General features: G+C 41.2%; 2 protein-coding genes and 1 pseudogene across 3 annotated transcripts; 1 reads left to right on the top strand and 2 right to left on the bottom strand.

The window, feature by feature from the left end:
• Window positions 1-38,065: 38,065 nt before the first annotated feature.
• LOC141012911 (uncharacterized) lies at window positions 38,066-48,193 on the bottom strand (annotated as a pseudogene).
• Window positions 48,194-79,777: 31,584 nt separating this feature from the next.
• Window positions 79,778-93,576, bottom strand: abhd5a (abhydrolase domain containing 5, lysophosphatidic acid acyltransferase a). The gene is made up of 8 exons (XM_073486832.1): window positions 93,402-93,576; window positions 92,865-92,945; window positions 90,998-91,083; window positions 89,990-90,365; window positions 85,889-86,043; window positions 84,385-84,496; window positions 84,062-84,248; window positions 79,778-82,776 (listed from the first exon to the last, which is right to left on the bottom strand). The coding sequence occupies exons 1-8, from the start codon at window positions 93,431-93,433 to the stop codon at window positions 82,687-82,689; spliced, it is 1,119 nt and encodes a 372-aa protein (XP_073342933.1). The 5' UTR covers window positions 93,434-93,576; the 3' UTR covers window positions 79,778-82,686.
• A 164-nt stretch (window positions 93,577-93,740) lies between these two features.
• Window positions 93,741-143,861, top strand: ano10a (anoctamin 10a). Of its 2 annotated transcripts, none has more exons than XM_073487395.1 (15): window positions 93,741-93,805; window positions 96,342-96,409; window positions 97,823-97,975; window positions 98,069-98,266; window positions 98,679-98,813; window positions 101,381-101,500; window positions 101,789-101,973; window positions 102,190-102,574; window positions 107,483-107,538; window positions 107,661-107,735; window positions 108,180-108,368; window positions 108,508-108,699; window positions 109,066-109,194; window positions 123,491-123,607; window positions 142,223-143,861. In XM_073487395.1, exons 2-15 carry the CDS (start codon window positions 96,400-96,402, stop codon window positions 142,262-142,264), a joined length of 1,986 nt encoding a protein of 661 aa, XP_073343496.1. In that variant the 5' UTR covers window positions 93,741-93,805; window positions 96,342-96,399; the 3' UTR covers window positions 142,265-143,861. The 2 variants fall into 2 exon arrangements, with proteins under 2 accessions (XP_073343496.1, XP_073343497.1); XM_073487396.1 differs by having other exon boundaries at window positions 93,772-93,793.
• The last annotated feature ends 318 nt before the right edge of the window (window positions 143,862-144,179 follow it).

The following is a 144,179-nucleotide window of genomic DNA, read 5'->3' as shown; positions in this document are numbered from 1 at the left end:
ATTCTTGACAGTTGAACTTTTAGAAATAACACAGTTGTCGAGAGTTACTGTCACCTGATCAGAGTGGTGTCTCTGTTGAGCGGGGGCAATGATCAGCATCTCAGTTTTATCTGAATTCAGGAGCAGAAAGTTTTCTGACATCCATTTCTTCACTGCATACAAGCAGGTCTCTAATTTCATAATTTGAGATTTATCATCAGCTTTTATGGGCACATACAGTTGAGGGTCGTCCACAAAGCAGTGGAGGCAGAGTTAATTCCATAACTCTGAATAATTTGGCCAAGAGGTGAAATATATAAAGAGAGAGCCCTGGGGAACTCCATATTTCACATCACTATAGGTAAGACATTTAGCCAAGCGAGTGCCAGGCCAGAGATGCCAAATTGACTTTCAAGCCGGTCTGACAATATGCCATGATCTATGATATCAAATGCAGCGCTGAGATCCAGTAACAGAAGCACTGAGGTAGAGTTTGAGTCCAAAGTAAGTAGAATGTTATTTACCACTTTAGTGAGGGCAGTTTCGGTGGAATGACTGATTGAAAAGGTTCCAGAAGATTATTATTAAGTAGGTAGCCTAAAAGTTGCTGGGACACAACTCTTTCCAAGACTTTAGAGAAGAAGGGAAGGTTGGATGCCGGTGCGTAATCCAGGGTCAAGATGTGGTTTCTTAAGTAGAGGCTTAGCCACAGCAGACTTAAAACTAGCAGGGCAACACCAGTTCTGAGTGATAAATTAACATTATTTAACACTGTAGGTCCTAGTGCTGGCAATAGATCCTTAAACAGTTTTGCTGGAAGGGGGTCCAGGACTCAGGTAGTTGGTTTTGAGGTTGAGACTAGTTTAGACAATATCTAAAGAGAGATACTTTAAAAAGTGTTAAGAGCTGAAACTAACTGAGCATCAGCAGAAGGATGTTTTACAATCAACTTTGCCGAGGAAGCCAGAGATGAAGAGATCATTTTATTCTAATCTCATCAATTTTATTGCAAAAGAAATCTAAGAAATAATTTGCATTAAAAGGTGCACAGCTCACAGACTGTGGTTTTTGAGTAAGATTAGCCACAGTGTCGAAGAGAAATCTAGGGTTGTGTTTCTCATTGTTTTTTAGGCCAGAGAAATATTCAGTTCTAGCAGCATTAAGAGCACGCTTATAATTAAGTATACTATCACGCCACACAAGATAGAAAACTTTGTGCTATGCACGTTCCATTTTCCTGCAGGCCTGCTTGAGATCTTGTGTTTCATCGGTAAACCAGGGAGTAGATTTCTTTGGTCACCTTGTCTTGGTAGAGACAGGTGCCACAGAATCAATGAGAGAAACAAGCACTGAGTTAACTTCATTAGTGAATTTTTCACAGGTTCTGTCGCAAATGGAGCCAAGAGCCCAGACAATTTTTCACTGAGTGTCGCTGTGATTGCCGGGCTGATATGACAAGAAGTAAAAACATTTGTGTCACCGGTACAAGGACAGGCTAATGATGCTTCAAAAGTAATAAGAAAGTGGTCTGACACGGCAGAAGAGACAGAAGCGACATTCAGGGCTGACACATCTAATCCATGGGGAAGGATCAAGTCCGGATTGTTACCACTGGAATGAGTAGGTTCATGAACAGTTGAATGAAGCCAGAAATATCAAGAAGTCCCAGAAAAGCTTTACTTAGAGGGCCAGAAGACTTATTTAAGTGGATATTAAAGGATTTTATCAGAGCGAGTAATTGCAATAAATTCACCAAATTCTTCTAGAAATTGGGAGTAAGGCCCTGGAGGTCTGTAGATTACCACCAGGTAAAAGCCAGTTCCCTGGACAAGGCCATTACTACTTGATGAAGATGGTTTTAAAACCAGAGCCTCAAATGAAGTAAACTTAATATCCTGGTTGGAGGTTAAACTGACAATAGATTTGTAGATTAGAGCAACACCCTCCCCCCTGTTTAGAGGCCTGAGCAACATGGGCATAATTATAGTCAGGAGGGGACGCTTCATTTAATGGCAGAGAATTATTTGGTTTCAGCCATGTTTCACATGAGCCAATCATGTCCAGCTTATGCTCAGTAATCAAATCATTAATCAGTAAGGCTTTGGTGGACAGGGATCTAATATTAATGAAGTCAAATTTGAGGGTTGTAAGCTCATTGGAACGGCAGTTTCCAGTGACAGGCTTATGGAGCTTATGGTAGATTATTTATGAACTGGAACAAGGTACCTTTTAGTAGTAGTATGTTTTGGCTGCCTAGGGATGATGGAATGCAGTAGTTATTGGCTTCAGTATTTTATTTTGCAAGACTGTGTAAGGTGCTTGCTAGGACATTTCCCCACTGTCAGTAGTGGAGATCAAAATTAGATTATTGTGATTTACACATTTAGAGGATGATTCAATAAAAGAATGGCGAGGGAAGGTGACAGTCTCAATGTTGTAAACTAAGCTATCAGTCTGGCATTCTGCACTTTTTCCCTGACTAGCCATATTGACTAGGCTAATAGACTCCATACCAGCACTAACTGTATCACTAGGAGGCTCTCTAGTCACCTGTGACCTGCTGAGTGCTACATCCCTAGTGTCAAACCTGCTTCAAACACCTGTCTATATTGCTAGATAAACAGCAGTACCAACTCCAGTAGGATGAAGACTGTCTGCTCTCAGCAGGTGGGGGCGACTCTAGAAAGAGGGCCATTTATCCATGAACCTGTATCCCTGCTCCCTACAGTGACGCACCAGCCAGTGGTTCATAGCTGTAAGCCTACTGTACATCTCATCACAACCACGCTGGGGTAAGGGACCAGAGACATTTAATCGATACCGACACATCTTTCTAGCAGCCTGAAAAGTCCTGGCTAGGCTATCTTTTGTGATCTCAGACTGCTTCAGATGGATATTGTTGGCGCCAGCATGAATTACAATGTTGCTGTAGCTTGTGGTGCTGTGTGCCTGGGTACCCTGTTACTCCTTTGCGTGATGCCAGCACCCTAAGATAAGCCTCTATGTCGGAAGCTCTGGCCCCAGGTAAACAGCAGACAGTGGCTGGCGACGCTAACTTTACGTTGTGGGTAATGGAGTCTCCTATCACTAGTGTGTGGAGTTTACCGATGTCAGCGGGGGCTGGGGAGGCATGCGAGCCAGAAGGACTAACGACTGGGCTAGCAAGGACAGAAAACTGGTCAGCAGTCAGGAGGGGTGCCTGCCGACCAGGCCACGCAACCAGTGACTTGCTCCTGCGCCCTCTCCCATGCCGCGGCTGCTCTAACTCACAGACACGTCTCTCTAATAGAGACACCCATCAGCAACTGCAGAACAGTCAGCACAAGCCATCGTAACACTTGTTTATAGAGACTTCGTTAACTGCAGTGAAAGGCAAAAACTAGTAAGCTAGGCTAGGTTGAGGAAAGCTAACCGGGCTAACCCCTAACCCTAACCCAGAGGAGGGCTGAGGGGTGAGGGGCAGTGGCCGATCAGGAAGCCTGCCGCAAAGGCTGAAAGCCATCTGGAGGCCGTAGGCGACGGCCAAAGCCCTCTGGAGGATGTTGGTGATGGCCGAAGCCCTCTGGAGGCCATTGGCGACCGCTGAAGGGACGGAGGGACAGGATCAGGACTCGGCCAGACTTCCGACCGAGGGACAGGAACAGGACTCGGCCGAACCTCCGACCGAGGGACAGGGACAGGACTCGGCCGGACCTCCAACAGAGGAGCAGGAACAGGCGCTGGCAGGACCGCCGACTGGGAGCCACTGGCAGATGTTGTCCAGGCCGCTGACTGGGAGCCATTGGCAGATGTCGACCAGGCTGCCAACTGGGAACCACTGGCAGGTTTCAGACGGGCTGCCGTTCCTGGAGCTGGGGTGCTGGGCAGGCCTGGCTCCAGGGCGCTGGGCAGCAGAACAGCTGGACCAGACCAGCAGATCATGGGGCAAGGACGTGGACGGGGACGTCGCTTTCTTGGCGGGGGAACCTTGTAGGCCAGGCGGGTTCCCAAAAATGGGTCCACCTGGGGATTGGCAGGTCCTGGAGCAGACAGGAGGCTAGCCGCTATCTGGGAGGCACTGTCATTGAAATTGTCAAATAAAGCCCTTCCGAGAATCACCACCTCGGAAATGAATTCTGCGGCGCCCAGAACTTCCCTCAACCAAGGCTCATAAAACAGTCTCCTGTCAAATACTGCTTTGGCCTGTAGCATCTTCCCCATGTCCATCGTGCCATCCAGATCAACCCACAATCTGTCACAAATGTCCACAAATTGTGCGCTGAGGTTGTCTGCTGGGTCCATATTTATGGCTAGATTATTCTGTTATGGTGAGGTTAATTCTTAGGACCCAAATGCAGATATCGGAGACAGGAAGTTAGTGAGTAAGGGTTTATTTTACAAACAGTGATTTCCGAAGGGAAATGGAGAGGAGAAGACCAGGCTTGCAGGTAGGCAGGCAGGCAGGCAGGCAGGCAGGCAAGAAGGCAGGCCAGCAGGGTTGACTAGAACCAGCATGGAGGAACTCAGGAGAGCAGGTAAGCAGGAAGCAGAGCAGAAAGGCACTGGAGGTTTCTGCAGACGAGCCAACAGGGATATAAGCATAAGCACAAAAGCACTCATAGAAACAAGAAATACTTAGAAATAATGACGAGTGGCACAACGTAGTCTCCATACGGGATGTAATAATCTAGCGCTGAAGTGTTGGAGAGACCAGGTAGATAAAGCCAGAGGGTGATGAGTTGATCTGAGACAGATGTGCCACTCTGCTGCTGCTGCTGCTGCCATGCCCACAGACACACACACAGGAGAAGGAGCAGGTGAGGGAGAAAAGGAGGGGAGAAAGCAGATAGGGAGTACAGAACACAGAAAAACAACCATACTGCCACAGTAGCACCGTAGCCCTTTTCACACAGAGTCACTGCATTATTGCTGCAGCGGCGGTTCGCCAATTCTCCGGCGTTGGTTGTTCACACAGAGCCAAGCAGCTCCGGCGTAAAGACGAACTAGTGTGTCAATTCATACAGAAAAAGAGGCGTGACGGTACACGTCATGACGATGACGTGTGTGTTTTTTTCAATGTGTTTCCCCCGGTGTCCTCCTGTTAATCTAAACATGTACACACCATGCATCTTGGAAAGTGACAAAGTTACGGTTTTCGCTCTAAATTACATAATTACATAATCGCCATCAATAAACAGGACGCTGTCTGACTGTCACTCGCGGGGAGGGATGTTGTTTTCAAGTTCACTGAAGTCTCGGTCGGGAGGGCCGACCGTCGCAGTGATTTTTTTCACCGCGACAAACACTTGGGGAGTTAAAGTTTTTTGCCGGGGACAGACGCTGTTTTTCGGGCAGAAATGTGACGAAGAGTCGGTCGGACCGACAGGCTGACAGACACTTCTCCACGTATAACTGCGGTATTTTTTTCCTCACATAAGTTGCCAAAGACACAACCAGTTACTACATTACTGTTGTTTGGTCCTGTAACGTTGCTTTGTGGGACATTTCTCTTTACTTTGTTGAGTGATGGACCTGTATAGTTATCAGACAGTGAACACCATCAGATCGACACGCACCCACTCCGCACCGCCGGCTTATGCATTCACACTGGTTCGGTTCGCCTCTGATACTACCTCCGGAGGCGCATCAGAGGCGCAGGGAAATTTCACCCATCCCTGCATTTGAGACTTTCACACAGACGCGGATGCAGGATCCCTGGATGCAAACGGCAGTGTGAATGGGGCTTGTGACAGGAACAGCTATTTTTGTAATGACATTACTGTCTCATTTGTAATCTGGTATTCTCACTAGCTCAGCTGATGTCAAGCTGATGTGACAGTAGTCAACACAAATACTAATTTTCTTCGCTCTTTTCCTACTCAATAACGGTCAACAAGTTTGATATGAAAGATTGTAATCATTGTAATCTGTGGGGACAGGCGGGGAACAGAGAGGCTTACAGGGCACACTGCTGCAAATGACAAGACTCATATAAGAGAGGAGGCAGTCTGTCAGACACAGCGAATCCTCTAAGCTTATCAGGCTGTCAGAGGTGTGGATGCTCCTCAATATTTTTCAGCAATTACGACTATACTATCGTATGTTATATGGAGCTGCACTTGCATTGTGCTTGTGTGCACTGTTTTTTGTCTAACCCTATGTGTCTGCCTCCCAACAGCGAAGTTTATGCTCCGTAATGACCCCCAGACCAGCACTTCCTCTCGTCTTTAAAGCACCATCACCACTGCAGACAATTTGGCCTGTTTCCTGCTTCATGTAATGGTCACTGTAACAGCTCTAAATGAGATCTAAATGCTGTTAAGATGGGCTAAGTGTTCTCAGCGGTAGAAACAAAAACTTGACATAACAGGTCATATGAGGAAAAAGTGCCCAAGAATGGATTGTTCTTTGGCTCTATAGAGCCAGCAGTCCACAACCAACATGTCAATAAAGAAGAGAGATCCTCTTCTGTCTATTTCTTTGTTCATTGTCATTGTGATGCATTATGTGCACAGCTTGACTGAAGTGCTGTGAGACTCAAATGAAGCACATGTGACTCAGAACGAAAGAAATACTCCAGCAAGGCTTTTTCAGAAATGCAAAATATGCTATGACATCGCCATTCCTAGCTGAAGAGATGTGCCTGGACCTCAAACAAAGCCCTAACAATGCAATCAACACACCATTGCTTGCTTCAAAGCCAGCTGGTATAAAAGCCTCATTGCCTCCATGCCTGTAAGTCCTGTCTAAATATGCTGCTGCGCTCACTCTTTTTTTTTTGTCTCTCCATCTCATGGATCTCCTCTCTTTCCCTCACAAATCTTATTCACAGTTTGCATTCAGTGATCTGAATGAAGATAAATAGAATATTTGGCTCCTTGTCAAAGCTGTGGGGCCAAGTGAGCTGTGGCAGTGCTGCTGCCACCGCTGCTGCTGTGCCCATGATTTGTCGCCATTTCACAGCAGCCAGGGCAGCTATTTGGGTGAAATTATGGGGCTATTGATTGCAGAAAGAGAGCAGTTTTACTGAGAGCAGCAGAGCAGGACCAGAGGCAGGCTGGGAGAGTCCTCCCACTTTATTAGCTTATAGTCTGTTAGCTATACCGCCTTCTCCTCATCTGTAGCCCACTTCTCTTCTTTCCTCCTCTTTTTACCTGCCATATTTTCTTTTCCTTCCTCTTTTTGTCTCCTCTCTCCACGGCTCTAATATTTTCCTCACCTCACATAAAGTTTCATAGTGACATTATTCCTGCCTTCATTCGCTAAAACATCTCCTTTTTCTTTCTTTTCCCTTGAAAAGCCATTATGATTCATTTGAGCCTGGGGACATCAGCTGTGTCTGTCTCATTTCCCTCTCTGTTGCTCTCACCTCTCCCTCCTTTTCTTCCCTTTCCTTTATCTTTCCTCTCTTACTCAAAATTTTAAAGCTGTAATTTGTGCATCATTTGAAAAAGGTTATCTTATTACATACAGCCTCTTCTCAATCTTTCCTTTTTTTGGCAAGGAACACAATTTTGCATCACACCTAGAGGAAGGCTCATTGCGGAGACACACACTGATGGAGACCCTCACACCGAGATAAACAGTGTGAGGGAGTTTATTGCAGCCGTATTTTTTAGAACGTGCTCCAACCCAATCACACAGTATGTGGTGTTTTTTGCGATGGGTAGGGGGACTGCTTAGGACAGCAGGGAAGCAGTCACAGACATTCTCTGTCAGTGTCAGATGCTGAAACCCAGTTGTCTGTATCCTCCCAGATATTGCATAACATGCAGTGAGAGAGCTGGAGCAGCCGCAGTAATTAGCCCATAAACCCTAATGTGTCTAAATCATCTGGACAGGGAAATGGCTTACTGTAGAGAACAAGTAGGTGTACCACTTTACTGGGCCTGCTTCAACCTGAAAACCCACATTATGACATACATAAACCTATCTTTGTTTCATGTGAATTTTTAATTGAGATTATTTCTCTGTATTTGGTCAAAGGTGTCATAAAACAGCCGGTCACTGTAGTTTTTTACCAAATATTACTCCAACAGGAAAGTGCATTTGTGGGATGCTATTTTCAGAGACAGATTAGTACACTGTTGGGACCCACAGATGAAGTCGTTCATTGTGGATTTTAAAATGGACTCTGAACTGAACTCAGTTCCCCAGAATTCCCCAGGTTCACCTAGGTGCAAAGACTGCCAAGAGACCCAGCTTTCAGCTACTATTGGTCAGGGTGACAGACCCCCCCACTGACCAGATAGTCAAAACTCCAGCTCCTTCCTTTGTTCTGGCTCTTCTCCACCTCTTTCCCTACAGGGCTGGCTGCCCCAAAGTTCTCTTCTCCTATGTGAAGAAGGTCAGTTCATAATCTAGAGGTTGGCCCTTAAAGCAGCTGCAAGGAATTTCATAATTTCATTCAGGAACACTCTTGTCATTGATTAAAAACATTTATTGCAACGAATGACATACAATTAGGCTTGGCGCTGAAGGCTCCGCTCCAAAAGCTCCCTGGATTTGACGAGCAGCATGCTAAGTCACTCCAGGGAGCACAATGAATGCCCCCCAAAGAACAATGGAGCTCAGCACTAGCCTAGATGAGCCCCTGCAAGCATCAGCCAATATGAGGAGAACTATGTGTAGCAACAGCTTGCTGCGGACCTCGAGTTGTTGTCTTAATTGGGCGCAAGCATGCATCCCAAGGAGGTCATACTACCTTAGTGTGCCTAACTATGTGTTGCAGCAGCTTGCTGCAGACCTCTAACAGTAATAACTGAACGGGCGCAAGCATGCATCCCAGAGAGGTCATATTACCTTAGTGTGCCTAACTATGTGTTGCAGCAGCTTGCTGCAGACCTCTAAAGGTATTAACTAATCAGGCGCAAGCATGCATCCCAAAAGAGGCCATAATACCTTAATAAATATGATGAAACCCAGCCATCCACTTCAATGCAGCTTTTATTAACTGAATTTTTTACATGACCATATCCTATAAGGTCTTGCTCATGGCCTTCTGAGCAGATATAATTTCCTTGAGTTCGGGACGAACATAACGCTCAAAAGCTGATGACGACTAGCGGCCCATTGCCTTGACTGTGGAAGCAGGAACAACGTTAGCTGCGGTGGTTGCTGCGCCGATGCGGAAGGAGTGGGAAGTGTACAGGTGGGGAGGCAGTCCACAATGCTGGCAGATCAGACGGAGGCGAGTGGTGAACCAGGACCGGGACATGGGCCTTCCTTTGTCGGTCAGGAACAAGGGCTCGTTTGGCTTAGCATGAGGTCGCCACTGAAGATATCGGCTCATGGAGGACAGAGGACAGAAAGCAGTGTTAGTTTGAGTGATTACTATGGTTGAACCTTTACCTTCTTTGTCTGTTTTGGAGTGTTTAAGGTGAATAGAGTACATGTTAGCTTTAACGGTAATATCTGAAATAGTGAGGTCGTGAAGGGGATTGAAGGAGTCTGTATTGGTAGTGAATTCACCACACCGAAGGAACCCATAAAAGGCTGTGAAGAAAACCGCTTCTAATAGAGAATCTGTGTAAAGCCCGAAACACCCTTGCCTTAAATGAGTCACTGTTTTGCGAATAAGAGACGAAGAAAAAGAAAGGCGCTTATCGTGGCTTTCTGGCTGCTCCTTATTCAGCACCTTGAAGAGGAGGCGTACAGAGGGATGTCCGAGAAGGTTACTAATTGAAGGATCTGCACATCTTAAATGAAACTGAATACCTGCCACTGATGCTTTAATGGAAGATGGTTGCATTTTGCGAGATTGAAAACAATGAACTATGAAAGCACAAATCACAGGTATGTTAACAGGCATCACAGTAACAGAAAGAGCTGCAGAGAAGGAAGTAAAATGAGACCAAGCAGATTCATACATCCTTAGAGTGGATTTTGCCAGTCCATTTCTCATGTAATGAGATGCCGATTTCATGTAATCGTGGAGGGTGCCCTCTAATCGAGTACAGTCTGAGCGAAGGCTGGGCAGTTCAGGCCTTGACATGCTGCGTTGGGACAGAGAATTCTGAATTCCTGAAATTTAAATCGGGACAAGGAGTCAGCAATTTTATTATCAAGGCCAGGAAGGTGAGCAGCACGGAGAGTGAAGTTACACATAACGGATGTCCATCTTAAGCGACGGATGAACCTATTAATAAAGGGGATGGAGGAGCGCCCTTTATTGATGATATTGACAGTTGCTTCGTTGTCACAAAAGACCACGATTTTTTTCCGACACCATAACTTGCCCCAAAGTAGACAAGCTACTACAACAGGGTAGAGCTCCGATAATGCGGTAGATTGAGCAGTTTGGGGCAAGGAAAGCAATTCTTTTGGCCAGACATCAGCAAACCATTGATTGTTGTAAAACCCCCCAAAACCAACAGAAGGAGCTGCATCAGTAAAGAATTTTAGAGATACTGACGTTTATGGCTCCTCTTTGTAGAAAAATGATATGCTGTTCCAGTTATCACAGAGCAAAGACCAAAAACGAAGATCTGATCTGCAGCCTTCGTCCAGGGTTACATGGTCGTGGAGATTATTTACCATTTTTGTAAGATCCAACAATCTAGAAATGAAGGATCTGCCTTGGGGAATAATTCTCATGGCAAAGTTAAGGTGACCTAATAAAGACAACAGTTCTCGCTTCGTAATGGTAGCTACATCTAAAGCGGCTTTCATGATTTCACGAATGCGAGCCAGTTTCTCAAGAGGCAACGATGCTTGCATTAGGACACTATCGAGTTTAATGCCTAAAAATTCAATCTCTTTCTGAGGGCCGATAGTTTTCTCTGCTGAGAGGGGAATGCCCAATTGATTGAAGGTGTCTTTTAAAGTGCTTATACATCGATCTGGTTTAGAATGGGGATAATCAACCACCAGAAAGTCATCCAATAAGTGCAAAACAAAAGGCACTTTACAGTTGTTTAGCAAGATCCAACAAAGTGCCTCAGAAAAGGAATTGAAGATGCAAGGGCTGCTGCGACAGCCAAATCAAAGTCTAACTGAGAAATACATTTTATTACGCCATTTGATGCCGAAAAGATGCCATTGCGACGGATGCAGCGACATTACCTTGATGGCGTCTGTTATATCAACCTTACCTAGCCATGCCCCTTTACCTGCTAGCTTAATAAACTTGAAAGCATTATCCACGGTAGCATAAAACAAAGAGAATGGGGCAAGTGGTATGAGGCTATTAATACTCAGAACACTGTCATTGTGGGAGGCTGATAAGTCTATAATCAGACGCTTTTTTCCCGAATATTTGCGAGTTGCTATGCCTAGGGGGTTTATACGAAATGTGGAAAAAGGGGGATCGTCATAAGTTCCAATCATGTAACCCTTCTCAACCTCTTTGGCCAATAATTTATCCACCATCTCTGGTTCTTTCAAGGCCGATTGGAGGTTATTGCAGACATGAGTAACTTTTGGAAGAAAACATAACCCAGCGACAAAACCTTGAATTAAACCTGTGATTAAGTAGTTCACAAAACAGCAATTTGGATGATTCTTCAAGGAATTGCTCAGCTTGGTGACGTTGACTGGAGTAGCTGGTTTATTCATGTCTTTTTCACTAGACGAGTGCGGCGAGGGCACACAGACCTGGGGTGGCTGTCTCCGCAATAGCTGCAAGCAAGTATAACATTACAATTAGCAAATCTGCAAACGTTTTCATTGAAGTTGACGCAAAGCGGTGTCTGCAATGATTTACTCTTTGGAGTCACCTTGGCGTTGTTTTTTTTTTCCATTTTTTGAGACACTTTGGAAGGCCGGCCATGCTGGATCACAGTTTTTGGACAAAGACTTGCTGTGTGTGAAAAAGATCCACACACCGCACAGGAGAGGGCCTGGTGCCCTGTGAAATGTCTACTAATCTGAGTCAAATCTACAACAGACCAATCTAGTCTTTGATTGAATTTTTGGATGTACAGAGCTGCTTTTGCTGAGAAGGATTTGTGATACTTATGAAACAATGTACCTCAATATGACATGGCTAGATCTGAGATGATGGCCAGATATGTATCCAGTTCTACTCTTCGCTCTGGGTACACTTCATAGATTACATCCCAAAGGCTATATTAAATTCTGCCATAGTTAAGTTTTTTGATAGTCTGGGGTCAATCTCTTTTAAGATCACTGAAACATCTCCACAGTCGACCAGACATCTGCCAGAAGAATCAGCAGAACACAGTAGGATTTTAACCAGATTAACGTCATTACCTGCCACACTGCATGAAAAGTGGGATTTTCATCCCCGTAAACGCCCGGAAATCTCCCTAATTTTCGGCAGTTAACGACAATTTACAGCCTGTGAACGTCGCGTTCGTCTGTGCCACATATTGTCGGAAACGAACCATGACGTATGTGGAGCTCGCGGAGGTGCGAACAGCTCTAATTAGCATATAGCAGCGAACCACGCCTGGCCAGAGAATGTGTGGCCTGGCTTGAGTTTCTTCACTCAGTATTGGATGAAACCACTACTTTTAAACATGAAAAATCACTCGTGATTGGTTGGCAGATCTGTCACTATTGGTCAGCCTGGGTCATTATAAATGTAAACCCCACCCCTATATATATATATATATATATATATATATATATATATACATATATATATATATATATATATATATATATATATACATATATATATAGGGGTGGGGTTTATATATACATACACATATTTATTTTTATTTATTTATTCATTCATATTCATATGATATGCTATGGACTACACTATTATTACCATCAAGGACATGAATGAATTTATTGAGGAAAGGAAAATTTGCCAGGAACGTGCTTATTCAAAAACAGAACTTTATTAGCAGAAACACAAACACACAACTATGTACAAATCAGAGCTCGGTGAGCTCCTGGCTACGAAAGAACGGAGGTCGCACAATCCATCCAGACACCCCGCCAACAATGCCCTCTTCCTCATCGGACATTAGGTCTATGGTGGCGCACTGCAAGCACACTCTGTCTCGCTTCCAGCAGCTGTAAAAACAATCAATAAAGACAATCAGTACTGCGTGATGCACTGCGTATGGACACAATGCACCTGAAAAATAGTCACATTGACCAAAAACGGATCTAATCTAATAAGTCTTACCCTCTTTCTTCTCGATCGACTCCGAGCTGCGCCTGCGAGGCGAGATCTGGCTGTCTGTACCTGAAGCTCCTGCCTACTGTCTCATAGTACATCTTACAGGCAGCTGGAAAACAATTAAATGGTATTAATAAAAAAACGTAAGTCACAGTAAAATTAAACAAGGAAGGAACAGGAACAAAACAGTACAAGTTATTTACACACAATGGCATCACTATCGTCATGTAAATCTGGACTTGCGGACATAGCTCCGCGCAAATAGGTCACGGCCTCGTTATGAGGCGAGGTTAGTCTGTGAAAACAAAATGAACGGTTAAGATCGGTATCTATTAACGTATCTGTTTCCTTATACAGCAGAATGAAAGCATATTCTTTAAATCTTACCCTTCCTCCGGTTCGTAGCGCTGTCCGGGCTGAAGAGAAACTCGCGCAGCTGACGATCTCGGCAAAGTCCACCACTCGGCAGCGCTATCCGGCTCCGTTGGGGTCTTTGTGTTTGCCGTCGGTCTCACAGCTCCACACAGGCTTTACTCATCAGGTTCGCTTGTCGCTAGCTTGTCGAACACTTTCACTCAAACTGGCGTATATTAATTAAAAAGTTTGTGTTTTCACTTTACAGTAGACAACCTGCATCTGTCGTCTTCCTCCGTTCGTCACTCTCTCGCATCTCCACCCGCTTCCCCTTCACCTCAGTTCCTCCACCCCCTCGTCCTTTGACCTCAAAGGTGAATTAGAAAGGTCCCGAAAATAACAAAGTCACAAAAGGTCCAAGGATAACAAATCCACAAAACATTTGTGCAACTGTCTTTCCTATTCTTACAAACATTTTAACAAATATTATTACACAACCAATAATTAACATTTTAAATGCTGCATTCAGGAAACCTTGAATATTATCCAATATTCATTGTTCTCATTGAGCAATATTATAACTTCACTGCTGGTCAATGAATTTTAACATTTTAACATTAAATGCTATTTATTAACCTATGAACTTATTTATTCAATTATATTCTTATAATCTTGAATAAATTTCAACAGGGTTACACTTGCTCCGGTTCGTAGCGCCTACAATTTGTCTCTGAGTTGTGAAGACAGCGTACTGCTTCCTGTAAATTACAAGACCAAAAACATACACTTTTATAAAACAACTTACACTGGTTCTGCTCACTTGTTCTTTTACAAGGCTACTAGGCTACTTTTAGCTTAGCTAGCAGTAACTGAACATATTCTTACCGCAATCTTGGGATTGTGCACCCGTCTTCTCTTCTTAGAGTTAGTCTCTTCCACACACTTTTTCGACTCCAAAGCAGCCAACCTATCCTCTATGGACAGCAACCTGTTTACTACGGTGAACTGCTCATTCACATCGGCAGCAAGCAGAGTAAGCTGACGAGACAGCCCACTGATAGCATTCAGCAGTTTCTTCTCGCCGGAAAAATGTCACCTGGGGTAAAACTCCCCCTGCTACCCTGATTTGCATTTGTATAGCTCACAGCATTTTCATTTACATGTTAAAGCCTCCCCTAGAATTGGGGGGAGGGGGGGTCATGGGGGGACAACTGCCAAGCAAGGCCCACATCAATTTCCGACAGTTCATGGCAGTTTTCGGTGTTGCCTGCAAATTGCCGTGTGCAGTCATAAACCTGAACTTCCACAACAATCTACAGTGCCGTTTACTGACGAAAATCCCACTTTTCATGCAGTGCCAGGATCTGATTCCTCAGCTGTGGAGAGACAGCGGCAGCTGGTGGAATGAAAGGAACTCCAGTTGGAACTGCTGGGACTGCAGTTCCCAGGGTTCTATGCGGCATGATGACTTTGGGGGGCGGGCCGAATGCCGTCATCGCGGGTGAGACGTCTGACGGTCCAAGCTTAGGAGATGTGTTTTGGGGTTCGCTGGTGGACAGAATCTCCAGGCGCTGAATCTGGGTGTCCATCTCGTTGAGGGAGGATTGGATGTTGGACAGTACAGCGAGGACTGGATCTTGTTTTGATGGTGGATGTGAACTCTTGGCCGTTTGGCGGGGATACTAATGTTAGCATCGGTGATTTCGTCAAGGCTAACATTAGTGCTGGAACGGGAACAGTTCTTCTTCTCGGATGCGCATTTTTTTGGAGGGGGGGAAAGAGTGACAGGAGACACAGCAGCCGCATCAGGAACGTCGAGGTGACGCAGGAAAAATTTGAAGAGCTCCTTATGGCTGGCCCCCAAAGGAGCAGGGATGTTGCGGCCATAAAGAGCTTCCAGGATTTTTGGCACCAGCCAGTCTTTTATTGACGGACCTTTCTTGCTCGCCAGCCGGGAGCTACGACGGACCTGACAGCTGACTTCCACTCTTTCCTCGGATGCGTCCTTCTCATATTGGGTTTCGAGGACATCCCCGTCCGAATCAGACAAATCGTCCGGCTCGAGATGGGACATCATGAGCGACAAGATGGTAAGTAATGAAAAAAAGGATATTAGAACAAATTGCATACCCGAGCTTTGCGAGCTTTGCCGGCAGCAGAGTTGTGGGTGCAGCAGTGTTGAAGAAGAAATCAGTGTATGACATCTTAGATTTAAATAGACCGCCTTATTCGAAAGAATGGATATGATTGGTCAGTGACTGATGCTGATTTGATCAGCTGGCTGTCAGCTGACTACAGCTGGGGCTTATGACTTCCCTGTCCTGCATGAATTTGCACTATGCTTCATTTGTTGATTCTAGCATCTAAAGATCTTGATCTTCTAGTGTTGAAAGAGGCAACATATTTTTAATACTATTTTACTTTTTAAATACAATTATTTGCAGGAGCAATGAGGTAATGTGTCTATTTGTAGATATTTAAGATTAGCAACCATAGTGTGACAATGGTGAATCAACCTAACTTTGTTTTAGTGCCTTAACACCAGACTGCAGAGCAGCTTCTTTCTTCAGACAGTGAGACTCCTCAATTCATCCTCAGCTCTCCACTATAAAAAAGTTTTAATTTAATAACTTATCCAATTCAAATTCCAATCTTCTGACAGGTATTAAGAATAAGTATAATAACTTTACATAAATAACCAATCTCCTCCTTGTTGTTTGTTTATGTGCGTCATACAGAGGTATCAGTATTAAACTGACTAAATACTCCTGGTAGTACATTTAAACTTACTTTGAGTGAAGGTTTGTTATATCACAGTATTAATCATCATTTATATTCAAAGCTAATAGACTTAAGTCTGTCTAGGACCACAAACAATGAAATAGTCTATCAAGCAAAAATGCAAATGTTAGCTGGTTCTCATCTCAAATAGAAAATTTTGTTTTTTTTGTTTTAAAAATATTGCGGAATTATTATCTTTGGGTTTTAGACTGTGACCACAATTATGTGACATTTTATAAACCATCACTGTATTAACCAAAAACTAATAGTTGTCCTAAATGTTACTTATTTTTTAGATAAAACTTGGTATTTTTTAGATAAAAAATTGTGTTCTCTCACATCGATGCTTCTACCAGGGGGCCCTTTGAGCTGCTCTTAAACTTATTGCCCTGCAGTATTAAGACAAATTGATAAGCTTTGGCCTGAAAATGATGGAATATGACATCTGATTCTAACTGGATAAACCCAAATGTTTTGAGTGATATAATCAACTTTGAATTGCATATTGATCGGCACATCAACAATTATCAAGGTGCGTCTACTGTAACAGAGAAAAGCTGGTAGTAAAACCTATTTTCCTTTAAGTATTATTGCACTATAAGCCACCATTCTAATATTACACAACACACACACACACACACTTTACCCCTCTAGTAATGTATCCATTTCCTCTTCCCCCTCCACTCTCCTCTTAGTCGGGGTGTGTCCATCCATCTCAGTGTCTGGCCAGGCTCTTGGCGAATAGTGGGGGCTTCCCATCGCACTCAGCAGTGGAGCTGTCCAGCCAGCACTCTCCCTCATTACCCCCATGCTTCTTCTTCCTGAAAATGCACTTTTAAAGCACCTTAATTGCATTGGGGAGATAACCCTGTGGGCGCAAGACAGGAAGCCTTGGCCATATAGAGCTTTAAGGGGCTGGATGGGTGGAGTGAGTGTGTGTGTGTGTGGGGTGGGGTGGGGTGGGGGTGGGGGGATCAATGGGCCATCCAGAGGCTAATGCAGCTCTGGGCAACTCCTCAGGAAGCATTAAGACTATTAGTGCAGGCCTGGCAGGAACGCACACACACATACTGAACCAGTGTACACACACACCGATGCATTCACATTTTTTGAAGATGCAGAGTGAGCTGAAGCAATTTGGATGTTGGTCATTAATGCATTTGCAATATGTATTCACGCTTGTTCTTGTGTTATATTGGAGGATGTGTGTGTGTGTGTGTGTGTGTGTGTGTGTGTGTGTGTAAATGTGAATGTCATGTATGTGTATGCAAGACAGTGTCTGGGTGTGTGTTTCCAAGAAGAAAAGCCAACTCCAGTCTTCATCCAACTTGCAATTAACTCATGCTTGACAGCAGATGCTGTGTGTGGGGGAATGTGTGTGTGCTCAGCTCAACACAAACCAGAGCTTAAGCTATTTTAAAAAAAAGTGTATTTCTGCTGTAGATGTGTGTTTACATGTTTTGCAAAAGTACCTATTAAGCAAAATTCAAAATTTCTGGGAAAAAACAAAAAAATCCACATTGTTGTCTTTGAAATGATGTAAAGTCATATTTTGAGGTGATGCAAATAACTGCCATTGATGATAACCATGATATTTAAAAAAATGACATATTGATATATTAATAAAACACATGATCATATTGTAAATAATCCAGTGCCTCTTAAATCATTTTACATTTCTTTCTGTTCTCCCTTTGTCACAGTAGGTAGGGATAATGCGCTGTAAGACCCCGTCCTGACATACAGCGACGCAACAGCGATGCGAGCGAGCGAGCGAGCGAGGAAAAGTGATTAGAATGTGTACTTTTCAATCAGCCTGTCCTGACGTGCCACGAGCAATATCACTCCGTCCAGCGATGTCGCTCAACCCTGAAAAAATCGCTCGCTCTGTCTCTATCTGGACGACATTTCGCGGCGGTGTCCCGCCCCTAAACACTTCTTATTGGTTGAAAAGTACACGCTGCTTCCTGTTGACAAGCTAGTTAGCAGAGAGAGGAGAACAACCGACTGGCAAGCATGGACGAGGAGAAATTAATTTTAATAGTTCAGCAATATCCTATGATTTATGAACCCAGACACCCGCACCACAAGGATTTGAATCGGAAGGAGGCCGCATGGTCGGCAATTGCCCGAGAGCTGGGCGTTTCAAGTGAGTACTGTAAACTTTTATAAATCCATTCGCTATGCTAGCTATAATTTTCCCCATGGTTCCCTGTCCCGTATCAGTGCACGCTAGTGTGCTGTTTGAGTATTGCCAGCTAAATTTACCAGACCTTAACTCTGCCGTTTGTGATTATTTATGTCATTGACAGAAATATGCATGAACATTGGATGTGTATTTATGCACAGAGGTGGTGGAGTAGTCAAAAATGTTACTTGAGTAAGACCATTGATACTTTAGAACAACATTACTCAAGTAAATTTAAATTAAAATAAATGTAATAAATATATATTTAACTGATACATTTTTAATTAAAATCGTCATAAAAAGTACAATTTATCCAAAAACTTGAGTAAATGTAACTAGTTACTATCCACCTCTGTGTATGCATTGATTTGATGCTCATTTTTTTGTTATGTTATTTAGGGAAAAAATGAAAACAACAACAACAGTGCAACAGCATGTCATACAGTGATTTTAATACAACGAATAATGAACAATGACAAAAAACAATCACACAATGCCAATGTCACTATATAGCCAAGTCCATGTCACTTTACGGCACCATTCTGTCCTGGAAACCTAGCCTGCCTGTTTCAGAAATGAAGTAGTCGGCAAATTTCTCCCGCACTGCCATACCCCCCTGACCTGCTCTGTTGGGGAAATGTCCAACTTCCCTCATTCCACCCTGTTGCTCTGCAGCTTCCCCCAACCAGCACTCATCATCCATGGCATTGCTCAGCATGTTGTGCAATGTGCACGCTGCCATCACCAGGGCGTCCACCCTCTCTGATTCCATTTGGATGGGCCGGTAGAAAATCCTCCATCTGGAGGAAATAATGCCGAAAGCCTTTTCTACAGACATGCGTGCCCTGGAAAGCCTATAATTGAAAATGGCATTTCACCTTGGGAGCCGTCTTCCAGCATAGGGTCGCATCAAGTATGGTTTGAGGGGGAAGGCGGCATCTCCAACCATAGTATAAGGCATTCTTCCCAAATCCTCCGCACCAGGTAGGAAGGCATCATCTGGGACCTGCAGGGTTTTTTCTGCCATCCCTCTTCCCAGTGCAGAGCTGGCGTAGACTCCACCATCGCTAGCTCTTCCGAAGTCACCAACTTGTACAGCCGTAAAGCGGTAATTGGCGTCAGCAAGGGCCAGAAGCACGATTGAGAAATGCTTCTTGTAGTTGAAAAAGAGACTCCCTGATCTTGGAGGTGCAGTAATGGAAATGTGCTTCCCATCAATTGATCCTAAGCAGTTTGGGAAATCCCATTTCTCCTTAAACTGCTTAGTGATCGTCTTCCATGTTTCTGCTGTTGGTTTCGGCAGGTAGACAGATGCTATTCTTTTCTCTATTGCGCAACATGTTTCCTCAATACAGGTGGAGACTGTCTCCAGTCCGAGACGATAGCTGAATGCCATGTTGTGCATTGAGTCCCCTGATGCCATGTATCTGTAAAAAAAAAACAGTTAATTTTCAGTCAAAGGTAAATCAATCTCTCTCTCTCTCTCTCCCTCTCTCTCTCTCTCCAGATGTGGAAGCAGTAAAGGCCAAATAGAAAAACATAAGTATGTCATACGTATACATACGTATGTCCGAAATGTCCGTGTCAGGGCATGTGCTCCAAGTGGATCAGGAGGAGGGGCTACACCCAAGGAGTACAAATACTATCACATACTGGCCTTCCTGCAGCCTTCAGTGCAGCCAAGAAGGTAACATTCTTTTCCACAAGTAACAGAATTGTGCATATATGTGTAGAATTGTTTTTACGTTTCCATATTTGCTTTACTTTTTTCATTAATATTTTCTGTAAATGTATTGTTGATATAAAGGAGTTTGCCTTTAACAGCAATGCAGTTAATTCAGTTCCAGGGGAAACTTGGATGACTCTGCAGAGTCAGCCACCACACAGCCTCTGTCCCCTGCCGAGTCAGCCACCACACCGCCTCCGTCTTCTGGGTCAGAAGACCAGGAAGAAATAGAGTCCAGTGAGGAGCCAGTTGCTCGCCCCGAAGCATGTACAGGCCCCCGCGCTACTATAAGCACACCCACATTCATCAGAAAGAGGAAGAGGACCACCCCCAGCCCCGATGAGGAGCTGCTTGCAATGCTGAGGAGCCCCATACCAAAAGATGATGAAGATGAAAGCTTCGCTCTCAGTCTGGTTCCTGAGCTGAAGAAGGTTGTCACCAATAAGGGACAACTTAAACTACAGGTTTTGTCAATTATTGTAAACTGGGAGCAGCAACAGCAAGGGGCTCCATCCACTCCACAGCCACCTTCCTGGCCACGACCAGATTTCCACCCTCCACCTGCTTCCTTCCACCCTAACCCACCCTCTCTCTATTCTATGCCACATGACCTCCCTCACGGGGCATCAGTCCCATCTACCTCAGCAGCACAGAGCGAGGGCTCTTGGTTTTCTCCCTTCTCACATTCTTCACCCAGATCACTTGAATAGAACAAGTTGTTGTTCAAGTTGTTTTTTGCCAGTGCAATAATGTTCTTGTTCCAAAGCACTACATTCCACATTTGCTGGAAAAAATACTTGAAAAAAAATCTGTAGTATTAGTTAAGTAGTAAGTACTACTACTAAGTAGTTAGGTAGTAAGTGTAATGTCTAATTTGTGTTACTTACTGAAGTGTTACAGCAAGGCGCTGTTTGGGCTCTATTGGCTTCCTCCAGGTTGTCCTCTGCTTCCTCAGGTCCTCACCAATAAAGGACAAGATGATGTCCATCTGGGTGGCACTCATTCTGAAGTAGTTGTGAAATCTACTTTTATCCAGATGCAGTTCTTGGACCAGATGGTGAAACGCACCTTGCTCTCTCCTCCTGAGGTTGATTGGGTGCACCCACATCTTCTTCCTGCACCGCAGGAGCAGCAATGCAGCCACTTTCCTCCTCAGTGCATGAATGTACTTGGGTCCTGTTCATATTAGTAATGTACAAATTATGAATATAGTGAGAGCTATTGTAAAAATTGTATAATATTTTAAACTATATTAACATTGATGTCGATCTACAGGTAATATGTGTCTGCCTATTGAGGGCTTGGGTGTGTGCAATAGGAAAGTCAATGTCCTACAAACCACGTGTGACTATTATAGCATAAGTAATTGACTTATTCCCTAAACAAACTTGCCAGTTAGCAATTATGCTATGGATTGACTTAATCACCGATGGGCATCGTAGAATTGCTACAGTATGTAGCTTAGTTTTCTATAGTAGTTCTATGTTTAAGCAGAAGTAGGTATTAGTTACATTTACCTGAATAACTTTTTAGGTAAATTGTACGTTATGAGTAATTTTAATTAATAATTCAAAAATACTTTTTTACTTTTACTTGAGTATTACTGTTCTGAGTAACAGTAACAATGCTCTTGAGTACAAGTTTAGCTATTCAACCTGAAAAGAGGTTCTTTACATTTTATTTAATTTGCATTGAAATGATGAAAAACTCCTCACTCATTCCGTCCAAGATGTCAAAAACGGCGACCAGGAAATGTCAGGAATCTAAATATAGCGCCAGAAGTTTGTTTACGTCCCTCGATAATTTGATTGGTTTGGATTCTGACCAATAGAATATACTTGCAACAAAATCGTCACGCTGCATATCAGGACACCTTCACGCGAGTTTTCGTTGCCATTTCACTCGCTGTATGTCAGGAAGTGGTGTAACGCTGGTTACCACCTGACATAAACAGAAAAAGATGAAGCCTAGCTTAGTAGCTACTACAACAGTTTGTGACTACTACTCATTGATTTATTAGTTTGCTAGTCCGAAAGGGTCAAATGTTATATTAAAATTGTGTTGCCAAAGCTAAGTTATCATAGCATCGGCTGTATTTTCTCTCTCCTAGTTAACTGTTAGGCAGTATCAAAAAGCGTTAGAGGGACAGGGATTGAGGTCAGCTAACATTTTATTTGTCCATGGAGAAGAAAAAAGCAAGACACGGCTGACATTAGTGTATCACAGTAGTAGCCGATTTTATCGGCCGATATTAGCCTATCACAGATATATCAGTATCGGTGTATATATTGTCCAATATGCACTGATATCAAAACCTTATATTTAAAAACTATAATGGAGAAAAACATGCTTGGGGTAATTTAAAATTGGTGTAATGACATAGTTTGTCCAGCAGCGTGCGCTTCAACTAATAAAACAGCTGGTGTCAGGAAATGTAACAGCTACCTCACTAATGGTTAAACTATAAACCAGCACAAACATGACAATTACCAACATAACATAAGCCACCATGTTCTGAACAGGCACACTAAAAACACTTACAAAAAGTAACATTTTAGTTTCAGAACAAGCAAACTTGTGCTCCTCCTCGACACGAGAGACGCGCTGGGAATCCACTGGAAGCTGCTCTATGACGTTGCGTCTGCTACAGGTTTTGTTCCGCCCTCCGCACGGCATCATACCATGAATGTATAAAGAGAACCCAGCGGGAACGTTTCAGAACCGAGCCTTTGGCCTGCCCGATATTGTTGACTTGCTCAGATTTTGTTGATCTGGTCATTTTTCGTTTTTATACAATCAGGAGTCTGCATACGGTGTTTTATTTTTTGACTGGATGCTCTATGTCGTTCCTGTGTCTGACTTCCTGCCGACGCGATCTGCTCTGTGCAGCTTGTTGTGGCTTCCGTCAAAAATCGACCAGGCAGCCGGAACGCAAAGCAGCCATGCTCGGCTTGACTCCACTGTGCGCCGGAGCTGATCGCGGCCGCTTGTGATTTGTAACACACTTTCTGCTACTAGGGGATGGAGAGTGATGGCAGGTTAACAAGGGGGATGCTTTTTGGTAATTTTGCTAACAAGGGGGCCGGCATCCCCCCTCATCCCCCCTCAAATCGCCTACTGGTTACTGTTGTTGTCAGCCTGGTCTCACACACAAACTCTCTGTGCCCTGCTCCATGCAAGTGATTTTGTTTCAGTTAACACTATTTACAGCAGATATAAAGGCAATTCTGCCATTGATTGGCTTTATAATGGTCCTCACAGTCTAACAAAGAGTTGCCAAAAAGTTGACATGAGAAAGATGAGGTGAACGCTGTTGGCAGACCTCGAGAGAAAATAATACATTTTTCAAATCAGGAAGAAAGACTTACAGGAATGAACTCACAACATGTGTCCAAAGTAATTTAATACAATATTTGTCATGAAGAAAAATACAACTAGATGACTACTTTCCAAAGCAACATTAGATGAACAAAGTATAGCTCATATAAACGGTTTCTTCTCTCATTTTCAAGTTAATTATTCTCAGAGCTTGATAGGTATAAGTGGGGGAATTTTTGAGAAATCATTCCCTCAAATGACTAATTCGTACCCTCATACAGTATACTTATTACACTCCATCAATTAATTAATTAAATAATTACTCAATTAATTCCAGTACCTCAAATTAATGGTATTATCTCCTCAGTTAAATTTTTCAGTCTTATCACACTTTAAGTATGGGAGCTAAGATTTTGATCTTGATGCTGAGGTTGTTTGCACTCAGTGTGCATCAATCTGCAGCCATGAAGTGCCGAACCGGATTTTTTCTTCTTTTTTTTTTAAACAGGTTTACTGTTTTGTTTCAATCCCACTGCTCTCATGAGTAGAGTTTCCAAATGATGAGCAAGCAGCTGTTCAAAACAGCTCTTATAAACCCACTGTACACTTCCTGCTCAGCACCAAACAGCAGACTGACATAGTTAGTGAGGTATTGTACACCAAAACAGAGCCAAAAGGGGAGTGCATATTAGGCACATTCATCACATCCCAAAAACCCTCCACATTAATTGCTAATGTTTCTCAGGTCTGCCAGATGTGTAAATAACTGTCTGTTAACATGTTAACCATATCAACTTTAAAAACCCATAAAATGTGAACCGTGTGTGAAGAGAGATGCTTAAAAGGTTTGGTTGAACAACCAAAACCTGGAGTACAGTATGAAAAAACATCTTAGTGCATGACTGAAGAGAGAGAGAGAGAAAAAACTCTGGTAGAGTCTGCACTCTTGTCCTGTTCATCTGCGGGCTCCTACTAAAAGGATCCTGGGAGGTGTCAATTTTAAAATTGAGGTAATGAAAAAAAGAAAGAAATTGGATAATGCAAACATAATACTAACAATGGCCCCCAGGAATGGCATGCCAAAAACTCTACAACACACAAGGTCCTAACATTTTTGAAAGGTCAGTTTCCCTTAATTAGGAGATGCTTACAATCTTCCTGTGAAGCAAACTTCTCAATATGTAGTTTTGATGAAAAGAGCGTTTTCAGGGTTTATTTTAATTGCTGAGGAAGAAGTATAAATGTATTGTGGGTTGCTTAGTCTTGGCATGTATCCACCTTATTCTTAATCCCTAATGATACCTAACGCAAATTATGGGTGATACTTTCGGTGCATCCTTTTTATATATTTTTTTATATTTAATATAGTCACAGAGCTGAATCTGATAGGCATTCCAAAGAACCAATGGCACACGTTAAACCCACCCAGTGTTGGGGGGCTCCCAGGTAGCTCACCTACTTATGCCCTTCAGCTGTACTATCCAATAAAGGCCAAAGCCCCCAAAAAATAACCTTAAAAAAAGAAAAAGAGATGTGGTGGACTAGGCCCACGGTCCAAGACATAAATAAAAAAAAGCACACAAAAAGAGCAATCAAGCAAGCCAATGGTAAACACCTGTGAGAAAAAGGATGATCCAAGAGATAAACTTCTTTACCCTAATTGCTTCGTATTATTAATTAATTAATTATTATTGTTATTTTTATTAATTATTATTTGCTGTTTATGTGTTTTTGTTTTTATTCCCATTTGTCTCCATTACCTTGGCAACAGCTTCTCTTCTTGGGGTCCAAATTAAATGCATATTATTATAAACACTTTGTGGAAATATCTCAGTATGTGTAATGTTTGTTTATGTGCTGGGAGGCAAAGAGGGGTCAGACTGCTAAGTGTTGCGCAGCATCATAGTGTCTCGGTGTTTGTTTCGACTGGAAGTTCTCACAGCACAGTAAGCATCTCCCCAGATACCAGGCTACTGCCTGCAGTTTAAAGAATTAATCATCTGTTTCTGTGCTGTGTGCTGGTGTGAGTTAACCAGTGCATGTGTGTGTGTGTGCTTGTATTGGTGTGGGTGGGTGGGTATTTTTCTTTCTTTCTCTCTCTCTCTCTCAGCTGGTGGATTGTCCCCCCTTGTCTGAATCACAGCTCAATACTTGCAGTGTTGGAGGTTGCGACTAAGAAAACCACACAGCTATTAAATATGGACACTGACTCACTGGCACAGCAAATTTATCAAGTCTTGAGCACACACACACACACACACACACACACACACACACACAAACACACAGCTGATGGTGCTCAGACACTGATGTCTAGGGCTGCTATTTCGCTTCCAGTGGATGAAACATTTTTCAAGCAACAGCATTTCCAGGTTTTAGCTTTAAAGACATCAACAGGTCTGCTGGAATTCTGTGTGTGCCTTTCTGGTAACGTTTATTGTTTATGCACACATTTCTCACCAACGCCTTGCTACACTTTTGAATAGTCACATGCATTCACACCTGCCAATGGTGCAAGCAGCAGACTGGAATTTTAGTAGGAATAACATTTCTCTGAAGCACAGCTGCTCTAAACAATGAAATTACAGCCTTGTGATAAAGGGAAAGCCTTAGCACAGACAGATTCTCCAGTACAAAATTGAGAGTTTAAAAGGATGAGGGTTCATATTTTAATGATGCATCCATTTTTCTTTATTTCTTTAGGTACAATATACAACATTCAGCCTCACTAGATATCAAGACAACTATTTCCTATGTAAAGATATAGCGGATTAAAAATGTCCTGAGTAGAGAGTGACGTCACATTCTCTCTCTGTGTGTTACAGTTTTTACCCATTGCTTGAACACTATAGACGCATGCTTAAACCAAAGTAACATAACTTGAAGTTGCTGTTACTATACCTTAAACAAAGTGTAACCATACCTTAAACAAAAGCGCTGCTTTGCACTTTAGTTGCAATTCTGTAACACACTTGCTCCTTTCTGCAACACACTTGCTCCTGCACACTACACACTATTTCATACATAAGACATTTAGTTCAAAAATGAAATCTCAGGGTAAACACATCTATTCAAAATACAACACACATTGGTTAAGTGGAAATACTTAGACACACACCTGAAAATACTTACTTACAAAACTGAACACCAATCAGCCAGCTACAAAAAGGCCTCAGTTAAGCCATTTTGAGAACTTTGCAAGCATGGAGGCAGGGAGAGCTAGAGGCAGAGGAAGAGGAAGACAGAGAGAGAGAGGAGGACGTGGTCGAAGAGGCCATGCAAGGACCATTATTTCGGATGACATAAGGGCAACTTTGGTGGACCATGTCATAAACCATGGCCTGACTATGAGGGAAGCTGGGCAGAGAGTCCACCCTAATCTAAGCCGTTTCACAGTTTCATCCATAATAAGGACATTCCGACTGGAAAACAGGTATGTCTTCAACTCTCTACTCTACTCAGACTGTATCTAGAGTATTTGCAGTACTGTACCATATCACATTACCGTATCACATGTACTGTATTGCAGGGTGGCTAATGCTCCTTTTCGAACAAAAGTGGTAGTTTTGTGAAACATACTGTGATAACGTGTTGAGATGTTTCAGTACTGTGTATGGTAAATACAGTAAAGTACAGTATATACAGTACTGTAAAAAAGAAGCAAACAATAACAATTTGTTGTTGCATTTTTCTACAGAATGGCTAGAAGACCTACTGGGGGTGGACGCCAACGCCTGTTCACCCAACAGCAGGAACTTGCCATAGTGAACCTAGTCAGAGCAAACAATGCAATCTGTCTCCACCAGCTACAGCAACAAATACTTGCAGATAGGCAAATATTCAACAACATAGATCGAGTAAGCATTACCACTATCAGACGCATCTTGGTAAAGCACAACATGACCATGAAGCAATTGTACAGGGTCCCATTTGAGAGGAACAGTGTCAGGGTCAAAGAACTTCGACATGAATATGTACAAGTAAGTGTTACAGTCCTTTACATTTACAATACAGAATGGGTGCAGTCCAGTAACAGCTGAATATGTACCACTGGATCAGTACCACATAGATACATTCAGAAAGCTGTACAGGTACCTGTGTGGTGGGGTGGGGCGGTTCTGTACGTGTAGTAGTGTAGTTGTGTGCTTTGAGTAAAGCCATCCACAATATGTATTTTTTGTTACAGAGAATCTTGGACATGGATGGAGCTGCCCAGCCTCATGAATGTATTTACATTGACGAGGCTGGATTCAACCTTAGCAAAAACAGACGACGGGGACGTAATATAATTGGCCAAAGGGCAATTGTGCACGTCCCGGGGCAGCGCGGGGGAAATATCACATTGTGTGCCGCCGTAAGTCTCGAGGGCTACTGCACCATCATGCCAAACTGGGTCCCTATAATGCGCAACACATAATCACATTTCTAGATGCACTTCATGATGCAGTTGTACAGGATAGACCAGAGCAGCCCAGGTTTGTTGTTGTCTGGGATAATGTTAGTTTCCATCGGGCTGCTCTGGTCCGGGACTGGTTCACCAACCATGATCAATTTGAAGTTGTGTAATTGCCCCCTTACTCACCATTTCTAAATCCTATAGAGGAATTTTTTTCCGCTTGGAGATGGCGCATATATGACCGCCAACCACATGCCCGTATGCCTCTTCTGCAGGCAATGGAACAGGCTTGCGGAGACATTGAGGTAAGGTCAATCCAGGGATGGATTCGGCACACAAGGGGATATTTTCCCCGATGCTTAGCGAGAGAAGACATTGCTTGTGATGTTGATGAGATCCTGTGGCCAGACCCCAACAGACAGCAGGATCCATAAGCCCACTTGCGCACAATTGTGTTTTTCTGTGTTTACAGTAGTGTATTGTTTGTTTTATTTTAGTTTTATTTTTGCTTTAACTGAATTTACTGTACTGTAAAATACACTACTGTAATGTAATGATTTTGAATTGAGTATTTCATTTTTTGGTTGTTGTGAAAACGTGCCTTCTGTGGAACTGAATAAAAACAGTGAAAACGAAAGACTGCAGTGTTTTATATAAAGTAGACTAGTGTGTTGCTGCTGATCCGAAAGTGTATTCATATGATGCAAGTGGGTATCATTTTGTCATCAGAGTGACATTTTGACAAAGGATTTTTAGGTTTTGATAGCAGAGTTTCAATTTGACATAGATGTGAATGGTTTATTTCCCAGTGTTGTGTCTTATTTGCTTGTGTGTAGAGTTTTGACAAAGTTTTGCAAAACGTGTTTAAGCAACGGGCAAAAACTGTATAAGGGTTCAAGCCAGAAGGACTAGATCCACTTATGGATAATTGTTGGAAGCTCAAGCTAATATTAGCTAGCTATAGAACTTAGCCCACTTGTCAGACAGGTTGGGTTGCCCCTGGCAGATGCTGTAGATCAGTGGTTCTCAAATGGGGGTACGAGTACCCCTGGGGGTACGTGAAGGCACTCCAGGGGGTACATGAGATTTTAAAATATACATATATTTTAAAAGTAGCATCCATGCAAAAATCCTTTAAAAATAATTATTTAATAAATATTTCAGTAAAATATAAGTGTAAGTCCATAAACTGAATTTTATATTCAGTAAGCTATTCAATTTCATTATCCTAAAAACCCAGAGTCTCCCCCATACCAGGATGGTTTGACCCAACCTGTCATATGCCACTTGGCATCGCCTGTCAATCTCTTGAAAACTCAAACGATGAACGATGGAGTCGAGGGACAAGTGCCAAAGAAGGCCAAACCAGAGCCAGCAAAATTCCAGCAGTATCTTGAGGCATACGTTTTAATGGGATTTATGTCCACAAGTTGCAACCCACCCAAGGCACTGTATTTTTTCTGTGGGGATGAATTAGCTAACAGTTGCATGAAGCCAGCACATCTGCAGCGGCATCTCAAGACCAAACATGGATGTCATGTTGGTAAGCCACCTGAGTTTTTTAAGAGGAAACTTTCTGAATTCAGGTCATCTCAAGACATGATGCGGAAGGCCTCCACGACATCAGCCAAAGCCCTGGAGGCATCTCTTTGCTCGAAGCTAAAGCCAAGAAACCATTCACTATTGCTGAAGACCTGCTCCTTCCAGCGGCTGGACAAAAACAAAACGCAGCGGAGAAATTAAAGACTGTGCCTTTGTCAAATGACTCCATTCGCCGCAGAGTAGATAGAATGGGAACAGACATTGTCGAGCAAGTTGTGGGAAAACTTAGCGACTCTTTTTCACTCCAGCTGGATGAATCCACAGATGTCAGTGGAAATGCACAACTTGTTGCTTTTGTGAGATACGTTGATACTGACATTTATGAGCACATACTATTCAGCAAAAGTTTGGAGGGGAAAACAACAGGAGAGGACATATTTAATGTTGTCAACGCCACTTTCCGTGAAAACGGTTTGAGCTGGAAATCCTGCAGCAGCATCTGCACAGACGCAGCAGCATCAGTGACGGGCAGCGTGAGAGGACTAATAGCGCGCATTAAAAAGAAAACCCCAACTTTCCTGAAGAAAGCAGAGCTGTGGAGAAGGGCCTGTGCACAGGAGGATTTCACCTGCTTTCCTCAGCTGGATGATTTTCTCTCTAGTGAGGATGTGGACAGAGCTCCAGTCAAGTCGGTCGTAGTGGGACATTTGACCAAGTTGATTCAAGATTTTCATTCGTACTTTCCTGACATGGAGGAGAAATCTGCACAGCTGGATTGGGTGAGAAACCCATTTCTCTTGTCCAAAGCAAACAGAAGCAAGCTACCTGTCACTTATCAGGAAAAACTCTTGGAAGTGTCATCTGACCGTGGCCTCCAGATGAAGTTTGCCATGTTCACACTTACACAGTTTTGGGTGTGTGTGAAGCAGGAGCACCCTGACCTGGGACAGAAAGCTTTGGAGCAGCTACTACCCTTTGCCTCCACACATTTATGTGAGGCCTCCTTCTCTGCAATCACTGTGATCAAAACAAAGCAAAGAAACAGACTGTGCCTGGAGAAGAGCTTGATCACAGCAGTTGCCTCCCTGCCACCAAGAATGACAAAGATCCTCAGTGAAGCACAAGCCCAAGTTTCTCACTAAAATGTGCAAAAACACTCAGTTCAGTGCCACAATGCAATATTCAGTGTTGATAGTTTGTAACTTAAAGATGTCAGTCTTCTTTTTGATCCTTAAAGAAGATATTTTAAGATGATAAATATTTTTATTTTTAACAATTTTTAGCATTTTTTAGCATTTTTTGCTTTTATTTAAAATTAAGTTAACGATTTCTTTTTTAACAAGTCTTTAGTTATATCTTTTTATTTCCAAATAGTTCAAGAGAGACCACTACAAATGAGCAGTGTTTTGCACATTTATGGAGTTTTAAATGGTTCATTTAATGGTTTTCACTACATTAGTTAGAATCCCTACATTTTAGTGATGAGAAAGATTTGCAATAAATTTAGTCATGGATTGTTAACGTTTAAAATGTTCAAAATATTTTTTTTTCAAATGTTTGAAATTTGAAAGTGTTTATCAGTTCCAAAGTTTAATAAATCAGACACTGATGGCACAGTGCTCTGTTTTAAGTCTTTTTTTCAACCAAAAATGCTTTGTGCTGGTTAGGGGATACTTGGCTGAAAAAATATTTCACAGGGGGTACATCACTGAAAAAAGGTTGAGAACCACTGCTGTAGATCATTTCCCCTTTCTCTTTGCTGTATAGCACCCAGTCAAATTAATGCCTCCATCTGTTGCTGTATTTTGGTTCTCGCTAGATGAAAGCAAGAGGTAACACCACGCAGCAGTGCTGCACACGCATCCAGTGTGTCCAGCCTGTAAGTGCACCTCGATGTATCCAATGATATCGCAACAACCTTAATGTGTACATTGTGGACAATTACTATAGCAACATTATGTAATTTAGGCAAACTGTCTTTCTCCAGTGAAGAGGCCAAGTCATTCCAGTCTGAAGGACGACAAAAGAAGGTCAACAAACTTTTGCCACACATACTTTTAGTAGAGGCAGAGGATGACAAGATTATCAGGCAACATCACTCCTGCATTGCTGGGTATGTTCTTGGGATTAATTAATTAAGTACGCTATGTATTTATTCCTGACTAGTTTAGACAGTAGTCTAACTAACGTTATACATGTCTCTCTCTCTCTCTCTCTCTCTCTCTCTCTCTCTCTCCCTTAAGGAAAAATTGATACTTTCTGCAGTATCGATACTTCAGTACTAGCTGTGTTTTTTCACTCTCCTCTCTGGCAGCAAGTTGACCCATGCATTGCTGTAGTGCCAGACTGGAATGACTTGGCCTCTTCACTAATGTTATAGGCATATAATCATAATTTAATCACCCAACAACACCACCCTGGGAATTATATTACCTCTTACAATATCAAGAATAGAAGGCATTCAGGTAGGTCTTACACAAAGAAGTAGGAGATGTGGTTCAGTTAAAAAAAGATTTACTTTTTTATATTGTAAAAATTTGGTAAAATCTATTAAAACACTCTAACAGGGAAAAGGGGGCCTAATCAGAGACTTACCAGTGGGCACATGGGCCAACAAGGGCTGAAACGCACACACAATGGTCAAGAATCATGACCAAGGGTGCAAAGCACAGCACACAGAAAGGAGATACCACCATCCGAAGACACCAGCCCCACTACCGCTCTCAGCATCTGACAAGTGAGTTTTGCTAATTGCTAATGGTAAGATAAACAAAATAAACACAAAACAATTAACAGGAATAAACACCTATGCAATTACAACTCAACAAAGTAAATAAAATAAATTACCAAAAGAAATATTAATTCAAAGAAATAGAAAACCAACTCACAACTTACCTATACAAAAGAACATTAGTTGGCGAAAATATGCGGTCACTTAATGCAACTTAACCAGAATAAACCATGACCGGCACAACAAGAACTGACAAAGAGACAATGTGTAAATTGAAAGAAATAAACAACCTAGTGTCATTACTCGGCTCTTAGGCCATGACAAATACGGGATGGACACAATAGATGACTGAGAATTAAATTGTTTATTATAATGAAGAAAATAAATGAGATAAATAACTACTAATGTGGAGTGTGTAAATCAGTATTATCAGTAGTGTAAATGTAAATGTGTGAGCATTATGGAGTGTGCAGTGTTGTACCACGAAAACAAAACCAAAACCAAAGAAAGCAAAGTGAGAGAGAGAATGCACACAGAGCAGGGCTGGGCTTTTTTCATGTGGGAGTGCTTAGCGGAGGTGCTCCAAATGTGGCTGGCTATTGCTACTCCTCCTCGAGCACCTTTAAAGAGAAACAGTACCACACAGTAACTCCAAAACACCTAAATATCAGCATAAATACTCAGTCAAAACAAGGAGCAGCTAGAACGGGAGATGAACATGACACAGATTTCACATCATGTCAAAAGCTTGCTGACATTCAAACAACCAAACAATTTTACCTAACTGTGGAGAAGTCTTTACAAAAGCTCCTATAATAACCCACTAAACCTTTGAAGTTCCTTTTTTGTTGTGGGTTGAGGATACTCTGTTACGGCCCAAATATGTCACTGTGCCCATGGCAAAGTCACATTTGGCCAAATTAATGGTGAGTTGTGCTTAAACCAAACGGTCAAAGAGTGCACGGATGTGCTGGAGATGTGAGTGCCAGGTATCAATGTATACAGCCAAATCATCGAGATCCACAGAACAACCTTTCAAACCACTCACTACTTGATTCATCAAGAGCTGAAAGGTTGCCGGGGCATTCTTTAACCCAAAAGGCATTACCTTATATGAATAAAGACCTGATGGCGTAACAGAATGCCGAGATTTCCTGCGCATGCTTAGACAGAGGAACTTGCCAATAATCCTTAAGCAAATTAAATTTGCGAACAAACTTGGCAGACCCTACCAGTTCTATACAATCATCCATACGTGGCAATGGAAACAAGTCTGATTTTGTGACAGAATTGACTTTCTTCATATCAGTGCAAATTCCAGGTGTTCCATCTTGTTTTGGAACCAGAATACATGGGGAAGCCCAACTTGACGACGATGGTACAGCAGTATCATTTTGGAGCATGTAATCAACCTCAACATCTAAATAACTCTGCTTTGCCGGCACTACACGGTAGAAGTTTTGCTTGATTGGCTGAGCATCTCCAATATCAATATCATGTTGAATCCAATTGGTTTGTGAAGGAACATCACCGAGTCAGACCCTTCGCAACGTTTCAACTCTGGTTGGTGAGCCAACAACTTGTCCAAACTACCAAGCGATTCCTAATTTTTTAAACGGCCATACAATAGACCATCATCAAGTTCTGGCACTCCATCTCCCTTGTGTGCTACACACCCGGAGACATAGTAAGAGCTGGGTGCACACTATCCTTCACATCCTGACCCAAGTCTGAATCAACTACATGTCTATAGTATGGTTTCAGGAGATTTACATTTACATTACGTCCTGGTGTTGCCACAACATAATGAGTCAACATAAAAATAATAAGTCCGAAACTCTCTCAATGACTGTATATGGGAATGTGTACTTACCCCGAAATAGTGAACCAGCAATAGGCATAAGTGACAGAACTTGGTCCTGTCTGCTGCTTCAGAAGACCCCTTGGCCAACCAAGCCTGAAAGGTCTCCTTCTTCAGCTTGATGGCCTCTGTCACTGCCAGTGTCCACCAAGGGGTTCTTGGGTTACCACCACAACAGGCACCAATGACCTTCTGACCACGGCTCCTAGCTGCCGCCTCTACAACAGAGGTTTTGAACATCGTCGACTGGGATTCCACGTCCCCAACCTCTCCCGGAATTCGCGAGAAGTTCTTCTGGAGATGGGAGTTGAAGACCCCAGTTCACCCTCACAACTTGTTTGGGTTTACCTGATCTTTCTGGCAGCCTCCCCCGCCATCTGATCTAACTCATCACCAGGTGATGATGAGTTAACAGCTCTGCTCCTTTCTTCACCCGAGTGTCCAAGACATATGCTCGCAGATCAGATGATATGACCACAAAGTTGATCATTGACCTTTGGCCTAAGGTAGCCTGATACCAAGTACACTTATGGACCACCTAATGCTCGAACATGGTGTTCGTTATGGCCAGTCCATGACTAGCACAGAACTGCAATAACAAAGCACCACTCGAGTTCAGATTAGCCAGACCGTTACTCCCAATCACCCCCCTCTATGTAGTCCCCAGATGGCACCTTTTCCAAAACACCACCGAAGGTCTCCAAAAAGGCTGGGTATTCCAAGTTGTTGTTTGGTGCATAAGCACAGATGACAGTCAGAGCTTTCCCCCCAGCGACTTTCGGACACACAGAGGCACCCCCATGCACCCCCAGGCTCACCTCCATGCACAGGACTGGTTCCAGAACCAGTCCTGTGCATGGAGGTGAGCCCAACTGTATCTACTTGGTACCTCTCTGCCTCCTGCACTAGCTCCAGTTCCTTCCCCACCACAGAGGTGACATTCCAGGTACCAAGGGCTAGTCTGCAAAGCCAGGTGTCAGGATGCCAAGGTCCCCGCCCTCGCCCGCCGCCCTTCACACATTGCACCTGACCCCAGTTCTCTCCCCTGCATGTTGTTTTTTCGGGCTGAGCCCAATTGGCCCCCATGCGCTAAGGCAGTGGTTCCCAAAGTGGGGGGCGCGCCCCCTAGGGGGGGCGCAGAGCAATTGCAGGGGGGGCGCGGGGCGCGGGAAAAACGAATGAATGAAAATATAAATACAGTAGACTAAATAACACTGCTAGCATAACATGGACAAATTTTTGACGCAGCTCCCACGTAAACGCAAAGCAGAGGATGAAGCATCACCAGATGTGCTTCCAAAGCAATTTCCTTCCAAGGCAAAGACAAGAAAATATGACGACACATATCTTGCCTTTGGCTTCACCTGTACAACGGTGGGTAATGAGGAGAGACCGCAGTGTGTTGTCTGTCTTAAAGTGCTAGCTTGTGACAGCTTGAAGCCGAACAAGCTAAGACGCCACTTGGAGACAAATCATCCAGAGCACAAAGACAAGCCAGTTGACTTTTTCCGACAAAAACAAGTAAACTGCCGTGCTCAACAGTCTCTCTTTACTAAAGCTGCATCCGTGCTGGCAAATGCTCAACTCGCCTCATATAAAGTTGCCTACCGAGTGGCGCAGTGTAAAAAGCCGCACACAATAGCGGAGGAATTAATACTTCCCTGTGCTATGGACATGGTTTCAATTATGTTTGATGACTCTACAGCCAGCAAACTAAGGGCTATTCCTCTGTCCAACAACACCATCGGCAGGCGCATTTATGACATGTCAAAGGACATCGAGGAGCAGCTTAATGATAAGGTGCGAGACGGCCGCTTTTCCCTGCAGATGGATGAAGCCACTGACAGTAACAAAGACTGTTTATTGATAACTTATGTCAGATTCATAGATGGAGATGACATGAGGGAGGAATTGCTTTTCTGCAAACAAATTCCTGGCAGAGCCACAGCAGAAGAACTCTTTAAAATCATTGACACTTACTTGAAAGAGGCCAATCTGAAATGGGAGGACTGTGTGGGGATCTGCACAGACGGGGCGCAGGCTATGGCTGGGAAACAGGGAGGGCTGCAAGCGCTCATCAAGCGCGTCTCCCCCAATGCGCAGTGGACGCACTGCATGATACACCGCGAAGCACTTGCGTCTAAACAGCTGAGTCCCGAGCTGAATGATGTAATGACCCACATCATTGCCACAGTGAACTACATAAAAACAAGACCTGTCAAAGCCCGGATTTTTTCGGCACTGTGTGAGGAAATGGGCTCCGACCACACAGCTGTTCTGTTCCATAGCGAGTCCCGATGGCTGTCACGTGGGAAAGTGCTGTCCAGGGTCTTTGAACTGCGAGATGAAATCCGCATCTTTTTGGAGGAAGAGGGCAGCGATCTTGCCCACAACTTTCACTGTAACAAGTTCCTCATGAAACTTGCATACCTCAGTGACATTTTTCTGAAACTCAACGAAGTGAATTTACAGTTGCAGGGCACAAATACACACCTCCCACATCTGGCAGATAAAATCACATCATTCACCAGAAAACTTGAGATGTGGCTGCAGCGAGTGAAAGTTGGACGTGTGGACTCATTTGAGAACCTGAAATCATTCATTGAAGATGAATGAAAGCTGCAGAACACAGTGATCCCATGCATGGAAGCACACATCTCTGCCCTTCAGAAACATTTCCAGAGATATTTCCTGATGCAGGATCCAAAAAAATATGATTGGATCCGTGATCCCTTCAGTGCATCACCACCTGCCGACTTAAGCACATCAGAGGAGGAACAGTTCATTGATGTCACCTCTGACTCAACAATGAGGCTGCAGTTTCAGTCAAAAACACTGGCTGCATTTTGGATTGGAGTGGAGAAAGAGTACCCACTTCTTGGCAAGAGAGCCCTGGCCATACTCCTTCCTTTTGCCACATCCTACCTATGCGAGATAGGGTTTTCTGCTGTGGCCTCCATCAAAACCAAGTACAGATCAAAGCTGGACATTGAGAATGAACTCAGAGTGGCAATCTCAAAATTGCAACCCAGATTTGACAAGATCTGCAGCATGAAGCAGGCCCACATCAGTCACTGAAAAGATGTGAGGATTAAAGGTGCCATTTTTGCACAACAAACCTTTGGGTTTTTGTTCTTGTTTTCCTCTCAGGGAGTTGGTCATGTTTTAAAACCCATTTTTGCAGAGAGGCAATTTTTTCAAAAATGCATTGAATGTTAAATATATAAAAAAGAAACCTGTTACACTGAACATAATTACACAGTTAAGGTGCTTGAAAACTGTTACACTTATTACAATCTGCAGTTTATGGCAGTTCACTTTTATTTTTTCAACAAAAAAAAAAAGGTTGAGGTTTGACACCTATTACAAACTGCAGTTTATGGCAGTTCACTTTTATTTTTTCAACAAAAAAAAAAAGGTTGAGGTTTGACACCTATTACAAACTGCAGTTTATGGCAGTTCACTTTTATTTTTTCAACAAAAAAAAGAGGTTGAGGTTTGTATTAATTACAATGTGTGAAATAAACTGCAATGGACTCTGAGAACAAAATGTGTGTATGTCCTTTTTTTTGGGGGGGGGGGGGGGGGGCGCACGCAAACATTTCTTATGTGCCAAAGGGGGGCCCAGCAGAAAAAGTTTGGGAACCACTGCGCTAAGGTAAGGACACCAGACGCTCGCTGGCGGGCCCCCCTTTCGGGGTCTGGCTCCAGGAGGGGGCCCCGGTGCCCCCATACCGGGCGAGGTACTCCTTCCCTTATGTCGCAGATTCATGAGGTCTTTGAATCGCTCTTTGTCTGTTCCCTCCCCCGAGACCAATTTGCCTTGGGGGACCCTACCAGGAGCAATTGCTCCCAACAACATAGCACCCAGGATCACAGGGACACACAAACCCCACCACCACGTTAAGGTGACGACTCTTTGGGGAGACAAAAAAATAAACTATTAGCTTTATGTGACTGCTTCTTGTAGCAAACATAATTTACTTATGTGGCATTCTAATGTGCTTGTCTTGGTCTTCAGTAGCACACGTACGTGCCCCCTTGCATCCGGTAAAGGTTAAAGCAGTGACATCCACTATGAGAACTTCGTCAGAAGGGGGAGGGAGTCATACTATGTCGCAGAGGCTGGGAGTCCAGCCAAGAGCGAGTTGCAGTAGTCCAGGCGGGAGATGACCAGCAATTCGACCAGGAGTTGCGTCACGTCCTTTGTGAGGAAAGACTGAATCCTGCGGATGTTGTAGAGGGCACATCTGCAGGATCAGGCCACCGCGGTGATGTTGGGGGTGCAGGATAGTCCATTGTCGAGGATTACGCCCAGGTTCCTGGCAGTCGATGAAGGCGATACCGTGACGTCCTCGACAGTGACTGACAGGTCCATGTGAGGGCAGTCTTTCCCCAGGATGAAGAGGAGTTCAGTTTTACTAAGGTTGAGCTTGAGATGATGCGCAGTTGTCCAAGCGGAGATGTCTGCCAGACATTCCGAGATGCGCATGGCAACGTGGGTATTGGAGGATGGGGGAAAGGAGAGGAACAGTTGGGTGTCGTCAGAATAACAGTGGTACGAGAATCCATGTGATGTGTTTGCAGAGCCTAGTGATCTAATGTATAGTGAAAACAGAAGTGGTCCTAGTACTGAGCCTTGAGGGACACTAGGGTTGCACATCTCTCTGTGATAAACGATTCGATATGCATCTAGATACACAGGTTACGATTCGATTCAAAAACGATATCCTTTTATTACAGACCGATTCGATACGAATCGATTCGATTCGATAGTGTAAGAACGATACGATTTGATTCTATGGTTAATATTTGTTGTAGATATTTTATAAAATAAAGAAGCCAATTCTGTGAAAGTGACAGTACAATATTTTCTTTTCAAATATGTAAAAGACCACATATCCCCAACCATTGTGGCTTTATGGCACTGGCAAAAAAAACCACACACACTAAAAAACAGAACAACAAAATCACATGTCAATGTATTTATTTTTAGACATGGACCAAAAAAAAGTCTGGCTGAATCGTTGGATGGGAACTCCAGAGGTAAAAGTAGCACAGAATAGTAACACCAAAGTGCAATATTTCAGCCTGAGCATAGTGTTTTGAACACTAGAGTAGGTAACAAAGGTGCAATATTTCAGCCTGAACATAGTGTTTTGAACACTAGAGGTAGGTAACAAAGGTGCAACATTTCAATGTAAACAAGTTACACACCTATAAACAAACATCTAAAAATGTGGCCTCAGGCCTGGGGAGGCAGAGTGGAAGGACAAAGCTGCAACCACATTCTTATCTCAACAATGCACACAGTGACAAGTGCTTTGTGCAAAAAATTAGAGAAAATAAATACATATGTGTAAAATAAATCAAACTGCTGCTTTTTGACCTGGGAAACGGTACCTCACACACAGTAAAGTAGTTCACTTACACTATGCCTGGGCATTATCCCTGTTTTTTTTATTCATCATCACTGTCCTCTGTTTTTTTGGAGGGCAGATTTTTCTTAAGGAAAATCAACTGATCCACATGCTTATGTTTGAGTAGACTGCGTTTTGTGGAAACAATGTCTCCCGCAGTACTGAACACCTGTTCAGATGCCACACTGGTGGCCGGGATGCAGAGGTATCTTTTAGCGAGAGATGACAGCAGTGGCAAGTCCTGCTGCTCTTTCCACCACTGTAGTGGGTTTTTTTGCAGGGGCAACGGATCACGCTCTCTGTACCTCTTGACTTCTTCACTGGCCTTGTCTCTTACAGATGTAGGTGCCATCCTCACTTCAAAGTCTTTTCCCAACAGCTGGTCCAACGCTGACATTTTCTTCTTTTTGACAGGAGGGTCATCATCTGAAATTGAAAACAATTATCGTATATTACTGGCTTTGTTTGCCATGCCTCAGTGGTGCTTTTTTTGTACCTGACTTTACCATTTCATGTATCTTCATCTGATGTTCAGAATGAATTACAGTCTTGTACACATATATAAAAGTTGTATTATAATCATCATTATTAAACTCTTTTTCTTTGCATGCTGATTCTCTCATTATATTGAATGTGTTGATGTTGTTTTATGCTAATATTTTATAGCTGCAGCATGAGTTTAAGCCAATGTCAACTCTTTCTTGATCACAAGTTATAAAATACACAAACCTTCTGGCTCATCTTTCTGATTACCACTGAGTCTTCATCTGATGCTTCAAAGTTCTTTTTAAGCTTCGCTCTGACAGGGGAAATCATTGAGAGTGTGGGCCACTTGTCTTCACACATGCTGGTGGTCACAAGTTTGACCGGCGCCATCAGCTTGACAATGTCTTCAACATCGCATAAGTCTTTGTCCTTAAGAGTGTTAACCTCTTCTCCTCTTCTGAGATCCCTGGACATGAGTGCAGCAGAAATGGCAGGCTGTTGTTCCAGTACACATTCAAGCATATTCTGGGTACTGTTCCACCGGGTGGACACGTCTTGGATGAGTTTGTGGATAGGCAAGGCCAGTTGTTTCTGTTTGTCTTGTAGAATTTCTGCTGCCCTGACACTGCGGTGAAAAAAGCCAACCACTCTCCTCACCCTTCCCAGCAACCTTGCTACTGTGTCCACTTTGAAGGCTTTCTGTGTGGCCAGATTTATTGTGTGTGCAAAGCACATGAGGTGAGGGCTCATCTCTGCTTCCACGCCAGCTAAAACCATGTTTGTGGCATTGTCAGTTACCAGGGCTGGCTCTTTATCAAGAAGGTTCCAGTCAGCACATGCCTGTTTCAGCAGAGCACCTACATTCTTCCCAGTGTGGGATCCTTTGAATGCCCTGGTCTGTAAGACATGAACATTTAACTTCCAATCCGGAGCGATGTGGTGGGCTGTGATCGTCACATAAGACTCTGTCGCACATGACATCCAAGCGTCGGTTGTTATTGCCACTCGCTCTGCATTTGCCAGTTCTTTTTCAACTTGGCTCTTAACTTGGGCATACAACGCTGGCATGCACGTGTTGGTCACATGATTTCGGGACGGTATCTTATACCTGGGCTCTAACGTATGAATCAAATCCTGAAATCCTTCCCACTCAACTATATTGTAAGGACATAATCCCTTGGCGATAAAACGCATTATTGATGCCGTGATTTCCTTAGCGTGTGCTGAATTGTGACCAAGTTGCCCGAATAACTTAGAAATGGCGTTCCCTGTTCTTGGCTGTGTGCTACTGCTTGCTTGCACGCTCCTGCTCGTTGGTACGGGGTTTGAACTCACCGTACTCTTGACCGTGTTTCCTCCTTGCATGCTGGTCGAGATTTGTAGTGCTGCCAGTGTACGTCAACAATGCTCTACACAGTTTACAAATAGCATGGCTTCTGTCGAGCTTCCCTTCCTTCTTATAAAACCCAAAAACGGTCCACACTTTGGATTTTTGTTTCCCTGATGCATTGAAAATCTTTCTCTGTGCATTATCACCTCCATCGGTCAGGCTGACGCTGTCGTTTTCCACCTCCTCCATTTTCCGTGTCGTCACTTGTTTATCACTCATGCTAATACCAGCTAGGCAGCTACGGCATTTTGCGGGCAGCTTCAGCTCTCGCGTTGTTTTAGAGACGCTGACGCGTGTGTGATACCGCCAACCGATTCAAAGTCTCGCGATACCCGATCCATGACTCTATAACCGATTCATCTAGGAATTCATTGATAATTCGCATCGATTGAGGAGGCTGCTACCGATGCAGCCGTATCGCTCACTTGTTGAACCGAATATCCGGTTGAATCGGTTTATCGTTCACAACCCTAAGGGACACCAGTTTCCAGAAAGCAGGGTTTGAACAAGGAGCCATTCCATGTGACCTGAAAGGTGCAATTTGTCAGGAATGATGCGAACCAGGTTAGAGCAGAGTCAGCGATGCCAAGTTTGGCCAGAGTGGAAAGGAGGATTTGGTGGTTCACTGTGTCAAACGCAGAGGATAAGTCGAGGAGAATGAGAACTGACAAGTGGGACGAGGCTCTGGCAGCACGGAGTGACTCAGTCACTGTGTGGAGGGCCATCTCAGTGGAGTGAGGACAGTTGGTTGTAGACGGCACGTTCCAGGGTTTTAGAGAGGAATGAAAGAAGAGATACAGGTCTGTAGTTGCGGATGTCAGCTGAGTCTAGGGGTGGGTTTCTTTAGGAGTGGCTTTACTGTAGCTGTCTTGAAAGGAGCTGGAATACGGCCAGAAGTGAGGGAGGAGTTGATCAGGGTGGTGGGGAAAGGCAAGATGTTGTGTGAGATGTTTTGGAGAAGAGAGGAGGGAATCGGGTCGAGGGAAAAGGTGGTGGCATGGTTAGACGTCACTAGTGTGTGAACATCTTCAGAGGAGAGAGGGCTGAAGCAGGTAAGGCTGTCATAGGTGAGGGTTGGGGGAGGTGTTTTCTGGAAGGGTATAGGAGTAAATGAGGAGCTGATGTCTTTTACTTTCTTGGTAAAGTAAGTTGCAAAGTCATCAGCAGTGAGGGAGGAGGGGGGGGGAGGGGTAGGAGGAGTGAGGAGGGAAGAGAACATGGAGAGTAGTTTCCCATTTAAGTTGATCTTTGCCAGGTAGAAGCAGATTTGGCTGCTGAAACAGTTGATGTGAAGTCAGAGAGGAGGTGGTGGTAGCGAGCAAGGTCATCAGGATGATGTGATTTTTTCCATTTTGTCTCTGCTGCTGCTCGTAACACCAATCTGTTGGTTCGCAGCAATTCAGACAGCCGAGGGGGGGGGGGGTGATCGTGCTGGTCGGGAGGTGAGGGGACAGAGAGTGTTTAAAGAGGAGGAGAGGGAGGACAACAGAGTGGAGGAGGCTTTCTCAGTGGACATTAGTGAGAATTGTTCTGTGGATGGTAGTGAGGAAACAACAGTTGAGGAGAGAGTGGAGGGAGAGGGGGATTTCAGGTTGCGGCGGGTGGTGACCATGTGAGGTGTAGTGGCGAGGGAGGTGGTGGACTTCAAGGGGAGAGAGAAGGTGACAAAGTGGTGGTCGGACACAGTGAGGGGGGTAACAGAGAGTGCTGAGGTACTACTGAACCTTGTGAAGACAAGGTCAAGTTGGTTCCCGGCCCGGTGGATGGGTGGAGAGGGGAAGAGTGTGAGGTCAAATGTGGAGAAGAAGCTGATGAATTCAGATGAGCGCAGCTTCTCTGGGGGGATGTTGAAGTCACCCAGGACAACAAGTGGTGTGCCATCGTCAGGGGAGCAGCTTAGGAAGGCATCCATCTCATCAAATAAGTCACAGAGAGGACCGAGAGGGCGATAGATCACCACAATGTTGATCTTGAAAGGAAGGGTGACAGAGACAGCGTGGAATTCAAATGCAGATCTGGGTAGGTGGTCGAGGGTAAGGACCTGGTAGGCCCACGTAGGTGAGATGAGGAGTCCAGTTCCTCCTCCTCGACCTGTTTGTCTCGAGGAGTGTGAGAATGAGTAGGCAGTTGAGTGGGCCGCTGGAGTGGCAGTGTTTTCTGGAGTGATCCAGGTCTCCGTAAGGGCCAGGAAGTGGAGAGTCTGCAGGGAGGCATAGGCTGAAATGGTGTCCACCTTCCTGACTGCAGACTGGCAATTCCATATTCCCCCTAGTACTTCAAGTTCAGTACAGGTGGAGAATGATGGGTAACAGAGATTGGCTGGGTTACAGCCTCGAGCAGTGGGTAGCTGGTGAAATCTTCTCCGGTTAGATGTCCTGACTGGGATTGGCAGGGACTCATGACTGCGATCTGTGGTGGACAGTGAGTTACTTGGACTCCCGCAGAGAGACTCCCTAAGTCTTTCGGCTGTCCTGACGCTGCGGCTGATGCTATAGTGACTAGCCCATATGTGCTAGATTTACCTCATGCAGGCTTAGCTCCGCCCTGCAATCAAGCCTATTCAACACACCTGACTTGGCAGAAACCCACTGATAGCTACTCAGCTTCAAACTGTTTCACAGCAATTCACACAAAAAGTATCTAGACAAGATTAAATATTTTAACTAGCTTTCCTCACAGAATGCTTAAACACTGATTCTACAATCTCTCCTTACTCACCAGCAGTAGTTTACAGCTTCCTTCACCTGGACAAAATGTTGTTATTGGATGGTCATTTGCTCTTCTGCTTTGGCCCTTTGCCGACGACAAAACATGCATTTGTTGCTTATTTTTCTTGCTGCTGCGTTGAAATGTAGGATCCAATACTTCAGCCTTAGCCGAAAGAGCAAATGGCATCTTCATAAGGGTTTCATTTTTTTAAAGCAGCAATTTTTTCTGGGAAGCACTGACTTTGACTGTAGCTGATTATTGCCTTCTCAATCTGTGTCATGTCATCAAGTGAAAGCTTTTGACTACCCAGTGAGTGGGGAGACTTTTGCTTTGCCCACTATGAATGTGATGTGCATTTCACGTATGATGCTTATTTGTCGCAGGTAGGTGACAACACCATACCCAGACTCACTGCTTACACTGAAATGATGCAGCTGTGCAGACTTTATCTTACCAAATCCCTTTGGCTTTATGCATCGGCAACACAGAAACCAGTCAGCTGGTTCAGGTCTACAGGCCATCTTTTCCATTGTAGGGCAAATACATCTGGTATCCTTTCATCCCAGCTGCAGTTGGATTTACACAGCTCTTGAAGTATATTCCCTGCAGTCAAGATGAAAGGAGCGAGGAATCCTGGAGAGTCATATACAGAGCAGACTACAGAAAGGATACCTCTGGCTGAGTTTTTACAGCTGTTCTGAATGAGTGTTTGTCAACCTCCATATGTATATATATATATATATATATATATATATATATATATATATATATATACATATATATATATATATATATATATATATATATATATATATATATATATACATACACACCGATCAGCCACAACATTAAAACCACTGACAGGTGATGTGAATAGCATTGATCATCTCATCTCATCACTGCTGGGAAACCTTGGGTGCTGGCATTCATGTGAATGCCACTTGACAGGCACCACCCATCCAAACACTGTTGTGGACCAAGTATACCCCCTCATCACAACAACACTACCCGATGGCAGTGGCCCCCCAGCAGGACAATGTGCCCTGACACACCGCAAACACTGCTCAGGAACAGCTCGAGGAACACAATAAAGGGCTCAAGGTGTTGCCCGGGCCACCAAATTCCCCAGATCCCAATCTGATCGAGCATCTGTAAGACATGCTGTAGCAAGTCTGATCCATGGAGGCACCACCCCCCAACATACAGGACCCAGAGGATCCACTATAACACGCCCTGGTGCCAGACTCCACAGTAGTGATGCGCGGGCCGACCCGTAACCTGCGGGTCTCGCGGGTTACCTGCGGGTCAGGTTGGGTCGGGTCAAGAAATGTTCACTTTATTGGCGGGGCGGGTGGGGCGGGTCATTAAGGATTAAATATGTCGAATACAGCCTACTTCTTAACAACACTGTTGGGTAAATCACCTGCGACCTGACGTCACAAATGCGCCAAGCGGCAGCCACAACAAACCAGAATCAAAAGAAGCGGGCAAGATGGAAGAAGAAGTGAGGGAAAGATTAAAGAAAAGAAGGCCAAGCTGCTAAATCTCATGTTTGGGACAATTTCTGTGAGGTAGTTAGTGCAGTAGACGACAGCAGCATTGGCTATGTGAAGTGCAATTCCTGTGATAAGCTATACAAGCATGAGAGCCACAAGACGGGTACGTCCAGCATGACAAGACATGTTTGTGGAGGGTCTAAGAAGAAGGACGTGTCTCAGAGTGGTAAAACCGCCTTCCTTAAAAGTAACAAAATTCCAACGCAAGTCAAATCTGAGGTCACCGACGCCTGTGTTGAATTGTGCTGTCAAGATCTGCGGCCCTTTGACATTGTTTCTGGCGATGGATTCTGTGCTGTAGCCCAGTCACTTATTAACGTAGGTGCACGTTACGGACGTGTGGATGCCAGCAGTGTCCTCCCTCACAGGCAAACCGTCTGTGACAGAGCCAAAGCGACGGCCACAGAAAAAAAAGAAATCCTCGCAAAAGAGATTAATAAAGCTCTGGATTGTGGCATTGCAATTACCACTGACATGTGGACTGACAATTACAACAAATGGGCATACACAGCATTTACCGGTCACTTCATCAGTGAAGACTGGAAATTGAAGAGTCGCGTCATAACGACAGCTGAATTTGACTCTACTCTTAAAAAGACAGCTTACAACCTTCACGAGCAGGTGATCAAGGAGCTGCATGACTTTGGTATTGAAGCTGATCGTTTTAGGCCTAATAATAATAATAGGCCTAATAATAAATACTCTATAGGCCCAATCTTATATCAGTGTATTAATACACTGGTTTATTTATCAACAATTTCCTACGGCGGAATAATGTCAATCAAAATAGTAAAACTACATTATTCCATTTTATTTGTTAGTTGAGGAGAGCCAAAAGAAAAAGGGATGAGTTCAGCGAGTTGGAGGATTATGGTGAAGAAGATGGCGAGAAAGACGAGGTTCAGCGCTACATTGACAGCCAGTTCTTGTGGGATGGGGATGATCTTCTAAGTTTCTGGGAGTCGCAGTCAAAGGCCTTCCCTCTGCTTGCCAAGGTGGCAAGGATGATTCTCTGCATCCCAGCAACAAGTGCATCGAGCGAGCGGACGTTCAGCTCAGCCGGCCGGGTGCTCGAGTCCAGGCGAAACAGACTAAACCCTGGCACAGTTGATGCCATTCTTTTTTTGCACAGTGCCACACGTTAAATGCCAATGCCTTCATGAAAATAGCCATATGTGGTACAGTTTATAATTCTATTATGTGCTATAAGAAACCTTTAGAAAACAGGTGTAGCCTGTAGGTGGACGCTCTGTTTTAGCCTATGTGGTTAACATGTTCTTTTATTCTTTTTATTGCAAATAATACCTACACAAATGCAAGCCTAATTTTATTTTATTTTATGATTTATTTATTGTTTATTTTTATACATATATATATTTATTTTTATTAATATTTTAATTTGTTGTTGCCAGTTTCCAGTGCCACTCGAAGTGCTGTTTTCAAGCACATTTGTCAGACCAAATAAAAGCCTTATTCAATGACATATTTAACGTGTATTTAATAGTGGCGGGGCGGGGTGTGAAAATAGATGCGGTTGTGCGGGCGGGATGGAGCGGGTCAAATTATTAAATAAATGCGGGACCCGCGGGTTGGAAAAAACCCCGACCCGCGCATCACTACTCCACAGGACACCCTCAGAGGTCTTAAGTCCATGTCTTGACAGGTCAGAGCTGTTTTGGCTGCACAAGGGGAGATAATGTAAGTACAGAACTCAACAAAATATAACAAACATCTTGTTGTTTTGAGACATTTTTATTCTGAATTCTTATATATAGGATTGATAGGAGAAAAACATTAGATATTAGAATTTGCCTTTTTTTTAAAAAAAAGAGAAAAAAAAGCACCACGTGTAATTTTTTTTTCCTAACAATGAGATTTAAACCAAAACATGACCTGGTGTCTTCATTGGTAGCTATAACCCTACCTGGTTGCCAGATACGTGAAAGTGAACAATTGGGATACTTTGAGCACCTTCGTGAAAGCTAAGAAGGAAAAGGTTTCTAATATACTTTTCTCCTCAGCTACGGCTGCCTCTCTACCTTTCTGCCTTCCTTTTACCTGCACATCTGTTTACACACCTGCCTGTCTTCCTGTCATTTTGTCACCAGCCAACATCTCTGCTTTCAGCTGGGACTCCTTTTGTTGCTATGGTTACCCCACTCTGGAAAGGGGGGCTCTAAGTATGCTTCACCTGAGCAGTTCCAGATTGAGGGACAGGGACAGGAACAGAAAGACGTGCTTGTAGGCAGGTAGTGTGTATTATCATCAACATTATAACTGCAACGAAGATATCACCGTGGAGACTTGCGTGTACCTAGGTGTGTCATTGTGGGTGTCAGGCAGTGCTGCTTCGCCTGGCAGATGCCGGAGTGGGTGACTACACACCTCCTCACCAATACAATATCAGCGCTATCATGTATTATGGATCAGTCCCCTCCCCCCATTCACCACTCCCTTACTGTCGATCGTAGTCACAGAGTATTTTTAGGTATGTATTTCTGTTTTCTCTCCACTTGCACATAACCAGACACAGCCAGCTTCACATTGATTTTGGCATGCAAGATCTCTCCTGCTCCCTCTCTGTCTTCTACACCTCCCCTTGCTTCTTCTCAGTGTTCCCTCTCCATTTCTTCTCCTTAGATTTACCTCCATCTGTTCTCCTCGGCCACCATACCCATCCTTTCTATTAATTCTCTCCGCTTCTGGCACTTAGCAGTCTTTCCAGCACTCTGCCTTTCTCTCTCCTTCCCCTGCTTTCATATTCTCTGTACCATGTCACAGAGCTGAGGCCTGCCATGAGCAGAGTCTGTGGGTACCTGTGTGTGTGTGTGTGTGTGTGTGTGTACACAATAGGACCAACATTCTTGTGGGGTGGCAGGCACAAACAACAACCACAGGGCAACAAACAATAATTTTCCACTGGTGCTAAAACATATTGCCATTTGACAAAGAAAGGATGGATGTGGAGGGGTGGGGGTTGGGGTGGCAGAGGGAAAAGGTTAGAAATGGATAGACAGACCCTTGGATGGTGTTAAAAATACATCTTTGTTCCAGATGCTTTTTCTGCTTTCTCTAATTCTTCTGTTGTTTGTGCTCTGGTTTTTCTGAGCATCTGTAGTGCTTTTGAAACCGCAAAATCCCACCAAGGCCTCTTGATAATATAGTCTCAACAGTCTGCACAAGACTATACCACATCTGTATTGATATCCGTGATATCCGGCAACTCTTTAACACTGAAGAACTACTTCTACACTGTAAAAATGAAAGTCCTGAATTGAAAATGTAAAAGATTAATGAAAAGAAAAAAGTATGATGAACACATTCTATGAAGACCACAGTGCATTATGGGGGGCATTCATAGTAAATTATAATGCAATCATAATGCTTTATGACTGCACTCATAAACTCAATGTTTTCTGGTGCACTATATCAACAGTCATAAAAAAATATCGATGTGACTTTAAATGAGTTAGAAGTTCAAGTGTCTTATGGATGCTCATGAATGTTTATAAACTTTATAAAAGTCTCATGCATTTTCATGCATTTAGAAGAATCTGTGCTGCATCTTAAGTGAATATTATGCAAGACACAAAAATGCAGAAAACTTGACTTTAGAAATTGAGCCTTTAGGTATAAAACCTATATGATATATATATCAAAGTAAGACAAAGCCAAAATACATCCAGCTTTATTCTCACTATGGAATGAAAATAAGTTTGGGTGTTCGAACAAACAATCAACAACTGTATGCAGCAGTTTCACCTATTACAAGCCTCCTTGGGTTTTGCCAATTGTGCATTTTTTAATGTTGGGGAGTAGTTTTCATACTATGGTCCACATGTTTAAATTTGACTTAAGAGCAGTAATAATTCCACATTATGGAACCACATAATGTTTTTGTTTTTTTTAATACTTTTTATATGTTTTGTTAGAACGCCTCAAAATTATTTTAAAGTAATAATGAAATAATTACAAATAATAGCAGTGAATCCTCACATTGAAAATGAAATTACACAATTTTGAAAATACTCTTTCTCGGTTAACTAATTGATTAATGAACTGATAGTCTCAGCCCTACTTGTATAAACTGTTGAGTAGTTATTTATAACAAAACATCATGTTTTATAAAATCTTAATGTGACTCAAGTTGTGAGAAAGTGGTACTAGAGTAAAAATTTTCCCTTTAAAATGCAGTAAAGTATAAGTATAAATTTGCATGAAACGAAGAGACTCAAGTACAAGTACCTCAAATCTGTACTTAAATGCAGTAGTTGCATGTATCTAATGCAGTAAATGCATTAGATACATTCCGCTACTGCTGTATACCAATTCTCACTTTCCAAAGATGAGATGGTTAATTGTTCCTTCCCAGGTCGTCAAATAGCAACAATTTGGGTTTGCAAGCCAACAATCAATATCTTTCTCTAGAACTGCTGAAGCCCAAAAACGTCCCAACCTCAGCAAAATCCTCAAGTGAGGCATAAGTGATGATGAATGATTTTGTATGAGTACACATATTGTTTTTCAGGAAAAAGCTACAGTATATAGTATACCTTTAATTATGGACTATGTTTAACATTATAAAAAAGACAAGGTAAAATTGAATCAAAATGCACATTTTCTTCATCTCTTGAGACACAGACACATTTTCATTGCTCTCTCCGAGTAAATTACGTTTTTCTGAATCTGAATACACTAAGAGGTATGACTTTGTCATGAGGTCTTAGTACTTTGACACAAGACTGAGAGTCTGTAGACTGCATTTACTTCATCATTAATCATGCCTGGGCAACCTGTGTGCAAAAAATATATACTTTAATCTATTTCAAGTGGATTCAGATTTTCAAAAGTGCAAGTGCATACTAAAAAGAACTGTACTATCTGTAAATATCATACTTGAACCAATTTCCACAATAACACTTTTAACACATTTAATGGAACTATATTGCATTTACAGGAAAATATCCATGTACTTTAAGTTAAAGTTATGTGTAACTTTTAAAGAGCAAATACTTTAATACTTTATACTTTGTCTTTCAACATATTTTGTTGTACATTTTAAAATGTATGCTTAAAATAATAATTTTAACAATACACTGAAAGCATATCTTAAAAATACACATTTCAGTATAAGGTAAAGGTAAATTTACTGTCATTTTTTAAATCACAAGGGTTTTTAAAAAAGTGCGTTGAGACTTGCTACATCTATTTTGGAAAATGTAGTGTTGATGGTGAATTGAGGAGATGAATTAAATCTGCTATGTAGTCTGTTGGTATGGTAGCGGATACTTCTGTATCTTTTGCCAGATGGCAGCAGGGTGAACAGACTGTGGCTGGGGTAGGTGTTGTCTTTTAGTCCTTTAGGCTCTGTACAGACATCTCACTTCACCGATGTCACTGATGCTCTGTAGATGGTACCAGTGATGTTCTGGGCGGTTTTAATCATGTGCAGTAGAGCCTTGCTGTCCTGAGTCATATAAAAACCATGCCAATTTGTGATGTTTTCAGTCAGGATGCTTTCTATTGCTCTGTAATTTGGCCTTCCTAAGTTTCCATAGGAAGTAGAACCTTTTCTGTGTTTTTTTTTAATCTGGGGTGGGGATATGTGATGACCAATCATCAGTCAGCTCCTTGGTTTTCTGACGTTGAGAAGTAGGTTGTTGTCTGTCCACCTTTCTGCAAGATTGTTGATTTCCTCCCAATATGAATTCTCATCAGTGTTTTTAATGCGGCTGTTGAATAGGAGGGGGCTGAGCACACCTCCCTGGGGGGGGGGCTCTGGTGTTAAGCACTAACCTAGAGGAGGTGCAACTTGCAATCTGTACTCTCTGGGGTCTGCTTGTGAGGAAGTCCAGTATATCCAGTTGCAGAATGTTGAATGCTGAGCTGAAGTCAACAAACAGCATCCTGATGTAGCTGTTCTTATTTTCCAGGTGTGTGAAGACTAAGTGTATAGCAGTAGATATTGCATCCCCTGTGGATCTGTTGGTTCTGAAATCATACTGGTGAGGGTCCAAGCTGGCAGGGATGTTATCTTTGATGTGGTGGAGAACCACTTTCTTGAAGCACTTTATCAGGATGGGTGTGAGAGCCACAGGGTCATTAAGACTAAAAACAGCAGACCTTTTAGATACAGGAATGATGATGGCTGATTGGCACGTTTTTAGTACATGGCCAGATATATTGTCTGGACCAAAAGCCTTTATACAATATATTCCCTCTCAGCAGGATTTTTCTTACATCCGCTGTGGGTACTGAAGTTATCATGTATTTCCAAGTTACATTTGAGTGTAATTTCTAAGTGCACTTACTCACTTAGTCCACTTTTAAAAATTAAACTAAATTGCAAATTCTTACAGTGGTGATTTAGTGTACTTACAGGAAGTATAAGTATGTTCATGTTGTTTGTAATACACAGTATAGTCAGAATGCTTTTTTCCTTGAAAACAATATTGATTGTGAATTAATAATATTACATTGTTTTTTCTCATCCAAAATGATTCATCTCTGTGTTAGAATGCAGACATTTTGTTCCAGCTACTAACAAGGTTTGTCAGCCAATGGTATAACACTGTTGAAATAATGTGACATCCGTGTTTCGTCAACATCAACAGTCTTGGTAGCTACCAGTCTGTGGAAAAAAATTATAAAAGGCTGATTTCTACAGTATGTGCCCAGCATACTATAGTGCCCTACCGAAAGCATGAACAACACTAACACTAGCATGAGCGATGTTAGCGTTAGTGACATTGAAGTTAGCTAGCGTTAGTGATGGTAACTAGTAGGCCTGCACGATTAATCGAATTTTCATCGTCATCGCGATGTGAACGTTCGGGATAAACACATCGCAAAAGCTGGTCTGTAATGCGATAAGTTCGCCACGCACGCTCGGCGTGGCATTCTGACATTTGGCCAATCAGATGCAGCCCTGGACACATGGGCCAGAGGAGTAACGAGGATGGCGGAGGCAGGAGAGCAGAGCGGTGAAAATGCGGAGGAAACGCTTGTGGCAAAAAGAAATAGCACCTCTGCTATTTGGAAATTCTTTGGATTCAAGCGAGAAGACGAGTTACAGACTCAGGTGCTGTGCAGGACCTGCAGAGCGGTTGTTGCAACATCCAGAGGTAACACCACCAACCTGCATCACCACCTGCTGCACCACCATAAAGAGCTGCACGAGCAATTCAAGGCCGGTCAATCTAGAGCGCAAACGCCGAGCAGCAGTAAAATAACGCAACCATCACTGCGGCAACAGTCCATTGCTCAGAGTTTTGTGAGCGCGACTCCATATGAAAAGTCCTCGAAACGACACATTGAAATTACGGAGGCCATAACTCGCTGTTTGGCTAAGGATATGATGCCCATTAATACCGTGACCAGACCCGGATTTCTGAGTCTAGTTCACAAACTCGATCGACGATATGAGGTGCCATCACGGACTTATTTTTCCGATGTTGCTATTCCAAATCTGTATGAAAAGTGCAGGACGACGGTGGAGTCAGAGCTGGGCCAGGTCGAGTACTTTGCCTGCACCACAGACCTCTGGTCCAGCCGAACCACAGAGCCCTACATCAGTCTCACTGTTCACTTTTTGGACCGGGAGTTTCAGCTGAAAGCACGGTGTCTCCAGACACAGTATTTTCCAGGAGAACACACCGGAGAGAACATTGCTTATGGGTTACGTGAAGCTTTGACCAGCTGGCATCTAGGAGAGGAGCGACTAACCTGTGTGACCACTGACAACGGAGCAAATATTGTTAAGGCCATCGAGCTTAACCACTGGGTCAGACTGCAGTGTTTTGGCCACAGGCTGCATCTCGCTATCGGTAAGTCTATTTACTGTACGTGAAATTATTATCAATTATACAATTATTGATTTTGAGCTCATCATTCAAAATAAAATAAAATGACATATTAATCTGCCCCATAAAGCACACGTACACTGTGCTACACAGATGGACAAGTGCAATATACCTGTGCATTATTTATTTATTATTTGCAACATACTGTGAATTATTTAGTTTCTTTTTAAACTGCACTTAAGCCCTTTTTATGCTGCTTTTTGATCGATCAATGTGGTGCTACAAACGAAATTTCGTTGTTTTTGTATGCAATGACAATAAATCTTATCTTGTAATAATCCATGAATTATCACTTAATAGTCATTGTAGTTAACTTGCATGTAGTCTCTGAATTATTGTGTGTTACAAAATTGCAATAATGCTAAAATGTTCACTTGTTTCTGTGTTTTCATGTCTTTCAGAAAATGCTCTTAAAGATGACAGGCGCATTGCCCGTGCTGCTGGGCTGTGCAAAAAATTGGTGGGACATTTCTCCCACAGTTGGAAACAGAAGACAGCTCTCAGGAGCGCACAACAGAATGTGGCGAGGTGGAAGGCTAGGGATGAGTATTGCCGAACAACGCCACCTGGGGAATTTCGCCCCAGGAAGTAGTTACCTCGTTTCTAAACAGAGTGCTTTAAGATCACACAGGCTCAAAATCACCACTGGGCAGGAGACAGTGTTGAAATTATAAAAATCCTTTATTATATAATTTTGTTTCAGTTTCGAAATTACCAGGCCGTCTCACACCAACAAACACTGGGCCAAAAAGGGGGGATGGATGGACAGGGCTGGGCTTGCCACGGCGGCCCGAAACCAAAGAGGAGGGAGAAACAAATAATATCACCCGTGACACTGCACACACACGCCTGAGAAGTGAAGAACCCGCCACCAGGGGTTGGGTCGCCGCTCTGGGCTCACAGCACCTGTCCACAAGGAAAGAGGGAGAATTAAAATGGCCTCACAGTCCAGACTGGTATATCACACACACACACACACACACACACACGCACACACACACACAAAATCAACAATAAAGCATTATGAAAAAGAAACCAAAATAACAAAAAAAGAAATATATACATATATATAATTAAATCTGCAAATACATAAACAAAAACAATGAAAAGTATACAAAAGAACTCAAATTCACACTCATTAAATTAATTAAATTAATAAATCAGCTGTCCCTCCAATCAATAGCAGACCCAAGCAGCAGTCCCCAAAGAGTACAGGAATTGTAGGGCTCTGATAATAGCTCTGTCAGGGGAATGCTGGCACTAAAATAGCTGCGTAAAGTCCGTGGCAGCCATACAATGGAGTCAACCCAAAACAGCAGCGTCTTCCAGGGAGCCGTGGCGATGAATTAATAAATCATATGGACCTCACCGGCGCAGCGTCACAGCAGGCCAGGTAACACAGTTACTGCACGGCTTTCTGCCTGATCCAAACTGTGGCACAGAATATTTAACGATTAGCCAGGGGTCGAGCAGCAGGTAGAAGGAGAAGAGGAGGGCGGACAACGCCGACTTACCCACGAGGAGGCACAAACCACACCCAGGAGGGCTCCAAGCGGGGCAACTCGGCCCCACGGCGACAGCAGTCTGCCACACTACAATAAAAGAAAAAGGAGAACCGTGTCACCGATGCGCCCTGTGGCACACTAAGTGGGAGGAAGGACAGCGGTGCGCATACCTGTTGTGCTACAGGAGGAACGTGCGCCACGATGATCCGCCAAGCCAAACAGGGCTCCACCACACAGACACGCAACAACGGCGCAAACACCTGCACCTGGCTCTGCCACGCCAGGCCACAGCCACCACGGAGGACGAGCGGAACCGGAAAGGAAGAGAGGGCTCGCAGGTGTGACCAGACCAGTATAAATAAAGTGCGCCGCACCGCCCATCAATCAGCGCGTCAATCCACACCTAAGGTGGATGGAGCAAGAAAGAGGGGGACGGGATGGAAACAAAAAGACCATCCTGCCACAAGAAGCACAACCTCCCAGAGCATGCCCTTGTAACCGAATGCCCAACCAGGTGGGGCTCAAAACAGAAAATGATGGGGAGGATCTTGGAGCAGCAGCGGGCCTTATCTGATGTCCTCTCAGCAGACCGAAAAACACGGCATCTGGATCCCTCCTGGCAGGACCTGGAGGTAATTGAATCTGTGAATCTGGCATTACACCCTTTGCAAGAGTTCACTGATGCTCTTTCAGGGGAAAGTTATGTGAGTGTTTCATATGTGAAACCAGTCCTCCATCTCTTGAAGACATCAGTTCTTGCTGAAAAAGAAGGTGACACAGATTTAACCAAGGATATCAAAGCGAAAATCCTGGACTACATGAATACAAAATATGATGACCCAGCAACACAGGAACTTCTAGATGTTGCATCATTCATGGACCCCAGGTTCAAGAGCAGCTACATCAGTGTCGAGAAGGTCCAAGACATCAAGACCAGGGTGATGTCGGAGATGAAAGATACATCGCAGGAGGTAACTACTAGGTTATAAATTTCAATGGCACGAGCACTGGTGGGATACAAGATTATCATCAGATTATGTATTATCTGAAAGTGATTATGCAACATGTTTTTTTCTCTCTGTTTTAGGAGGGAGAACATTCTCAGGCCAAAAGTGTGGATCCACCCATCGACAAGAGGGCAAAGCCATCACTGGGCAGTTTGCTCAAAAGTAATCCAGGTCCAACCTCCACCACATCCGACATGCAGGTGGAGCAAGTTGTTGAAGCTGAAGTCAACAGCTACCTACTGTCCCCCACCATTGACAGTGAGGCAGACCCGTTGGCTTGGTGGAAACTCCACCACTTCACTTACCCAAAGCTGAGTAAACTAGCTTGGCGGTATCTGTGTATACCTGCCACTAGTTCACCCTCAGAGAGGCTCTTCAGCACATCAGGGAATGTTGTAACATGTCAGCGTGCATGTTTGAAACCTACCAAGGTTAACATGCTGGTGTTCTTGGCTAAGAACTTGCCCTGAGAGAATAGTAAAGGGAGTTGCTTACCCCTAGTGGTAGATATTTTTTCTCCATTTTATTTAACTGCATTTTTTTTCTTTTTCTATAAACCCCCCTATTCCAATTATTTCATATTTCTGAGTCCTGTTGGAGTGGAACGTTTTGCAGTAATTTTACACATTTAATTTATTTGTGTTATTTATTTAAGCTCTTTTCCCCCTGAGATTCTTTTATTTCAAAAGATACTTTTTGTTTTTGTTGAGAGCAGGGAAAGTAAACTTTAATTTATTTTTCGAACTGATACAATAACATGTGTAAATTAATGTTATGTGGGTTTTGTTCAATAAAAGCATGCATAAGAATATTATTTTCCCTTTTTTTTATTTAATTACCATCAGCTATTCAGTGTTTGAGAGTACCTAAAAGCAGGGAATCTATTAAAGCTGAAAAATCTGAAAGAGACAGGAACTGTATGCAAACTTAAATATTTTCTTATTTATCGCAAGTCATATCGTCATCGCAATATTGAACAGTGTGATCGCACATCGCACATTTTGCTGATATCGTGCAGGCCTAGTAACTAGCGTAACCAATGTTAACTAGCTTGCATTAGCAACATTAGCTACAACAAAGCTGGCAACCACTTGAGGGGGCAGATGATTCAAACAACAGCTATGTTCTGACATGAATGAAATCATGCTAACAGACTAAGTGCTGGCTAGCTACATCTGCTGTACATTTTCCTTAGCTTGACTGGTATTTGCTACACATCGGTAGCTATACTCATATTTCAGTTAGCCCTTTTTAACTATCATGCCTTCAGCATCTTGCTGCACTTTGTCTTGCATCGTATACATTGGTCATAGGCACTGTTGTATTTTACCCAACAGAACACAGGCACTGAGGCCAGCAGTGGAGCAGTGTGTGATGTGGCATTTGTCCTGAGGAGAGATGGTGCAGAGACCGTGCCTGACCCAGACAACTTCTGTGTCCAGTGTGTGTGTGAAAGAAATAAAGTACGTACTTCAGTGGAAAAGGGGGGATTGCTTTATTTGGACTCTTGATTTGTTTGGAATGATACTAATCAGACCTGCAGAGGACTTTCATCAAAAGCCTCAAAACCCTGATTGTCACTTTATCTACAAAATAATGCCACTTCAGTGATTAATTGGAAAATAAATGTGGAAAAAGAGTGTGATGATGACTTTATGATTGCTTCTGTTAATTGCAAAAGTAAAGTTAGAAGGTATTCATTTATAGTCTGTGTTTCATACTTCCAATATTTGAGCAACTTTCCCTTCTTTTTCAAGTAGTTCTCATACAAATTATACTAGAACCATGTAAAGTTGAGTTGAAATGTTTTATCTAAGTAAATTTTCCTGGAATAATTCTCTGTACTATAGTACAATTACTTTAAAAGCTTTATTGTTAAAATTGATTAACGCATTATATTAGTAAACTTTTAATGTGTTGACAGATAGAATGATGAACTATTTTTAGAAATAGTTCATCATTTAGAAATAAACCAGAAGTATAATTGAGCACACTATATCTACCATAAAAATATGTTAATGGTATGTTATTACTACAAAAACAATATATTAATATTATATTATTACTACAATAACAATGTATTAATGGTATATTGCTTGTATATTTGCAAGAGACTCAAATACATTTTTTATTTACTTATAACACATAAAGTGGACTTTAAACTAATCATGCATGTATATAGTACATGCACAATATACTTTAAGTTGTTCCACTTTGGCACATAAAGGTACATTAGATACATAATCATCAGCATACTGGAAGTGTACTGGTGATTAGTCTGGTTACAAGTATACTTAACTATGCTAAGATTCAATATACTTAGTATATTTTTTTCACAAGGGAACTCATCTTATCAAACTCACAGTGGCCTGGAGAGAAAAAAAAGAATATTAATGTAAACATTGGCTAAGAGCTATAGCCTCAGAAGACACTATCTGTGGTTAGTTTGCTGTTAAAGGAGTAGTTTGACATGTAGGAAATATTGGCATTCACTTTCTCGCTGAGAAATACAGCCCTTCCTCATCAGGAAGTGTGATAGCAGTTTATTACAACTCCTATTGACATTTGTTGTAATGCTGCGACCTCAAGTGTCCGTAGTAGTTACTATGGCAGCAGAGGAGGAAGTAAGGGAAAGTAGTATAAAGAGCAACAAAGTCTCCATAGGGAGGAGGTTGGGGTGGACAGTTGGGAGAAACAAGCACAGGACTTTCAACCAGGAGTTGTTTATTTTATCGTACTAATGTAGTTAACTTAAATAACTTACATCACTTATGTAACTTAACTTAAGTTACTGAATTTATATAAGCAACGTAGCTATTTTAACTCAAACCATGATATTTTCCTAAACTTAACCAAGTAGCCTAGGAGGTGATTACCTTAGCTTAGCATAAAGCTAAAACTGGAAGCAGGGCAAAACAGCTAGCTTGGCTCTTTCCAAAGGTTAAATAGATGCTGAGCACCTCTAAATATTTAAAAAAAGAAAATGCTTGTTTTTAATGTGAAGATAGATAGATAGATAGATAGATAGATAGATAGATAGATAGATAGATAGATAGATATATAGCGTGAGAGAAATTCTCAAATGTCCCTTCTTATTTTGATATATTGTTGGATGCTGATGGAGAAACACTGGCAGCTGTCAGCCTGGACACCAACGGAGAAACACTGGCAGCTGTCGGCCTGGACGCCGACGGAGAAACAGTGGCAGCTGTAGGCCTGGACACTGATGGAGAATCACTGGCAGCTGTCAGCCTGGATGCCGATGAAGAACCAATGGCTGGAGAACAACTGACAGGAACAGGAGTCAGCCGGACTGCCGACCGAAGCACAGGAACAGGTGTTGACCGGACTGCCGACCGACGGAGGAGCTGGAACAGGAGTCGGCCGGGCCGGCGACAGAGAACCACTGGCAGGTATCAGCCGGACCGCCGACTGGGAACCACCTCCAGGAGTCTGCCCAACGAAGGAGCAGGATCACTGCCAGGTGTTGGCCGGGATGCCGACGGAGAACCACTGCCAGGTGTTGGTCGGGCCACCGACGGAGAACCACTGCCAGGTGTTGGCCGGACCGCCGATGGAGAGCCGCTAACAGGTGTCGGCCGGGCCGCTGACAGAGAACAGCTAGCAGGTGTCAGCCGGGCCGCCGACACTGGACCTGGGGTACTGGGCAGCAACAAAGACCCGCAGAACAGGGAGCAAGATGTCAGGGAGCGAGGACACGGTCGAGGACGTCGCCTTCTTGGATAAGGCACCTGGACTGGCAGGCCCTGGAGCAGACAGGAGACTAGCCGGCTGATGGCTAGCAAACACCTAAGCTGCCGGATGGCCAACAGCAGCCATCTGGGAGTCACTGCTATACAGGCTCTCCAGTAAAGCCTTTCTGAGCTTCTCCACTTCGGATACAAATTCCACGGCGCCCGGAGCCTCATCAACCAGGGCTTATAAAACAGTTTTCTGTCAAACACTGCTATGGTCTGTAGCATCAGCACCACGTGCATCCTACCATTCAACACAGCCCACAACTTGTCACCAATGTCTAAAAATTGTGTGCTGATGTTGTCTGCTGGGTCCATTCTGGTCAGTTCGTTCTGTTACGTTTTAAGGTTAAACGAGATGAGGACCCAAATGCAGGCACACATGGGAGGCAGGAGTAGGGGAACAAAAAGCAAGCTTTAATAAAACAAAGCTGAAATACAAAAACCGAGAGAATTGAGGAGGGAAAAGGACAGGTGAGGGAAGGAACAGAAAAACACTGGAAGGAGGGAAAAACACACAGGAGGAACTGAAAAGCAAGATGCGACACACAAGGGTACAATTTCAAAATAAAACAGGAAACACAAGAACAACAAGACACTGAATCATGACAACATTTCCCTTTTGAGGTTGGCCTGGAGCCCTGCCAATCTGCTCAGTGCAGAGTTCAACAAAAGAAGGATAATATTATATGTCCTGATTCCTGCTAAATTGCTTGGCATGTATAGTTATACACATATATTTCTATAGGTGCGTGGCTGAGAGAACCCACCATCCCCAGGCATTGCTTTTCCATTACAGCCACTGCTGTAATGGAAAAGCAACATGTCCCACTTCCCTGCTCTAGCCAAAGCAGCATGCAAGTACCTCTCAGCTCCATGTACATCTGTTGACAGTGAACGCCTTTTCTCTGCTGCTGCACATGTTGTCGATGAAAAGAGAAATAGGATCTTATGCGAGTGAGCACAAATGCTTCTCTTTGTCAAAAAAACCAGGCCACCACGCAGGCCTACCTTTACTGTTGGATTGAAACATCATACACAAGTACATTTACTTTGAGAGCATTAAGTTGGGAAATGTGTAAAGACTACCATTTAAAGGAACTTGGGGCAGGATTTGTGAAAAAATAAACATGCATTTGAAGTTTTTTAATGCTAATGTGTGATGAAGCGTTCAAAACCAAAAAGAATTAGCCCACCCATGTATCTCTCCATTGTCTTGAACAGGCTGTGTGCTGCATAATGTACTGCAATTCGGTGTCCGAATTTCCGGCGCAGTCTTGCGGACGTGACGTCAGATGATGCTGAATGCGCTTCCTTGGATACGCGAAGAAGACAAGTGCGGTGGACCCAAACTAGTCTTGGGTAGTAATGGATTCTGCTACGGCCAGCAAACGACCCACCACCACACAAAGTCCACTAAAAAGTCATACTAAGAAGAAAACGAAGGTTTTATCAGCGGCATGTCGTGAGTCGAAACGAAATTACGACCAAAGCCGGGCTGGCACCCAAATACACATCGGATACACGTTCAACTTATGGAGGCAGCTTCAACTTGAATTGGGACTGAAAACAGATGCTGACATGGCTCATTTCCTAGTAACCAGGTAAGAAAACAGTACAGGTCATGTTTAGAGCTTGATTTGAAAATCATATGAGATCACAGAGGACTTGCAGTGACCTAACGTGCAAAGTAGCGTTAGCTGCAAACATGTAACTTAGTCCACCGCTGTGTAACACTGAATAGTTACAGACTGCGCATTTTCCACGGTCCTTTAGTCTGAAACCGAATAGTTAGAAATATGTCCCTTTATATATGGGACCGAAAGCCCAACCTGTTATTCGGGAGGTGACGTTAGCAGCTGGATGTAGCCACAGGCTAACAGTTTGTTTGTGTCTGTGTAGTAACATTAGCAGCTTACACACAGCAATCCCATATCAGAGACGATATTTCTGTCCTCCAATATGCCGTCTTTGCTTTCACCTGTGCCTTTCAGACCGTAACGGTAAATTGCCGTGCTTGTGTGTCGCTACACACAGCGAGCCGGCTTCCCGGCTGCTTCATGTGTGCACTGCTGTGAAGAGTTCATGCGCGCTCCCGCGCCGGCTTGGCTGATGGCTGCAGTTACCCTAACGGCCGCAACGGCCGTCGTGTCACTATTGAGTCTTATTTCTTGATCCTGCCCCAAGTCCCTTTAAGTTATTGTCAGAAAAATGTTCTTGATATTTTTGTTTTAGCTATGTCTGATAGAGCTTGAAATGGACTTGAATTGTTTTGCAGTCTAGTGGGGGGTTTTTTTGGTTGCTTGTTGGAAACACTGTTTCAGTGCTTGGGAAACATCAAAATGTGCACAGACTACAGTATCTGTTACAAATAGTTTTAAATTTAATAAATGAGGAAATAGGACATTTATCCTGAAGTTAAATTTGACTTGAGTGTAAAACATGTTTTGCACTCAGACACTACTGTGTGTTTTCTATGAATATTGGCACGTTTCATTAGTCATAAAACCATCTCTGGATATTTAGTTTTATGATCCTTAGTTTCAGATCTATGATTCAAAGTTATAAAAGTAGTAGAAAACTAACAATGTCAGTTGTGTTTTTCACTGTGGCCCTGTAACTTCTTGATAGGAAACAGAGCTGTAGAACTATGATTTATGGGCTTTTCCATATGTTTTGAAAATAAAAGACATTTCTTTTTCAAATCCACGGTGTGTACGTGTTTTTCAATATGTGCAAATTATGATATAATAGAAACTATTTATACAGATCACATCGACATTGGTAAATATCTGTTATCAGCCATATTAGCAATGTTAATATTGGTTTTCGGTATCGACCAAATTCTCATATCGGTGCATCCCTAGTGAACACAAACAGATTAACAAAGTTAAAAACAACAAGTTGTGTTTTTTACAATGAGTTACAAGACCTGATCGACTAGGACGATTTTATACACAGACGCAGTGGTGCTCGAGTTCGGTTCCTTCGGGACCCCCAGGTTGTGGATGTTGCACCTCCACATTCTCCCTTCCATATCTTCACATTTACCTCTCAGGTCAGTCAGCTTTTTCTGCAGGCTCGCTACTGTAGTTTGCAGGGTGGCCACTTCATCTGTCCATGTCAACAGCCCGCTCTCCACCCCCTTGACCGTGGCTTTCATTTGGTCAATCTCAGTGCGAGTCGTTGCGATGTTGTTAGTGATTTCATTCCTTACCGCCTGCAGTTCAGTCTTAATGAAGTTAAAGTTGTCAGCAAGCGCGTTTTTTAGCTCTTCTTTTATCACAGTGGTAATATCTCCTTTGATAGAGTTAAGGAGCGTTAGGTCTGCCATGTCCAAACCTCCGTGCTCTGCGCTGTCGTTGGTGGTGTTGTGGCTAGGGGAGTTCAGGTCATTAGCAACGTTAGCACTCTGGGTCGAAGAGGCACTGTGCCTAGCTGTGGTTGGTGGTTGGTGATTTGGACGCAATTTCAAAAACCGAAATGACATTAAATACGCCCCTAGGTTCTTAGTTTACGCTGTTATGTCAAAGCATGTGCATGAAGGTTGAAAAACACTATTTTTGAAACTGTAATGCAGAAGTTCAGCGGGAGCCTCAGCAAACACGTCCTACTCCATTGCTGGCTTGCTCTGCCCCCTTCCAATACACAATTTTGATCACAAAATTATACATAGATGTAGCAGGTTGCAGTGTATTGCAGAGTTACTGATAACCGTTGCATATGGCATGAGAAGCAATACTGTGTGAGAATTTGCTACTGACAGCACACACCACAGAAGAGAATCTGTGCCCATCTGCATGAAATGGGTGAAACCTGATACAAAGTAACACTGGAGCTTGCCAGCCATGCTGTTGTTTCCCTGCAGGTTGATGTACAGACTAGACAAGAAACTCCTGAATGTGAATTTAAATGCTTTAAAACAGAAGTGAAAGTAGCTTGCCACAAAGTCAAAGCTTAAGACAAGAGACAGGTTTGTGTTTTTGTTTGTATGTGTATTTGTGTGTGGCCAGTGAACTAATTCATTAATTTGGTTGACAGTTCTCTGTGAAGTTGGCGGTAGTGTCGGTGTGGAATTACAATGAAACAAACTACTGGAAGCATTGTTTGGCAAGACAGTGATGCTCCCCTGACATCCCGAGCACCGTTAAAGGCTTTTAAAAAGGCAGATTCAGTGACTTTTTCAGCAGAAAACATTGGTTCTTCTCGTTTTGCCACTGATTCAACAACACTGGTCCATTGCTCATTTTACCCAGTGGTCAGTACACAAGTGTGATCACGACATCACACCTGCCATTTCAAACAATAATGACAGAAGTTGCCAAATCAACTAAATCAATTCAAATCAGTTTTATTTATGTAGCCCAAAATCACAATCACATTGCATCAGTGTGCTTTACAATCTGTACAGTGAACAATATCTTCTGTCCTTAGACCTTTGATTCAAGTGAGGAAAAACTTACCATATTGAGAAAAAAAAAACTTGAAGAAAAAAAGATGGAAGAAACCTCAGAAAGAGCCACAGAGGAGGGATCCCTCTCCCAGGACAACAAAATCACAGTTTACAAATTGCATTGACAGAATATCTGATATAAATTATCTAATATATGTAAAGTGTGTGGATCCAGGAGGACGATTGAGCAGGCTGAGGCATCGCCAAGTGGTGCCCAGGCCACAAGACCTCCTCTCCACTATGGTGACCTGGAAGAGGGCAGGCCACACAAGATAATAAGCAGGCATCAAATTTTACAGAAGTACAGATATAAGGAGATAGTAAAACAGAGGAGAGCAATGATCCAGCGGAGCCCAGGGTATGACGATCCAGATCCATCAATATGTGAGGCAGTAAGAACCAGGAGAGGTAGATGTTCCCAAAGGGCCCGTGGTCCATCAGAAGGGAGCCTGAATGAAAAGAGAGGAGGAGGAGGAGGAAGCTATAGAGAGAGAGAGGAGAGTGAGAGAGCGACACAGCTTGCAGCTTGAGGAAACAGAAAACAAAAACAAAAGTTATAGAAATGCGATATTAATCAGAATAAGCAGATTGTTTCTTATCACCAGGACAATGTGAATTCTAATACTACAGGTAAGAGACTCATTGAGACCGAGACCGGCCCACTGAAGAAGCTAGCAATCCAAGTCAAGGATTAATTAAAGGTTAAGTCAAAGAAGCACACCAGATTCTCTGATGTCAGCTGGGAGGCTGGGAGGTTATTCCAGAGAAAGGGGGCACAATAGGAAAAAGTCCTGCAGCCAGCTGACTTCTTCTTAACCCTGGGAACCGTCAGAAGCCCTGAAGTCTGAGATCATAATGCATGAGGTAGAATATATGGTATAATGAGATCTGACATGTACGATCGTGCAAGGCCGTGTACATTTTTGTATGTCATCAGCAGCACCTTAACGTCTGATCTTATATGAATTGGAAGCCAATGCAGTGAGGCTAGGATTGGTGTTATATAATCAAATTGTTCTTGTACATGTTAAGACTGAAGACATCTGAAGACTTTTAGTGCACTTACGCGGCTGACCCCAAAATAAGGCATTGCAATAATCCAGCCTAGAACGAAACAAAGGCATGAATCAGGATTTCTGTGTCCGCCATGGACAAGAAGAATCTAATTTTAGCTATGTTGCAATGGTGGTAAAAAGCGATCTTGGTAATTTCTTTGATGTGCTAATTAAAAGAGAGGGTAGAATCAAATGTAACACTGTCGAGTGGGGCCAATGACCAACATCTCAGTTTTATCTGAATTCAGGAGCAGGAAGTTTTCTGACATCCATTTCTTCACTGCATACAAGCAGGTCTCTAATTTCGTGAATTGAGATTTATCATCAGCTTCCATGGGCACATACAGCTGAGTGTGGTCTGCATAGCAGTGGAAACCCCCTTTAATTAAATAGGTTAATCAAGGGGTCCCCTCCCACATCACGTCACCACACAAAATAAGTGAGAATAAACAAAAAACAAATCTAATGCAAATATATGGCTCCTACATAAAGAGAAGAGCAAAGGACCAAGAACAGAGCCCTGGGGAATTCCATACTTCACATCAGTAAATATTGATGTAGTATTATTATAAGAGATACATTGTGTTCTTTCAGATAGGTAAGACTTTAGCCAAGCGAGAGCTAGGCCAGAGATGCCAAATTGACTTTCATGTTGGTCTGACAGTGTGCCATGATCTATGGTATCAAAAGCGCTGAGATCCGGTAACGGAAGCACTGAGGTAGAGTTTGAGTCCATAGTAAGTAGAATGTAATTTACCACTTTAGTAAGTGCAGTTTCGGTGGAATGACAGGCTCTGAAAGCTGCTTGAAAAGGTTCCAGATGATTGTTATTAAGTAGGTAGCCTGAAAGTTGCTGGGACACAACTCTTTCCAAGACTTTAGAGAAGAAGGGAAGGTTGGATACTGATCTATAATTATTTAGAGACCATGGGTCAAGATGTGGTTTATTAGAAGAGGTTTAACCAGTCATAAGTGATAAATTAACAACATTTTACATCGTAGGTCCCAATGCCAACCAAAGATCCTTAAACAGTTTTGCCAGAAGGGGGTCCAGGAGGCAGGTAGTTGGTTTTGAGTTTGAGACCAGTTTAAACAATGTCTCAAGAGAGATACTTTCAAAAGTGTTAATAGCTGAGACTAACTGAGAATCAGCATAAGGATGTTTTACAATGGACTTTGCCGAGGAAGCCAGAGATGAAGAGATACTTTGATTCTAATCTCATCAATTGTATCGCAGAAGAAATCTAAGAAATCATTTGCAAGAAAGGGTGCACAGCTCACAAGAAATCTAAAGCCCTATTCGCACGGGACTAATATTACCTGGGGACCTCTAGTAATTTGTAATAATTGCGGAGGTTGTCTGTGATCTTAATCCCGTGCGAATCTGCCATGTCCGTAATTTGTAAAGTAAAAATTCCACCGCAAATTACCTACCATATTTTGCCAAACACAGAGGTCATGTGATAATTTTATTTATTTGACAGTAGTTAAATTCCTACGTTATGGCTTTCAGATCTCCAAACACTACATGTCAAAGCAAATATATACACACACACACACTCATGGAAGCACACCCACGCAAGCCATCTTCTTGTTCAAATTTTGTTCAGGCCCTCAGCTCCCTGGGGGCATTACAGCTGTTGGTTGGTATCTCTCTTTTCATCACCCAGGAGCACCTAAGGGTGGTGATGATTCATAGAAACCCAGGCAGAGGTGGAATGAAATGGATGAGAGGATGGCTAAAAATTCCAGTTTAACAAGCGTTTTAATGGCCATTTATTTGTGGGTGTTTGATGTTTCGAGGCTTCACATCTCATCTGGGGCAGGGAACTGGTAACAGCACCTCTGGGCAACCTGCTACCTCCTAGTTCGCTGTGTCACTGTGGCTGACAAAATGATGACAGAGGCTTATGTACATACAGTGGTGCCACTGATCTCATTCTGCTTAGGTCACAATCGACTACACCCTTGATGATGAGAAGAACCACATTTCCCAGTGGGGAACTGTCTTTTTTGTTGTTTTTCCTTGTGCATCTTTTTCATTTTATGTATGAGTCCAATCATAATGTACTTGTGATGGGAGCTGCTGTGTGACCACCATATTGAACAATAAATGAACAACAACAACAAAAAATATATGTATATTTCTGAATCTGAAGATTTCAAAGATCATTTACAAGTAACCACTTGAAAACACTTCATACATAATGTGTAATGGATGTACCTTATTTAGAAGTGATGTGTCCTCTGTTATGGCTATTATAGTCTGCATCACCGGATGTAGCTTATTGGTATAGGTACATGGTAGATTTATTTGTCATTTTTGAAACAGCGTTTAAATGAAATTAAAGATAGGATTAGGTTAGCTATTAAAAGGTTAAAGGTTCATTTATTAGTTATTTAACAACACCAGGGTTGCAAAACAAAACTGAATTAAGTCCTTGTTTGCTACATTAGAGAAACAAAAACAAAACAAACTATTTTCAAGAGTGGAGTGCGGGGGATGAATTGAGGAGTGGCACAGCCGGAGAAAAAGTCTGGTGGTATATACTGGACTATGGCTATTGAATGGCTGGGCAAGAACACTGACAAGACAAACAGCACCTTGAACATGTTTCAACATTCACAGCAGGTTTCCCATCTGATTGTTAGTTCAAACCCAGCCTAGTTAAATTCTAAGTGTCTACTGTGTGAATTTATTGACCTATGCAGAACTAAATTAAAGGAGGTAGAAACTATTTCCTACATAGTTTGTGATGTCTTACTTGGTATTTACCAAGTGAAAATCTACCGTACTGTCACCCACTAGTGTCTGGACTAACGTAAGCCTGGAGTTTGGTATTACACCCCTCACTATCTTGGTTTTCTGAAGCCAGAAGTGAGAACCTGGGGACACACCAGGGTAGATGGTTGTCAATCACAAGGTAGCCAAACGCCAAAGCATATCCTGCTTTATGTTCTATTTGACTCTAAATGGGACCATTTACTTAATGAACATCATGCTGTATTGAGGAAGACTTGAAACTAGCCATTGAGACCATAACATCATTAAGAAACTGTTTTCTGTGGTAATCAAGTAAGAAGTAGGGTCATTTTCTCATAAGCTTAATGGATGCAGCCAGACACTTCTCTAGCACTGACCTAGCGCTGTGAACAGATGTCTGGCTATGCGAGATCCTTTCCCTTTGGCTTTACTTTTCAGACCTGAACACTTTGACAGTATTTTATGCAGTCAATAGTATTGACAACAACACAATATATGACCAATTTGAGAAAGGTGCAGAAATGATAATATGATACATGAATGACATATCTGACCTGACACTCAGATTGTAGTGCTGTTTAATAACGGCCTAATGTGAAGTAATGTGTTTGGATCCACAGATGAGGTCTTTAATTGTGGGTTTCAAAATGGACTCTTAACTGAACTCAATCTCCCAGAATTCCCCAGGCCTTCACACCTAGGTCTAAAGTGTGCCCTGAGACCCAGTTTTGAACTATGATTGGTCAGTGGGACTTTGGCTAATGTTATGCACATATGTTGAATGTATTTGGTCTATCACACCTACATATCAGTGAGCACAAGGTGTGGGCACCACCACTCTTTCTTTGTTTCTCTCCTGTGGTCAGCCACCATCTTGGACCTGAGTCCACCCCTCATCCGCCATGTTGTAGTTCCCTTTGGTCAGCCATTTTGTTTGTAGTTTTTCATTGTCCATGCCAGGCGGCATGACATCTAGAACACTAGCCACATTTTGTTTGATTCTTCCAGACACACACACACACACACACACACACATACACACGCACACCTGTAAATAGTACATTTTAGTCAGATTGTGTTTTCATTGTAAAACATTCATACATTGCATTCTTGTGTTAAATAAAACGCTTCTGAACCTACATGCTGTCTATTTAATATTGTACAAGAGTGAATGTTGCCAATCTCTACCCTGAATTCCTGAATTTTACTAGTTGTTGATGGTAATTTTGGTTGTAGTTATTAGATTAATAATTAATCAGAGTTCCAAATTCACAGTTTAGTACCTTTTATGAGACTAAATTACTTAATTGACAATCTTTTCCCTTCTTCAAGGGTGGTGCTCCTGAGGTGCTATAATGTAAATTAGATCTTATTATTTAATATAACTAATAATTATCTCTGATAATCATTCATTATTATTGATAGCCAAATGTAACCCAAATTTCCTATTAATGTGGTGTAATGCTCGAACAAATGAAAAAAAAATAATAGAAAAGAAAACATCCTAAGACTTGGATTACACGGCATGAGATGCATGGTTCTTCAGGTTTTTCAGTTGTTTGTTTTTGTTTTTAAGTTAAAACAAGTCCCCATTCATGTCAGTTATTTAGGAGAATAGAGCAATGCTGTTTTGCTGTGAAGCTCCATAAATGTTTTGTGACTTACAAAACTTCACCTGACCTTCCATCTGCATGAGGGAGGTGGATAATGACTGAGTTCTCATTTTTGGGCCAAATTTCCTTTAAACTACGTGTCCGCATTGACCTTTATCCTATCATTCCCAGCCAGTGGCTGCTGTAATGGTGGCTTGTAGTTACTCAAGCTTACAATGGACTTTACACACAAATAATAACATAGCATTCATGAACAGCTAGTGCATCCAAACAAACACGGAGGCAGTCTACAGGAAGGGCCTGAGCCGGCTTTACTTCCTGAGGAGGCTCAGGTCCTTCAATGTCTGCAACCGGATGCTCCAGATGTTCTATCAGTCTGTTGTTGCGAGCACCATCTTCTTCGCTGTGGTGTCCTGGGGTGTGAGCATCAAGGCGAAGGATGCAAACAGACTAAATAAACTCATTAAAAAGGCAGGGTCTGTTGTTGGCCTTAAGCTTGTCACCCTGGAGGAGGTGGTGGAGGACAGGATGCTGGCAAAACTGCTGGCGATCATGGACAATGTCTCTCACCCCCTCAGCAAAACTCTGGACAAGCTTAAGAGCAGCTTCAGCAACAGACTCATTCAACCCCGCTGCCTTAAGGAACGGCATAGGAAATCATTCCTACCTGGTGCCATCAGACTGTACAATGCCCACGCAAAAACACACACATAATTTATTGCGCTTTAAATTATTATCACTGTAAACAAAACTGCACCTTATTTCTCTTGCACCACCAAGTTCCACTTTGCTCAGCATTTTATTTTATTTACCTCAGTATTCTATCTTATTCTTGTAACTGCTTAAGCATTTTACTGTATATAGTATTCTATTGTTTTGTTTGCATATTGTGTATAGTACTTTTTTATGTCTATATTTGCCCTTAAATTTTGATTGTATTTGTACTTGTACCGCTGCTATGATGACCTAATTTCCCCTCGGGGATAAATAAAGTTATCTATCTATCTATCTATCTATCTATCTATCTATCTATCTATCTATCTATCTATCTATCTATCCCAGTCTGTACTTGTATCTTTAGGTGTCAGCCTTAGTTTGTTTCTATCTGGGAAGAAAATATAACTTTATTCCCTGGCAAAGGCACTTGCACACATTCTATGTGTATAACTCCTCTTTTATCGATTGTCTTGAATGTGAATGATCATTGATCGGGTTGAAGATAGTGATGGCGATGCTGAATAATTCAGGCAATGAGCACAGCAGTGTGCTTAGAAGTGACAGGCTGATTCATCAACATTTATGAATCTAGACTCCAAGAGCAAAGCAAGACAGTCACAGTCTAAATGGTAATGCTGTTTCCATGTGTATATGATTACATGTGTGTGTTCTTTGTGTGCTTGGTAAGTCACAGAAAGTCTGGCCTGCCTGAGGGCGGTACTTATGGCTCGGTGTGAAAGATATGGGGGTGGCACTGCCGCACACCATAGGAGGATACGCTGTCTGAGGTCTGAGGTGGAGGGAGGATGGGAAAGAGAGAGATAGAAAGATATATCCATACATACATACAACACAGGCAGCCAGGGAGCGCCTGATAGATAAAGGGGGAACAGAGAAAGAGTGAGGAGGAGAGGAAGGCAGGGAGATAAACACCTTAGAGGGTGGGAAAGATAACAACAGATAGGGAAAGCAGCATGGAGGCTGAAAGTGAGCGAGTGAGAAAGGCACAGGAAGAGAAAGAGAGAGATACGGAAAAGGCGAGAGGCTGAATTTAATAAATTAGATCAGGCGCCTTGTCGGTTTCCTAGCAACCCAGACAAGACAAGCCTGGTCTGGCCTGGTCTGTGCTCCAGAGTAAAGGTCCTTCTCTCTTCTTTCGCCTCTTCTTCCATCTCCCTCTGCCTGTCTTTCTCCCCTTCGACCACTCACTCAAATCAGCGCTGGCAACATTCACTGTCCCAGTCATTGCTACAGATGAGTATATTTAGAAACTTTAGGTTCATGTACTGAGGTAAAATTGTGTCACAGATTTACAACTCAGATTGGTGGAGGAAACGGGGCTGATCGTTTGTTCCAAAAGGATCTCAATCTGTATTCATAAATGTTTGTCATTATGAGCATTTGATACAACTTCATCAGTTGTACATTACAAACCTAAAATGTATGCTTCTATCTTATGTCACCCTGAAAAACTATCTTGACTTTAGTGACCAACAACCCCTGTTCCTGTGTAATTAGTGTAACCAAAATAATGTTCATGTACTTTGTGTGTGTGGCTGCTAAGGAAAATGAATGGCAAATTTTATAATTTTGTATCATATTTCTATGGCATGATGAACAAAATTAGTCACTGAAGTTAATATTTTTCACACAGGGTTGGTTAGTAATGGATTACATAAAATCTTGATTACATAATGAGACTAAAAGAATTAAAGTAACTACAATCAGCCCATATTACATTTGAATTTTTTTTAATATTCAAATTGTAGTTACATTGTCAAGGATTACTTTGTTAAGCTCGTTGGTAGAGTGTGGACCCAAAAGCGGACAATGGCTGCAGAGGTGCGGAGAGCTGGACGGCTGGAGCTGGACACACTGGAAGTCGGCGTGCAGGTGAACACTGAAGGCACAGAAACACGAGAAAATGTTAGATAGCCAAGAGAGCAAAACAAAACAACTAGAAGTCATAAAAAACGACGATTTAACTGGAGCCATGTACCATATCGAACTGAAGAAATCAAATGGCAGCAGGTAGCGTGAAGAGCAGGGCTTGGTCAGCAGGCGCTGATTGCCAACCTGCTGCAGGTGAGCATGTGACAGCAGCACCGGTAGTGGGAAGCTCCGCCCAGCCTCTCAGTGCACCTCTGCAAGCACCACAGAAAAAGAAACACACCAAGCACAAAACTGCTTCTGTGTTAGTTCTAGCAATGATAGGTGTCTCCAGGACCACATTTTGAATTGATGACCCCCTTCCCCCGACACATACAAAAAGAAAATAATGCAGGTGGTAACAAACAAGATATATGTTAGTGAGCTTTATAGAGAGATTTTTGCACTGTAAACAGGGCCTGTTTCCCCCGGCTTCACACTCAAGGCTAAGATGAAAAATGCTGTTTTTAGGGCAGAAATGTGACTAAGAGTCAGTAGGACAGACAGGATGACAGACACACCCCTGATCCACATCAGAGTCGCAGCGAACCTGACCCCCTCTCTGCATCTGAAACTTTCACACAGACAGCGATGCAGAGAATCGGTGCATGATTCCCGCACTGAAAGGGCAGTGTGAATGGGGCTAGTGAGTTCGGTCCTGGGAGCGAAGTTCTTTCTGCGCTCCTGCTTTTACGTTGAAGGGTCTTCACCTATTTCTTAAACACCTGCCCCTGAGGGCAAATTCTAATTGTAGATGACATCGCCTGATTTGTCCATGGCCCTTCTCATTGGCTGACCTTTCTCTCGTATCCAATGCCTGCCTCCATTAGCTTCATACATTAGCCAATAGGATCTTTCCTAAACAGTATAAAAGGTGTGGTCAGTATATGATTAAACTCTTGGCCCCCTGAAGAAATGCACTGTAAGCACTTGTGGCTAGTGTGATCATTCAATGCATGACTGTCCTCCACAGCGCTCTTACAACATGCAACTGGGCCTTCTAATCTAGTATTCTACACTGTGTGCACTCTGCACTCAGGATACATGGTTTCTTTTCTCTTCACACAGAGTATGTACCAGATGATTATACTTGAACACACTGTATAATAATAGAGTTTTACACAACACTCTCCAGCCCTACCAGGTAAAGCAGGCCCTACTCAGCATAGTCTGCAAAAAGGCACCTGGGCCAGATGAAGTCCCGGACCGTGCACTAAAGGCATGTGCAAACCAGTTTGCTGAAGTCTTTACAAACATCTTCAACAAGTTCCCACCTGCTTGAAAACAGCAACCATTATCCCAGTGCCCAAAACATGAGCAGTCTCGAGCCTGAATGATTAGCATCCAGTTGCCTGACTCCAGTAATCATGAAATGCATGGAGAGACTGGTACTGGCACATCAAAACCTGCATCTGCTTTGGCTTTGATCAACACCAGCTTGCTTACAGGACCAACAGATGAAGCCATCTCACTCGCACTACACACAGCCATCACCCACCTAGATCATTCCAACACTTATGTCAGAATGCTGTTTGCTGACTTCAGATCTGCCTTCAACTCCATCAACCCCAGCAAACTGGTCAGCAAACTGCATACAGTGGAACCCCTCTGTCTGTGGATCAAGGATTTCCTCACAAACAGGCCCCAGAACGCCAGACTGGGAAACAACATCTCCTCCACCATCATCCTCAACACTGGCATACCCCAAGGCTGCATCCTCAGTCCACTTCTCTATTCCCTTTTTTATTTACACATGACTACACACCCACCCACAGCTCTAACACCCTCTACAAATTTGCAGACAACACAACCATAGTTAGTCTGATTTCAAACAACAACGAGGCATACTGCAGGGAGGAGGTCCAAACATTCTCTGTATGGTGCAAAGACAACAACCTATAGCTCAACACAAAGAAAACCAAAGTTATAATAATTGACTTCAGGAAAAACAAAAAACACACCACAACGGACTGGGAATAAGTGGAGAGGAGATGGATTGTGTCACCAGCTTTAAATACCTAGGAATCATCAAAACGGCTCAGTGGATTGCAGGCTTCCCTCTCCCATCTCTCAGAGACACCCACTTGAGCCGTCTTCACAAACGAGCCTTATCCATCAGAAGGGACACATCACATCCGGGACATTCCATGTTCACCACCCTCCCCTCAGGCAGACTCAGAACAATTCGCACACAGACAAAGAGACTCAGAAACAGCTTCACTCATTCATTGCACTATAACTGTTTATTAGGTATTTATTTATTCTGTTTATTAGGTATTTATTCATTCAGTCACTGCACTTCAACAGTTCACTTATTTATTTATTCACTGCACAACAACTGTTTATTTAGGTCTGTCTACTGTCTAGAAGCTGCTTCTCAATGTAGCATAACTATTTCTATATGTACATATCTATGGATATATTTTTATTTTTATATACTGACCAGATTTTATAATGTATAATAATGTATCATTTTGTTGTGTTCTTTATACAATGACAATAAAGTGCCTATTCCAGAATATTTTCATTTGTTTTAAAAATGTTCAGATCTTATCTTACTTTCATAAAGAAACCAAATAAGTGGTTTCATAAAATGGCTCCTCTACCATATGATACAATCTGGGGGAAACACGACTGCTGGGGTGAACAAATATAAACAGAGCTGTGTAAAATGCTATATATTTTGGTATATACAGCACAGCCTGAGATGGAGATTTTTTGCACAAGTTTTAAGTTTTATCAGACTGGGTAATAGTGGTTGAGATTTGCATATAGATTGCTGCAGGGATAATGCATTTTTTTGGCTAACCCAGAAGTTAGCAACACCCCAATTCCCTCGACAAAAAAAGCTTTGACATTTTCCTATTGGATTGTGGATTATTGCACGAAATATGCTCTGTGGCAAACATAAGTTTACAATACAAGTTTTGCTCAGCAAGATAATCTTCATAGATGACCACTTTTGTGAGTTTTGAAGAATAAATGAACTACATCATTTGCATGACTTCAGTGTCACCGACACTAAGCTTCTTACTACACTATACAATAAACGCCTTATCATAAGTTGATCAATCTATAAGTTGTAAAGTTAGAATTAGAATAGTTTGCACATAACGTCAGTCGGTCTAATGAGTAGATGAGTCTCCATGTTCGGCATAATGATGTTTAATGTCCCCGACAACTTCTGTAGTCTCATTTAGCAACCGCCTTTTTAAAGACACATGAACACTTAGGAATTCACAAATGGGGTATTTTATTGATGTATTTTATGTCATAGAAGGAAACTTAAAGATCATTTAAGATTGTGTTAACCTCAGGGATAATATTTTCAGGTTTTAGGACTCACTCCTGCAGCACAGTAGGGCAAACTGTGGCTTAGATATGCATGTTACAGAAGCTGTTTGATAGCTGTCTGCTGGGGAAGCTTCAAGGCATGACGCAGCAAAACGTACAATTTCCAAACGACTGAAACTGCAGCGCTTTGCTCTGCTTCTCCAATGGCACCAGTATTCTACTATATTCTTTGCTTAGTGCTGTGCCTCCATACCAGCTCAGTTATTACCTTAGAGGACCAGTGGCCTTTACATGGACCAGGTTTTCTGATAATGAACAACCTCCCATCTGATATGTCCATGACTGTATGAGTGTTTGAAAACGCCAGCTCCATTAATCAATCCTGTGATTCATCAGTGGGATGCTCTGTCAGTGGGGTGAGTCACAGTTCCGTACTGGCCCCAACCCCTCACATTGTGTTTAGTGGTTTCATGTCAGAGGAAGGATAGCATTGCTGTAGCTTTACAGTGTTTATCCTGAGGTGTGCTCCCAATTAATTGCTTGATATCCAGCTAATGCTACTGATAAACACCTAACAAAGCTCCAGTTTTGCAGTCTTAGTGGGTGGGGGTGCACTTGCAGATATAGGCAGTCTACTGAGGCTCCAAAGGCAGATATCTTGTATGGTGCAATATTCTTATACAAATGCACAGTCCTGATGAGGTTCCTTAATGAACACAATTTCTTCTGTTTCCCAGGCCAATCAATAGCTACTGTACCACCGAGAAAGACTTCATACAACCACCTCAATCATTCTCCAAACAGCTGAGTGGGACAAAACGACCCTAACCAGCTCCATGTGATTCTGAAATACTATCACATGAGCTTGCATATTTCCCCTGTATCGATCAAAGAGCAGAGAGAATAAAAACAGATAGGATATCTTTTATGATCGATATCTTTGTTAATGTTGAGCCCGGATCTCAGGATGGAAAAAACATTGTACATCATCACATCTTTTAACACATTCCTTTACCAGAGCAGTGCTCAAAGTCCCTCCACACTATCGTCAGACACTGTTTTGCTAACATATCATATGTTATGTTAGTTTCAGACCATTTTCTCTGCAAATGAAATAAAAGGTGGTAATGTGTGCTGATATTAGTGCAAAAGAGGGGAGACATTTCCACAAGCTCCACATCTCCTCATCTGCATATGAGTGCTCTCTAGTGGCAGAGAGGGAAAACTACAGAGGCCCTCTGCTGAATACAAACACACAGGAAACATTTCTCTCAATGGTAGAGAGCTGACAGCTCTGAAATGATTAGGGGACCTGGAATAAAAATATTGATTCATCTGGCTCCATTAAAATGAAAGCAAAAGAGGGGGAGAGGCTGAGTCAAAGTGTTGCCATGATCATATTGTAGCATGCTTTAAATTTGTGCTTATATTAAAAAATATTGCCGAAATAGGAAAACACTCATTAACACTTCAATTCACAGGTATGGCAAATTTTATGGTAAAAATTTGAGTAGGTGGTAATGACCAAGCAACGTGAGTGAAATTTCTTTGAAATTACACCCAAATGACTACAATAAGTACCTCAAAATTGATTAAAAATTACCCCATTACTTTTTAATATTATTATTGTATTATGATCCAACAATCAGTTAACAAACAGCTGGTAATTTTTTGAAATACATTTACAGAAAACTTCCAACTGGTTTCTGCTTATCTTGTGTTGATCATGCCATTTTATTTTCCAAGTAGTTTGTGTCTTCCCCTGAGCAGGCCACTAAACCGAAGTGAGTTGTTGCAGCTTAATTTCCAACTACTCTCTGCCCAACTTCTGCAGGTTAGTAAATTGAGGCAAGGGGAAGTTAGAAAGTCACTACTTGGCAGTTAACCTGCATGATCAGCAGATGTTAGCCAAAAACTAGTTGGAAATTATACTGTAACTTCTCACTTCAATTCAGTGGCCTGCTGAGGGAAAGTTAGACAGAACCTATTTGCGAGAGAAATAACATTATCAGCAGAAGTTAAGCAAAAGTTGAAAGTTTCCGGCTACCAGCTATTCATTAACTGCTTATTGGAAAATGTCAGAATATTATTATTAAATCATGTAAGGATAATTGAATTAATTTAATTTTAATTAAAGGTAATTATCATGGTAATAGGGGGGTGGAGGTAATTTCAAAGAAATTTAAAATATGTTACTTGGCAATTACCACCTACTTATCATGAAATTTGCAAACCTGTAAAAATAAGTGCAAACAAACTGCACAGGTAGGAACATTTCAGCATTAATTCAAGAAACAATACTTTTGTTTTCCCTTGCAATACTTTTGCGTTATCACTCAATACTTTTGCGTTCCCTCACAATATGTTTTGCGTTACCTCACAATACTTTTGCATTACCTCACAGTACTTTTGCATTACCTCACAGTACTTTTCCTTCCATTCCTTCTGAGCCACCTTATCATGGCTCAAACACAGTGGCCTCTTTGGCCTCTCCTGCAATCTTCTGCTGCTCCTGCTGGGTCACTCATCCTCCGGAGCCGCTCTTCACTGTCAGAGTGTCTCTGGGCTCTTTAGGTGGAGCGGACAGGCTGGCTTTTCCCTAATGCTTGGCTGCCCTGCTGCTGCTCTGCCATCCCTGCTCGACCTAATGAGCCCAGGGACGTGTGTTCCAGCAGGGCAACGGCTATGCATGAGAAAACCACAAGCACAACACCAGACAACCACTGAACATACATTGAGGAGGCCATGAAAATCTGTCAGCGTAAGTGACGTGTTATTTCCTACAGCTGCAACACAAGTGTCAGTGTGTTTAACTTTGTGGCAACTAAGCTCATTATCCATAAATCAGTAAATGTACAGTTAGGAAATAATAATGCGTCAGTATGTGACTGAGATTTTCGTGGCCCTGGTAACATCAGTCCGTGGGCTACAATAAATTTACTGTTTAATCAGACCACAATAGAGACAAGAAGTATGAAATAATAATACGTCAAGTAAATGACATTTTCGTGGCCCTGGTAGTCCACTGGACAAAAGGGAGGGAGACTGGTGGGACCCATGCCCACAGCCTTGTGCCTGATATAGGTTGTCATCCCGTATCCAGCCCCCTGGGTGCCTGGGTAATCCTGCAGTACAACCAGAGGGAGGGAAGGAGTCGTTGGCCATCATAAATCTACAGTTTAATCACACCACAAAAAAGACAAGGGTGCTATTTCCTAACTGTATGTTCAGTGGTTGTCAACGGTTCTTGGTGTAAATGGGATGTGCTTTGGCTGCCGCTAGGCTGCCCTGCTGCCGCTCTGCCACCCAGCCTGTCGGTGTGTTTGGTCTATAATAACATAGCTAAGAAGGAATGGAAGGAAAAAAAGGAAACCCAAAACATATTGCGAGGGAATGCAAAGTAATTAGAGGGGAAACAAAAATGATTACGAGGGAAAGCAAAATATATTGCAAGGTAACACAAAAGTAGTTATGGAAAAATTCTTGCCATGACCGTTAGGGGGTTCCGTACAAAAACATGTTTCTCTGTTACAAATTAGCTGCAATATCAATGCTGCTGTGCAGACACAGTCCACTGAATACATCTGTGAAACACTTCAGTTACGCATCAATGTGACTTTCTGCCTTTCATATTGTAGAGTTAACATTAAAGCTTTTCAATAAGGAAATTAGTTAAGAATTTGATAGGTCCAAATATATTCTTTCTAAATTAGCATCAGAAGAGGTAGAGAGAGATTCCACTGATTTGATCTTTACATTTTTTCCTCTCGTTTCCTTTAAAATGTAAATTATTTTAATATACATTGAAACACTTGCAGTTACTGAATTAAAAAGGTACACTTCTAAAGAAGAACAGTCGAAATCAATGCGGCAGAGGCCAAGATATGTTTAGTCTCTAGAGGGCTCAATTCCCAAATCAGTGGATCCTACACTCAATGATATAGCTGTCTATATCTTTAGTAAACTCCACACCCTGTTTGCTTTCTGCTCTTAATTTGTGGTCAACAAACCCAAGGTAATCCAGATGACATCAACAGGCAATGTTTTTTAGACTTCAGAAAGCTACTCCAAGGTCAAAGATGATATGATAGAGACAAAGTGAAACTTGAACTTCTTGGTTCCAGAAGTAAAATATATATTCAAAAATACATTGACATTTGAAAAAACAGAAATTACTAATATTCAGCCTCGGAATATGTATTCTTCCTCCAGGCCTCAACATGACAGCAGCCATAGATGTGTGTGTGTGTGTGTGAACACACAAGTGTCACCGCAGTATTTATACATATGATCAGACTGACTGCTTCACACCTGCCAAAGTGTTCTTTATTTTGTTCATTGAGTTTGTTTCTTCAATCCATATGTGCAGGAGGTGAAGATGTACTGGGCAAGCTGACTGGAGAAGCCTAAGTGACTCTGTGTGTGTGCGCATGTGTGTGTGTGCGTTTTGGCTTTGCATCTTTTAGAATTGAAAGCTGCATATGGAATAAATATGGCTCAAGAAAAACTGATGATTATCATGATGTGGATCTATGATAAATCTATAACTTACGTTTGATATTATGTGGAATTAAAAGTGTGAGAGGCTTCGTTTTTATAATCTGGCTTCAGTCCAGCACCTCACCAACTGCATCACCAATTCCCCCTGCTTCCAAAATGTCTGTTCACATGGGTCAGATTTTGCTTACAGCTGCACACATTCTCCCTTCAAGATAGACTCTGTGGAGAATCCACACTAAATCTTTGCATACTTACAAACAAGGAAATTTAAGTATGCCAAAAAACATTCAGATTTATAAAACATGGCGTATGTCTGCTATTGCGCAATTTCAGTTTATAAATCCCAAATCAACTTGGAAATGTGCACATGAGGACCCGCCCCTTATCCCGCCCTCTCCACATCTACATTCAACTATAAATAGTCAATGCAAAAATGTCACAAAATGACATGGTCACAAAAGAGAGGAAGACTAAAAAAAAGGGTTTTGCTTTTTTTTGACACAGAAAAGGTTATTATGGGTGAGGTGGAGGTGATAAAACGTGCTATTCTTTTATTCATGTTGTCCTCTCACAGTGCAGAGACAGTAAAAACACTGCATCCATCATTCAGCACTAAGCACTAAGTGCCACAGCAGTATTTATATGTTTACAGACATTAGACTGACTGGTCGACTTGCCAAAATGGTCGCGGTGATCAGCGGTCTTCCCCACCCTTTGAAAATGGGTGGGGATTCGTGAACACAATTTATTTATTGAAGTATAGTTACTGTGAACTCTGAGTTATTGTGTAAGAGCTTTTGATGGGTTTATTTCCAGGCTTTGTTAATTAATACAATCCATATGTGCAGTGGGTTAGGATATACTGGGTGATGTTACGGACAAGGCAGTGTGTGGGGCAGCCTCTGTGCTGTATCCAGTGTGCTCCACAGTACAGTGGTATTCACTGCAGCCATTTTACACACAACTATATGAAAACTAAAATCATACTTGGTGATATATGCACAGTGTTCATTCTTTAATGATATTTGATGTAATCCTGAATTTCTAAGCTTTCCAAACAGTCCGGTCCACTCTGCTGTGCTGCAGGGGTGGTAAATGTGATGGTTAGACAGCGCTGATCAAATATTGATGTAAGATTTGAGTTGGCTTTTATCTTTTACAACTGACACGTTTTTATGAAATGGTTATCCTTCACTACAAGTGCAAGTACAAACAACACTGGTGGTTTGATTGCTTATGATAACGTAAATCTATAATTAACGTTTGATATTAAGTGAAATAAAGTGAGAGATGCAACATTATGTGTAGAATACTACCGCTCACATTTTAATTCTACAATCTGGTTTCTATTCACCACCTCACCATTGTTGTCACCAAATTCTTCTTTCCTCCAAAGTGAAGAGGTCAGTCTGATCTATAGTAATAAATATAAATATAAAACTATGGTGACAGTCATGCATATTGCTGCATGATGGATGCACGGTCTTTTTACTGTCTTCGTACTGCGACTAGTGAATGAAAGAATTAATTACATTTGTTTTATTAGCTCCACCTCACCCACAAACACCTCTTTTTCTGTGTCAAATCATTTCCCCTGTCTTCCTTTCGGTTGTGGCCATGATTCACAGTCAATAACCATTGATCAGCAGCTCACTTCAATGCATTAACATTCATAATTGTCTTTACATTGAACATCTATGATTTGAATGTGGGTGTAGAGAGGGCAGGATAAGAGGCTGATCCATGTGTGCACATTTCCAAGTTCATTTGAGATTTATAAAAGGAAATTGCGCACTGTTGGGCGTACTCCAGGTTTTATGAATCAAAATATTTAATGGGGTACGTACATTTCCTCATTTGTATGTAGACAAAAATTGTAAATGAGGCCCTGGTCTGTATCAAAATCATGTGGTAAAACCACAAGCTACAGGCCAAGGACAGCACAGGAAATACCTAACACATGCCACTGTAACTGAGCTTTTTGAAAGCAGTCACATTGATTTTATTTCAGATTGATATGATTTAAGGCATGGCTAAATCTTAAATCATTACATCCTATTTGAAATTACTTGCCTAAAATTTAATTTAAATGAAAAACTTGATATATTTTGTATTAGACCACTATAGCTATTGTAAGCTATTAGCTGTAGCTTTAAAGACAATAATGTAATGTTACTAACAATGAGGCTTTGTGTTATGTGTTCAGTTTAATTTTTGAATTTTGAAAACAAAATACCTCCTTTCCTCACTGCCTTTGAGAGAGGCAACTCTCAGAAAATACAGTATAACTAATGCCTTAATCAAGCGACCAAGAGGCTGCAGCATCACCCCCTGTATGTGTGTGCTGCACAGTGTTAATGTAAAAGGAGCATGTGATACAGGCCAAAGGGCATTATATTTGATTATTGTAGGAATGCTGGTAAATAGCATTTAAAAGGGGACTTGGATCACTGATGTCAGCACAGAGCATGTATTTATCAACTTCTAAGAATATTTCACTGAATCATTGGTCAGATGACATAATGTCTGAAACTGCAGCCTGTCATGACGTATGTTTAAAAAGTTGACTAAAACTGCTCCTTTTAAATATGTTCAAACACTGTTTATCCCTGCTGTGAGGAGGACAGATCCTGTGTCTCCACACTGGCTGCTGTAGTGATGTCTGCTATTGTGCTCCCCTTTTTCTCCAGAGCTCCGTAACCAGACTCTTCTCTGCTTCAGTCCACTTTATCACACACTTGCAAAACTCTGTGGTTGAAGTCCTCTGGCTGGTCAGCATATACGTAATGTCCGGCTCCACGGATTGTCTGCAGAATAGGGAGGGAAGCGGGTGATTAAATACAGGAGGCAATATACAAAGAGAAGCCATAAAAGAAAGTAGAGTTTATAATGAAGAGGACTGTGTTTTTGGTTTAGTGCTTTTATAAAACAAAGATAAAATAAATACTCAATTTTAAACCATTTCTAGTAAAAAACAGTTAGATAATCACAAATCAGGACAGAGAACACTTCTGTTAGTTTCATAAGCCTTTATGATCTCATAATTATTTTTCACCCTAGTGAGACTGTGTATAATGACACAACATTTACAAGCATAAAAATAAATTAATAAACTATGAAGAATTATGAAGTATGCATCTAGAGTAGAAAAGTTTGTTTGCAGCAAAGATTAATTATACACCAACTTCTTTATTGTAAGTATGTGAAGACATGATTATAGTATATTAAATAATAAATATTTTACCAGGCTGCCTGGGCATCAATACATTTTTTTTTAAACAGAATGTAAATAATTTTGTAATGTTACATATTAGTAAAAGAAGATTTGCTTTTAAACCTACACTGCCTACACATCAACACCATGCCAAGCATATAATTATTTGATCCTGTGTTTACATCTGACTACGTCCCTGTGGTTGCATGGGAACATATTAGTTCTTTTTAGTCTTATCAAATTAATGCCGACTTTAGATTGATTAGTGCGTCCAGTGGCAGGGAGGAAAAACTGAAGTTATAAAACGTTTTTTTGGTGTGTAAACTTTCATTAAAGCAAGAGTGTAACTGGAATAAACTATGGTATGTAGAAAGTTCAGTGTTACAACTGTTACATTGGCAATTTGCAGTCTTACTACATGAGATCTAGAACAGTTTTGTGGAAGCATTAATGAGGTTTGGAGAAGGCGCAGCTTTCCCAGTAAACCTGGAAAAGGATTCTCTGGAAACAATGGGAATACAATTACCTAGTATGAATACAAGTACAAAGGAATATCTAATACATTTCAATTGATTAGTCAATTGATTCATGAGTTGGTTAGATTATAACCACAACCTTGCTGGTAAAGTTGGTCTTTTTCATCAGTAAAATAAAATTAAATACACTATATTTAATATATATAATTTATTGACCATGTAGATATGTCAGAGATTGAGATAACAATCACTACAGAGCCCCTGAATACCCAAACAAGACGTATGATACCACTGAAAAGCTGAAAAAATCCACTTAACATTAGTTTTAAAGCATTTGCATAGTGGTTCATTAGTGGTTTAGCTCCTTTTAGTTGCCGGCAGCTGTCTAGATCATTAACTTACTATGATTTCCACATGAGAGTTTGGCCTCATCTCTTTGATAGTGCTGCCTGAGTTGCTGTCTATGCTGGAGCGTGATCCATAGATGATGGTTATGGGGATCTCAGGGTGAAGCTGGTCCATCCTCTGTAGCATTGGTCTCTTGGCCCAGCCGTAGGAACCAGTCAAATTCTTGAAAGCGGTTTCCCCACTGTGACAATACAGAACAACTATTTACTCAACACGGGGAAGCAAATGTTGACAACAAGGCATAACATTAGGTAATAAACCTGCAGTTATTAAGATAACCTGCAGTAATGAGGCTCAACAGGTAAACAGAGACAGACCTGGGGCTTTGCACGTTCAGGTGGTAGATGTACTCTGACACAGTATTGTCACTGAACATGGACGAGAACTTCCTCTTGAAGTCAGGTCTCAGAGTCTGGACCAGAGTGAGGCCTGCAGGTGCCACAGAGGAGACACTCAAGTGTCAAAACCAACTTCTCTACAAAGTTTGAGCCAAAACATTAGAAATAATGCGGATGGGGGCGGTGGGGTTGGTTGCTTGTTACGGGTTGGGCGCAATCACGAGATGTTACTGGAGCCTGCTTCGAGGCAGGGCGGGTGCAGCTTGGCCCTTCTCCGGAGCAGGTCCATCGCGGGCGCAGCTCGACTAAACTCAACAGTGTAAAACTAGTGATGGAAAAGAAAATCGGCGCGGCTCGGTTTGACTCGCCGTGGTCAAAAGTGCTGTTGGAAAAACGCCATAGATTTAATTAGTATATTAATTAAACATATATTAATAATAGTTAGAAAAAAACTTAAAGGATAAGTTCACCAAAAAATGAAAATTCAGTCATTACTCCTCTATGCTGATGTAAAGGTGGGTGAAGGTTCGTAGTCCACAAAACATTTTAGGAGCTTCACAGCAAACAGCTTTGCAGCTCTCCTAAACAACTGAAGTAGATGGGGACTTGGAAAAACAACCCAAAAACACCAACATAAAATGGTTCCATACAGCTCATGCGGCATAATCCAAGTCTGTGGAAGCCCCATGAACCTAAACTGATTTGAAAAGACGTTTTTTATATCCTTTTAAAAGGGAAAATCTTCACAGTAGCTGATAAGCTTAAAGCGTGAAACATGCTCAACACATCTGAAGTGGGTGTGCAACGTTCATCAACGGTGTTAATAACATCTTTTTAAATTAATTGGGGATCTTCTGGAGACTTGGACTACACTGGATGAGCTGTATGGAACCATTTTATTTTATTTTTTCACGTGTTTTTGCATTTAAAAACAAGTCCTGATCTACTTGAGTTGTTAAGGAGAATGCTGCAACGCTGTTTTGCTGTGAAGTGCCAGTAAGTTTTGTGGACTACAAAACTTAACCTGACTTTCAATCAGCAGGAGGGTGGGTAGATAATGATTAACATTTTATTTTTGGATGAACTCCTTAAAAATAAGGTAACCAAACCCATTTAGCCTTCCCTCTTTTTTCTTTACAGAACCGTGATTTAACATTACTATCAACAAATTTAAATTCAATTTCATCATGGCTAGTATTTTCACATTTCACATTAATTTTTTCTCAGTACGTTTCTGTTTATATACCCTGCATTCATATTCCATATTTTCATAATTCTCATTTAAATATAGTTTGATCAGTTCTATTGTGTGTGATACTACTCTATTTTCTCTACTCTTACTTGTTGCCCACTTTTATTCACTGTAGCTTGTTGAACTGCAGCAACCACCCAGTTTCATCTAATGTAACTGATGACAACAGATTGTGGGAGTCTTTGCTGTAGTAATGTGCCATCCTTTACCAACTTCTTACCCCAGACTTACCCAGAGGTCCGACCAGTCTCAGGCCAGCCAGGGGGTTGAAGGGACTGAACATGGCACCGAGGGCTTTGATCCATACCGGGATGGGACGGTCTGCCTCTACGGTGTCTGGACACTCAGGGAAACCCCAGGGCTCCACCAGCACTATGTGCTTTACTCTGCAGGTCAGAGACCAAGAAATTAAATACACATTCACCTGCGGTGTGGGTTATTCAATGTTTTGTTTAGTCAGATGGATTATATAGAACTGACAATTATGTCTGAACATGATATAAAGGAATAGTTCAATAATTTGGAAAATGTGTTTAGCTGTTTTCATGCTGAGAGTTAGCTAAGAGGATGGATACCACTCTAATGTCAATACTACTTCTATGAAGTTTGCAGGAAAGGGAGATACAGCTAATTTGGCTCTGTCCAAAGGTAACAAAATCCCCCTACCAACAACTCTAAAGGTTGACAAATGAATACATCAAATCTCTTTTGTTTAATCAATACAAAAATTAAAGTGTAAAATGACAATTTGTGGTTTTTCACAGGGTTATGGGGATGGACCATTTCTTGGGTGGGTCCAGTGACTTCTTGGAGGCTTGTTGTCTCTGACTGTGGCTCCAGAAATCGAGGGCATGCTCAGCTAATGGTCCCCTAATAATGTCCTGTCTCCAGCTTCATTATTATCAGACATGAGTGTGGTATCAGCCTTCTCAACTAACTCTTAGCAGGAAAGCAAAAATGCTTTCCCAAAACGATTACGATCATAATTAAATATTGGATTTGTTTAATTTTTTGATTTGCTGCTTAATGCTTACCTTAAAATATCTCTTACATCACAACTTTTTAGATTTTGCGGTAAAGTTGTTTATGTCTTGTGTGTGTGTGTTTTGTTTTTTTACAAACTGGGTCTTGTTTGCATATTTTAGGCAATGACTCATTAAGTTATGATTACATTTCACATAACAATGTCAGTGATAAAATCTGGGGACTCTTTGTTAGACCAGACTTTCCAACAGTATCCATTAGAGCTAGTAACACAAGCAATCAGATGATCAGACAGCTTGTTAAAAAAACTCCGATTAGTTCAACTATGGGAGTTGTCTATGAATAAAACAAATGGGAACATATCAGAATTACCTGTTATGAGCATATTTCGTGTTATATTTATATATATATATATATATAGACACACACACACATAAATATATATGTGTGTATATATATATATATAGATATATACATATAATGGGTCAAAATTCAAACTAGGCTGTTGCACTGCAAGATCTACCTATCATTTACTATTATGAAATTTTTTTGATATGACAGTTAAATTAGGGAATTGTTTATAACCTGTCTCATCTTTTGTGTAGCTGCCCCGATGGACCTCGTACAGATGCAGAGAGTGGAGGTGCCACAATATTGTATCTTTACAATTAGTCTGGTAAGTGAAAGATTTTACAGTAATAACGAATGGGAATAGTTGCCAAAACCAAGAAAATAAAGCACAGGTTGTAAAAACAAGCCCATTTTCTTTTCAATCAGGGACAAATGTATTATTTTAAAACTGCTCTGCTCTAATCAATATTTCACAATAACAATGGATGAAATATACTTGTAATGACAAAACCAAAAAAAATGATCACAAATTCTGCAGTATCCCGTAGTTCTATGGAGCTTCTGAGCTTCTTTAATTACTTTTTGGTTTCCTGAACCGCAAATAACTCTCATTAACAACAAAAAAAGATAAAGTTAAAAAATAACCAGCACCAAATGGTGAAAAGACAAAGGTAGCTACCAACAGCACTTCAAATATATGTGTTTTCTATCATGGACAACTATTTTGTAAACATGTTCACAGCAGTAACTTAACAATATGTCAAACTTGTGCCAAGCTTATTTGACTGCTCCAAAAGGGTCAAATCTATTAATTCACCTTTAAATTACGGGAAAATGTGATAGCAGGCTTCTGGTATTAATGATTAAATGGGTCTTAAACAAGCCCCCAGGTTATCCAAACATACAAACTGTTTGTTTTTTACAGGTTACAGACAGACTTCCTGGTTCAATACTGTCAAACTGTACCTTTGCACACAATTCTCCTGCATGGTTATTTTCAGTTTTACCCGCAAATACAGTTGTGTATATAGTTTGGCTGAACTGTTGGTTTGTTTACAATCTGTGTGATGACCTGACCTCTGTTTCTTGCCCTGTTTGACTTTGTTTCATTGATGTTGCCGTGCTCCTAGATCTGAACAAATCCTCTGCTGAACACAGTGTGATCATAACTAGGGAAAGACCAATTATTGAGGCCGATATTCAGCATTTTTGCTGATATTGGTGTTTTTTGTGTCCAATTGCAGATAAAATAAGTTAATTTAAAAATGCACTTCTTTGGGACTGATGCAGCATCTTCTCTCTGTCTGTAGTCACCACTCACACACAATCTTACTAGTTACACGTAACAAGTAATAGCTAAACAACACTGAGTTATCTTAACTGCAAAGTAACTAGTATCTAAAGTTATCAAATAAATGTAATAGAGAGGAAATATAAAGTAGAAGAAAATGGAAAAAAACTTGAGTAAAGTACCTCAAAATTGAACTTAAGTACAGTACTTGAGTAAATTGTATTTAGTTACATCACTAGTTATTCTAAATTTTGGTCAAAGTAAACCAGTATTATACTTTGTAATCTATTCTGTTGTATTACAAACTTTCTCTTTAGGCCATAACAGGAACAATGAGACACAGTTCAGCTTAAAGAAGAACACTATTTGGAACACTGAGATAACAATAAGAGGACAGGAAGAGGAACTTTTTTGAGCATTAATGATGAAGGATGGTGATAAGAGATTGAGGATGTTTTATCAGACGTCCCTTGGGGTGGGCCGGGCGCCTGCTAGAAGCTGGGAGCTCGAGATGCAGCGAGAGGAGATTATTCGGGAGAGATAAAGTCTCGTGGGAGGAGACAGGCTGCCAGCACCTACAGGCACACTGCTACAACTATATCCTGTACATGTTCTGCTACGGTCATGTTAACACTGAAAGGGCACAATGATTATTCAAAATACTGTTCGATTCTGTCATTTTCTCCTTCTGGGCGGAGTCTGCTTCTTTTTTCTGTGTCTACAACAATCATGGTTAAACCATATTCTGGTTCATTAATACTTGGGACAAAACAATCCTCACTGAAGGTCCACTTACACTCCCTACTTACTTGCTTATTCTCGAGCTATTCTTCACATCCAGCAGTTACAGAGAAACATTATCATTTATTCGAGTTTCTAATTGTGTTTCTGGTCATCCAATACATTTAAGTCCAATATTCACTCTTCACTCTTGTAGCTCTGTTTCTGGTTTCCACCACCTCCTGGGGGAATTATCTGTCTCTTCAGCTGCTAAAAGCTCAACTGTGTTCAACAGCGAATCTCTAACTGTATCTGTCTGCTGTATGGAGCTGAGCAGGGAAAGGCTCCTTAGACTTTCCCATTGTAGTGTTTGTGGCTGAGTCTAATGGGTGTATCAAACAAGCCCTATTAAAATGGGCCCAGAAAAGTCATCAGCCATTATCAATCATAATCACTAGGAAGAAGTTAAGAGGCCATGTTACAAAGCAAATTAGATTGAAACAACTTTCTATAATCACCTAAATTGATTGTTCAAGTTGCTGTATGTATATTTTTGACCCAGCAGATTTGGTCACATTTTCAGAAGACCTATAATAAATTCACAATTGAACCAAACTTCATGAATGTTTTTTGTGAAGAACTAGTATGTGTTCCACTCATTCCATCACAGAAAATTGAGAGCTGTAGAAATAATTGGAACTGAAGACTGCCATGATGAACATGTTCTTTACAAGTGTATGTAAACTTTCAACCATGACTGTACATCCATCATCCTCCACCTCTCAGGGTCAGTAAAAGGTCTTAATTGCTGAATATTTCATACTGAACAAAATCCGTACTTCCTGACTGTTTCTGTACCCTTGGTATATCACACTAAATGCAGCTCATATCATCAAGATCAGCACCAAAGGATAAAAGATCCCTTTTAAATTAAAAACAACACAACCCTACAGTAAGATAAGAGAAACCCCATAATCTTCACCCACCTGCCTGGGTATTTAATAGAGTATGACACGGCCAGGTATCCTCCCAGGTTGTGTCCCAGCAGTATCATGGACTCCAAACCCACTTTAGCCCTCCACTGCTCTATAGACTCCACAAACTGGTTCTCTGCCTTCTGAGCGTCTGTGGAGAATTGATGCCTGCTGCTCTGTCCGAAGCCTAGAAGGTCTTTGGCGAAAACGGGCCGACGCTGGGAGAGAGCATCCAGGTTCTGGGCCCAAAGGCCCACACCGCCTCCAAACCCATGGAGCAGGACCAAGGGGGTTTTGGCTTTGACATGTTCACTGCAGAAGGTCAGGGTCCACAGCTGGTTGCCATTGGAAATGGGGATGTACTGTTTGAAGAAAGTGCTGTCTACACCTGAAATGAAAGGGAAGGGCAAAGAAAGCCATACATGTAGAAAATTAAAGGAAGAATTTTGTGATTATTTCTTTTAAATGTGCTACAAGAAACTGTTTATGAAACAGTCTCAATTTAATAGTGATGCCTCTGTAATAAGGAAGGAACGGTTCTATACTGCTAGGACATGCATGGACAACTTTGTGACAGGACTCCTAGCTAAATGTAACACAGACGATGTATCTACACAAAATGTCACAACTACCAAAACAAAGACTGTAATGCTTACACTGTAAAAGTGACTTTTTGTTTATTAAGTTTTTTGGTAAGACGTTACACTGAAGTTGCAGTTCTGTATTAATTACAGAAAATATTTAAAAGGGGGGCCTTACAGAAAATAACTGGAAACCACTGCCATAAGGAGAAGATTATCTCAGGGCATTTCTTGATATGTTCAGTGTCTCTTTTGGGCAAAGGATGATGAGCTTGCCCCCAAGCAGGCCAAATTATGTGACAAGGTGCCCTCTGTGGAATTACACTGACTGGACTGTGACAAAAAATAGTATACAGCAGAAATGAAGTATCATACACTGTGTGACTGATCACAGTCATACAGTATGTGGAAACTAAAAGTAGGAGGGGCTGATCCTTACATCGCAGCATCTTGTCCTCTGCAGTCTGCAGCTGGATCTGAGAGGTTGGACACCATGATGGCAGCCAGCTGGGGATCCAGGCCCACCTACACAGACAAAAGAGCTCAGCTTTAATCAACGTGTTTCTGAGTTTCATCTTAATGAACTGGAGACGGGGCATGGTGTCACTGTAATGTGGGATGTTGCTTATAGGATTTTGAGAGTCAGAAAAAATAAAACAGCACAAGGTTGAAGTTAAAAAGTATATTAGCATATGGCAGCATCAGGACTGAATGTTGGCATTTTGTCTCACAGCATCATGTCTCATTAAGTCTGCATCAGCTGCTTAGTGTGGTTCACTGTGTATAAATACAATACAATACAATACAAAAGCGGGCTCTGTTGGTGCAGTCTGGTTTATGGGACAGAACATTAAAACGGTAACAAAAACACTGATGATCAAATTTGTCTTTTGGTTATTTTGTTTAATCTCTATCTGAGGAAATAAGTAAGATAAAATACTTTATTTTCAACAGAATGTGCTTCTTAAGATCATCAGGCTGCAGAATTGTGAAACTCCTGGGTGACAATGTGTGGAGATGTCAACATAAAGTCTCTACGGAGGAAACAAATGAAGAAATAGCAGAAGTTCACCCAGGAAAGCCGCCAGATTCCGACATTCCTTATACATAACTCCCTTCTCTCCAGTTCATTGACTTTTGTCAAATTACCGGTAATTTGCTCCACGTGGTATACCTTATTCAGTCCAAGCCTCATAAACTCTTATTCCAACTTTAAGACACACACCCATATCCTCCTAATCATCACATCAGTTCTCCAGGATGATTACTGGATCCGCATCACTGATGAAAGGTTAGCTTCAAATACATCATCTAACCGACATGAACTCACCTGTACCATTACTCAGAAATCAATGAAAAACAGCCAAGTTCAGCCAAATTATCCTTTGCTATTGTTATTAAAATAACAATTATCTTGTAGGTGTCAACTAATGATAAAAACATTATTAGTTAGTGTATCGTTTTTAATATCTTGTCTACCCTCATTCATAATAATGAGAGGAACAAAATATTAGAAACACTTTTTAGTATGACACAGTAGGATTTGACAGCACCATCTCCTCCAAATTAATTTCAATAAAAACTGAACATTATTAATAACTTTAAATAATGTAAGTTAATGTATATAAAAGGTCTACTACAGACATATTTTAAGAATTACTAAAATGTTCGATGTAGAACAATAATTTGTGTGTTTGTTTTTGTTCTCACGAATTAGTACAGAGTCTATAAATGAGCAAACATGTTTGCATGTTGTATGTTATTCTATGCAATGCTTCTATACAGTGCAACATGTTGTTTTGTGCAATACTGCTCTAGAGTAAAATATGTTGCCAGGTGCAATGTTGTGTAAAGTTGTTTAATGTGTTGTATTTGTCTATTTGTTTGTTTTATTTTATTGGCACTTGCACATACATATAATGCATGTACATCATCATTAAATACCGATTGGGGTTTGAAAAATGTCTAATGCAGCAACACTGAGCCCAAGAAAAACTTCTCTCAGGGGACTATAAAGTAATATTGTATCATAAATATTATCAAATTTAAAACAGTTGACCACACACAAAATCCTACTAGTATGTATATGTGTTAAACCTAGCACAGAGAAACATTCCCCCTTCAGCAGTTTAATGACAAAACAGCCTTCTAGTGTTAAACTTTGCACATTAATCATTCTGCACAGTGAAGGGAATTTAAGATTAAGGCTATGTGAAACAGGGCAGCATGTTAGACAGTATTGTTTACAGTGTGGGGCACACCACAGGCCTACAGGTTTCTGCTTCCGGTTAAAGAAACAGACTTACCTTATTGTGGTGTCCACGTAGCCCCACACACTGCTGACCAGACTATGAACACCAACAACTGACAGCAGCCTCTGAACATACCTGAAGCAAGAACAAAATGAAAAAAAAAAGAAGAAGTGGGTGATGGGGGGAAAAAACAGCAACTGACACTGAATAGAGTTGTTGATCTCTGTTGTACACAGTTCGTTACCCCAGTTCCCTGTAGAACACAGGAAGAGCAAAAAACAAAAACAAAAACAAAAACCTGTTCTATCTGACCATATGCTTCTCCTTCAGTGTCATGTAAAAACCTCTGGACATCATGATGATATGTGTGTTTACCTAAACTTCACGGTAGTGTTTGACTCTTTTAATGTTTAACAGGCTCAAAATATTGACATGTTCAGTTAATGACGACAACATGCAGGTAGTCTCCGGTGTTACACGGTATTATACAGTGACGTTGTAATGCCAACATAAATAACTTATTGAATATCGTTTGTATTACTGTGTACACACGAAAATAGAAAGGTAAAGTGGGTTAGTGTGAATACTCACCCTTCGTTCGCTATTACCACTTGCTCGGCCATACTTCAACACCCCGTCTGATACTTTTTTCACTTTTCTTATTGAAGAAGAGAACAGTTTACAAAGAATGCAGGTAAACCATGGACCTATTACTATTACTACCCCTTCCGATACTACTCACCGTCACGTGGAGACGATGACGTATGTTCAATGTGTCCGTGAACATTTGATTTGTTGTTTGGGATAACTTCACCGGGCGGTGTCTTTAAAGCTGAAGTCAGCAGGCACGTCAATGACGCTTCGTCCACGCTTAACGCAGCGTTTCTAGGTGACACAAAACAAGCGCATCCAGCTGACAGAGCGCTACACAGCGGAAGTAGCTTTTCTCTCAAATACCTAAACATTGCAGCTCAGTAAAAGAGGTGAGAGCTTTGGTAAGTAGCTTAATGACATCACTAGCTCTTTTTTGCAATTATTTTGCGCATAATAAACGTTACACAAACTTATTTTGTTTGCGCTGACAGCTTTAGGTATACACTAAAATGTTGCATTTCTAAAACAAACGCTGTCCCATGAGTCATAGCAGCAAGGCATTAAACATGTTACACTGTAAAAGTGTTTAGTTAAAACCCTAAGTCATTTATGGCCTTTCAGTATCTAGAAATGTGTCAGTAAAACTGTAAGACTGTCTGCCTAAAATAAACCATATCTATTTGTTACAATGACATGGTTTACAGGGAGGCTCAAAAGAAAGATTGACAAAATTGTTGTAATATGCCAAATGTGTTTAAAATTGCTGACCAGAGAGCAGATGAAAGGAGTCATGGGCATATTGGCTCATGTTGCCTCTTTACATACAGTTATTGTAAAATTCATTCTGATGCCTTTGCAGCTGTTTGACTGTCCCTGAGCCAGTGATAAGATTTTCCTTCTTGAAGATATCACATCTTGGTTAAATTGTCTCTGTTTTTTCTGTAAAGCTCATGTCATTATCAAAGAGCGAAACAAAACATTTAAATCTATTGCCAAAGGTGAGAGAGTGTAAGTTAATACACAACTCAGAATTAGTTTCTCTGTTCAGGTAAACAAGAACTACTGTAAACTAGGAGTTTGCATGTTATACAATGACACATAAGCTAAAACTTAAAGCTATTGTGAGAATTATTAAATGTCATCAAACATGTATTAATGATATTGATAAAGGAAGTTTTCTCAGGTCTTTTATCACGCAGAATGCACATGCCCACTTAGTCCTTAGAAGAGATCTAATTAGGAGAAGCAAGTGAAAACACCTGTTAATGTAAACTATTGGTCTGGAGGGCCTTAAGGAATATAGTAGTACACAACACGAAGTATCAAGTTTTATATGTAGTTCTTTTTGGTATCGGCAATTCATTTTTGCCCCTCTAGCAGCAATGTTGATTTGTCCATCCATGCATGCATCTATCTTTCTGTGATGCAGTTTATAAACGTGTAAGGATATCTTGACAGTACTTGCCAGCAGATCTGAGGGAAACCCTGAATACGTTTGTTTTTATCTGCAATTTAAACATTTAAAGAAATAGTATGACGGACTATTTGTGGTGTCTAAAACGATATACAGTTTTAGAATGAGGTTTTAGGATTGGTGATAACTTTTGAAATATCAGTTTTGCAATTGTGGTTACAAATGTATGTGCCTTAAAGCTTCACAAAGTAATTACATGAGGTTGGGAAAAGATTATGCAAATTTACTTTCCATTTTCTTACACTTTATCACTGATTACTATAATAACAGTTACAGATGCATGCGTTTATTTGTTGATTTGGTTATTTGTACAGGTGCAACAATGGCTGTATTTAAAGGGGCCCACTGGCGCTGCATACTATGTACAGGCAGACATTTTTGTGCTGTGTCACTGATTCAGGGTGCCAGAATGGGAAAGGGACACAGGAAGATGACCGGAGTTATTATGTTGTACTACAGATGATATTTCAGGGGCACCCCAGTGACCTCGTGTCAGGGTCCCAGAATTTTTAGCACCAATTAATTGAGCAGATTCCTTTCCTACAACTAATATTAAATATATATTACATTTATGAAAAATACAATATGATAAAGTTAATTAAAAAGTAAATATCTAGAATAGGAAAACATTTCTAATAAAATATTACAGTAGAAACATGCAAGAATTATATTCAAAAACAATTTGGTATCAACAGATTTGCTAGTATTTTGGTGCATCAGAAATTCACTTATTGGTCTTACAACTGGCTACTTAAAGGGGCACTATATAGCTTTGGAGAAAAAATTAAAACTCAGTTTTGATAATCACAATCTTAATGAGGTAACAATACAAACTCAGAAATATTTATGTTTTCCCTTATTGGACAAACGAGCTGTTCTCAGGGGAAAATACGGTCCCTAGAACACTGTTTGAAGCTAGAAAGCTGGCAGGGTCCAGCAAATATAACCAAAGTAAAACAGCATCAAAGTGTATTGTCCTTTAAGGTCAGTTTGTTTATTCACTTCATTCAATCATGAAAAAGAAGAGAGTTCGTTTATTTTTAATTTGTTTAGGCATAAAAAATCAGTCAGTGAAGACCTTCCTCTTCTGATTAAAAGAAGAGGAAGGTCTCTTCTTCCCCAAAACTACAAAGTGCACCTTTAAAATACTTGCATTAGTCTCTAAAAGGCAGAATGACCCAGTTTGTGGATGTTTGTGGAACCACATATGAACAAACAAAGATTTTATTAAGTAAAGTTGGCATCGTTGCTAAAGTAATATCAAGCACGAGGCTGCAGTGATTCATGTCCACAGCAGTGACGGAATAGGACTGTAACATTGGTGGGTGTGACAGCTGAAGTTTGCTGTGCTGCTTCGTGACTTGGAGCATAACTCAAGTCCAACAGGCACAGCAGCTGTCTGTCTGCCTCGTCTGTCAGACTACGTAGATATGTCTATTAAAATCTAATCTGACCATTCACAGATCAGCAGGACAGGCCGGCTCCCGCCCCAAGGCTGGAACAGAGCTGTTTCCTACACACATGGATCGGGGTGAGTACTGACCGAGCTGCCCCAATACACACACAACTACTTTACCATTAATTCCTGAACACAAGTTGTGTGTCTGTCTGTCTGTCTGTGTGTGTGTGTGTGTGCGTGTGTGTGTGTGTGTGTGTGTGTGTGGATCAGCTGTTTCCATTTCTGTCAGTAGGCTATATGTGTTCTCCAGAACACAGCCCCAACAATCTATGGATGTGGAATAAATTCATTCACCATGTGAATATATATCATAGTAGTAACCTAAGGCGTGCGCTGGTGATAATAAGATTATTTTATTGTGTACACTGTGCATACTTAGGTGGAGCAGCTCTTGACACACCTTGTGTAAGCCTGTCAGTGAGAGTTCCTGAATATTTACTTTGACTTTGTCCTGATGACTGCGATCTTTCCCTGTGCTGGGCAAATGTGTCTTTTGATTCTCTTCATGTGGGTCCCCCTCCAGTCAGAAATGTGTTTTTCTTCTAGTTCCTATAGTTGGATGTTTGAGCTCCACTGTGTGGAATGATGCAGAGTTTTGACACTAGAATGTTTTCACTTGCTTTGCTCAAAGTGTAAATTTTGTCTCATTGAAAATCTGATTTTAAGAGGCAGGCCTACAAGCATTATTTGTGTTCAGTATTCATCATACACAAGTGTGATGTGGAAACCTGAAGCCTCCAGTACACATACACTGAAAATGGTCTTTACAATGTAGGAGACATCTTGTGTCCAGCACTTAATAAGTTCACCCAAAAAGGAAGATTCAGGCATTATCTGCTAACCCCCATGGCAATGGAAAGTCAGGTGAAGTGTCATAGTCCACAAAACATTTTATGTAATTTTTGGTTGCTGCAACACTGTTTTGTTGTGAAGTTCCAGAAATGTTTTGTGGACTACAAAACTTCACTTGACTTTCCATCAGCATGGGGATGAATAGATAATGACTTCATGTTCTTTTTTAAGTGAAATTTTACATCAAACTTGTGAAAATGAAAAATATTTGCATATTGATATATTTTGGAATTTTTAATGACGGAGAAGGAGTAGGTGCCTTTTTAAGGATGTTAATCTTGTAATTATACTTTGTATCTACAACAAACATGTCAGACACGCATTAAAGATTTTTTTCTATGCCTTAATACATTTGTGGAGGGGATCTTTCCCAAAATTTGTTGAAACAAAGTTTCACAGATGAGAAATGTGGAAGTGGATTTGGGGATTTTGTTCTGTCTGGTTTGTGAATAATCTTAAACTACAATTTAAACTTTTCTAATTTAACTTATGTAATATATTAAATAAAATGTTTTGTTATTAACTGTCATATAGATTATAGATATAAATTATATGTAAAATCCTCTCTTCCCCCCTAAATAGCAGCACAGAAAATTTCCTCAGGCATCAATATCTCTTTCATCTGTGGTGCAGGTGCCCTGGGAGAGGGGAAGATGCTGCAGGGCTCATTAGACAGCAGTGACACCAGGTTCACTCCTCTGGTGGTGGTGGAGCTGGCCGCAGATACCAAGGAGGAAGCCATTGCATGGCTACTGAGCAGGATAAGAGACCAACAACAGAATGGAGGTGTGGATGTTGAAGTTGATCCACTCAACTCAAAGATTTATTTCGACTGTGTGTTATACCATTCAGTGATATTAATCCTGGCATTTCTCCCAGGTGCTCAGCTGCTGGTGGAGCAGCTGGGCCCTGGAGTTGGGACTCATGAGAAGGAAAACCCCAACATGTTCCTGGTGGGGGCTACGAGGCAGAGGCTGCTCTCTGGTGCTGAGGAGGTGGGCCTCTTCAAAGAATTCAATGATGGATCCATGAGAGGGTTCACCTGTGCCAACAAACACAACTTCAAAGACTTTAAAGGTCAGGTCCAGAAGAAGACTGTGCTGCTGTTTGTCTTGTGAGAATTTCTTTTTCAACAAAAATGTGTCAAATGAAATTGAGCTAACAGTGGCTGATGTTGCCATTATGGGGCAATGACCCAAATGCAACCAAATAACATGCATAGAGAGACACAAATCAACATTGAAACTGTTTCAGCATGTAGCTGGTTCTATCACAACTCCATGGCTTTCAATTTGCTCCAAAATCAAAAGGCAGCAGAAAATTAATTGTAGTGTCAGAACAGACAATTGTTGTTTTAATTGAGCGCAGTATTGGTCACAGTTCTAAATCAGTTGCCTCACAGCCTCTGAGGTGGTTAACATGCCTTTGTTGTGAATGTCACTGTGGCTGTATATTTTCTGTTTGTGTCTGCTCTGCTCTGTGTCTCTAGGGGATGGGGACGGCTTCCTCAGTATGGCTGAGTGCCAGTACATCATTAAACATGAACTGGACACGTTAAGAGCCAAAGATGAGACTCATGTACCAGGACACACCCAGGTCAGGCTCTACCCTGGGAAATCTATCAGTAAGTGTCTATCCACCTCTCACTCTGTCACTTTGAAATTCAATTAGTCTGATCAGTTTAGTGACATTTCTTTGATGTGTCTGTAATTTAACTGGTCTGTATTTAACTCACTGCCACAGCTGCAACAATTACTAAAATTGATTTTTTGCTAACTTTTTGATAATCGATGAATCATTTCAAGTAGTAATTAAGTCTTAAGTCTTTGGATTTTGAACTGCTGGGTGGACAAAAGAAGCAATTTAAAGATGTTACTTGAGGCTCTGGGAAATTGTGATGAGCATTTTTCACAACTTGCTGACTTTTTATAGAGTAAACGATTAATTCATTAATCATGAAATCATTGGTAGATTAATTGAAAATGAAAAGTAGACACATTTCCATCTGTTTTTGTAAACTCAGAAATATTTTTTTAATTGATTCTTCTAGAAAATGTTTAATCACAGTATGTACAGTGCAGTACATCTATTTTGGTTTCATTTACCATTATGGGAGATTTCAGTCAGATAATTGACTGACAGAAAGTTCATTGGCAACCATTATGATCATCAATTATCAATTGTCATCTAACTTATTTATTGAGCAAAAATGCCAAATATCCTAATTCCAGTTTCTGAACTATGAGGATTATAATACTGAGTGTTGTATCTTAGGCAACTGGACTTGTTTCAGTTTCTTGAAGACGTTTCACCTCTCATCCAAGAGGCTTCTTCAGTTCTAACTAACTGGAGGGGAGTTGCAGGCTTTCAAAAACTGTGTGGGAGTGTCCTTAGAGTTGTTAGGGCCACTTGTGGGTCATTGACCCAACTGGCCTTCATGTTGGTTGCTAGGGCTGGGTGAGCCCAGGTGTGAATGGTTGTTAAGCTGTCTGGGAGGGAACATTTTGTCTAGGGGAAAGAAGCTGCATGTTATCTTGTTGCTTGTAAGTCGGAAAGTAATTGTAGATCCAGTGTTTAGGCATTCTGTGAGGAGGGTTAGTTGAAATGTTTAATCTTGTCTAGATACCTTTTGTGTAAATTCTTGTGAAACTGTTGATGCTGAGTGGTTATTAGCCAATTTCGGCCAACTCAGCTGTGGTAAATAGGCTTGATTGCAGGGCGGAGCTAACCCTGCATAAAAGGAGCAGCCAGTAATCTAGGGGAAAGAAGCTGCATGTTTTCTTGTTGCTGGCAAGTCAGAAGGTAATTGTAGATCCAGTGTTTAGGCATTCACTGCGGGAGTCCATCGAGGGAGTCCAAGTAACTCACTGTCCACCACCCATCGCAGCCATGAGTCCTACCCAATCCCAGTCAGGACATCAAATCGGAGAAGATTTTACCGGAGACCCATTACTTGAGGCTGTAACCCAGCCAATCTCTGTTACCCAACATTCTCCACCGGTAATGAACTTACTTATGCAGACACTTTTGTCCAAAGCGACTTACAGTAATTCATTCATACACTGATGGCAGTAGCTGCCATGCAAGGTGCCGACCCGCACATCAAGAGCAGTTTGGGGTTCAGTATCTTGCCCAAAGACACTTCGAATCGAACCAGCGACCTTCCGATTACAGGCGCCGGCTCTACCCCTGAGCCACAGCCGCCCTAACTTGAAGTACACCTCCCTCGCCCCTACACCTCACACGGTCACCACCCACAGCAACCTGAAATCCCTCTCTCCCTCCACTCTCTCCTCAACTTTTCTTTCCTCACTACCATCCACAGAACAATTCTCTCTAATGTCCACCGAGGAAGCCTCCTCCACTCTGTTATCCTCCCTTTCCTCCTCTTTAGACGCTCTCTGTCCCCTCACCTCCCAACCAGCAAGAAATCAGCTCCTCATTCACTCCTATATCCATCCAGAAAGCACCTCCCCCAACCCTAACTGGAGGCAGTGTTGTGCCCTAGAGCACAACACTGCCTCCATTTCTCCTTGGAAGCAGACTGAACACAGCATGTCTCTCCCACCACTGCCTCCGTACCTTTGCTTCTGTCTTTGTCTCTGTCACTCTCTCTGTGGCGGCAGTATGGAAACAATAAATATGCAAATGCAGTGAAATATTCCCATCGTGAGATAAGGAAGCAATGAACTTGCAGTGGAGATAGGGTGCCTCTATTGAGCGCCTGTGTTTGACAAATCGTGTTAAGGCAGAATGAAATCATCGTCGACAAATGATGCACTCAAGAAATGGCAGATGAAATGATAGAACTTTCATGTGCTCGTATTGAGTCACTCTGTATTAGACAATAGGAGTTATTGCTATAGACCGTGCATTGTGTTCAATGAGCTGGCTCCCAGTTATTGTTTGCGTGGCCTTGTTATGAAAAAAAATTAAGCTGTGTGTTCATTTGGTCGGGAAAGTAACTTCAGACAAACAAAAGTGAAGGCTTAAAATGCAGCAAGGATGTTTTCATGTGACTCAAAGGCCCATAAAACATCTTCCAAATTATTCAAACTTTGATCAGACCCAACCTACCCACTGTATACACAAGATCTTCGTTAACTATGACATTATTAAAGTAGAACCATATGGTATGATGGTGTGACAACACCTGAAGTGATATGCTGTTTTCTTTTGTTTACATCTTAGTTCGCAGACTGCAGTCTAAGGGGATCCTGATCCAAATCTTCCCTCTCCATGAACAGGAGGAACTCAAGAGACTGTCTTTCTCATGGTACAAGAAGGTGAAGTTGTCCTTTCAGCCTCTTGGTAAGTGGAACAAGTAACAGCTATCTCCCATATACTTTCATGTGAGATAAGCACATAATCCACATTATCCAGGATGAATAATCTGTTCAGAAATCTTTCATTGTTACATGCTTCAGTACCTCTACCCTTGCAATGATCATCATGATGCTCCATTTAACTTCCAGCTCAGACTTGTTCTTTAACTTTGTGGATGCTTTATTTCTCTTCAGTTTATAATAATTTTTGAGTGAATTAAAAGTCTAATTAATGTTTCTATCCATAACTGTCTTCTCCATTTTTTATCCCCAGATAACATCAGACACTACTATGGTGAGGGTCAGGCCCTCTACTTTGGCTTCCTGGAGTACTTTACGTTTGCCCTGGTGCCTATGGCTCTCATTGGAGTGCCTTACTACCTGTTTGACTGGGAGGACTACGACAAATATGTCATCTTTGCTGTGTTCAACTTGGTCTGGTGCACTGTTATCCTGGAGGTATGGACAGTGATTGTGCCTACATATAACCCTGAGTCAGCTGACAAGGAATTAATCTAAGGGACTTAAAATATGAGACCATTAAACAATTTCTAAAAAATGAATGAAGGTCTAATGCAGCCAGATAAATTACTTTAGGCATAATATATTGTAGCTTGAATGAATAACAATCTAGTGAAAGCTGGTAATCCATTTGCTGAACGTTTCCTCCTCCAGTTATGGAAGCGTTTCAGCGCCTCGCTAGCCTACCGCTGGGGCACACTGAGCAGGAAGAAGGCCTTTGAAGAACCTCGTCCTGGTTTCCACGGCACCCTCGGGTTTAACCCTGTGACTGGCCGCGAGGAGCCTCTCTACCCCAATGCCAAGAGGCAGCTGCGTGTCTACCTTGTGTCCCTGCCCTTCGTCCTGCTCTGCCTTTACCTGTCCCTCTACGTCATGATGATCTACTTTCAGATGGAGGGATGGGCGCTGTCAGTCCACGATGAGGAGCCTACCTTCTGGACAGGAATACTGCTGTTCATTCCCAGTATTATCTATGCTGTGGTCATAGAGATAATGAACCTCATCTACAGATATGCTGCTGAGTTCCTCACTGAGTGGGGTAAGTAGTGATTGTTTAATGCACAGTACCCACAGTGCACAGTGCATGCAAGTCTGAAACAAGTAGTCTTATATACAACAAAAATACGATCAACAATAGTTTTGATAATTCATTGATTATTTAAAGCCGTTATCCTAATTCCACCATTTTAAGGGGAATTCTGGTATTTTAGACCTGGGCCATATGTTTATAGATGTAGGCTAAAAGTCTTACTATTAGGGGCCATGTGTGTAAATGATTGAAGCTGAGGTGTTATTCTAAGTGTCTGACAACAGTACGGAAATTAATCCTGCAGAGATAAAGCTTTTTGTTAGATAATAATCCGTTTTGTAACCATGAACCACAGATCTCATTAAAAAAAAAGTCTCGGTCTGAAATCTTACGTGATGAGTTGTAATAGTTGTGGCCTCATCTAGTTAAACTTTGTTGAATATTCAACTATGACTTTGAAAATACCTACTTGCTGGCAGTTCCTTAGGTAAACTCCTTTCTCCAACTCTAGCCCCATTCATACTGCCTTTTTAAGATATTCAGCCTTGCCATCTATATGAAAGTTACAGAGGCGGAATTGGGAGATAATTTCGTTCTGAAGACAACGTCTGTGTGTAAGGGTAAGCCAGCAGTGTGAAACAGGGTTGTGATGGTCTGATGGCATTCAGTCTGACAACTAAACAGATCCTTCTCTCATCAAATTAAAGAGAAATGCACCACACTTCAACCCATGAAGCACAAGTTACAAGAAGTTACAAGACCAAACGACAGTAATGTGGTAGCAGGTAGTGTCTTTGGCATATTACATGAGGAAAAAAATACCAAATGTAAACATGGAAAAGTGGCTCTCATCCTGTCTGTCCTGCTGACTCTTTGTCACACTATAAACCAAAAAACAGCATCTGTCCCTGCCAGTGTCGCCACTCAACTGACATGATTTCGAGCAAAAAAAGTTAACTCACAATGTCTTTGTCGCCTCCCACTATTGTGTTGTTGTAGTTACTGCCTCTGGCAACCTATATAGAAAAAAATGAGAAAATTAAATTAAAAAAATAACTTCCTCCAGAAAATAGCATCCCTCTCTGTGAGTGAGAGCCAGTGAGAGCTATGTATTGATGCCGATTATTCAATGTAATTTAGAGCAAATTACATTTACGGATACATTTTTAGATTTACAGGTGGAAACACATTAAAAAACACACACACACAGAACCACTTGCTCAAAAAAACTATGATAACATAAGGGGAATTTTGATTGGAAATATTACACACAAAATTGCGCGATACACCAATGATATCACTTTATTTTTAACCTATTCCGATACCTCACTTAAAGCCCTATTAAACCTAATTGACAACTTCAGTAGTTTTCAGGCTACAAAATGAACTGGGGTAAAAGTGAGATCCTCCCACTGACTAAACAAGGACTCCCTACATTAATAAATTAACTACCTTTTCGGATTAAGCCCAAGATTAAATATCTTGGAATCCTGACAAAAAGATCTTATGACATGGACAACTCTCCCTTTAAGTCTAATGGGTAGAGTCAGAGATGCTCACAAGTCATTTTTTGCAAGTCCAAGTCGAGTCAATATCGCACTTGGAGAGGGGTAAAACACAAGTTTACCTGACTATTGTTCCCTCAATTCACTCTCATGCTGTTGTTTTTGCCTTCTCGTACTAGAAGGATAGTTATGCCTCATAACTCTAATCTCTCAGTTGTAAACATTGACACCCACTTTGACATGAGGGAGAGGCGGGGCCCTGAGTGCAGCACAACAGAACTGAGTGCAGGTTAGAGGATGCAGTAGAAGCGTTTTCTGGTCACGCAGATCTGACCATAATTACCAGTGAGCCATACAAATAAACAAATGACAGGTAAGAGAGTTTTACTTTTGATATTATTATGAACCTTTTCTAACTTGGCTATAATCTAAGCCTAATTAAAAAATGCTAGATTAACTTTTTCCTGTTAGTTCTTAGCAGTTATTCTGGAGGAAGTAAGACACTTCTCTCTTACACCAGTAATGGCCAGCTGGTCAACTAAGCACAGCTTAAGTCTGTTCTACTACTATTAAATATAGACAATACTAAGCTCCAAAATTATGTTAATGCTGTTTATGCCAGTTACTGTTACAACAAGTTTCTCTAGAGCTTTAGTCCTTAAAATGCCTCATTCATGTTATGTTAAACATCAGCACCCTTGTGCTCTTTTTTTCTTCTTTCCTCTTGATGTTTACCTTGTTAAAGCTGTAACAAAAAGAGTTACATAATTTTACGAACCAAGTTAATTGTCCGACTGAGGTGCACCCAGGCTTTCACTCTGGGTTACCTCATTTTGTCTTGTTTATGTAATTTAAAAGTGCCATCTAAGACTCAACCCAGATGGAATCTGGCTGTTCACTTGTCTATTGGGGACAGAAGCAGGGGCTCATGGGAGATTTTTTTTTTGTTCCTATTTTTCTTTTTTTTCCCCTCTGTGCCCTCTCCAAAGTGATTGCTTCCTTTGGTGTCACGTGCCAGTGTAAGAGTAGTTTAAAAAAAAAAAATTTTTTTCAGGCATAACACTTTCTTGTCATAATTGGTTGTAAGTATCTTGTTCTCTCTTTTGGTTTGGGTTCTGGTTCTTTTTTTTGTTGTTGTTGTTCGGTTGTCGTTTGCCGGCTGCTATTTTTCACATGACAGTACAATTTGTTGCCTATGTGACCTTGAGCATTTAAAGCAATAAAGAGATTGGGTGGGCAAAGTTTTTCACTCTTCTTTTAATTCCAAAAGCAGAGCGGTGGCGATCCTGCTACATAAAAGGTTGCCCTTTACATTAGAAAAATGCATATAAAATTCTGAAGGGAGATATGTCATAATTTCAGACTTTTTATATTGGGAAAGGCTTACTCTCCCAATACATTTGAGGCTTGTTTCTGTTCCAAATTGCTAGCAGATTTATCCCCTTTTATTTCGCCCCTTGTAATTGTGGGTGGGGACGTAAACTCCTTTTTCGAACCAGAGTTGAGCCCCCTCAAATCCACATGCTCATCCAAAATGGCCGTAGCTCCCAGGGAGCTCTGTAATGATCTGAAATTATTTGACACTTGGAGGATATTGAACCCAAAAGTGAAGGACTTTTTCCCGCCCACATAACATAACATTGAACATAACACAACATTCACAGCTTTCACTTCGAGGCAAGCCTTGGACATGGTTAGAACATGGTAGTATAAAAGCAATGGCATTCTCGGATCATTCGCTTATTAGACTGGAACTCGCACCTCCTTATTATGACTCCTCTGTTCGTCACGGGCAGCTAAACCTGTCCCTGCTTAGTAGTCCCACCTTTTTAAGTCTCTTTGAGGAACATTTGATGCTCTTTTTTCGATCAATACCCCTGATGTTTCAGCATTAACACTATGGGAGCCTGCAAAGGATAAGAAAAGTAACTATGTCTTACACCTTGGCTAAAAGAAAAGAAGCGCTCAGACGACAACTAGAGCTCGAATGCATCCCTTTCTAAATCAGTATTGCTGAAGCTGGATGCAACCTGTTCTGCCCTTGATAATCTTCTCACACATAAAAGGAGTGACTATTTGAATCTGCTAAAAAAAAACAGGGAGACTTCTGGCCCAACTGGCGAGGGGCAGGGTTGATTCTATCTATTCACTTAAAGACGACAGGGGAGTTAAATATTTTGAAACTAAACATATGGTTAATATTATGAAATGTTTTTACCAAAATCTGTATCCTCCAGAATGCCCTCGTAGTGCTGGTGATGGGACCATATTTTTAGATGCTTAAATTTGCCAACCCTGTTGGCTGAGAGCAGGGACATTCTATGCTGTCCGGTCACTAAAGAGGAGGTCACTGAGCCAATTTAACTCCCGCCAGGTGGCAAAGCGCCAGGTCCCGATGGGTTTTGCCCTGAATTCTATGAGAAGATGGCCAAATTAGTGGTGGAGCCACTCACCAGCATGTACACTGACTCATTTGAATGGGGCACTTTACCACAGACACTTAACCTTGCTAATATTTCACCTATTCAAAAGAAGGATAAGCCCTCAGATTATTGAAATTATTGCTCATCCTATAGACCGATAAATCTGATTGGAGTGGATTGTAAATTGCTATCAAAACTCTTCGCCAGGAGATTGGTTGTTTATCTTCCTGCCCAGATTAAAAGCTTTGTCACTGGGTGACACTGCATGACAATTTCCAAATTGAGCAGGTGTAAACCATTCTCCTTGATTAATTTATATACAGAGACCCAACATTTCCCCCATGAGCAAGCACTTGGCGATAATGGCGACCAAAAACTGCCTTTTAACAGGCAGAAACCTCGGAGCAGAGCCAGACTCAATGGTGGGCAGCCATCTGTCTAGACTGGTTGGGTTGAGCGAAATATTTATTTTTGATTTTGGGGTGAACTGTCCTTTTCAGAAAAATTATACTGAATTTAAGCTGACGTTACTGAAGTCCAACTCTGCAAAAGTCATTTGAAAGACATCTACTCTTCATAGTTGCACCCCCTTAGTAAAATTCAAGGTGTCTTTTGTTTTTTTTGTTTTTTTAGCTTTTTTTTTTTTTTTACAAGCCCTCATCTAAGTATGTACACACTCTCCAAAGTCAAAACCTCCATCCTCATAATGCCATTCAAAGTCATTTATAGTGTGAGAGATTCGTAATTTAAGGTTCATCATCAAGTGAAATCCCCAGGGTATCTCAGTTGGGCTAAGAGTCTGCTAATTTGTTATAGAAAGTCTGCTACAACATGCAGATAGGAAGGCTGTGATTGGCTGAATGCTTAAATGTATATCTGTTGGAGGAGTGAGGAAATGTGATGTGAGTAATATAAGAGAGCTGAGGATCTCTGCAGTTCATTTGTCTTTCTGACATGCTCTAAATGTGTTTTCCTCTTGGCGTATTTAGAAAATCACAGGCTAGAGTCTTCATATCAGAACCACTTGGTCCTCAAAGTATTAGTAGTGAGTATGAATCACATTTTTTTTCTTTTTCAACATTGCCAATTTCATCCTTCAGTGATCAGACAGTAGCTTTTCTGTCAACGTTTGACTTATAATCGCTGTCTTGACTGTTTTCCTCATAGTTCAACTTCTTCAACTGTTTTGCCTCGCTGTTCTATATTGCCTTTGTCATGCAAGACATGGTGCTGCTCAGACAGGTAGGCCTATCTTCCCTCCATCCTTCCTCTACTCTTTTTAGATCCTTTTCTCTTTCTCATTTCCTGCATCTCTCCATTTTTCCTTTTTTCCCCTATTTTGTTTATTTTGTTTTCATCTTAGTTTACTTGTGTTTTTTTAATTTCTTTTCCTCTTAACACTGAAACAAGTGTTCTCACTTCTTTCTCTCTTCCCTCCATTCCTTTTTTTATTTCTTTGTTTTAATTTTCTATACCATTCTGCTTTCTCACCTTCCATTTGTCCTTCCTTCCTCCGCTATTTCCCTCTGTAATTCATATCTTCACTGTTTTTGTGTTTTTTTATAACTTATTTTCCCTTCATCCCACTTCTTCCTCTATATATTTTTTTCTTCCGTCTTTTCATCCTTCCTCCTCTTGCTCCACCTGGTTTGTTTTGCCATCCTCTGCTCTTCTCTCTTTATCCAGAGTCTGGCCACCTTGTTGATCACCAGTCAGATCCTGAATCAGTTCATGGAGGCCTTTCTGCCCTACTGGCTCCAGAGAAGACGCAACAAGAAAATGATTCGCAAAGTCCAGAAGAGAAGAACTGTGGAGGACAAAGAGCTTCCCCTGGCCGAGCAGGTCCGGCTGGAGGCCGATATGAGTACATACCTGGTAGGTGCACGAGGTCTTGACTCCGATTTGGATAAAAAACTTTGCTGTTATGATTTTTCTATTCAGGAATTTATTGAATACACAAGAAGAAATTATGTTTCCATTTGTGTGGTTGTGTCCGTGCTTCTCCCTCTCTCAGGGTACATTTGATGACTACCTGGAGCTGTTCCTGCTGTTTGGTTACGTCAGTCTGTTCTCCTGCACCTACCCTCTGGCTGCTGTCCTGGTGGTGCTGAACAATGTCACCGAGGTTTACTCTGATGCCTTCAAGATGTGTCATGTGTTCAAACGACCCTTCTCCGACCCAGCAGCAAACATAGGAGTCTGGCAGGTGAGATGGGCAAAGACTATGTCAGTTTGCTTTAGCAACATTTGTGGATTTATTGGAAATTTTCAGGCAGTTGATACTATTTTTAGGAAATAAAAAGCTGAAGACCAATAACTGACACACACGCACATCCTCACAACATTTGCCATATTTCACATATTTCACTGACTAAACTATCTGCAAGAATATTATGCTGCTCCAGGGACAAAATGTTGTCGTATCATCTTATTTTCTAACATGTTCTTACAATCTTAACAATGCCAAGTGATTAAGAAGAAAGTATCATCTGCTCTGCACTAGGCTCAGTGTGCATTAAAGGTCTCTGACTGTTGGCACTGACTGTTGCTCTTTTTCTGTCCCTGTGTCCAGCTTGCCTTTGAAGCCATGAGTGTGATCGCTATTGTCACTAACTGTGCGCTGATTGGCATGTCTCCACAAGTCAAGGATTACTTCCCCGAATCAGAGACACAGCTCATACTGTGGATAGTGGCGATTGAGGTAATTCATAAACACATGCATACACAAAGACACTCATATGTGATCCCATACAGTCTTTATCTGTATATTAACAGTAGTTGTGTTTGGTCACACAGCAGCTGTGCTGTCGTTTGCAGTATATCTGTGGTGTCTACTGTAATTACTTTGGCGGGACTTATAATGAATCAAGGCTTGGTTTGTCTCATGTCAGAACAGCAGAAGCACAACCAGCCTATAAGCAGCAGGGACAAGTCAGTTTTTCAAAACGAGGATGTCCAGAGCCAATCTGCATGAGCCAGTCAAAGATTTTTTAATTTGATCAGTACTGAATAGAAAATACTGATCTTTCTCATGTTTAGTTAATTGCAACCCACGGTGCTCTGTGCAATTCCTACCAAACCCTCCAGCTACTAGAGCAACTAAGTGTACAGCCACTGTACACTGTATATACCATTATACCACTGTACAGTGGTATAATGGTATAGACAGCAACCAAATGGACAGACAGATTTGCTCTCGTCAGTGCCAAACTGTCTTTACACAACTGTTCCACACTGACACTCCTCGCTCTACTGATATATATATGATATATATATTCTCTATAATGTAGGAAAACATGAATATTAAATTAGGACATGTTATTTAAGGGATTAAATCAGGGATTAAAGTAGTTAAGAACCTAGACAGTGGAGACTTCACACCTTTTTCACAGCAGACATTTTTAATTTGTCATAGCAAAGTGTTGGCAGTGTTCACGTATGAATCTTCCAATTTCAAATAATATCACTGGGTGGGGGATAACAGTGATCATCGTGATAATTTTTGCGGATGTGAAGCAGTCAGTCTGATCGCTATAAACATGTCAATAGTGTGGTGCCACTCGTGCATAATGCTGCACGATGGACACATTTATGTGCATGCCCTAGCACTTCAAGAGCACAGCTTGAATGAAAGAATAAATAATGTGTTTTTAAACCTCCACTTCACCCACAAACATTTCTGTCTTCATTTTCTAAGCCTTCGGTTGTGGCAATGATTCGATATATTAATCAGTGGGCTCATTTCCATTGATAAGGCGCTTTGCATTGACCATTATATGGTTCGATGTGGGTGTGAAGAGGGCGAAAAAAAGGGCTGATCCATGTGCGCAGATTTCCAAGTTAATTTGGGATTTATAAAAGGAAATTGCGCATTATTGGGCGTATGCCATGTTTTATAAATCAGAATATTTTTTGGAATACTTACATTTCCTCATTTGTATGTAGGCAAATATTGTTTGTGGATTCTCCACAGAGTTTTATAAATGAGGCCCCTGATGGTGTGAATATGTCTCACCCTGCTTCTCATTTAAAATGACAACAAAATCTGGTTGTACCATAGGTATAAAGGGCCTTTAATTGAAACATGGAGGTATAGCCCAGGGGCCTTATTTATAGAACTCTGCAGGAAATGTCTTTGCGCTAAAAATTCTGTTAAAAAAAATATTTATATGTTTATCCTACAAGAGTAGGAGTAATCCTACAGGATGGCGCCGTAGAGGTAGGGCGGCATTCCAAGAGCTCTGCAGTTTATATTAGTTACTAGTGTCTTTTGTAACTTATTAATGTTTTTTAAGTTATTTAGTTTTTACGTTAGGTACGAATCAGTAGGTTAAGTAGTTGCATTTATTTTCTTCTTGTGTCAGCTTAATTTTTATAAGGTTAAGGATGTCATCTGGACTAAAATGAACAGTGGTGGCAGCAGCAGCAACAACATCATCAACTACAACAACAACAACAACAACAACAGGATCACTTTCAAAAGAGAAACACTTTTAAACATCAAGAAGGCGAGCACACACCACAGACGGGATTTTCTTTGTCCAGACCCCCTTTCGCCCAGTCTCAAGTGACTAAAGAAATTTGGCCTGAGACCCCAGATCCTCAGGGACTTCTACCGAGGCACCATAGAGAACCTGCCAACAGGCAGCTCCATCACCTGGTATGGCAGCTTAGGCCTCAGCAAGAGCCTGGACTGAACAGCCAAGCACATCACAGGATGTGAGCTGCCCAGCCTGCAGAAACTTTATGACCAGTGGTGCCTCAGGAAGTCCCTGAGGGTCATCAAGGACCCCACTCATCCTCACAACAGCCTATTCTACCTGCTGCCCTCAAGGAGGAGATACAGGGCCCTGAGACACACAGCACACACACACAGATTATTATTATTATTATTATTATTGTTATTATTATTGTTATTGTTGTTGTTGTTGTTGTTTCTTATATACATTTTTATATACTATTTACCATTTCTTTAGTTGAGTCTCAAAGCCAAAGTTTTTCACACAAATGCACTTGTACAACTGGAGTGACAATAACGTCTTGAATCTTTACAGCAATCAGACTAACTATTCCACTTGCCAAAATGATGCAGTGATTTTACACACAACCAGTATATGAAAACGAAGATCATACATAGTGAGGGGTGTCCCGATAGCTCAGTTGGTAGAGTGTTCTTCCCATGTACAGAGGCTCTGTCCTCACTGCAGTGGCCCAGTCCGACCTGCGGCCCTTTGCTGTGTGACGTCCCCCCTATGTCTCATTCTGTTTCCTGTCATCTTTCAAGCTGTCCTGTGAATAAAGCCATGAAAGACCAAAAAAATACATACACAGTGATATACAGTGAAGTGAAAAAATTAGGACACCCTATGAAAGCCTGTGTTTTTTTAAACATATTTGGACATATGGATATTTAATATCAATTTTAACAATACTGCGAGATTCAAGTAATATAACTAAACAATTAAAACTGAAGAAAAGAAAAAAAAAAACTTTCTGTAAAATGTAATTTAAAAAAAATGCAATTTCTGGTTAGGAATAAATTAGGACATCCCCACATTTATTCCCACTTAAACTGGCTAAAATCACACACAGGTGTATCACATCAGGTGCACATGATTAGAACATCGTTACTCAGCATTTTGAAGGAGGCTTGCCCTATTTAAATCTCAGACATTTAGTTTGGTGTGCTCCTGACGGTTGAAGTGAGAGTGAATGCCATGGTGAGATCGAAAGAGCTGTCTGAGGCCTTCAGAAAGAAGATTGTAGCAGCTAATGAGTCTGGTAAGGGATTTAAAACGATCTCAAAAGAATTTGAAATCAGCCATTCCACTGTCCGGAAAATAGTCTACAAGTGGAGGACATTCAAAACAACTGCCAACATGCCCAGGTCTGGCCGTCCAAGCAAGTTCACCCCGAGAGCAGACCGCAAGATGCTAAAAGTAGTCACCAAAAACCCTAAAATGTCATCACGGGACCTACAGCAGGCTCTTGCTACTGTTGATGTGAAAGTGCATGCCTCTACAATCAGAAAGAGACTACACAAGTTTAACTTTCATGGGAGGTGTGCAAGGAGGAAACCTTTGCTCTCTAAGAAAAACATGAAGGCCAGACTGAAGTTTGCCAGAGAGAACGTGAACAAAGACCAGGACTTCTGGAATAATGTTCTTTAGACAGATGAGTCTAAAATTGAATTATTTGGACACCAGAACAGAGGACATGTTTGGCGTAAACCAAATACAGCATTCCAGGAAAAGAACCTCAGAACCTGTGTCATGGTTTGGGGATGCTTTGCTGCAGCAGGACCTGGCCAGCTCACCATCATAGAATCCACCATGAATTCTACCGTGTATCAGAGGGTGCTTGAGGAACATGTGAGACCATCTGTAAAAAAAATTAAAGCTGACGCGGAACTGGACCCTGCAACATGACAGTGACCCAAAACATACCAGTAAATCCACCAGGGACTGGCTGAAAGCTAAGAAATGGAGTCCTGGAATGGCCGAGTCAAAGCCCAGATCTTAATCCCATTGAGATGCTGTAGGTGACTTGAAACAGGCTGTACATGCAAGAAACCCCTCAAACATCTCACAGCTGAAAGAATTCTGCGTTGAGGAGTGGGGCAAACTTTCCTCAGACCGATGTCAGACACTGGTAGATGGCTACAAGAAGCATCTCACTGAAGTTATTTCAGCCAAAGGGGGTAACACTAGCTATTAGGGGGTAGGGTGTCCTAACTTTTTCCTCAGTTAGAATACGCATTTTTGTTTAATGAGTAAAACAAGGTTACCTTTTGTTGTTTACCTGTAATTAAATCACTTTCTTTTCCAGAGATAAATAAAAACAAGATTAGACATCATTATGTGAACATTTCTTAATAAAGAACTGAATATTTAATGGGGTGTCCTAATTTTTTCACATGACTGTAGGTACAATATTCTTTAATTTGATGTAATCTTGGATTTCTACAACGACAATGATAATTTATGCTTAGAAAGTGGTGTACACATATTTTAGGCTATTTTTGTTGGTATGCAAGGTTTATAGATAAGGCCTAAGCTCTGCCAGCCACAACATTAAAACCATTGACAGTTCAAGGAAACAGCATTGGTCATCTTGTTACAATGTGTTGTTCTGCACAGGGATGGCCCGAGGAACGTGACAAAGAGCTCAAGGTGTCAGCCTGACCTCCAAATTTCCCACAGTGCCTATAAAAAGTATTAGCTCCCTTTTTATTGCTTTTATAAATGGAATCATATAATTTGGCTTTTTTGACAAAACAATTACAAAAAAAATCTCTTTAATGTCAAAGTGAAACAGATTTCTGCAAATTAATGTCAATTAATTAAAAATACATAATGTAAAATAAGTGATTGCATAAATATTCATTCCACTGACCTAATTCACCAGAGGTCCAGCCAATTGGTGCTAGTGGTCTCACAATTATTGAAATGGAGATCACCGGAGCGCAGTGACTGTGTCTTAAGTGATTGTAATGTAAAGACACCTGTGTCTGGAAGGTCCAGTCACTTGTTAATCATTATTCCTGGCTAAAATTACACCATGAAGACAAAAGACCACTCCAAGGAACTCCATGAAAAGGTTATTGAAAAGTTTAAGTCAGGGGATGGATACAAAAATATTTCCAAAGTCCTTGAACATTCCCTGGAGTTCAGTTAAATCCATCATTAAGAAATGGAAGGAATATGGCACATGTGTAAATCTGCCTAGAGCAGGCTGTCATCACAGACTGAGTGACCCTGCAAGATGGAGACTAGTGAGGGAGGCCACCAAGACACCTATGACTACTCTGAAGGAGTTAAAAGCTTCAGCAGCTGAGATGGGAGAGACTCTGCATACAACAACTGTTGCCCAGGTTCCTCACCAGTCAAAGCTTTATGGGAGAGTGGCAAAGAGAAAGCCACTGTTGAAGAAAGCTCATTACATCTCTACTAGAGTTCACCCAAAGGCATGTGGGAGACTCCAAGGTCAACTGAAAGAAGATTCTTTGGTCTGATGAGACCAAGATGGAGCTTTTTGGCCATCAGACTAGACGCTATGTTTGGTGAACATCAAACACTGCATATCACCACAAACACATCATCTGCACATGAATGCATGTGGTACCCACATGAATGCAAGGAATCCAACATTTCCCTGCAGAATATTGCATTTCAACAAGGTGGTCAAAGTTGGTTTCACTTGTCAGTGGTTTTATTGTCGTGGCAGATTGATGTATATACTCAGCTACACAACAGGAGTAGAATGGCTAATTCAAATTTTTGATCACTAGATGGAGCCAGAGTCCAAAGTAGATGTGGATGGGTGAGAGAGTCCGAGGGAAGGGGGAGAGAGATTTTAATTTGCATATATGTTTTTGCTCTGTGTGGATACCTGTCAGCCTGTCATTGTTTGGGCTTTTGTGTCTGTGTGTATGTTTATTCCAGCATTCCCACTCCACACTTATTAACGTAAACGTCAGCCCACTCCTCTTTTCTCTGTGTTCCATTCAGACAGCAAAAATACTGACAAACACACACATATGCAGGGGGGTGCAGGTTTCTTTAGGACAGTCAAAGACAAAAAATTGTTATGTTTGTGCTACATTAACAAGCAGTAAAACGCACTATAAAGTCATACTGTAATTTGCTCTACAGCAGCTCGCTGATGGTACTGAGGCAGAAACTGGGTCATATTGATCTTCTGCATGTTTGATTGTATGTGTCGTCTGCACACACACAGAGCTGAATGATAAACTCCACTCTTCATGGCAAAGTTGTTCACTGTGTGTGTTTTATCTTCTTCAGCAGCTGTCAGGATAACCTGATGTTTGATTAAAGCTACCTTTTATGGGAGTGATAGAGTTGTTTTAGCCTTGTTCTGCTTCCCAGGATACCGCAGCTTTACAGCACCAGATGTGTTTTTAGTCTCAGGAACACCCACTTGGACAGAGTTGTGTCCCTGTTATTGTTGTAGTATTGACTGTTTGCACTATATGAAAGATGAATGGTTAGAGTATAAACTTTTTTCTTGTATATTGCTAAGTATGAACAGACAAGTGAATTAAACTGATCCTCATTTACTGCAGACTCCCCAGAGGCCTTTATGAAGGAAAGTCTATAGGCTGTCGTGAGACCTGTGAGAGCAACAGGTCTGACGACAGTATACTCGTGCTCTGATGATAGCAGCCCACAGCTTTTTACTTCACTGGAGAACCCAACAGGGAAATATGCACAGATGTTTTGCAGAACTTTGATGATGAGCAGTTTATACGTCATTTTTGCATGTCCTCGTGTACATTATTATTATAATGTATTACAGCTGATTAAACCTGCAGTGACATGGAAGATTTTAAGTCTTTGACACGCCCACTCGCTCGCTGTAAATTCAATTTTACATTGCCTGCACTAGTCACACATGTGACTTACCAGATTTAGGACTCGGGCCAAAATAAAAACTACATTTTCCTTACCTAATGAGTATAGAAGAGGGTGGAAAACTGGGGAAAACCTTAGGCTGCTCCGTATTCCTTAATAAAACATTATTTTGTTTGCTAGCTACCTAAAAAGTTAGTTAGCCTGCTCATGATGGCTAATCAGTGAAGCTGTAATTTCTCCTTCTTTGAGAAAAATTTGTCCTGAATTTCAGATTTGCTATTGCCCTAGACCAGACTGCCCAACATTTCATTTGTAAACATCTGGTAGGCCAAATCATACCATATGGCAGGCCAACTTTGGCCAACAGGCCTCACTTTAGGCAACCCTGCCCTAGACACTCACACTGCTGACAATTCGGAAGACAGTGGAGTTGTATAGGCTTAACAGGTCCTCACCTAACCTTTGGTAACAACCAGTGGCATAAAATCTCTGGGCCACCAGTAGTTGAAGCAATGTACAGTATATGTAAGTACATTTCTTTCACTGCCTCATCTGACAGTTGGTCCAATCCTCCTGTTCAATTTCATTTTCAACAGTTTCCTTGCTGAACCAGTATCTTGAGAGAAAATAAAAAGCTTCATAAAACTCTATTGGATTGACTCTGTCCCTTAACTTTCTTTGAGGAACCATTTTTAAAGTGAAACTTCCTCAAGTGTAAGTTTATGCAATACTGGATCACATTTTTAATTGGAGATTAAAGTTTTTGTGCAACAGAATTACATTTAATCCAGGTTCAGAGTGAAAACTAAACTGAAGTTGAAAGAAAAGTTTGAATTGAATCATCATTTTTTTTATTTTAGAATTTGGAACAACATCATTTGAAGTTAAACCATGATTTTAGCAGGTTTAAACAGTCATGCCAAATGCTCTGTGGAGCTGCTTTAGTTGCAATGATGCATTGAGCTAAATGCTAATGTTAGCATGATTACATGCCCACAATAACAAGGTTAACATGCTGATGTGTAGCTGGTATAACATTAAGTTTGATATAAGTTAATATTATAAGTTAATTGTCTTAGTTTAGTGTCTTAGCATGTTAGCATTTGCTACTCAGCACTTAACACAAAGTACAGCTGAGGCTGATGGGAATGTCATTAGTTGGCATTAGTTAGTTATTAATTAGCAGGAATTTGGTTATTAACCAAATGTTGGACAAATTAAAATGGTGACTTGAAGGGGGCATGAATATCTGCAAAAAGAAATTATGACAACCAATTCAATATTTTTTCCGATATTTCACTTAAATCAATAAATGTGAACCTCATCTTAGTGCTAGGGAAAAGTTACTGAAGTCATCAGGATTCACCCTCTGTTTACCATAGTTCAGCTGAATTTGAGTCTGGACCAAATTTGGCCAACTGACCAACATTGTCATCCATAGAGCCACAAGCATTCTTAGAAATAAGACTGCATTTCAGATATAATAGATTCAAATTGGACTGACTCAAAAATACATTTCAGCGGGTCACATTTATATAAATTAATTCACATTCATAAGAACTACTCAAACTAAAATCACAATGGTGAAGAAATTGATGTGCACATAAGAGGCTGAACTCCAATGTTTTTGGTGACCTGCTGACATTTACCCCAGGGCTACTGTCAAACCAACATGTCAGCTTGTACACAAATGTAACAGATCTAAAAGGTTGATTGCCATATACAGTAATCCATTAAGCACATTAATCCCTCTCAGATAAGAAGACTTTCTCCTCCAGCTCCACCTTCATCCCACAGAATCAACTTAAACAGGCCAGTTGCCGTGGCATTTGCTGAACCTGTTTATGCTCCTGAGGGGGTAACATTTTCATCATGTAAATGAAACCATGACCTTTAGTGCTGTACTCAGGGCAAACTTTACATTTTTAACTTCTGCTGTAAAGATAACAAAATCACCAGAATGTTGATTGTTATGTCCAAAATTTGTCTATAGTTTGATTTGGGTTTAATGTCCACACTATGCTAGGAGAGCTTTAGACTTTTAGTCTTGTTGATTAAAAGGAAGACGGTCGGAAAATCCCCCACTCTGGTGCTCACAGGAAGCCAGCCACCTCTAATCCATCCCCCAGCTCCTTCAAACTGTGTCCTGCCCTGAGTAGAAGTAAACATGACTTTTTATAGCAATAGACTGCACGATGGCTCCGGAGATGATGTTCTCTGTTTGACTTCTACTCTGCCCCCTCACCTGAATAAGGAGAGGAGGTGGTGCTGCTCTGGTGAATACAGAAAAAAAATTAGGGCAACTCACAGCATGTGTTAGGCTATTACTCTTTTTTTTCTGTGTGGCTGTGTGTGTCAGCCATCCATCCTGCAATGGCATCCTGCACGTGACGACACTCTGTATACATTAGACCTGTCCGTGTATATGTTTGCATGTGCTCTACTTTACCACAAGGCTGTAATAGAAGACTCAGATCAAAAGTGGAGACAGGCGTAGTGAAAAAGAGTATGCAAATGAAGGCAGAAACAGACAGGAGGGAGGAGTTGTAGGAAAGGGTTGAGAGAAGAAGTGATAGGTCTGAGGAGAGAGAAGAAGAACAAGAAAATGGATTGAGAAAGGGAGAGTAAAGCAGTGCATGTGTGTGTATGATGAACCTGAGTCACTAGCTGATTGTACATCTAAGCACGTTCCTCCTAGTTACCATCCAGCCTTCCTAGAATAGAGCAAGCAGGCTATTAATGATATGGTACAACAAGAATAATGAGCCAGCTTTCATAATGTTTAGTGTACCAAGAGGGAGCCACACACATTGACTTTACTTATTGACACAACATCCAATATATTGCCATTGGATGGCACTTTTTATCTAATGCCATTAAAAGACCTTCAAGTGCATGCATTTTTAAGCACGGTCACCTCCAGCAGGAATAGAACCTCTAACCTTGACTCTATTAGTTCTGGGCTTCAGGCAGACCACAGTTTTAAATTTCTGTAATAAAGTCAGATACTTGGCAGTTTTTAAAAACAGCAGGGTTATAATCAAATCATTCAGCCCCTGTTATCTTGGTTATGGGATTGGGGTAGGAGGGAGGGAGAGCAGCGCCTTGTCACTTTCTTGCAACGGTGCTATGATACCTGGGTAATTACTGTTTAGGGCTTACACACATCAGTGAGCAGTAACCAGGCAACGGGCCAGTCTGCGACAGAAACAGAAGGAGACTTTCTTTCAGAGTCACAGGTTTTTCTGTTATAATCTGCTATGGTCATGTCAGTGCAATGGAACTGCCACTCAGAGTGTCGGATTTGTGATTTTTATGTGTGATTGAAGTTGATTGAAGTGTACAACAAGCAGGTGTTTTTTTGTTTTTTTTAATCAGACGAAGCCTTAACCACAAAAATCTGAATTTTATTTTGGATTTTTACCCTGTGTGGTAAAGTTTCATGCTGTGGAGTCATGATTTGTTGTCTCCTGGAGACAAAAAATATATCCTCAACCATACAATGTCCTACGCACAAGCGGAATGTAGTGCCAAAGGAAAAGGCTGATTGACGCCAAGTGAGGTGAAACTTGCCATGTTGATAGAAAAAAAAACCTTTTAACAGAGAAAAAAAATAAAGAAGATGGAAGAAACCACAATTCATATAGTGAATGGCTATATGAGTTCAGAGTTAATCCTGGAGCTTCAGCTCTCAGTAATAAAAGGAAAAACAAAAGCAAGTACCAGTAAATGCCTGTTGGCCACATGGCCAAGCAGGGTGGGCTTCCCCATGGACAACCCAAAAGGGTGACGAACAAAAGCCAAGAGTCAGGACAAGACGCAGAATTGACAAGAGGATGAGCCGAAAGAGCACAAAGAGAGAGAACCAGCACATGTGGTAAAGTTTTATAGTCTTGGGGCGTGTTTTGGAAGAAAAATCAAATCAAATCAATTTTATTTATAAAGCCCCAAATAACAATGACATTGCCTCAGTGGGCTTTACAATCTGTACAGTGAACGAAACTCTCTGTCCTTAGACCCTCAATATGAGTGAAGAAAAACTTGCCATGTAAGAAAGAGGATTCTTGCCGCTCTTTTACTAATAACTAAGTAATTCCTTTTGTGTACAGTGCCTATAAAAAGTATTCACCCCCTTGGATGTTTTCCCTTTTTATTGCTTTTATAAATTAAATCATGCTCAATATAATTGGGCTTTTCTGACAAGAATTTACAAAAAAAAATGAAAACAGATTTCCTCAAAGTAATGTCAATTAATTCAAAAATATTGATGTAAAATAAGTGATTGTATAAATATTCACCCCCTTCACAGTGACTGACCTAATTCAACAGAGGTCCAGCCAATTGGTGCTTGTTGTCTCACAAATAGTGAAATGTAGATCATCTGAGTGCAATGAATGTGTCTTAAGTGATTGTAATGTAAAGACACCTGTGTCTGGAAGGTCCAGTCACTTGTTAATCATATTCCTGGCTAAAATTACACCATGAAGACAAAAGAACACTCCAAGCAACTCCATGAAAAGGTTATTGAAAAGTATAAGTCAGGGGATGGATACAAAAACATTTCCAAGTCATTGAACATCCTCTGGAGTTCATTTAAATCCATCATTAAGAAGTGGAAGGAATATTGCACATGTGTAAATCTGCCTAGAGCAGACAACAAACTGAGTGACCGTGCAAGAAGGAGACTAGTGAGGGAGGCCACCAAGACACCTATGACTACTTTGAAGGAGTTAAAAGCTTCAGCAGCTGAGATGGGAGAGACTGCATACAACAACTGTTGCCCAGGTTCTTCACCAGTCAAAGCTTTGTTGGAGAGTGGCAAAGAGAAAGCCACTTTTGAAGAAAGCTCATTAAATCTTGACTAGAGTTCACCCAAAGGCATGTGGGAGACTCCAAGATCAACTGGAAGAAGATTCTTTGGTCTGATGAGACCAAAATGGACCTTTTTGGCCATCAGAATACCACCACAATCACCACAAACACATCATCTGCACATGAAGCATGGTGGTGGTAGCATCATGCTGTGGGGATGCTTCTTGGCAACAGACCCTTGGAAGGCATGTAAAGGTAGAGGGTAAAATGAATGCAGCAAAATACAGAGAAATCCTGGATGACAACCTGATTCAGTCTGCAACTTGAAGTTATATGTCAACTTCTTGTAATCATAATAGAGAAATAGTATTTCTTTGATCAACTATGACAGAGGGATGTCTCATGTTCTTTATAGTCATTATCAAGAACTGTCATAAAAGCTGCACTAACCAATGTTTTTTTTGTATTACAATGGGTCAAATAGCAATGTGTGATGGCAAAGGTGTAACTTACCCCTTTACCCGCCACTTTACTGCTTTTGTTCTCTCACCGCTCTTATGTACCTCGTTTTCAGCAGCAGGCATATGTTTTCAGTGACAAAACTCAAATTAATCTATTGAACATTGCCTATCCAGAACTAAACATCAGAAAGAGAAAGTTAGCCACCAGAGAATCTGAGTTTGGATGACATATTCTGCTTATGTCAGATAGCACATTAAATGGCTGCATTGGTAGTTCCTCATCAGTTGGATTGATGGTGGATTGAAATGCTAATATTCCAGTTAACAGCGAAGGAGTGTCAGGGTAATTAAACGCTGAATGCTGAATAGTTGAAATAGCGTTTTCACTTTAGACCTTCACTTTAGACCTCCTCATTTTTGCCAGTGGAGCTTCAAGCTCTCAAAGAGCCATCTACTCTCATGCTGTAAAATGATAGTTTTCAAGTTAGGACACCAGCTGGTTCTGGGGTCCTTATTCTCATTAGCAAAATGGCTAAAATAACATCAAGGACTCGCTTTTGCCTTTGTGTTTTGTCTAGAGGAGAAGTCAGCTATTGTGGATGCACAGGAGGAAGCATGGAGGATCATGTAGGTGAAGGAGAAGATCAGTCAAATCAGGTTCCTTTTGCTTAGTGTATGTACTCAGTGTAGCATTGACAGTGACAATGAGCATGTCCAGTTCATTTATGTCATGCAAAACAGAATTTATAGTTAGACCTTGAAAAGACTAAGTTTTTCAGACATCATGCTCTCCTTCCAGTCCTAACCTTGTGTCCACTCTCAGCCTAACCTTGAGCTACTGAACACTCAGAAATATAAATTAGCCTTGAATAGCATTAGCAATCAACTAAGAGCTGCGGTGTTTACTGTGCACTCTTAATCAATATGACAAGTAACCAAGATCATGGATTTCTTTGCTTGTTCTCCTTGTTAATTAGTGAAGCTGCTGTGCTGACTAGAATGAGTTGTTCCACAGATTTCTCAGAAACCTCATTAAGTGTTACCATGGCACAAATAATATGTCACATCATGGCTAAAACAAAGACAAAACACCCATTTAGAAGAAATATAATCTGCTAAGAGATATAAAGGTTTCTACATTTCGATGATATGCTGTATATGGTTGAGACTAAGATCAACGTTATGCGACTTTTAGATAAAGTAATAGACCTAAACATATTTCTACCTGAAGCTCGTAATCATCCCTCTCATTCAAATCACTTAGTTTAATAAGGATGACATCCATTTCTGTGGAGCAGTTTGTCCTCTTGTCTGCTCTCAGTGTAACACCATTTGTTCCATCTACTTTAGAACATGAGTCCATTACTAGGATGAGGTAAAGGGTACTGATTCAAGGGAGCTGATGGGTGCTGGCTGTCTTCCAGATGGACTGGCACAGGTGTGTGTGTGTGTGTGTGTGTGTGTGTGTGTGTGTGTGTGTGTGTGTGTGTGTGTGTGTGTGTGTGTAGGTTCTTACACTTTGCTCAGCAGACATGTAAGTGTATGTGTCATGTCATCTTCATGGGAAAACACTCTCTGTTGATTATGATGTGTGCAGGTCAGTTGTTTGTGATAACCAGAGCTCTGACAGATTTGAGAGGGACATGTTTCCTCAGCGAAAACATTTATAAGCACACAGTTTTCCGCCTAATAATGCACACTGTACGTTAAGCACCCTTCTGGGTGTGAAATTATAATAAAGCACTTGTTAAACTATATAAAAAACATACTGTTTTAATTCCTGTAAGTGTGATTTTAAGTGATAATAATTGTAATACCATACACTTTGAAACCGCTGTGTTTTCTGAGATGGTTATGAGGATGTGAAAAATCTCATACCAATGCAACCCTACACTCAAGCAGTTTATATACTTGCATCAATTCAACGCTATTCCAGTCATAATTCTACTATATTTCATTTCGTAAGTGTAATTCAGACACAGAGCATCACCAGCGAATGATGTAAGTGTCTGCATTCTCCAAGCCAGACACATCAGCAGACAGCCAGTGACATTGACCCAAATTAAATATGCACACAAACTTAATGGTCATTGTTTCATTTGGAGTACAGAGCAAACACTGACTGTTTTGTTTAACCAAACGGTTTTATTTCTTGTGAGGTTGTCTGTCTCACCATGTTGTCCCCCTTGTCCTCTTCTGTCCTCAACTTCAGTATCTCATAAAGGCACCATCCCCTTATATCATAAGCTTCCAAAGCCTGTTTGCATCCTTACTATATTTTCAATAAAAGGATGCAAATAAAACCTGAAGATAACTGACACTAAATGTGTTTGTTGTTGTCTAATTTCAGCACATGCTGCTGGCCTTCAAGTTCATCCTGACCTTCCTCATCCCAGATGTTCCCAAACACATCCAGATCAAACTGGCCCGCCTGGAGTTTGAATCACTGGAGGCCCTCAAGAAAAAGGTAAACCCTGACCACACGTCTGTATGGACGGAGGCAAGCTTGAACAGAAAGACACTCTGAACACTATATTATTTATTTATTCAACAAGACAGTGATAACCGTACTAACAACAGCAATGACAAAAAGAAAAAAATATGAGTTGGCCATTGCAAACTCATTGTGTTGAGAGTTTCTGAGTCCATTCATATATTTTGATGACAGAGCAAACCTTTTATATTGGAGTGGATCCTAAAGATTAAAGGATCAAGGCAAAAATAAATATAAAGACTATACAGCTAAAACAGTATCTTCTACAGTAGATAATAAATAAATAAAATAGTCAGAATGTCTACTTATGAATCAGGTTGCTGGAAAGGATAGATTTAATTAAAGTGAATCTTAGTTTCTCATTTTGAAGATTCATCATGACGTCCTTGATCCATTGTTTAAAACAGGATGAATTGTCCAGCTAATGATAGAGTCACTCTACACAGAGTATCCCTGTCCTGTGTGGGGGACATTACTTCCACAGCAGAAGAGTTGTTAACACTGGGGAAAAACTTATCATCAGAAGCACTGGTTGCAATATTGCACACACTTCTATTATTGCTGCTGTTTGTTTTCAGGTTGTTAATTAGCATAATCAGCAGTTTTGTTGTGTTTGCTCTTCCATATGTATCAGTTAAAGCTGCATCCTGTTTACTGTAAACTGTGCTGAACAGTGTCCACAACAACCACAAAGAAGAATCTTAAAGAAGTCTGAATATCTATAATTTACAGTTACTAACAAACAAAAAGAATGAGCCTGAGGCATGTTATATCAAGAACAATTTTACCTCCACATTCACACAGACAATGAAAACACACAAAAGAACGATGAATAGATGTCTCAGCTCTAGATATTTGATGAAAAACTATTTCTGTATGCAGCAGATAGTCAGATCCCAGAGACACACGTTTCAATGTTCTACTGTCAGTGAGAGCTGAGGCACTCTAGGCTCTGCTAGGTCAACATCTTAACAGCTAAACTTTGTGTGTTTGCTGGGAAGAAAATGGCATAGCAATATTCTTTTTTAAAAGTTCACAGAATTTCACTGTTTATATGCAGCATTTAAAACATATGTAAATATATTTGTGAAGAATATATTTCTTATGCATTAATATTGTTCATTACTCTCCCATCAATCTAAACTGAAGTCCTTTGTTAACATATTAAATGGTAACCCTGGCAATTTTACTCATTAAAATTAGTTTGCAGGTCTTGATCTGATTAATTACCTCCAGTGATGTCTTCACTCCTATAACACTCATTATAGAAGTTTAAAAACAAATGATCAAAATCAATATAGCAAAACCAGAGATATTGCCTTTTTTATTCAACAGATTATTTTTATTTTTCAAAACCTGGTGTCTACATTGCCCACAATGCAACTCAGCCACTGAGTGACAACCCTGGAGGGAATTTATCAGATAATGTGCTGCTTCGTCTGGAACCACAAATGGCTTTATACTACTTTTTTCACATATGCAGTGGTACTCCCTGAACCTAGTTTATGTTTATGTTCTTAATTTCAGTTGAGTTGGCTCACCTCAACTGAGTTCCTAAATAAGAAATAGTCTCAGTCTTGTCTGTGAGTTTCAGTTTCCTGTCACTGTGCAGTATGTTTCCAGATACTCAACATCAATGGGCAGAAAGCTAGGTTCAACATGAACATTTAAAAAATAATCAGTTGTCATTCTTACAGAACAAACCAACTAAGGTACAGGTACATTAAAGGTGACGTACATTGAAATCGTACTTAAGTACAGTACTTGAGTAAATGCACTTAGTTACTTTCTACCTCTGGCAATAAGTGACCGTGTTAACCAAGGTTCTCAGGTGGGACCTATAAAATCAGCTTGTAGTACATGTAGCACACTATATAAATGGCTTATGTCATGATGATTAGGCCTGATGTGCTAAGGTGTGTTGTTACATTTAATCCTTTGATCTATAAATAGCTATATAAATATTGCATATGCACACATAGCAATCCTAATGTGAATAAAATATATTATCCAGCCCATTTGTGTGTTATTAATTAGATTTATCATTCTAACACATTTTTATCACATGGTCAATTACTTACTTACTTACACACACACACACACACACACAGCGGTAACTTTGTCTCGAAGCCATTGTTCATAAGACACATGTCGTGGTAGCGTGTACACTAAATTCGGAACCCCAGAGCTCAGTTCTGTCCAAACCACACCGTGAAAGGCATGTGTTAGGTCCGCAAGCGCTGTTCCGTTGTTTTGTTCAAGCCTCACGTGATCACCTCCACTGACCACGTGCCCACATCCACCATCTCGAACACTCTCATGAAGTCATCTTCCACAAGGTCACGTCCGACATCTTGGCTCACACACACACACACACACACACACACACACACACACACACACACACACACACACACACACACACACACACACACACACACACACACACAGATCAGCTACAACATTAAAACCCCCTGCTTGATATTGTGCAGGTTCCCCTTGTGCAGCCAAAAACGCTCTGACTTGTCTTTTGGGTCCTGTATGTCAGAGGTGGGGCCTTCATGGATCATTCCTGCACGCCTCACAGATACTGGATCAGACTGGGATCTGGGTATTTTGGGATCTGGGTTGACACCTTGGACTCTTTGTTGTGTTCTTCATGTCATTCATAGGCAGTTTTTGTGGTGTTTCAGAGTGCATTGTTGTGCTGGGGCAACTGCCATCTGGGAATGCCATTGCCATTAGCGGGTGTACTTGGCTTACAAACAGTGTTTTAATGGGTGGTGCATGTCAAGTGGCATCCACATGAATGCCAGGAATCAAGGTTTTCCAGCAAAAGTGCATTATAAGAAGATGGTCAATGTTATTCACTTCAGTGGTTTTACTGTTGTGGCTGATGGGTGTAAATCCACATCTTTTGGCCTTGTTGAGGCTGTGATAACTGCCTTGCTAAACTCACAGCACACATTGTAGACAGAGTGGAGATCTCATGTATATCATGCTTCCCATTTAGCATTCAGACTGGGCTCTTGGAGCCTGTCCGAGACCACTTTGCTGAAGACAAATGGTGTGTGTTATGTTAATAGTATTGATATGGCTCCTCAGTAAAGCATTAGATTGCTCGGCACCACAGCCTTTTGTTAGATGTGGACTGACAGGGCTGAGTGCTTCTCTGATGAGCTCTTTGTCTTTTGGTTCATCATTTCTCTCTTGTGGTTTTTTGTTGTTCTGGTGCTGCACAATATGTTGTCCTTCTAATACAGATTACACAGACTTGATTTGGATTGTTCAGTTCAGTGCCATTCAGTTTCCTGAGAAAACACAGGTGAAAGTTCAGAGGAAAGAAGACACGAACCAATGCTTTTCTCTTTTTCCCTCTTTTATTACAAGATCTCAAAAACATAAAACATATATGCCAAATGTTCAAGGCCCCAGCTTCAAATAAAATGGTTAACAAGGTACACAATCATGTTAACAGTGTGTTTAACCTCTATACAAGTCGCAGGCAACACGGGCGCCTTCATTAACAGCGGTAATCAGTTTTACCTTCCTACACTTTTTAAAACTCATTAATGAAACACTCAAGTCCGTCAACAAAACTCAATACACTTGCGCTACATTTAGTTTCACTTCAGGAGTTATTATTGGTGGTTTTCACTGTATACTAACCTGAAAAACACAGGTAATATTTCAGAGGAATGAAGACACAAACCGATGCATTTCTCTTCCCAGTTTTCCTCTGGGGAGTGGGCAGATACCCTTGCAGTAAGGAACCTGGACGCAACACCAGCTACGCTCATAGTTCCGCTCTTCTCTTTCCTCATGAACTAAGGCTTTCTCTCACATAGATTGTGGAAAGAATCGTTTTGGTTCTTAGGCTTAATACTTAAGTGTTTTGTTTTTATAGATAGTGAAAAATAAAGACTTAAAATAATGTTTATATCAATAAACAATATGACAAAAAAATATTACACATTTGGAGTGTACCACACATGCACACTGTTTGTTGACAGTCATGCAAAGGCTGCAGTCCTAATGAAATGCTAGCCTTGGACTGGTGTATTCTTTTTTTCTTTATATCAGCTAATGATGTCTGCTTTGATCTGTGTTCTGTTGTCTCTTGGTTCTGCAGAGACAGCTCCTTGGAGGGTGAGTAGCTCTGTGAGTTTGGATGATACTGATTTGTAGACTGGAGTGACATTATGAACGGGCGTTGAGTGACACTATTAATGTCATAACTTAAATCTAATCTCCTAACTCCAATGGTTTGTTTGTGACTTTGACCTAACATGGGTTCTGTTTGAAAGTTGGGATATTTTGCAAGATCAGCTTTTCCACAGCCATAATCAAGATTAAAACCAGTTATTATCATAAATACTGACCTCATTACACCTTACCTACTGTTTAACTTGCTGAAGATTAAGTATATATATTTGTTCCTAAATGTTTTCCTTTTTTTCCTATTTGCAGTCTGTTTGACCTCAGGCAGGCAGACAGAAAAGCATTAAGACTGAGTTAGAGCTGAATTAAGGTAATTAGACGCTACCTAAAGTAAAACATTACAATGTATTGATTAAAGTCAACAGACATGTAATTCAGATGTTTGGAGAACAATCTGAAACTGAAATAACACAATTGATGCAGAAACGTTTGGTAGTTTTGTCTTTGGGTTGTTTTGATGATTTAATTTCCTTCTTTGTGGTGTTCACACTAGTTTAGCAATTAAAAGCACACAATGAGCCCATGCAAGAATCACTCGTATAAACAGATTTACTCTTAAAGTGGAAACAGACAACTTCTATCGCCCTAGCATTTTAAAGTGGTATTGTTGGTGCTGCTGTCGCAAAGACAACGGGATTGCTTCCATTTTTCTCTGGGTACCAACTACCAACAAAACAGGACAAAACGTTGAATTTATTAATTCGATTAGTCTATAATGGAGCAAGCCAGACTGGATCACCAGTCAGCCATCCTTTACCTAGGAGATTTTTTGCCCAGTGGCAGATAACACACCATTGTGAAAGTGAGGTATATAGGCAACCAATCTAAACACAGATGGTGTCGTTATGCTATAGTCATTACATTATACAATCAACATTTACTTCATAATGATATGTTAAAGCCAAAAAACCTTTGTCTGGCACCAATGAGTGGTCCAGACCTGATTTTAGGTTTTAGTCACACACACCATCCTGCTGCCCCATATGTTCACTAGAGCACCAAAATATTCTCCCGCAAACACACTTTCTCTTGTTTGAGTAGTGTTTACTGTTTTTGGCAATTACTGAGTCTTTTTTAAAAAGTGAAACTATATATTTGTGAGCTGTTTTATAAATTCCGTCTTCAGTAGGTACCATTGGACTTGGGGCTCAGAGCCACAGCCAGGGTAGTGAACTCAGAAAGTATTAAGAGATGGACAATGAAGGTTTGTATGTGGGTCTTTTCACTGGATTTGTTGAGTTGAAATGAAAAGAAAAATCTTAGCAGTAAATGACGAAAAGTGTCTGTTGGTCAGACCTACAGTTAAATAGACTGTGAATCAGAAAACAAACAAAATATAAAACTTGATGGTGATGCACTCAAGTTTAATCTGTTATATATCTTATCTCTGTATGGAATTCCAGTGATGTTGTGATGTATCAGATCAGTCCAGTCAGCTGCCGCATCCAATCAATTATTGATGTCCAATAAGGGGGAGTGTCAGTTGGTAAAAAGACATTCATGAAGGCTGCTCTTATGTGTCCTTGCTCATTGCTCATCAGAGATCCCTCCTCACTCCTTGCACTTTGGCAAACAATTAAAAGCTTTGGGATGGTCTGCCATCTTACAGGCCAGAACAAATGTGAATGAAGCGAGGACTGAGGAGCAAGGAAATGTCAAGTCAGGGGATTGAGAAGTACCCTCTGTCTCTGTATGTCAGCCTTCTGATTTACCTCTCACCCAAAGTCAGATGCATCCCTCTCTGAAGTGGGTACAGCTGGCTGGCTAGCTGGATGGATGGATGGACAATGTATGAAGTGCAGGGTAACAGACAAATAGGAGACTTGGTGAACATTGTCAAGATTAAGGAGAGCTGTTTTAATTAACCTGAAAGAGTGTTGTCATATTTACTGACACTGTGAGTTATCATTCTCTCTTAATCACATTTAAAAATTAAAAGTGTTTGATTAAAATGCAACAAACTGGCCTTTCCCCCACGTCGTACTATAGAATATTTATGTAGCTGAATAAAGTGCGCACCAACATGCAGACACAGTAGGATAGAGTGGAGATGGAAACTTGTGCAGAGATCTCAGATTCCCACAGGAGACACTTGATCAGACAGACAAGTGACTTTCTTGGCTGTGCTTCACCAGCTACAAGTCACCTTCCTCTGCTGCCATCTGAGCAGATCAATCACAGCAAAAGATCACTTCAGACTATAACCCTGACTTCATTAGACAGAGAAACAGTAGATATAGGCGAGAGCTTTCCAATTCAATGTCAACCCATTGGAATGCATTGTCTAGCAGTAATCTAACAGCATGAGAAATTACATTTATATAACTGCAATAACAAGCAAGAAAACGGCTCTTACACTATAATAGTTTGTCCCGGTACCACTGCAGATAAAGTCAGCCGCTCAGGCTAGTGCCGCACACGCAGTTTTTTTTCCTTCCTGCTAAATCAGTAATTCCCCGGCCATATTACTTTAACTTTCATGCAGTACTGTTGAAAAACAAGAAGATGAAGCATAATATTGATGAACTCATGATATGGTAGCCTAATAATCATTAAATATGCTCTGTGTGGGAATCACACTTTCTCACACACGTCAAACACTGTATGCCTATGATACAGTAAGAACAGCTGATTTCAGCTGAAGTAATGCTTCAGCCTCCATCATCACTGCTCCTCCTGGTGGATAGATAAACCATTGCAACTGGTTTCCACACATGGCGCTTAGGGGCATTACAATTCTGGGATCTCATTTGAGTCAAGGACTCGACCAGGTCTGAGCACGGACCACTACTACTGGCTCTATACAATCGCAATTTGCAGTCATCTGTTATAAATAAAGGCAACTAACAACTGACAGCAGAGCAAGAATACAGCCAGTCAAAATAAGATCTTAGATGCTATCTTATAATCTTCACGTGTGGCTTGTGTGTATACTTTTACAGTGTAGCTTACTTTGTAACAGTAAAAAAGAAATCAGTCACATTACACTTTTACAGTTTGTGCTGTCATTAGTTACACTAAAGATATGTTTCTGTAAAAAGCTTAAACTGGTAAGTAACATCTAACGTTGGTTAGATGTTACTTACCAGTTTAAAGAAAGCCATTTCATCTTTTTACTCCCATAGCTGTCTCCAGCTTGGGCAGCCCCGGTAAAATGTATTCTTGTCTAGCTTCTTTTTATATCACTTCTTTTCTCTGCTGTTGATGTGGTTTCTTTTCAGAGGAGGAGGGGGGGTTGTAGGATGTTTTACGTCACAGAGTCTTTTAGTTTGTGTTTGTGGTGTTGGTGACTTGAGGTTACTGTCTCAAGTGAAGCCTAAGTATTGAATATCATCAGTCATCCCTACAGCCTCTCCATGATGCTGATGGTGCTGTGTTTTTGGTAAGATGCTTTGACAGCTGATGAGTAGCTCTTGTTGATATTCTGGAGAAAGTTTTAGAGCCATCTGAGGGCTTGGGGTCAGTTGTTCCCCATATTTGCTCACATTTATTTGGAGTGTCGTATTAAAGCTCTTTACCACTGCATCAACCTTGTTGGAGTACAAAGTGAGGGCACGTTTGGTCATAGCAATTAATGGTTACTAATAGTAATTATTAAAATAAATAACAAAAATTATTAGTTATTATGGTATTATTCATAATACGGAGCACCACCCTGCAATCAGGGACCAATAACCAGACCGGAAAACAGTCTCAAAAAAAGTGGTTCACTTTAAATTTAAATATTTATAAAATATCTAAAATTAAAGGAACAGTGAAGGAAATTAATCCAAGCACTGACCATCACAACCAGCTATTATCACAAAGCATATGCACGAATAATCGCAGAAAACTTCTGTACAATATAATAGAATTTATTAATTTTAGCTGAGGGGAAATCCTCCTTCTGCAGGGATGAGAGGCTGGATTGCGCAGCATCTCCTCTGGATCGTGACTTGTTGGCTAAACACGAGGCAGTCTGTGGTTTGTCCAGCGAGGGGAAAGACTTTCTTTAGAATCCAAACGTTTGGTTACTCCCTTTTATAAATGGCTGCGCTGGCAGAGCTACTGCTTCCAGCAACACGCTATGATGGGACTGCAGTGAGTTGCGGTGTGCAGCTGTACTTAAGCTCTCTGTGCATCAGGCTGTTGCGCCGGAACTGGCAGTGTGTTCAGATGCACTCTCAGCCAATGGGAGAAGGGAGTTTCAAACCTGGGGAACAGTAGCAACCGGGTGTGACTTTACTGGACACTGGGGTTGGTACACTTTCCTTTGTTTACAGGCTTTGTTAGCTCGTCAAAGCAACACGTTAGGCTTTGGTTTACATGCAGGCCCCTCTATTGTTAGGACAATGTGGTGAGGTCCCAACAACCTTGATGCTAGGTTCTTTAATGGGCTTCCACTGTGTCGTCTGCGAATGCAGATACATCATTTTTTTTCTTTTTTTTTATGAAATCATCATCTACTATCATAGCAGTCAAGGAGCCAGCAGAATGCCAATTAATGTCGAAGGGAATGCATGCATGTTTGAATGTTAACTAATGTACATTATCCCTCTTCAAAAGTAAATAATTAGACTCTGAGTGGGCCATGTTCAAAGCCTTTACTGTGGAGGTTGCTGCTAGGAGCTGTGGTCAGAAGGTCAGTGGTGCCTAAGAACCCGCTGGTGGACACCAGTGTCGAGGGAGGCCGTCAAGCTAAGGAGGCCTTTTAGGCTTGGATGGCCCAAGGGTCTTCTGAAGCAGCAGACAAGTACTGGGATGCCAGAAGGGCTGCAGCCTCACCAGTCGCTGAAGCAAAAACATGTGGGAGGAGTTCAGGGAGGCTATGGAGAAGGACTTTCAGTCAGCCTAAAGGAAGTTCTGGCAGACCAACTGGCGACTCAGGAAGGGAAAGCAAAGGCTTTTTCTATCATCAGTGTCGAGAATGAAAGCCAGGCCTGTAGAGCAGCAGTATTAAAGGAATAGTCCACCAATCTGTAATGTAAAGGTCAGCAAGGAGGCTGATGAGGGACCTAGAGTCAGCCGGGTCACCGACGAGGGTCCAGGGGAATGAGTCGACCTGGCTACCAATCTGGGACCAGTAGCAGGCGCCGGTGGGGCTGCTGAACCGGGACCAGGAGAGGGTATCAACAGGCCTGACAAATGGGGATGAGGAGCTAGCTGGGCCACTGAACAGGGACCAGGAAGAGGCGCTGCATAACATTTTGTCCCACATTGTCGTTTAGCACAGAGAGTGGATATTGAGGTGATTAGACATTGTGTTGTGTTCTGTGATCCAGATGTAGGTCCTTGGAGTGTTCAACCAATTCTTGTGTTGACTGTCGCAGGTGACTTATTTGGTCCATTCCATCCTTTGGTTATGAGGTGAGGATTAAAAGTCCCAGTGAGGATTTGACGCTGTATGGTGGAAAAAGCATCCACAGGAATGTCGAGTAGATGGTTATAGTGTTGCTTGAGGGTGTTGAAAGGACAAGTCTGCTTTACCAGGGAGAGTCTCTCAAATGTAAATGCCCCTTCTATTGTATATGTTTTCTCTTGAGTAGATGCTGCAGCAATTTTTAGGACTGACATGCCCTGCAAGGTCTCCGTCTCTTGCATTAATGTACAAAGTTGAAATTCCTCAGCCACTCTGTCTAAACCAAGGTATTTTGCGGCTGACAGCAGTTAAATGGTGCCCTCTGAGCCATTGTCCAAGATGGCATGCAGTCGTGGTCAAAAGTTTATATATCCCTGTAAAGTATCAGTCTTGAGTTCCAATGATTTCTACAACTATCATTTTTTTTTTATGGAAGAGTGGAACATGTACTACTTTGTCACAAAAAACATGTATGAAGTGTGGTTCAAATATGTTTTTATTATGGGTCTTTCAAAAATGTGACCAAATCTGCTGGGTCAAAAATATACATACAATAATGCTTTGACATTGCAACTCATAATGTGGCTCGGTAGTGTGTGGCCCCCGCGTGCCGGTATTCACTCCTGACAATGTCTGGGCATTCTCCTGATGAGTTTGGCGTATGGTATCCTGGGGGATCTCCTACCAGACCTGGATCAGGGCATCAGTGAGCTCCTGGACAGTGTGTGGCCGTACCTAATGTCCCATAGGTGCTCAATTGGATTTAGGTCAGAGGAACGACTCTGTGTAGGCAGAGTGTGTCGGAACTGCCTACACACTCTGGCCACATGAGGCTGGGCATTGTCCTGCAACAGAAGGAACCCAGGGCGCACTGCACCAGCGTAAGGTCTGACAGTTGCTCTGAAGATTTCTTTTTTTTTTAAAATTTTCTTTTTATTCAAAAATGCATTTCCATTGCATATAACCTTAACAACATTACAGACTTTCCTTGATCCACTTTAGGTCATATGTCCATTGTTTAACCCCCTTTTCCGCTGGGAATTAGGAATGGTGGTTGCATAAAGTCTGAATGTCTTTTCAATATTACTTTTCCAATAATTTTCATCTTTTAAGTCATTCATTTACAATAACATTTGAACAACAGAAGTGGGAAGCTTACTTCTTATGATTGTCCAGATGAAAAAATAAATAAATGGAGAAGGGCAGGTGATCAAAAATTATAAATAGAACCAAGTAAAACCCGATCTTAGTGGTTTTACATACTTAGTCCATTTAGTCCAGATCTGATTAAATATTTCTTGTTGCACTTGTTGAAAATGACAACTTTTACATAATGTAGATCTCATGCATAATATCAGTCCATCTCTCAATGGTGGGTTGGTCTACTTTTAACTATTTTCCCGTAATGTTTTCCCGTAACTTACTTTTTAACTTTTTTTTGTCATTGATATTCCAATTTTTGAAAAATATATCACCCAAATACATGGTTTCACATTTGAAAGTAATGTTTATGCCAAATATATTATTTATATATCTATGGATCTCTTCCCAGTAAGTTCTAATAACCTGTCAACTCCAGAAAATATTAAAGTGATTGGCTACATTAGTCCCACAAAGTCTCCAACAAGCATCACCCTGATGTTGTTTCAGGATGGATGTAACAGAAAATCTCACAATATTTGTCCAACAGAACTCTCACCATATGTTCAACCCTGTTGGGATCCACTGTAGCTGGCATATTCCCTTCTTCTTTATGTATTCTGTGCTCTCTTGTTAAGATTGTTGGATACCATTATACAATCTCAATATAATTTTGTTGCATGTTCTGCACTTGGGTAATGATAGAAATACCTGCAGAAACTCTGATTTGCCTATTTTTTAAGCGTCTTTCAGGTTTTGATAAAGTAGTGTCTGACTTGCTCGTATCTGTAAAAGTCATCTTTTCCTAACCCATATTAATTCTGTAGCGCTTCAAAGCTCTGGAATGCCCCCTTGTTGACAAATGAATAATAGGTAGTTAAACTGTTATTGGTATTTCTTTTACCATCGTGCCTTCTATATCCTTCCATCCCCCATTGTATGTTGGTGAACATAAGCAAACTAATGGACTTAGCTGAGCGGCATAGTAATACTCTTCAAGGCAAGGTAGGCCTATTCCCCACTTTTCTTTTCTTAATTGCAGAGTTTATATGTAATCCTGGCCCTTTTCCCCTGCCATATGTATCTTGATATTAACCTGTCCCAATCTAAAAATTGTTTCGGTGGTATTTAGACTGGCAGACACTGAAAAGGGTAAAGCAATCGTGGACGAATATTGATCCTTATTGACTCAATCCTGGAGCTTAAGCTCAAAAAGCTAATAACATTAAATTTTTGTATATCTGACGTTATCCTTGAATGTAAAGGTCCATAGTTGAGATTGAACATTTTCAAAAGATCCTTTTTAATGTATATTCCAGATATTTAATGTATTCTGCATCCCATTTCCATTTATATAGGTTCCTAATCTTAGTTGGTGGGTCATAGTTAAGAGGTAATACTTAAAAAATGAAATTGAGACATTGTTGAATTTTAAAGGATTTTTCCCTTGTCTCGTAGTATTGTTGCATTGTAAAAAAAAAAGCCTTTTTTGTATTTCCTGTGTATTTTTTTCATCTTTTTCTTTTTAGCACAGATGGTCTCCCCTTTTGGTTATCATGTGTTCCAAGTACGATTTAATTTAAATTTTTAGTTTTTCTTTGATAGCTGGGTTATTTAAAATGTTTGAGTTCAATCTCCAGAGAGCAGCCCTAATCTTATTATCAAGGCAGACTGACATTTAATAAGATTATGGTCTGAAAGAGTGCTGGGGCCTATTTCACATTCATCTAATCTATAAAGGTTAAAAAGTTGTTAAAAAATAGTCTATCCAGGAACAGACTTTATGAGCGGATGAGTAATGTGTATAGTCTCGGCCAGTTGGATTTACCTCTCTCCACACATCCACAATTTCTATTTCCTGCATCAAAGTATTGATTCTTTCATTATTGTTTTTGCCTCAGATTTTCCATTTGACTAGTCCAATTTCGTGTTTAGCCGAATATTAAAAATCTCCGCCACATATCAAGATCCCTTGTCTTTTTGTCAAATATGTGATTATAAAAGGACCAGTCACTACCTCGGGCTGGCTCAGCCCAAACTCAAAGAGAGGTGGAAAAAAGAAAGGAAGAGAAACACAACAAAAAGTGAAGCCAAGTGCATAAGATCCTTTAGTTCACAGGTGGTGCTGGTGAAGATCTCCTGAAGGCTTGAAATTTCCCCTTGTAGTTTGAATCTCATCTGACATTGGATGTGCCCTTCCTTGCTCGCCTGTCTGCTTTCCTTCAGGTCAGTCGCCGTATCTGCTCCATCATTGACTCCGGAGGTCTAATGGTCTTCATGGTGTAGCCTCTGCTCGACAGGTCCTCGGTTTTGCTACCTCTATTGTATCGTAGATTATGATTCTGTCCTTATGTCTCACACGTCCCCTGGCTGTGAAGAGAGTCTGGATTTAACTCTGTTTTCTTTAAGAACCTGACAGACCTCTGCATATTCTCTTCACTTCTTTCCACGATTGTAACGATCGTTGGTGACTCCTTCTCCACACCCTCTGGGCCCCAAAAATCCTCACATTCTCATGTCTGGAGTGACTCTCCAAGTTCATAAGCCTATCCTCTAACTTCGTGTGTAGCTTTAGCATCTCTGTCATGACTTCTTCTGTATTTCTGTATTGTGGATCCTCTCCTCTGCTTTCTCGATTCGCCCCTCCGGTTCATCCAATCTAGAAGAAATTTTGAATGTGAATGCATTCAAAATTTCTTCTGTGGCCAATATTGATAAGGAGAGAGCAATTGTCTGTAGCCACCAGATGTTAAACCATTCCCTTTTTGGGGGTTGTCTTGCTTTTGCCTCTCCATTTCACCTGTTGTCACTTTCATTTTCATCAAAGCAGGTGAAATTGATTCACAATTACTTGTGCTTCCTAAATGGACAGATTGATATCCCTGACGTTTAACTGTTCCCTTAATTTTTTTGAGCAGTGTATATACACCGATCAGGCATAACAGTACCACCACCTGCCTAATATTGTGAAGGTTCCCCTTGTGCGGCCAAAACAGCTCTGACCTGTCAAGACATGGACTTAAGACCTCTGAGGGTGTCCTGTGGTGTCTGGCACCAGGGCATTTTATAGTGGATCCTCTGGGTCCTGTATGTTGGGGGGTGGGGCCTCCATGGATCAGACCTGCTCCAGCTCGTCCTTCAGATGCTTGATCAGATTGGGATCTGGGGAATTTGGAGGCCCGGTCAACACCTCGGGCCCTTTACTGTGTTCCTCGAGCTGTTCCTGAGCAGTGTTTGCAGTGTGTCAGGGCACATTGTCCTGCTGGGGGGCCACTGCCATCGGGTAGTGTTGTTGTGATGAGGGGATGTACTTGGTCCACAACAGTGTTTGGATGGGTGGTGTGTGTCAAGTGGCATTCACATGAATGCCAGCACCCAAGGTTTCCCAGCAGAACATCACATTGTGATGAGATGATCAATGTTATTCTCGTCACCTGTCAGTGGTTTTAATGTTGTGGCTGATCGGTATATCTTATATAGATATTGCACACCCTTTAGTCAATAGGAATCGATTTTCTCTGTAGCCATGCTGTGATGTGCTGAAGCCACCACTCCGCCAGCCTGTGTAATAGCAGCAAAAGTGAAGGGCTATTTTGAAGGAGTTCAGTGCTTAAAAGACTCTTTCTGCACATAAGTAACTTGTTTGTTTTTTTTTTACTATATCTAAATTTTAAATTTAGTCAGTTTTATTTATACAGCCCAAAATCACAAATGTGCCTCAAGGCAAGACAGTTTGTATAGCAAACAAAACTGTAGACCCTCAAATTGGATAAGGGAAAACTGCCCAAAAGTTCCTTTAGAGAGCAAAGATGCGAGTTATCCTTAGAACAATCTGTGTGCACCTTAATGTCATAATTAATGAAAAGTGTCAAAGGAAAGTTATCACTTCCACCATCCTGCAAGCATCGAGCACGTAGATTCCTTCTTGTGCTTATCGTGATGCCGCTAGCAAGGGCTAAAACTAAACCGCAGTCAAATCAGTTATAAGTCCATCGCTCTTCCTTTCCGTACTAAGTCAGAGTATAGATCCAGGCTGTCAACAGTCTGTTCATGAACTATCTGGACAGTCATTCTCCTCGAGTTCTTCTGCTTATTAATGGAAGGATTTAATTACCCCTTTCTGTTCCTGGGACAGTCAGTTTGTGTTTAACCCCTCTGCTGGCCCTGAGAAATGAGCTTTGAAGCTAAACAGCTGCCTCAGCACAAACTGTCAGTGGGACAGAAACTTTAATAACATCCAATTTGCCTGCTTTGCGTTTTGCCAGAAGCATGAAGAGATTAATTGATTAAAAGGGAGCTCTGCCAAGATCAGCATCGAGGGAAGAGGGGTGTCTTCACAGTCTTCGACTGTAATTTGTTAAAGAGCAAAACCAAACAGTTGGTTAGTATCAAGGCCAACTGGAAGCAGAAACTGTACGTATGCTTGCATGTTTAGTTTAGCACATAGACTTGCTCTCTGCACTCGTGTGTGACCTTGTGGAAAAATCTCAGCAGACAGACTTGCGGTGCTTGGACAGCTGTGAAAAGATCTGGTCTTTGTTTCAGGATCAAGTGTACAGTGTAACTCCTGCATTGATGGCGTAGAACTCTACTCTCTTGCTCCTGATGACCAACGATCCTCGCTGAAATATGGTCTGGCAGCATAGTGCGACAGACAATACATACCTGCCACTCTCCAGTCACATATATTCACAACCTGTCTCTCTCCATCGAGTGCTGCAGGGATGGCGTATTTCTGTAGGCTAACCTGAAAGTTAGCATCACCCTGATCCCTTGACAAGAAGCCTATAGGATTTTTAAATTAGATTTTGGATTATTGCAGAAAATAAGTTCTGTGGTTTAAGCTAACATTAGTAAGTTTACGATACTTACATTTTTTGTTCAGCAAGAAAATGTTCAAAAATGAAAACCACTGATTTCTGAAGCGAAAATGAAATCGCCTGTAAAAAGGTAACTTTAGGCTATAAACAAAGTACATCATGGTCACATGACTTCAACTTTACCAATGTCATTGGCAGCATTGTACGACACTTTACTATACACTCTTTACTATAAATTGATCAATCTACAATTTTGACAGGTCATGCAACTAAAGCCCGCCTGTAAAGACATACTAGGGAGTGGATGAGTGTCTGTGTTCAGCTTGATGCTGTTCAAAGTCCCAGACATTGTCTGGAGTCTCATTTAGCCACTTGTTGGCATCTCTCTTTTTTGGGACTCTTGAAAACTTTTTAATTCAGACATGAGAATCTCTGAAGCTTGTGTTAACCACAAACCTCATCTCAGGCATTTAAACAAAAACCTGTTCAATAAACCCATCAATTTCGAGGACGGAACAGGAAGTGCAAAAATACTAACTTATCACTGGGTTTAGGACTCTGGCAGTGGTGTGCTGGCCATCTGGCGCACCGGGACAAATCCTGGTGGACCACCACATTGTTGGGCCGGTCAGACGCTTTCACACTGTCATTCCTCTTCACTGACCCTACTGTTCTATCATTTATTATAATCAACTAATCGGGTTAAAAGTCCCACATGTATCAACCTCCAGCATGAATGTCTAGCTAGCAGCTACATATGCCACTTTGTCTGGTTGTACTTCACTATTACGGTGGGTTTTGAGTTACAACCTATTTTTTATCTATTTATATTTTTCCTTAGGCTATGGGATTGTCCAAAAAGTATTTATTACAAATAAAAAAACAATGTTTAGGCTTAGGCTATCCACCATTTATTTAATTTAGTTGTTTTCTTCCCAAAAGTTACAAAGGAAGGCTTGCTGGGACATTTGTTTGACCAATGGCCTTGCTTGCCCCCTGTTGTGATAACAATCTAGAGACGTGCATCAACAACAGTGACATCAGATGAAAATGGAAGCAGGCATTATAGCCTCAGGCTTCCAAACAGAAAAAAAGCCACCAACTGTTTGGCCATCATGATCCTCAAGTGACAAGCAGTGTTGATTTGGAGGAGCACGCAGAAACGGTAAGATTGGAGTTTAATTAATTATATTCTATGGCGGCTAAGTGTTCGGTTAAAATTTGCTTGAGCTTACAAAACAATCCCACCGACAGACAAGCTGGTATTAGACCCGACTTGACGTTCAGAATCACCTGTCATTATAAGACTGGCAACCAGCAAGTACGGTGCTGAAGATAGTGGGCTGTGCTGTGTCCTTTAGAGTCTGTAAGCCTATGTATTTAAAAAAGACTATGTATGAATAAATCCAACTAATGCAATGATCTTATTGAACATTCTGCAGGATTGTCTAAATGGCCCTAAAGTCACATTTCTTTTTCACATTCATTCATGTAAATATAACAACAAAAATATAATAACAGTAATAATAATAAATTGTGGTTCTACATTAAATGTTGTAGGTTGTAGGTCTATATTGAGTACCTCTGTAGTCTGTATGCTTGTTTAGTACATTAATGATATGAGGCTCACCTCACATTGTCATGCTTCTCCCTGAAAGTCAGTAGCTGCTATCACTTAACAGATGATATGAGAGTCTACTGATCACACTGTGAATAGATTTGTGTTTGTTTATTGTCAAAAAATGTAGCTAGTGGAGCAGTTAAGAAAAGTGGATGTGCTGCCTGCCTCTAGATATTTTTCCTCTCAGTTTAATGGGACTTAATGTGGCAGTTGGTCAGCGCTCCTGTCTTTTAAAAGCCCACTAAGCAAAAAGTATTGGTACGATTGCTGCCAGAGTCATATTGTTGCGACAGGCACAATTTTTCCTACAAGCAGGTATTTAAATAAAGGTAAAGTGAGGAGCCAGAACTGTGACTGTGCTAAAACTATAAATGCAATGAAAAAGTTTAATTGATATGAGAAAATCTTTGTGAACGTTTAAAAGTTTGAATGGAGTTTCTCTGTGAATGTATGAAGGAGTGAGAAGATTTGAGTGGGTTTGAAGTGATTTCTGATTTACTTCCATCATTACTAAGATATGACTAAGCTTCAAAGAAAGTCGAATGTTTTTAAAAATTTTAATGGGATTTGAAAGATGACTGATACCTTGAATGTAGACAAATTGTGGAATATTTCAAAGTTTGAATGGAGTTTCTATCTGGAAGCATGAATGAGTTAAGTTTTGAAAATGCTTAGATTCTGTCCATCTGCTTGAATGGCAAAAAAATATCTCTGAAATTATGAATGATATGAACGAGAAAAGTCATAGCATATTGGTCCTAATTTAGTTGAATATCTTGATGTTTGAGTGACGTTTCTACGTTGAAAAATGTGGAAGGAGCTGGTTCCAAAAAACACCCGGAAGAATTATAATAACAAAAAGTTCTGTGCATAGAAGAACATATGTTGCCTCCAGCATGCCTCCAGCATTCACGATCCCACTAGGATGTCGGTCTGTAAACTGTAATAGATGTCTGCTTGTCTGACTGTCTGACTGCTGTTTAGCGATTATATCAGCAATGACTGTGATGCACAAATGATGACACAAACGAGGGCCCAAAACTAGAAGAAAAAAAGAAAGACTCAAATTAAAACAAACCCAAACAGTCCAATCCAATCCAATTAGACAAACAGCCAAACTGTTGGTTTTGTCACACAGAAGGACACACAGAAACTCCCCCTTTGGGTACTCGGAAATGATCATATTCAGCTAGAAGGTTGCTGGGAAGGTGGCTTTCTGCTTCTTATTCCAGTAAAATGCACAGCTGACAAAGCAGAATGGATGCCAACTCCTTGCCATCTTTTATTAAATCTCTCTCCCTCTATCTCTCTCTCTCACTCACACACGCACGCACACACACACACACACACACGCACACACACACACACACACACGCACGCACACACACATATAACTATGCTGTGGAATATCCACATAAATTTGTTTCTGTTTTTGCTCTGTGTTTCAGAAAATGCTTGAAACCTTGGGCCTCAGTAAGACCATCGAGTGAGGAGAAGAGGAGGGCCTACAGATACTGATGGACTGCAGCTTTAACAGATCGCACTCTTGTTTACACATATTCACATGTATGTATTAATACAGAAACAACATGTTATTTTTGGAGTTTGTGTGTGCTATTTACATGCAATATCTTCACTGCATCACTGAAGGGGCTGAGGCTGAGACCACTGTTTAAGATAAATAGGCGTGTATTGGGTGTGTTATGTTGGTCTTTAAATGTACTGTACTGTAGATGAGAGATGAACTGTAATGAGGTTTTATTTGGGGGTAGTGGGATAAATAGGATAAATGTGGTAAGCCAGGTGTTCAAATCACAGAACGATGCTGTATTATGACATATTATACTGTGGCCAATATTGATCTTATATACCTGATTGTTTGGGTTGGGTTTAATCAGTATTGTGGTTTTGGAATCCCAAAACTTCATTTGAAAGGTTGTGAGTTATATACTTACAGGGTAATGGTGTAAACGGTAAACAAGCTTCTCCCTCTAATAACTTACTGGCTTAAATGACACAAACTCATGGAGATGGTCTTTCAGTATTAAAGTTGCTTGTAATTGGTAAATTTACTGTATTCTGAATTTGAGTTCAGTATTCGAAATATGGAAGCAAATAATGATCATAAATATTTAAATCTCATGACACAGAATTGTAACTTTTATTCACAACTAAATACTACTCAAATCAAAATAATCAAAAGTCAGGATTAAAACATAAAACTTGAAGAATGTCACCAGTAAAAAGCACTTAAGCCTTAGTGAATCATCAGTCCTCTGTCCAATCAGGTTACATTCTGTCGGTCCAAGTTGCTGTAAACCAGGAAGCTTTGACTGACTTAGCAAAACATAAAATCACCTTTTCTTTATTCATAGTGACGGTTTTCAAAGTAAAGTGTGAAATGTATCCTACATTTCTGTCCTACATTTAGTGACATTAAAAGTTCAATATGTAAGAATTGGCCATCTTTCAAATTTACACTTCAAACAAAGGATATCATAAGAGTAATCAGTAACTGCTGCTACCTTTTACTGCCATTAGTTACTTGGCTCATTTAGCAATGCAGCTAGCGATCTGAACTCCTCACTAGATATGTCTGCAACACAATACTTAAATCTTTGACAAAACTGACGTTTCTTCATATTCTTTTGATAATTTTAGTTGTTTTTTTTGTTGTTGTGTTTAAAACTTTGTGATGAAATCAATGATGAAAATTTAGTTGCTTCTAGGATTAAAATGATGTATTCTTTTTTTACTTCCATAGACATGAGAACATGACAAGTGTTGATTTTGTTGGGCTGTCCTATCCTAGCATGTGACGTGACTGACCAGGGTATCATCTCATTAACTAGTATCAGTTAGTAATAATATCAGTCTGTTAATTGACCTGAAGTTAAACCATGCACTCTTATAACACCCCATGGTGCCTTGAAATGCAATGCCTATCTGAATATTTATTTTATATGCTCTGCACACATAGTCCTCTGGTATCTACCTAATGTATTGAAACTGTTGTGGAGAATACAGTAGATGGAAACCTTAGAGGCTCTCTGCATCTTAAATAAATGTAAAAAGAAGAAACTAAAATGTGTGTCCAGCTTTGTGTTTCTTTGTGTTTTGTGTATCAGTATAACCAGTCCTGGGTGAAGCTCCACAGTGTCTGTGTGAGGAAATGAAGGGCTGAGTTCATAGAAAGATCAGCTCTGAATAGACTTGCAGTGTGCCATCTGTTCTGGGAGCTTCCAGGTTACTTGAGTAACATGAAGCATAGAGTAAAACCTCCAAAGTGTCATGTAGCATATCGCTGACTGCGTTTCAACACCTTCAATGACCTGGATCACAGCCTCAAGTCTCTAACCCACATGGCTGACTGTATCTTAATCAAACTGTTTCAAGCTGAATTTA

The sequence above is a fragment of the Pagrus major genome, chromosome 18 (assembly GCF_040436345.1).
Source record: "Pagrus major chromosome 18, Pma_NU_1.0".
NCBI classification, from domain to species: domain Eukaryota; kingdom Metazoa; phylum Chordata; class Actinopteri; order Spariformes; family Sparidae; genus Pagrus; species Pagrus major.
This window is presented reverse-complemented; position numbering and strand designations above follow the sequence as displayed.

What these genes read in the sequence shown, in the direction of transcription:
- abhd5a (XM_073486832.1), bottom strand. Translation starts at nt 93,433, where the DNA reads ATGGCCGAGCAAGTGGTAATAGCGAACGAAGG. An exon ending in GTGGTAATAGCGAACGAAGG is followed by an intron (nt 92,946 to 93,401) that starts GTGAGTATTCAC and finishes TTCTTGCTTCAG; the next exon opens with GTATGTTCAGAGGCTGCTGT. An exon ending in TACGTGGACACCACAATAAG is followed by an intron (nt 91,084 to 92,864) that starts GTAAGTCTGTTT and finishes TTGTCTGTGTAG; the next exon opens with GTGGGCCTGGATCCCCAGCT.
- ano10a (XM_073487395.1), top strand. An exon ending in CAACTTCAAAGACTTTAAAG is followed by an intron (nt 98,267 to 98,678) that starts GTCAGGTCCAGA and finishes CTGTGTCTCTAG; the next exon opens with GGGATGGGGACGGCTTCCTC. An exon ending in TGAGTTCCTCACTGAGTGGG is followed by an intron (nt 102,575 to 107,482) that starts GTAAGTAGTGAT and finishes TGGCGTATTTAG; the next exon opens with AAAATCACAGGCTAGAGTCT.